The sequence below is a fragment of the Salvelinus namaycush genome, chromosome 2 (assembly GCF_016432855.1).
Source record: "Salvelinus namaycush isolate Seneca chromosome 2, SaNama_1.0, whole genome shotgun sequence".
Lineage (NCBI taxonomy): Eukaryota > Metazoa > Chordata > Actinopteri > Salmoniformes > Salmonidae > Salvelinus > Salvelinus namaycush.
Window position 1 is genome coordinate 47,990,922 of NC_052308.1, and position 108,382 is coordinate 48,099,303.

At 43.5% G+C, this 108,382-nt stretch overlaps 2 protein-coding genes and 1 non-coding gene across 3 annotated transcripts; 2 read left to right on the forward strand and 1 right to left on the reverse strand.

Moving 5' to 3' along the window:
* Window positions 1-9,710: 9,710 nt before the first annotated feature.
* On the forward strand, window positions 9,711-72,929 carry LOC120021974 (tensin-2-like). The gene is given in 25 exon segments (XM_038965780.1): window positions 9,711-9,879; window positions 9,960-9,997; window positions 20,754-20,995; window positions 35,677-35,760; window positions 45,530-45,713; window positions 46,813-46,863; window positions 47,041-47,163; window positions 47,289-47,353; window positions 47,474-47,557; window positions 47,718-47,833; window positions 48,716-48,776; window positions 49,308-49,537; window positions 57,125-57,190; window positions 57,278-57,394; window positions 57,518-58,996; window positions 59,137-59,274; window positions 61,089-61,856; window positions 62,072-62,200; window positions 62,562-62,654; window positions 67,319-67,396; window positions 67,630-67,707; window positions 68,131-68,299; window positions 71,503-71,571; window positions 72,170-72,196; window positions 72,607-72,929. Coding segments are annotated over 25 exon segments (4,806 nt in total). The 3' UTR covers window positions 72,755-72,929.
* A 4,985-nt stretch (window positions 72,930-77,914) lies between these two features.
* On the reverse strand, window positions 77,915-77,986 carry trnaq-uug. The gene has a single exon. It is a non-coding gene; the product is annotated as a tRNA-Gln (tRNA).
* Window positions 77,987-86,452: 8,466 nt separating this feature from the next.
* LOC120021982 (zinc-binding protein A33-like) lies at window positions 86,453-94,135 on the forward strand. The gene is made up of 5 exons (XM_038965789.1): window positions 86,453-86,545; window positions 91,084-91,314; window positions 93,196-93,218; window positions 93,329-93,456; window positions 93,621-94,135. The coding sequence occupies exons 1-5, from the start codon at window positions 86,453-86,455 to the stop codon at window positions 94,133-94,135; spliced, it is 990 nt and encodes a 329-aa protein (XP_038821717.1).
* The last annotated feature ends 14,247 nt before the right edge of the window (window positions 94,136-108,382 follow it).

Genomic DNA, 108,382 nt, shown 5'->3' on the forward strand with positions numbered 1-108,382 from the left:
AGTCTGTAATAGTTTGCAAGCACTGCCACATAAGACGAGCGTCGGAGCCGGTGTAGTATGATTCAATCTTAACCCTGTGTTGACGCTTTGCTTGTTTGATGGTACGTCGCAGGGCATAACAGGATTTCTTGTAAGCTTCCGGGTTAGAGTCCCACACCTTGAATGCGGCAGCTCTGCCCTTTAGCTCAGTGCGAATGTTGCCTGTAATCCATGGCTTCTGGTTGGGGTATGTACGTACAGTCACTGTGGGGATGACGTCCTCGATGCACTTATTGATAAAGCCAGTGACTGATGTGGTGTACTCCTCAATGTCATCGGAAGAATCCCGGAACATGTTCGTCTGTGATAGCAAAACAGTACTGTAGTTTACCATCTGCTTCATCTGACCACTTTTTTATTGACCGAGTCACTGGTGCTTCCTGCTTTAATTTTTGCTTGTAAGCAGGAATCAGGATAGAGTTGTGGTCGGATTTACCAAATGGAGGGTGAGGGAGAGCTTTGTACGTGTCTCTGTGTGTGGAGTACAGGTGATCTAGAATTGTTTTCCCTCTGGTTGCACATTTAACATGTTGATAGAAATTTGGTAGAACTGATTTTAGTTTCCCTGCATTAAAGTCTCCGGCCACTAGGAGCGCCGCCTCTGGGTGAGTGGTTTCCTGTTTGCTTGTTTCCTTATACAGCTGACTGTGTGCAGTCTTAGTGCCAGCATCTGTCTGTGATGGTAAATAAACAGCCACGAAAAGTATAGCTGAAAACTCTCTTGTCAAGTAGTGTGGCCTTCAATTTATCACAATATACTTTAGAGACTTCCTTAGATTTCATGCACCAGCTGTTGTTTACAAATATGCACAGACCACCCCCCCCTCGTCTTACTGGAGTGTGCTGTTCTATCTTGCCGGTGCAGCATATGTCCCGCTAGCTGAATATCCATGTCGTCATTCAGCCACGATTCCCTGAATCTTTGGATATTACAGTTTTTGATGTCCCGTTGGTAGGGTATTCGAGATCGTACCTCGTCTAGTTTATTGTCCAATGATTCCACGTTGGAGAGTAGTATTGACGGTAACAGAAGCTTTCCCACTCGCCTTTTCCGGGTTCTGACCAGTCATCCGGCTCTTTGTCCTCTGTACCTGCTTCGCTTCCTCTTGCAAATAACGGGGATGCTGGCCCTGCCGGGTGTTTTGGAGAATGTCCTGTGCGTCTTGCTTGTTGAAGAAAAAAATAATTGTCTAATCCGAGGTGAGTGATCGCTGTCCTGATATCCAGAAGCTCTTTTTGCCGTAAGATACGGTTGCAGAAACATTATGTACAAAATAAGTTGCAAATAAAGTGAAAAACCCCCCACATAATAGTACAATTGGTTGGGCGCCCGTAAAACTGCTGCCATTTCTTCCGGCGCCATTTTAGACAAATTCAGTGATTGTCGCAGAAAAATGTGAAAATATGCATTTATTTGCAATAACTTTTAAAGAAATGTTCATTTCAAGTGCAATTTGTTCTATATGAAGTTAGACAATGTTTACATAAAGTTGTACAATGTTTACAATCTTAAATTGTATGCCAAATCAATGTTTGCATTTTTAGTGCAACAGTTCCACATTTTAAAGTAGTTACAAGGCACAACAGTCATTTATTTATACGTCTCTAATTTAACAGCAAAGAGGCCCCTTCCAATCATTTTCTATTTTGGCTTTGTTGAAGTCCTTCTTTGTCATCCCCAGACAAGCTGAACAGTACCATCTCCCGAGGTAATAGATTCAACACTTACAGCCAAATGTTTAATACCTCGCGTATTCCCAGAACACATTCTGGAAAGTCTATAGATTCAGTGGTCCCTTTATTAGGTGCAACCCCTTTGCATCTGGAACAGCGTGAATTCAAAATTGTTGATGAAACTGGGAAAGGAGATGGACTGTTCAAGTTTTTAAGTCCAGTTGGAGTTTATTACAGTCAGTCCAAGTTTTGGAACTTTTCTGGTTTACAAAAGACCATCACAGACTGCTGTCATTTTGCACATTCTTAAGTTCAAACACTAACAGAATACCTGAATACTTCTCTGCATGCTTTAGTGTCTAGCAAGCCAAGACCACAGGACTTGGTGTATATAGGATAAATGTATTTTCGTGAATAGGGTGGTGAACCTAATAAAGTGGCAACTGAGTGTAAATATCACAAACAACTCCTTTTGAGCAGTGTCTGTCTGTTATACGTTTGATCGATAGGTATAATAGTCAATCTGATCCCCAAGGTCCTCAGGCTCACTTGGATATATAGAGTTGGAGGTAAATAAAACAAATATGAAACTAGGACATTAAAACACTGGCAGAATTCTTTCATCCACATCCATTCACATAAAGTATGTATATTAAAGTATCAATACCCTTCTAAGACCACTGTCTTTCTGGACGTTTTAAAAGGTTTGCGAATAGTTATTTCTGTAAAGAATGTGAATTGAAAGGGATATGGTAATACCTATGTAGATTATGTAGTTTCTCCACTGGTATAATGTGTGGTAGTTGCACACCTCCCTGCTGAATTATGTAGAGCTGATTTGGGCCAGTATATATTTTTTTAAATTATCTTTTGTGAAAAAACAGATTTTCACATAGGCTTTGTGTTAGCAGTTTAAGAGAGCAAATAGCATAGGGACAGCCTGGTTGAAGTCCTAGTTTTTAATGGTTAGTGCCAGTAGATTGCAGAGGGGTTCACATACAGTTCAGAGGCAAATCATAATGTATACATTTAGCCCAAAAACAAAACATCTACTGTCCGCTTTTTTTTTATCCACCCTCTGGTATCTTTCAATACCCATGCTAATATATACAGTATATACGTACACTACCGTTCAAAAGTTTGGGGTCACTTAGAAATGTCCTTGTTTTTGAAAGAAAAGCATTTTTATGTCCATTAAAATAACATTAAATTGATCAGAAATACAGTGTAGACATTGTTAATGTTGTAAATGACTATTGTAGCTGGAAAGGGCTTCTAGGCAGAGTTGCAAAGAAAAAGCCATATCTCAGACTGGCCAATAAAAAGAAAAGATTTAGATGGGCAAAAGACCACAGACATAGCTTTTTCTTTGCAACTCTGCCTTCTTTGCAACTCTGAAGGCCAGCATCCCAGAGTCGCCTCTTCACTGTTGACGTTGAGACTGGTGTTTTGCGGGAACTATTTAATGAAGCTGCCAGTTGAGGACTTGTGAGGCGTCTGTTTCTCAAACTAGACACACTAATGTACTTGTCCTCTTGCTCAGTTGTGCACCGGGGCCTCCCACTCCTCTTTCTATTTTGGTTAGAGCCAGTTTGCGCTGTGAAGGGAGTAGTACACAGCGTTGTACGAGACCTTAAGTTTATTGACAATTTCTCGCATGGAATAGCCTTCATTTCTCAGAACAAGGATAGACTGACAAGTTTCAGAAGAAAGGTCTTTGTTTCTGGCCATTTTGAGCCTGTAATCAAACCCACAAATGCTGATGCTCCAGAAACTCAACTAGTCTAAAGAAGACCAGTTTTATTGCTTCTTTAATCAGCACAACAGTTTTCAGCTGTGCTAACATAATTACAAAAGGTTTTTCTAATGATCAATTAGCCTTATAAAATGGTAAACTTGGATTAGCTAACACACCGTGCCATTGGAACACAGGAGCGGTGGTTGCTGATAATGGGCCTCTGTACGCCTATGTAGATATCCCATTAAAAATCATAGAAATAGTCATTTACAACATTAACCATGTCTACACTGTATTTCTGATCCATTTGATGTTATTTTATTGGACAAAAATGTTGCTTTTCTTAAAATAAAAAATTTAAATAAAAACTGAAATGTTTAAGTGACCCAAACTTTTGAACGGTAGTGTATGTTATGGTTCACTCTTAGTTTCCCTTATCACCACTGTGGAATGTCCATGTTGATCCTCTTGGTTGTCTTGGTCCTCTTGATCCATCCACCTCTTCTTTGTTAGTCAGGCCTGACCCCTTCATCCCGTAGTTTTTTCCTGTAATCTAATTTAATATGACTGAAGATGCAGAATTTCATGCCATGCCCCTTCTAATAGGGTATAACAGACTCGTTAGAACTTTGACCACATGCCCTCTATCAAATCAAAACTGGAATTTTTACTCACAACAAAAGTTATAAAAGTATGCTAGACATTTATATAATAAATCATACCTAGTTTGATGTTTCTGTGACAAACGGTGAATTAGTTATTGATTTATACCGCTTTAAAAGGCATCTTATAGATTTGATGTTTTTATATCAAATCCAATCTGTAATGTTTACTCAAAACAAAGGTTGGGAAAGTATGCTAGACATTTATAGAATAAATCATACATAGTTTGATGTTTCTGTGACAAACGGTGAATTATTTATTCATACCGCTTTATTAAATGGTATTTTGTGTTTTTATGAAATCAAAACTGGAATCTTAACTCAAAATAAAGGTTGTGAAAGTATGCCAGACATTTATAGAATATATCATACCTAGCTTGATGATTCTGTCATAATCAGTGAAAACGTTATTGATTTTTACAATTTTAAATGGCTTTTGGCAAATGTCTGTTGAATGTCTGTTGAATGTGTGAATATAAAACCAACTTTACCTCGGTATATTTGATGTCATTAATGATATAAGAATAATTGCACAGGTTTTAAAAGGTGACCAAATTGCGAGATGATTAAGGTAAGAGGACTTGTGTTGTAATCATCATCATGTCTGCAGCACACGTCACTAGTAAACACTTCTGTGTTAGATTAGTATGGATCATTTATCTGGGTTTCAGTTTCTTATTACCTGCTTGCAAAAGCGAGTGAAGACAACATGACTCTTAATTTCTACCGGTTTTCCTCATTATTGTACTCTTAACGGTTAACCTAATACTCTTCAACAACCACGAACCTCGCCTCCATTCAACATTTCTACTATACCACACTATACTCCACTAGCCTATAGTATAGGAATTGTATATGAATTGTAGAATAGTATACTACCAGTACAGTTGAAGTCGGAAGTTTATATACACTTAGGTTGGAGTCATTAAAACTTGTTTTTCAACCACTCCACAAATTTCTTGTTAACAAACTATAGTTTTGGCAAGTCTGTTGTGTCATGCACAAAGTAGATGTCCTAAGTAATTTTTTCAACAATTGTTTACAGATTATTTCACTTATAAATCAATGTGTCACAATTCCAGTGGGTCAGAAGTTTACATACACTAAATTGACTGTGCCTTTAAACAGTTTGGGAAAATTCCAGAAAATGATGTCATGGCTTTAGAAGCTTCTGATAGGCTAATTGATATAATTTGATTCAATTGGAGGTGTACCTGTGGATGTATTTCAAGGCCTACCTTCAAACTCAGTGCCTCTTTGCTTGACATCATGGGAAAATCAAAAGAAATCAGCCAAGACCTCAGAAAAAAAACTGTAGACCTCCACAAGTCTGGTTCATCCTTGGGAGCAATTTCCAAACGTCTGAAGGTACCATGTTCATCTGTACAAACAATAGTACGCAAGTATAAACACCATGGGACCACACAGCCGTCATACCGCTCAGGAAGGAGACGCATTCTGTCTCCTTCTATATCGATATAACCTGAAAGGCCGCTCAGCAAGGAAGAAGCCGCTGCTCCAAAACCGCCATAAAAAAGCCAGACTACAGTTTGCAACTGCACATGGGGACAAAGATCGTACTTTTGGGAGAAATGTCCTGTGGTCTGATGAAATAAAAATAGAACTGTTTGGCCATAATGACCATCGTTATGTTTGGAGGAAAAAGGGGGAGGCTTGCAAGCCAAAGAACATCATCCCAACCGTGAAGCACAGGGGTGGCAGCATCATGTTGTGGGGGTGCTTTGCTGCAGGAGGGACTGGTGCACTTCACAAAATAGATGGCATCATGAAGATGGAAAATTATGTGGATGTCTTGATGTTGCTTCAATATATCAGTCAGGAAGTTAAAGCTTAGTCGCAAATGGGTCTTCCAAATGGACAATGACCCCAAGCATACTTCCAAATTTGTGGCAAAATTGCTTAAGGACAACAAAGTCAAGGTAATTGGAGTGGCCATCACAAAGCCCTGACCTCAATCCTATAGAAAATGCGTGGGCAGAACTGAAATAGCGTCTGCGAGCAAGGAGGCCTACAAAACTGACTCCGTTACACCAGCTCTGTCAGGAGGAATGGGCCAATATTCACCCAACTTATTGTGGGAAGCTTGTGGAAGGCTACCAGAAACGTTTGACCCAAGTTAAACAATTTAAAGGCAATGCTACCAAATACTAATTGAGTGTATGTAAACTTCTGACCCACTGGGAATGTGATGAGAAATAAAAGCTGAAATAAATCATTCTCTGTACTATTATTCTGACATTTCACATTCTTAAAATAAAGTGGTGATCCTAACTGACCTAAGACGGGGAATTTTTACTAGGATTAAATGTCAGGAATTGTGAAAAACTGAGTTTAAATGTATTTGTCTAAGGTGTATGTAAACTTCTGACTTCAACTGTATATGCTATGCTTGTGAAATATAATGTATATCATCCCACTTAACTTTATGTCCAGTTTCACCCAACAGTTGATTTCATTTGAGTTTGTGTCACTTGAGCTTCCTGGATTGCTTCCTAGATGTCTTATGTAAGAAGTCTAATTTTCCTTGGATGGAAAGTATTAGTTACAAATGAAATAAGTTAAGTCACTGGTCTTTGCCAAGGGTGTAGGCGAGTTCACAGTGTGTACACCACTCAAGTTGTTTCTTCAGTGTTTCTTTTTCCAGATTCATCAGATAATTGACCATTCTTTTTGAAAGGATGGATACTGAATTGCTTAACTCAAATTGATTCTAGGAGGCAGCCCTAATCATGAGTTATATAACAGTATACCAGCTGATGGATCTAATAAAAGATGTATGCCTAGTATCTAACGAGAGACAGAGATGGGTATGGAGCGAGTGAGCGAAAGACAGAGAGTGAGAAAAAGAGTGAAACTTACAGTCATCTCTCCCACTTCCCATGCTAGCGGTAACAAACACAGTCATAATGGCAGATCCATCCAATCTGATGAGTCCCGTGGCAGTTTAGTAAACATGCAAAGTGACCCCAAATATAACAGTCTGGACACATATATACATCATTGTATGTGTTTTCACACTGTGCTCTGGCTATCTGAATATCTGTAGGATGACCACTATGCTGTTGAACATGCTATTTTAACATCCTTGCGTGTTAAAAACAAGCCAGGGGCAACTTCAGTGGACTACATGATCTATTGATCTTGATAGAATACACACACACACACACTTTAAAGCAACCTTTTAAATCACAGCAAAGCTACATATGCTTCCTCTTAGAGGGAGGGAGGGGTGGGCAACGGAGAGGTGTGATGGATGGAGTAAATAAATAAAGGTGATGGAGTGAGTGAATAAATAAAGGTGATGGAGTGAGTGAATAAATAAAGGTGATGGAGTGAGTGAATAAATAAAGGTGATGGAGTGAGTGAATAAGTAAAGGTGATGGAGTGAGTGAATTGATGGAGTGAGTGAATAAGTAAAGGTGTTTGTTGCTGGAGTTGGTGTTAGTTGTTGACCCAGACCACACTCTCCCCCCTCCCTTCTGGGGAGGACAGATTAATGACTTAATGTAGTTCACGCGCAATCAGATGACACCGCTTTCGGATGTTCTCAGACATTTGCCATGCCTTTGTCCTCTGAGAGTGTATAAAAAGCATGGATTTTGAGGCAGTAGAGGATGTAGATTTTATAGTTATACCGTCACAGGGACTGTGTGTGCATACATTTGTGTATGAATGTAGTTTGGATTTCTGTTGAAATATGTGTAAGTCTAACTGTGTTGCTTAAAATAAGTGTTGTATTTTGTAGGCAGGTGAGTCTGAATCCCGTGTGCGTGCGTGCGTGTATGCATGCGTAAGCAGCTGTTTTTATGTAGTCCATTCAATCTTCCTGGAGGTTTTTATCTTCCTTATTGGACTAGCCATCCATCTCCCAACGTCAAGACTGTTTGAGCAAATGTCCACTTGTAAAATGAGCAGCAGCAATGGAATGAAACCCTAGATCCATTCCCATTTTAGTTTTCTGACAAATGATGTTCTCTCAATGAACCAAGCCATTCTTGTCTCTACTTCTCTTCTCTCTGCCTCTCCTCTCGGCTTTGCTCAGTGGCTCCCAAACTTCTTTGCGACGTGACTCACATAAAGCTTTTCAAGTTATATTGCGACCCACAAATGAACAAAGCCATATTTCTAGCCAGTAACTGCTAAGCTTTAGCCACAAACAGTGGGTTTTGATCTGCCATTTAAAACAGATTAGATTATCATTTGAGCAACATTTTTGGGGTGTTCTAGTTTGTCACTGGTGCCTGTTGACAGTGCCGACTGTCTAGCATAGGTTTCCACTGAAAGGGTGCCTGTACTGCACTGTGCCAGTCTAGGCAGCTGTGCAAACATCCACCTCTCTCCCTGTATTAAGGAAAATGTTAGTGGTGTCTCTCTCTAGTCTGAATCCCTCCATCCCTTCAACCTGTAACACCAAGAGTGAAGACAGACATATAGACACACACACACATATATTCACCTCAAGCACGGGTGAGTATAGCAGCACACACCACCCTCACACTAACTATCAAACTATATATCATCAACGGGGCTGCCATGGATGCAATAACTTCAAATTCCTTGGCGTACACATCTGAGAAGCCAACCACACGGACACCGTAGTGAAGAAGGCGCGACAGCAACTCTTCAACCTCAGGATGCCAAAGAAATTCGGCCTGTCCCCGATGGCCCTCAATGTTGTACAGGAGCACCATCGAGAGCATACTGTCGGCCTGCATCACAGCCTGGTACGGCAACTCCACCGCCGCGGACCGCAAGGCTCTTCAGAGGGTGATATGTGCAGCCGAACGCACCATTGGGTGCACACTGCCTGCCCTACAGGACACCAGGTGTCGCAGGAAGGCCAAGAAGATCATCAGGGACCCCAGCCACCTGAGCCATGACCTGTTCTCCCCGCTTCAATCACTCAGATGTGGGCAGTACAGGAGCATCATGGCAAAAATTGAAAGACTGGCCAATAGTTTCTACCCTCAGACCATCGGGCTGATGAATAGCTACCACTAGTCAGCTACCTGCTCCCCCCACCTTACTATGGACGTTCTTTCTCCTGCTGCTCCCACTATGGACATCCCCCCCCAACAGACTTTTACTCTGCCCCATCCCAACGACATTCAGCACTTTTTGATGTTAATTTTTTTACGGAAATGTTTGTTTTTGCCGCTCAATGGTCATGGTGCTGCTCCCCCTATGGTCATTCCCCCCCCCCCACCCCCTCAACAGTCCTTACTCTGCCTCCACCCCGTTGGACATGTGTTTATTAATTACTCCCACAGTTATGTACAGTATATAGTGCTATTTCTATTTCTATTGTTTATTACCTCTCTTTTTTTCAATTTCACTTTGTCCTGCTTGTTGGAGCTCGAAGCCTTAGATTTTCACTGTACTCTGCAATCACACCTGCAACCCTGTATATGTGACTTAAGCACTTTGAATCACAATCTCTATCCGTCACATTTTCCGTGACCGGACAGACTCTTCTGGATGTCAGTTTTTGAGCAAAGATATTTCCAGATTGTCTCAGTATACCAATGACCTTTGTACTATTACAATTGACACAGTTGGTATATTTGGGTGCAGAAATGCCAGCAGTCTCCATCTCATTGGGTAATGTCATGTTTTGCTACTCTGTTCTGTTACAGCTAGGTAAAGGAGCCGTGTCCCATGCGTTCACAGAGAAGAGCTGTAGGAAGAAACGACCATGCGAAGTGTGTAGACAGACCATCGACATCCCTGGGGCTTTCTGTAAGGGTGAGTACAGAGTGTAACACAATTCGTACACACACACACACAACCAACTCTCACACGGTTTCTTTTCTCTCTCATTGCAGAGTGCAAGACAGCCGTTCATAAAAAATGTGAAGCCAAGGTAGGTCTTGAGCCATCTTTTAAAAGAAAAATTGCTTGTCTAGAGTAAATCTGTTTTGTGTGGTCTACAAGATTCACCATAGAAACCGCTAAAATGTTCACATTTTGAAGGGATACTAGCCTGGTCCTAGATCTGTTTGCGCTGTCTCGCCATCGACTATGGTTATTATCACCATAGAAATTGGCAAGGACCAAACAAACCTAGGACAAGGCTAGCATGGTCTAGATGTATCTATAAGAGGGAAGCTGTTAAAAACTACTGGCTATGTTTTTGAAGGATGCCAAGAAATGTTATTACCTCTTGGCATGCTTCGTGAGCAAAGGGCATGTTGTGATACAGTACTGACTACTGTATTACATGCCAAGTGGCCCAAAATGACATTGGATTATGGGCTGAGGTTGCCAACAATTCCTTCCGACACATTTATTGACGATTTAATCATCTGAGGTGTACTTTGTGCTGCTTATGTGTAAAGTTTGGTACACACACACACACACACACACACACACACACACACACACACACACACACACACACACAGCACTTAGAACTAAAATATCAGAGGGGGGCAGCGGTGAGTTGTTGACTGACTGGGTGGACAGACAGTCAAGACAAGCGTTCAGGTTCACTTGCAGCAGTCGGGTTAGATAGGACAAGAAAGCATAGGAAGGACAAATTACTGCTGACTTCCGCTCTTTAATGAGACAAACTGTATTGCCTGTCTCTCTTTGGGCTTAGTAGTAGCTCACTAGGGGGCTGGTTGTGATTACCAGGTAGTCCAATGCCAGAAAGGACGGTAAGATTTCTAACCACGTGTGATTTTTAAGTTGCATTCCGATGGATGAAATTATCACACATACCCGGGCGACAACAGGATTGTATTCATTCAATCATCAACAAGATTGTATTCATTTGGCAAACGGGAGAAAATGGATTTAAACAGGGAGTACTACAGGAGCTTGTCCAATAAGAAATTGAGTTTTCCGCCCTGAATAAAATTGAGAATTCAGATCGGCCAAGACTGCCACTATTGGCTTTTTCCCATTGTGGGCAAGCCTCAAGCTGCGAGGAGGAGCACAAAGTGGGATGAGCATTAGTGTACGCAGGAAGTTTCCCTGTTTTGTATGATACTGTAATATTATGGAGTCTACCTTTAACCACTTACTCTAACCATAACCCTAAATGAAGAACAAATATCTTTGGCACTTTTTGTTCATTCTGAAATGGCCACCTAGCAACACCACCACTTGGTATGACATTGAGGGACGAGAAGCACACTAAGCAGCAAGGTGACCATGCTAGAGAGAACAGGTGTGTGTGTGTCCCTCATCGTCTTGTCCCGGGTCCCCAGCTTATGCCACATCGTTGTGAAAAATGCCTCTCTACTCTAATTTGTTAAGACAGCTAGCACTCCTGCACAGGAACTACTACAGCATCAAATCCCATTCTGTTGGCTTGCAACCTTGTATTTGACATGCTACCACACACCACCACATTTCACTCTCTCTGTCACACGCGCACAGACCGACACACACGCACTCAAACATAATGGTGTGCCTCTTCAAGCACGCACACACATACACTCAAAATATAATGGCGTGTGACACACCAGCTGTTGTGTCTAACTCACCATGCATTAAAAGAGGATTATATATTTTGGTACTCCTCCTCTGTGGTATTATAGTAACGGTAGCATGACCAAAAACAACAGCGGCTCGTGACACGGAGAGGAGTGGAGCGCGCATCACGTGAGTAATGATCAATATGAAAAGGACACTAAGTAGGTAAATATAGAAATAACGGGAGTTCTCGGGATGCCGGTGAGGGAGCGATTGAAGGCGAGCGCAAATAAGTGTGTGGCAGCTGGAGACGGAGGGTGTGAGAGAGAGAGAATGATTTGACAGCTCCAATCTGGGAGTATACATAAATACATGAAGGACACGAGACAAGGCTACAAATGTTGTTTAAAAGCTTCACAGCACGCTATCTCTCTGCTCCTCTTTCACTCTCCCTTTCTCTCCCTCCTCTCTTACCATTGCTCTCTGTACCTGTCAATAAACATTTGTTTTATAGGCATGACTGAATGTAGTGGTACCCTACCAATGGGAGACACAGTTATTATGATCATGCTAGTTAAATTCTTATTTATTTTATTTGTATTTTTACTTCCAATGGTCCTGGGGCCATTGTTAAGGTTAATGGCATCATGAATAAGACAATAACCCCAAAATCCACAAAGAAATGTCTCCGGACTTGAACCCCATTGAAAACCTGTGGTTTGAATTGAAGAGGCACAGATGAATATAAAGGATCTGGAAAGATTGTATAAGGAAATGGTGTAAGGTCCATCCCAATTTGTTGTCCAATCTCATAAAACCTTTTAGGAGTGGCCAATGGTGTGGTTTTAGAGGCCCTCCTCTTGGTCTCGGTGACAACATTTTGCTGTGTTATAGTTAATTTCCTGAAATTCTACACATTTTGCCATTGGGCTGAGAGAAAAATTGCAGTTTCTAAGCAAATTTCCTTCAATTACACACATTTTGCCATGGGGTTGAGAAAATGTACAGTTTTAAAGCAAATTTCCTTCAATTATACAATTATTTCCCATGGCTTATGCCTTGTTCTTATGCTATCTGACTGACTCAAACATAACAAAATCATTGGGGGTGATTATTCTCAAGGATGATTAAAATCAAATCCAATTTTATTTGTCACATATACACATGGTTAGCAGATGCTTCTAGTTCCGACCATGCAGTAATATCTAACAAGTAATCTAACCTAACAATTTCACAACAACTACCTTATACACACAAGTGTAAAGGAATGAATAAGAATATGTACAGAAAAATATATGAATGAGCGATGGCCGAACGGCATAGGCAAGATGCAGTAGATGGTATAGAGTACAGTATATACATATGAGATGAGTAATGTAGGGTATGTAAACATTATATAAAGTGGCTTTGTTTAAAATATATTGCTCCACTGTCTTTTATAGATACTTTATATCTGGTTTAAGTTTGCACCGAGAATGTTTTACCATCCCGAAGATTATACAAATTATTTTAAAAAACAACTATAATGTTGTGGTAGCCATGATTTAGCAGCTTAAATGCATATAGTCTTTTTTGCTCATCTTTATCAAGGGATCCAATAATTCCAGACCCCACTGTAGATATTAAACAGTGTTGGGCTCAGATTGCTGCCCTGAGTGACCCCCTCGCCACTGTGTGAAAAAAATGTTTTTTCTTAACAAATTTTAACACAACATTCATTTTCAGTGTTGTGTTATGATTTAATAACGTCACAGGTTTTTCCTCCAACTCCACTTTGGATGAGTTTGAGGAAGAGTCCTTTATGCTGGATGGAATCGAATGCCTTTTTGAAGTCAATAAAACAGGCAAATATTTTACCCTTGGTGGACTGATAAACATGTTTTTTAATAAGGGTGTAGATGTGGTCAGATGTTTGTTTTGGTAAGAAGCCACTTAAAACACTTTTTGTTGAGGAAGGTCTGTATTCTCATATTTATTATTTATTCTATATTTCTATATTATTTATTCTTTATTCTATATTTCTGGAAAGTATCCTACATTCAACACTGGGTTGAAGAGCTTGAGCATGGCTTCCTGCAGCTTTTCTTCATCTTATTGCAGATGGTGTCTGGCCCACAGGCTTTACCGCACTTTGGTTTTCTCTTTCAGCTCTGTTATTGTGATGGGTATGTCTAATGGGTTTTGTTGGTCTTTAACTGTTCTTTCTACGTTTTTTTTTTTTAAATTATCAAGTAATTTGATCTGAGTCTCGTTACATTTTGGCCATTCTGGATTTTCATATCGTTTTCATAGTAGTTCAGTTCAATTTGCTTTATTGGTTTTTCCAGATGTTGCCATTTCGAATGGGGTTTTTCTGATGTGAGGCATTAAGCTCTCCCCAAAGTTCTCTCTCTCTCTCTCTCTCTCTCTCTCTCTCTCTCTCTCTCTCTCTCTCTCTGTCTCTCTCTCTCGGGCTCTCTCTCATCAACTCTGCCTCTTCATCTCTCCCTCCCTCTACCAGTGTCTCGTCCCAGGGCAGTGAAGAGGGCGTCAGAAACCAGAGCCCTTTGACTCTGGACTGGTGCCCAGGGTGTGTCTGTGTGTGTGGGTGTACTGTCACAGCTGGACTGTGTGTGTCTGTGTCTGTGAAAGAGGGAGGTAGAAGAGTACTGTATCGCGTGTGTTGCGGTCAGAGAGAGAGAGAGGGATAGAGAGAAAGCGGGACTGTATCACCATCTCTCTACAGAGAGGCTTGTCGGTGACAGAGGTTGAAGAGAACGAGCGAGGGGGAACTGAAGCGCCTGGCTGAAAGGTAAAACTATTTCAGTGGTTCATTCATGATATTGAGTAGTCCTGAGTTTATAGTGGGCACAGAAGGGAAAGATTATACTCTGAGTCTTCCCTTCTCTGTGTTTGTTGTTGGTAGAGCAATATATTGATATTGAACCCTTATCTATTCGATATGAAGCCTGGCAGAAGTGCCTAGAAGAGAGTATGGACTATTGAGTATATAGATTGAGCATTGCTGTACATCACACAGCAAAACTGGGAATGGGAGAAAGCGCTAGGGAAGCGTACCTCAGACGTGTGTGTAGAAGGTTCTGTTTGGGAGGACGCATAAGAAACAGAATGGCTGGGAAACAGTCAGCTGCCCTAACATCTGTGAACCAACTGCTTCTGGTCATGTGAGCTACAGATTATCATGATACACACACTTTGTCAGCCGTTCAAGTAATGCACTGCTCTGTTGCCAAATGAATTGAGGTAGAGATTACAGTGGTTTGTTACACTATTATGTGATAATGGATGGATAGATTTTTGGGGGGTTTATAGAAGCGTCAAAAACATCACCTAGTTTTGGAGTTGGTTCCATTTTTCATACTTAAGTACTTTGTGGACTATGAATGTGGATTGCACCTTGCAATGACCTGCTTTCTACATGTATTATACAATAGATTTTAATGTATTATTTAAGAAAAATACCAGGGCGATATATATAAGTAGTAGCAGAGTGTCTTGGTTGGGGTGAAATTCGCTCGTGGAATACTGTACCTTGGGCAGCATGTCAAAGACACGGACATGAGTGGATGTTATAGCGACCACTACAATTAAGGTTATATCGATTACGAGACCGAAATAGTTCTGTCAATGCAGATTACAGCTCTCTAGTGCTCGAGCTCAATAGCAGAGGAGGTGAAGTGGATTTGTTTAATTAGAAAGGACACGCAGCCTTAGATCCTAGTGTCAAGGCAATGGCCTGGATAAACGTCACGGTGTTGAGCTTGTTGGTAACAGTGTGGAGTCATCACCGTCACAGAATTGTCACTGTCATCTCTGGCACCATTCCAGCTGCAGCCTCTGGGGTGTACACTGTGGTGGACGCTGCATGCACCACCATAGTGTGTTAATGGCTTAAGCTCTCTACCCGCTGAGTACGGAAGCAATAAAGGCAGAATGCGTGCATGCGCGCGTGCGTGCACACACAAGTATGTGTGTTTATATTTACCTAGTGTTTTTTAATTTCCTGTGTAGCTGAGCTGGAAGATACAGACAACAATAGCTATCTAATGTTACAGGGATTATAGGGTTTCTATTTTCTGTGCTGTGGCCATGTCAATGCCTCTGGTACCACTGAGGCTTATAGGGTTTTGTAGGGTTTAATTCATTTTCATGAATCCTACATAGCATCTTTTGCCTATGAAGTTGACTACACTAGTTATAGGAATATCCAGAAGCATAAAAGGGTTAAAGAGCGACACGTTGGTGTGTAACGGACATGACATAGCACGGTCTATACACTTTGTCATAGCCGTTACGAGAAAGGCAAGTAGAGATCTGAGTTGACGGATGAACAAACCAACAAATGACCTGATGAGCGCTCAGAGCAGGATCTAAAATAAGGAGATCTATCAAAATAGCTCGCGAAATCTGTCTGCTCTCGATGGTTGGAAGGCATTATCAGCTGTTGATCCCCCCCCCCCCCCAAGTGCTCACTCACTAGCTCACTCCCTGTCTCGCTCTTACTCTCTCCCCCTCACTTACTCTCTCCCCCTCTCATTTCATTTTCTCTCTCATTATTTCTCTCTGGCTCGACCCCGAGGTCTCCCCTCTACTTTTACCCAATCTTGCTCTCTTGCCTTCTCCCCCAAGCTTTCTCTCCCTCCCAGCTCTGTGTGCCCAGTGCCCTCTCCAATCTCTCTCCTCCCCCATGCCTCTTACTCCCCCCCGACCTCTTGCGCATTATCTTAATCTCTGTCTTTTGTCATCTCATTATGGTAGTTTTTATTCGGGGCAAGGGTTGTGGGGGTAGGGGTACATGCTTGTGTCCCATTGCGGGCAAGACTGTGGTTAGTCTAAATATTACTGTAGCCCCTCTACATAAGATCCTACGGGACAGACGGGCAGACAGACAGGCGGAGATTAATACTTACTTAGCCACAGCAACACAGCTCCTAAATCTAGCCTGTGTTCTTGATGAAATGTTGGCGTTGTCTGAAACGAAAGTCTCTTTAACTCAGTTAGACATTGGCTAGAGAAGTGAAGATGCTTGAGAGGGTTACCAAGTGTCATTTTTCTGAACTGCTGTCATAAAGAATATTCTCAGCTCAATATTCTCAGGGTTTTGGTTGGTTACTCACTTCTTCCTCCTCTCTCTTCCCTCTCTCTTTTACCTTGGCAACTGGAAGTTATGTCAGTTCTGTCTTGGATGACAGTCAGAATTAGTTTTCTCCCACTGACTCAGAATTCCCAGCCACTTTCTTGATTTTGCCTTTGCCTTCCTGCTACTGAGAGACCTGGTCCAAAAAAAGCACCACATAAAGTTACAGCCAATGACCATTATGAATAACCCAATAGTCCATTTACCAAAAAAAAGGGTCACTCAAATGTGACAGTGGAAATTCCTCCCTGACAGCCAAGGCATCTGGATCTGGGGGTAACAGTTCCTCTAGAGCTCAGGAAGGCAGTAGCAATTAGCCATCCCCTACGTATAGTTAGCCTGATGTTTGGTGTCAATTCGAGCAACAAGGCATCGTCCTGAAAATGTTGGCAGTCTTACAGTGCATTCGGAAAGTATTCAGACCCCTTCACTTTTTCCACATTTTGTTACGTTACAGCCTTACATACTGACCACACTGCTCGCGTTGCAAAATACATGTACACATGTTATTCAATCATTGCACCCACACTGCTGGCGCACGTCAACGAGCGTCTGCGTAGCCAGGCGCTAAAATTGAACTTGGTTCTATTTGTGACGCTCGACACGCTGTAAGTCCTGCCTCTCCCATCTCCTCATTGGTTTTTAGGAGCATATACCCACGTGGGTGATTTGAAATTATGACACCTCAAATGTGGGGCTCTATAGGCTAGGATATTGAGATGAGTGAGCAACACTTTGCTCTCATACAGTCACACACAGTATCTGCACATGTGCACAGGTTTGCTTCACGCTGTTCATGGCGTGGTAGCCAGGGTACCAGGGCCTGGCGCTTCACCACTCTTAGTTGTTGCGGAAATGTACCCACTATGCTGTTTACTTTCTCCATCTACTTCGTACTGTATCTTTGAGTCTACCTTTTGAGTCTGCCTTTAAATCACACAACCCATGGCCTTTATAGCCTATTGTCTAGTTAGGCTATAACACAGAACATATGTTTTGTGATAACTGTATGATGATTGAAATTTTGTGGGGATTATAATTTTTTCTTAATTGTTAAGGATCCCAATTTTGTTTTAAACATTTTAACGTTCACACCCCTAATCTCTACCATCACTTTTATAATGGCATCATGATTAGTTAATGTCTCAGTAGAACACATAAAAATGTAAATGATGAAATATATATATTTTATATCTCATTCTATTATATTACATTTCCGTTTATCTCATATTGTTTCATCTTTCTCTTATATCCTGTTCAACCCCCACACACCTTCTCTTCCCTTTTTTTCTCTCATCTTTGATTCTGACTTTCTCAATATCCCGACCTCTCTCTATCGCTCTCATATTCTGTTCATCTCTGTTTCTCTCTTTTCATCCTGGGGCAGTGGAGTGGGTGAAGTGCTGTGATCTGTGGCTAGGGCTGTTAGTGTCTAATGATGGTGTTTGAAAGAGCTGCAGCGGTTCCCTTAGCCCAGCAGTAAACAATCAGGCACAGTCCTCTCTCCTCTCTCTCTGGCTGCCGTTTTACGATCCCATAACCTATTGTGTATGTTTCTTTGCGTTATTTTGTACATAATGTTTCTACCACCATGTCTTATGACCGAAAAGTTCTTCTAAATGTTAGGACAGAGATTACTCACCCCGTACTGGAGGAATACTTTTTCTTCAACTAGTCAGACGGGAAGGATTTACTTCAGACGCCCGACAAGGCCCTCATCCCCGTAATTCGCAGGAGAAAGAGACTGAGGTATCATGGACGATATCCGGGTGCCTTGTTAGGATCCGTCGTCGGGAGGGTAATCTACCTTTACCATCAGTCCTATTAGCCAACGTACAATCAATCGATAATAAAATAGACGGACTACGATCACAAACAAAAAGTAAAGCAGGAAGCACCAGTGACTCGGTCAATAAGAAAGTGGTCAGATGAAGCAGATGCTAAGCTACAGGACTGTTTTGCTAGCACAGACTGGAATATGTTCCGGGATTCTTCTGATGACATTGAGGAGTACACCACATCAGTCACTGGCTTCATCAATAAGTGCATTGATGATGTCGTCCCCACAGTGACCGTACGTACAGTTGAAGTCGGAAGTTTACATACACCTTAGCCTAATACATTTAAACTCAGTTTTTCACAATTCCTGACATTTAATCCTAGTAAAAATTCCCTGTCTTAGGTCAGTTAGGATCACCACTTTATTTTAAGAATGTAAGAATAATAGTAGAGAATTATTTATTTCCACTTTCATCACATTCCCAGTGGGTCAGAAGTTTACATACACTCAATTAGTATTTGGTAGCATTGCCTTTAAATTGTTTAACTTGGGTCAAACGTTTTGGGTAGCCCTCCACAAACTTCCCACAATAAGTTGGGTGAATTTTGGCCCATTCCTCCTGACAGAACTGGTGTAACTGAGTCTGGTTTGTAAGCCTCCTTGCTCGCACTCGCTTTTTCAGTTCTGCCCATAAATTTTCTATAGGATTGAGGTCAGGGCTTTGTGATGGCCACTCCAATACCTTGACTTTGTTGTCCTTAAGCAATTTTGCCACAACTTTGTAAGTATGCTTGGGGTCATTGTCCATTTGGAAGACCCATTTGCGACCAAGCTTTTACTTCTTGACTGATGTCTTGAGGTGTTGCTTCAATATATCTACATAATTTTCCTGCCTCATGATGCCATCTATTTTGTGAAGTGCACCAGTCCCCCCTGCAGCAAAGCACCCCCACAACATGATGCTGCCACCCCCGTGCTTCACGGTTGGGATGGTGTTCTTCGGCTTGCAAGCATCCCCCTTTTTCCTCCAAACATAACGATGGTCATTATGGCCAAACAGTTCTATTTTTGTTTCATCAGACCAGAGGACAGTTCTCCAAAAAGTACCATCTTTGTCATGTGCAGTGGCAAACTGTAGTCTGGCTTTTTTATGGCGGTTTTGGAGGAAGATGGTGAGAGAAGCAACAGAATCCCCAAGAATCACTGTGAAAGAATTGCAGGCCTTGGTGGCACCAGGTTTAAAAAAAAAAAGCACCATCAGACGCCACCTCCACAACCACAGGCTCTTGGAAGGGTTGCCAGAAGAAAGCCCTTAATGACCCCAAGACACGGACGCAAGCGCTTGGAGTTTGCCAAACGTAATTTAAATTATGATTGGAAGAAGATTCTCTGGTCAGATGAGACCAAAATTTAACGTTTTGGTCAGATACAGCATCGGCATGTTTGGCGTCGAAACAGATGCATACAAGGAGAGGCACCTCATACTCACGGTGAAATATGGTGGTGGGTCAGGGATGTTTTAATTCCAGAGGTCCAGAGGCACTGGTTAAGATTGATGGCATAATGAATTCCACCAAGTACCAGGCAATTTTGGCTGACAATCTAGTTGCCTCTGCCTGAAGGCTGGGACTTGGCCGTATGTGGACTTTCCAACTAGACAATGACCCAAAACATACCTCAAGATCCACACAGAAATGGTTCTGTGACAACAAAATCACTGTTCTGCCATGGCCATCTCAGTCGCCGGACCTCAATCCAATCGAAAACCTGTGGGCTGAGTTGAAGAGGGCAGTTGATAAGCGCAAACCCAAGAATGTGAAGGATCTTGAAAGGATCTGCATAGAGGAATGGTCCAAAATCCCTCAAAATGTCTTCCTTAACCTTGTCAAACATTACAGGAATAGACCATGCTGTTATCCTTGCCAGGATAGATATAGATTATTTTTCTATGTTGGCCAGGTATGTTTCCCAATCTCTACAGCCCGGTACGTCCTGTGCCTGCTCCTCGCACTCTCCCTCAAGTGCGCTTTCCCAGTCAGGTGCGTCCTGTTCCTGCTCCTTGCACTCTCCTTGGTGTTCGTGTCCACAGTCCAGTACGTCCTGTGCGTCCTGTGCCTACTCCTCGCGCTCGTCCTGAGGTGCTTGTCACCAGCCCGGTACCACCAGTGCAGGCCCCACGCACCAAGCTTCCGGCGACAGTTCCCAGGCCAGAGCTTCCGGCGACAGTTCCCAGGCCAGAGCTTCCGGCGACAGTTCCCAGGCCAGAGCTTCCGGCGACAGTTCCCAGGCCAGAGCTTCGGGCGACAGTTCCCAGGCCAGAGCTTCCGGAGACAGTTCCCAGGCCAGAGCTTCGGGCGACAGTTCCCAGGCCAGAGCTTCGGGCGACAGTTCCCAGGCCAGAGCTTCGGGCGACAGTTCCCAGGCCAGAGCTTCGGGCGACAGTTCCCAGGCCAGAGCTTCGGGCGACAGTTCCCAGGCCAGAGCTTCGGGCGACAGTTCCCAGGCCAGAGCTTCGGGCGACAGTTCCCAGTCCAGAGCTTCGGGCGACAGTTCCCAGTCCAGAGCTTCGGGCGACAGTTCCCAGTCCAGAGCTTCGGGCGACAGTTCCCAGTCCAGAGCTTCGGGCGACAGTTCCCAGTCCAGAGCTTCGGGCGACAGTTCCCAGTCCAGAGCTTCGGGCGACAGTTCCCAGTCCAGAGCTTCGGGCGACAGTTCCCAGTCCAGAGCTTCGGGCGACAGTTCCCAGTCCAGAGCTTCGGGCGACAGTTCCCAGTCCAGCGCTTCGGGCGACAGTTCCCAGTCCAGCGCTTCCGGCAACGTTTCGCGGTCCAGGACCTCCTGAGACGGTCCTGAGCCTCCGGCGACGACCCACGGTCCGAAGTCCCCGGCGACGACCCACGGTCCGGAGCATCCGGCGAAGATCTCCGCACCAGAGCCGCCATTGAGGATAACGTGTCCGTGAGCGGAGTGGGTGCTTCGCCCCGCACTGGAGCCGCCCCCGACGGTAGATGCCCACCCGGACCCTCCCCTATTGAGTCAGGTTTTGCGGTCGGAGTCCGCACCTTTGGGGGGGGTACTGTCACGCCCTGACCATAGAGAGCTTTTTATTCTCTATGTTGGTTAGGTCGGGGTGTGACTAAGGTGGGTCATCTAGGGGATTAGGTTTCTATGTTGGCCAGGTATGGTTCTCAATCAGAGGCAGCTGTTTGTCATGGTCTCTGATTGGGGATCATATTTAGGCAGCCATTTCCCCTTTGTGCTTTGTGGGATCTTGACTATGTATAGTTGCTTGTTAGCCCTATTGTTAGCTTCACGTTTCGTTTTGAGATTTGTTTTTGTTTTGCTGTGAGTTTCACCTAGAAATAAAAGATGTGGAACCCATATCACGCTGCGCTTTGGTCCACTCATTATAACGATCGTGACACAGAGGTGGTGGCACCAAGTACTAAATGAGGAATGCCAATATTTATGAAACCTTGATTTTGGTGAAATGTATTTTGTATTAAATAATTGTATGATTTTGGTGGGTTCAATTGAAACATTAATAAAGTACAGTATTTCTCACATGTTGGTATTTTGAGTTTATCGCTATAATTATATTGTTGATATTCTTTTAAGTATTGTTAGTGCATTGCCAGTCAGGGGTGCCAGTAATTTTGGAGCCCACTGTAGATGTCCTAACTGACTTGCCAAAACTATAGTTTGTTAACAAGAGATTTGTGGAGTGGTTGAAAAATGAGTTTTAATGACTCCAACTTAAGTGTATGTAAACTTCCGACTTCAACTGTACATACCCCAACCAAAAGCCATGGATTACAGGCAACATCCACACTGAGCTAAAGGGTAGAGCTGCCGCTTTCAAGGAGCAGGAAATCAATAAGAAATCACACTATGTCCTCCGACGAACCATCAAACAGGCAAAGCGTCAATACAGGACTAAGATTGAATCGTACTACACCGGCTCCGACGCTCGTCGGATGTGGCAGGGCTTGCAAACTATTAGACTACAAAGGGAAGCACAGCCGAGAGCTGCCCAGTGACACAAGCCTACCAGACGAGCTAAATTACTTCTATGCTCGCTTCGAGGCAAGTAACACTGAAGCATGCATGAGAGCATTAGCTGTTCCAGACGACTGTGTGATCACGCTCTCCATAGCCGATGTGAGTAAGACCTTTAAACAAGTCAACATTCACAAGGCCTCAGGGCCAGAAAGATTACCAGGACAGGTACTCCGAGCATGCGCTGATCAACTGGCAAGTGTCTTCACTGACATTTTCAACCTGTCCGGGTCTGTAATATAAACATGTTCCAAGCAGACCACCATAGTCCCTGTGCCCAAGAACACTAAGGTGTAACCGGCCTAAATGACTACCGACCCGTAGCACTCACATCTGTAGCCATGAAGTGCTTTAAAAGGCTGGTCATGGCTCACATCAACACCACTATCCCAGAAACCCTAGACCCCACTCCAATTTGCATACCGCCCCAACAGATCCACAGATGATGCAATCTTTATTGCACTCCACACTGTTCTTTCACACCTCCACACTGTTCTTTCACACCTGTCAATGAATGCCATTCATTGACTACAGCTCAGCATTCAACACCATAGTGCCCTCAAATCTCATCAATAAACTAAGGACTCTGGGACTAAACACCTCCCTCTGCAACTGGATGCTGGAATTCCTGACGGGAAGCCCCCAGGTGGTAAGGGTAGGTAACAACACATCCGCCACGCTGATCCTCAACACGGGGGCCCCTCAGGGGTGCGTGCTCAGTCCCCTCCTGTACTCCCTGTTCACTCATGACTACATGGCCAGGCACGACTCCAACACCATCATTAAGTTTGCCGATGACACAACAGTGGTAGGCCTGATCACCGACAATGACGAGACAGCCTATAGGGAGGAGGTCAGATCAAGATAAAGGTGATGATTGTGGACTACAGGAAAAGGAGGACCGAGCACATGCCCCCGTTCTCATCAACCTGGCTGTGTAGGAGCAGGTTGAGAGCTTCAAATTCCTAGGTGTCCACATCATGCGGTACCAGAGCACCAAGTCTAGGTCCAAGAGGCTTCTAAACAGCTATTACCCCCAAGCCATAGACTCCTGAACTTCTAATCAAATGGCTACCCAGACTATTTGCATTGCCCCCACCCTTAATTTTACGCTGTTGCTATGCTCTGTTTATTATCTATGCATAGTCACTTTAATAACTCTACCTACATGTACATATTACATCAGTTACCTCGACTAACCAGTGCCCCTGCACATTGACTCTGGACCGGTACTCCCTGTATATAGCTTCGCTATTGTTATTTTACAGCTGCTCTTTAATTATTTGTTACTTTTATTTCTTATTTTAAGGTATTTTTTCATAACTGCATTGTTGGTTAAGGGCAAGTAAGTAAGCATTTCACTAAGGTCTACACCTGTTGTATTCGGAGCATGTGACAAATAACATTTTATTTTATGTTTTGGGTATGCTTGTAATTATTAAGGACTAAAGAGTTTTTCAGGATAAAAAAAAAGAAACAGAATGGAGCTAAACACAGGCAAAATCCTATAGGAAAACGTGGTTGTCTGCTTTCCACCAGACACTGGGAAATTAATTCCCCTTTCAACAGGACAATAACCTAAAACACAAGTCCAAAACTACACTGGAGTTGCTTACCAAGAAGACAGTGAATGTTCCTGAGTGGCCGAGTTAGTTTGACTAAAATCTACTTGAAAGTCTATGGCAAGACCTGAAAATGGTTGTCTAACAATGATCCAACAACCAATTTGACAACCAACCCGGGTGTGAAAAGCTCTTAGAGACTTACCCAGAAAGACTCACAGCTGTAATTGCTGCCAAAGGTGCTTCTACAAATTATTGACTCAGGGATGTGAATACTTATGTAAATTAGATATATCTGTATTTCATTTTTAATAAATGTGCAAACATTTCTAAAAACATGTTTTCACTTTGTCATTATGGGGTATTGTGTGTAGAGGGGTGAGAAAAATAATCCATGTAATCATCCATTTTGAATTCAGACTAACACAATAAAATGTGAAATAAGTCAAGGAGTAAGAACACTTTCTGGCAGTGTATAATGGATAAAATATATTTTTCCCCTCATCATTCTACACACAATACCCCATAATGACAAAGCCAAAAATGGTTATTAAAAAGAAAAGCTGAAATATCACATTTACAAAAGTATTCAGACCCTTTACTCAGTACTTTGTTGAAGCACCTTTGGTAGCGATTACAGCCTAGAGTCTTCTTGGGTATGACACTACAAGCTTGGCACACCTGTATTTGGGGAGTTTCTCCCATTCTTCTCTGCAGATCCTCTCAAGCTCCCAAGTGGTACAGCAGTCTAAGGCACTGCAACTCAGTGTAAGAGGCGTCACTACAGTCCCTGGTTCGAATCCAGGCTGTATCACATCCGGCCGTGATTAGAAGTCCCATAGGGGGGCATACAATTGGCCCAGCGTCGTCCGAGTTTGGCTGGGGTAGGCCGTCATTGTAAATAAGAATTTGTTCTTAACTGACTTGACTAGTTAAATAAAGGTTCAATTAAAAAAAATATCCTCGGACATGTTGGATGGGGAGCGTCGCTGCACAGCTTTTTTCAGGTCTCTCCAGAGATGTTCGATCGGGTTCAAGTCCGGACTCTGGCTGGGCCACTCAAGGACATTCATAGACTTGTCCCAAAGGCACTCCTGCGTTGTCTTGGCTGTGTGCTTAGGGTCGTTGTCCTGTTGGAAGGTGAACCTTCGCCCCAGTCTGAGGTCCTGAGCACTCCTGTCCTGATCACTGAGCAGGTTTTCATCAAGGATCTCTCTGTACTTTGCTCTGTTCATCTTTCCCTCGATCCTGACTAGTCTCCCAGTCCCTGCCGCTGAAAAACATCCACACAGCATGATGCTGCCACCCATGCTTCACCATAGAAATGGTGCCAGGTTTCCTCCAGACTTGGCATTCAGGCCAAACAGTTCAATCTTGGTTTCATCAGAAAAGAGAATGTTGTTTCTCATGGTCTGAGAGTTTTTAGGTGCCGTTTTGTCAAACTCCAAGCGGGCTGTCCTGTGCCTTTTACTGAGGAGAGCCTTCCGTCTGGTCACTCTACAATACAGGCCTGATTGGTGGAGTGCTGCAGAGATAGTTGTCCTTCTGGAAGGTTTTCCTATCTCCACATAGGAACTCTGGAGCTCTGTCAGAGTGACCATCAGGTTCTTGGTCACCTCCCTGACCAAGGCCCTTCTCCCCCAATTGCTCAGTTTGGCCGGGCGGCCAGCTCTAGAAAGATACTTGGTGTTTCCAAACTTCTTCCATTTAAGAATGACGGAGGCCACTGTGTTCTTGGGGACCGTCAATGCTGCAGAAATGTTTTGGTACCCTTCCCCAGATATGTGCCTCGACACAATCCTGTCTTGGAGCGCTTTGGACAAAACAAATCAAATTTTATTGGTCACAAACACATATTTAGCAGATGTTATTGCGGGTGTAGCGAAATGCTTGTGTTCCTAGCTCCAACAGTGCATTTGTATCTAACAATGAACAACAATACATACAAATCTAAAAGTAAAATAAATATATAAATATTAGATTGAGCAATGTCGTAGTGGCATTGACTAAAATACAGTTGAATAGAATGCAGTATATGTCCTGGAGGGTAGGTAGTTTGCCCCCGGTGGTGCGTTGGGCAGACTGCACCACCCTCTGGAGAGCCCTGCGGTTGCAAGCGGTGCAGTTGCCGTGCCAGGCAGTGATACAGCCCGACGGGATGTTCTCAATTGTGCATCTGTAAAGGTTTGTGAGGGTTTTAGGGGCCAAGCCATATTTCTTCAGCCTCCTGAGGTTGAAGAGGCGCTGTTGCGCCTTCTTCACCACACTGTCTGTGTGGGTGGACAATTTCAGATCGTCAGTGATGTGTACGCCGAGGAACTTTAAGCTTTCCACCTTCTCCACTGCGTTCCCATCGATGTGGATAGGCAAGTGCTCCCTCTGCTGTTCCCTGAAGTCCAAAATCAGCTGCTTTTTTTGTTGACGTTGAGTGAGAGGTTATTTTCCTGGCACCACTCTCCCAGGGCCCTCACCTCCTCCCTGTAAGCTGTCTCATCTCATCATTGTTGGTAATCAGGCCTATTACTGTTGTGTAGTCTGCAAACTTGATTGAATTGGAGGCGTGTGTGACCACGCAGTCATGGATGAACAGGCAGTAGAGGAGGAGGCTAAGCATGGACACTTGTGGGGCCCCTGTGTTGAGGATCAGCGAAGTGGAGGTGTTTCCTACCTTCACCACCTGGGGCCGGCCCGTCAGGAAGTCTATCTATCCACAGTTTCTGGTTGGGTAGGTTTCAATAGCCACAGTGGGTACAACATCTCCTATACACTTCCTGATAAACTCAATCACCGTATCCGTGTGTTCGTCAATGTTATTCTCAGAGGCTACCCGGATCATATCCCCGTCCACGTGATCAAAACAATCTAGACGCATGGATTCCGATTTGGTCAGACCAGTGTTGAATAGACCTTAGCAGATGTACTTCCTGTTTCAGTTTCTGCCTTTTAGGAAGGGAAGAACAAAAGGGAGTTGTGGTCAGATTTTCCCGAAGGGAGGGCCTTGTAGGCATTTCGAAAAGTTGAGTAGCAGTGGTCCAATGTTTTTCTAGCGCGGGTACTACAGTCAATGTGTTGGTAGAACTTCGGTAACGTTTTCCTCAAATTTGCTTTGTTAAAATCCCCAGCTACAATAAATGCGGCCTCAGGATATGTAGTTTCCAGTTTTCATGAAGTTCTTTGAGGGCCGTCGTGGTATCGGCTTGAGGGGGAATATACACGGCTGTGACTATGACCGAAGAGAATTCTCTTTGGAGGTAATACGGTCGGCCTTTGATTGTGAGGTACTCTAGGTTTTTGCTCTGACGGGCTCTGTCAACTGTGGGACCTTATATAGACAAGTTTGTGCCTTTCGAAATGATGTCCAATCAATTGAATTTACCACAGGTGGACTCCAAGTTGTAGAAACATCTCAAGGATACAAAAATGTCTAAACCTGTTTTCGCTTTGTCATTATGAGGTATTGTGTGTAGATTGATGAGGGGAAAAAATTATTTCATTTATTTTAAAATAAGGCTGTAACGTAACAAAATGGGGGGAAAGTCAAGGTGTCTGAATACTTTTCGAATGCACTGTATACATCTCTATATATCTATCTCCATATCCTCTTTTGCGTTCTCTCTCTCTCTTCCCCTCCATCTCTCTGTCCATCCCTCACTCCCTGTCCCCCTCCCTGTTCTTGTTTCTGGTCTTCTCTTTCTGACTCCGTTTTAGTTTCATATCACCCCTCTTCACATTTTTCCCTGACATGTTTTCATTCCAGTCATCTGCATTGTGTCTAAAACTAAGATTAGATTTAGTCTAATTTATCACAAAATGTCAGAGATGAGTTTACATGGGTATAATATCATTCCCCTGTGCTCAGTTAGGGTCAGTATGTTACTGTGGCTGCTTTGTACTGTACATTGTGGTCCACTGATATTGGCGTGTGTGCAGTAGTCTGTAAAACAACAGCGCTTAACCATATGGTATTGATTTCTTAAAACTGGTACACAGCTTATGTGCGTGTGACTGAGGCCTCCTCTTCATTCCAGACTCACAATGACACACACACAGAAGAAAACACACACACACACACACACACACACACACACACAAAGATGCATAGACGAAGACTGTACACACATGAACATACACTCAGTGGCCAGTTGATTAGGTACGCAACCCGTTCACGAAAATGGTTCTCTCCTACAGACAGTGAGTCACGTGGCAGTGGCTAGCTATATAAAGCAGGCAGACAGGCATTGAGGCATTCAGATACTGTTTGATTGAATGTTAGAATGGGCAATTAGGGTGATTAGGGTTTACCAAGAATGATGCAATCTAGTCAGTGGGTATCCTGTGGGCGAAAACAGCTTGTTGATGGAGAATGGCAAGAATCGTGCAAGCTAACAGGTTGCCCACAAACAGGCAAATAACAGCGCAGTACAACAGGGGTGTGCAGAACGGCATCTGAACGCACAACTCGTCGGCCCTTGTCACGGATGGGCTATTGCAGCAGACGACCACCCTGGGTTCCACTCCTATCAGCTAAAAATAAGAAGAAGCGGCTCCAGTGGGCACGCGATCACCAACACTGGACAACTGAGGAGTGGAAAAACATTGCCTGGTCCGACGATTCCCAGTTCCTGTTGTGTCATGCTGATGGCAGAGTCAGGATTTGGCTTAAGCAGCATGAATCCATGGCCCCATTCTGCCTGGTGTCAACAGGACAGGCTGGTGGCGGTGGTGTAATGGTGTGGGGAATGTTTTCCTGGTGCACGTTGGGTCCCTTGAGATCAATTGAGCAACGTTTGAATGCCACACCTTGTAGAATTCAGGCTGTTCTGGAGGCAAAAGGGGGTCTGACTTAGGAACTAGATGAGTGTACCTAATAAACTGGTATTGTGTGTGTGTCTGTGTGGGACAGTGTGCATTTTGTGCTTGGGTGCTTTTGTAAATGTAAATTGGCTTGCGTTTTCTATCTTCACATTTGTTCATAAGTATATGGAATGAAGAGGAGGCCTTTGTGCATTCAGTAAACGCCTGTCTAATTGCCAGCTAGGGAGGGAGATGTAATCTGGTGTTTATTTTGGCCCTACTCTACCCCTGTACTCCCCCCTCCCTCCCTTTCTCAGATGAGGGATGGTGTGACTGTGTACACTCTAGTTGTAACAATAAACAGATCGAATTGAAAGATGTTAATAGATTGTTAGTCATAAACAGTCTAAACAAGTGTGAAATACCAAACAGAATCAACTATGACATAAGGGCTGTCATTCTCTCCAATGTGTGCAGTGCGCAATTGCTCACTTACTGCGCCTCGTTCATTGAACATCGATGACTACATACATTCTGTATTATCACATGTTGTGAAGTATAGTATATGGCACATTTCAGTGTAGGACTACAAAGCAGTTTAGACAGATTCATTTCTGCCTCTCTGGGACATGTTGATGCAGTTTGTATATCCGTGCAGTGCATATATGTGTGTGTGACAGTCTGGCGTCATGCCTCACTGGTCTGTCATGTGGAAGGGGAAATCTGTGATGACAGCATGACTGCAGCAGTATTTCCTGTCCAGCTGTTGAGCGAGAGAGAGACCCTTTACAGCAGTGGTCGCCAACCTTTTCTGAGTCAAGATTACTCTGAGTCAAAATCCAAGCCGAGATTTACCACTCAGGTTTATTTTTAAACATGACTTAAAAAACATAAACCTTAATAGTTCTATAGCAATGAGGTTTGTGCAGAAGGCTATAGGCCCAATACATTATCACTGCATATTGGCTATGCTTGAATTGCCCTGTCTGTTGTTCTTCTCAGACAATTAAAAAAAATTATACGTTTGAGCTATATGGTCACACTGGTAATGGATCATTTGTTTTATTACTTGTGAGGCACAGTTGAGTGAGCATAATTAGCTGATGGCCTGCACCTGATGGTCAGTCAGAGGGAGGGAGGGAAAGAGCAGCGGCGATAGCTTTGATGCAACCAAGAGTTTTTACATTGTGCTGTGTAAAAACTGTCTTGGTTGCATCAAAGCTAACAGTGTCTGCCTCTCACCCGACCAGTGAGTGGAGCAAGAGTGGAGCGAGGAGTAGAGCGTGCCCAATTTGACTGGAGCGTGGAGCGAGATTCCCAAAGGCTGGAGCTTCAGGCCTTCTCGCTCGTTCCCCAGCATGCATTTGTAGTCTACTTGTGTGCTGCTATAGCCCCTTGCTTTAGCTACTGTCATGGAGTTTGCTAAATATTTTCATAAAGAAACTGATAAAACAAGCGGATGCTAAATCAAGGTGACTTACAAAGAGCAAGAGCAAGAAAGTGAGTGTGGTGATGTAGTGTCCACAACAAAAAAATCATTGTGGAATCTGAAGAGACACGTATCCCAAAATCAAAAATCAATCGTACTTACTACATATACTTACTACACATGCTAAATGAATGGAACGAGGTGGGTAGAAAAGTATTTATAAACAAAAAATCTTCTCTTAAATGTGTTGTTCATTATCGTTCTATTATCTATACAATAGGCCATAATTGATTTTGGCCCAATAGGCCTGGCATATTCCAACGTTCAAAGAGTTTTCCGTTTTGATTAAGTTATTTTGCCTAAAAACCTTCAGGCCTACCTATAGAAAAATAAAAAACAAATATGCATCTCTGCCCAGTCTGTCAAGAGTGTGCAAAAGGATTTTTAGCGTCCCAAGTGGCTCTGCGAGTGTGGAGAGGACATTCTCCGCTGCTGACCTGCTCTCCACGCACCATCGCATGAGCCTGAAGCCACAGACTGGCCAAACTCGCGTTTCTAAAAATGAATTCAAAGGTACTAAGTCATTTTTCATTCAATTTGAATTGAATTCTAAGTAAGTCACAGCCTATATGCACAATTATTGGACTATAATGATTTAATACAACGAAATGTTTAAATACTGAGCGCTTTATGTCCATACAGCCTATTGTGTCGCACTCGCAAATGCTTCACAATGTATTTCTTTGAAATAATATAGGCCAAATAATTCATTTTCCGTCTGGCTCCTGACCTATTTAGTGTTTATATGCTGTTTAATATCACATGTAGCCTGTTTGAAATGTTTGCTTCTTACCTTTTCATGTTTATTCCAATACTTTTCATTCAAATCCATATGATTTGGTTTCAATATTTAAAAACCAATTGGTAGTCCAGGTAGTCGCAAAAATAAACTTCCCTTTTTCAGGACCCTGTCTTTCAAAGATAATTCGTAAATATCCTAATAACTTCACAGATCTTCATTGTAAAGGATTTAAACACTGTTTCCCATGCTTGTTCAATAAACCACAAACAATTAATGAACATACACCTGTGGAACGGTCGTTAAGGCACTAACAGCTTACAGACAGTAGGCAATTAAGGTCACAGTTATGAAAACTTAGGACACTAACAAGGCCTTTCTACTGACACAGAAAGAAAGATGCCCAGGGTCCCTGCTCATCTGCGTGGACGTGCCTTAGGCATGCTGCAAGGCGGCATGAGGACTGCAGATGTGGCCAGGGCAATAAATTGCAATGTCCATACGGTGAGACGCCTAAGACGGCGCTATAGGGAGACAGGACGGACAGCTGATCGTCCTCGCAGTGGCAGACCATGTGTAACAACACCTGCACAGGATCGGTACATCCGAACATCACACCTGCGGGACAGGTACAGGATGGCAACAACAACTGCCCGAGTTACACAAAGAACACACAATCCATCCATCAGTGCTCAGACTGTCTGCAATAGGCTGAGAGGCTGAACTGAGGGCTTGTAGGCCTGTTGTAAAGCAGGTCCTCACCAGACATCACCGGCAACAACGTTGCCTATGGGCACAAACCCACCGTTGCTAGACCAGACAGGACTGGCAAAAAGTGCTCTTCACTGACGAGTCGCGGTTTTGTCTCACCAGGGGTGATGGTCGGATTCGCGTTTATCGTCAAAGGAATGAGCGTTACACCGAGGCCTGTACTCTGGAGCGGGATCGATTTGGAGGTGGGGGGTCCGTCGTGGTCTGGGGCGGTGTGTCACAGCATCATCGGACTGAGCTTGTTGTCATTGCAGGCAATCTCAACGCTGTGCATTACAGGGAAGACATTCTCCTCCCTCATGTGGTACCCTTCCTGCAGGCTCATCCTGACATGACCCTCCAGCATGCCAATGCCACCACGCACAGAACGAGCAGTATGGCTAATTTCCTGCAAGACAGGAATGTCAGTGTTCTGCCGTGGCCAGTGAAGAGCACTGATCTCAATCCCATTGAGCACGTCTGGGACCTGTTGGATTGGAGGGTGAGGGCTAGGGACATTCCCCTCAGAAATGTCCGGGAACTTGCAGGTGCCTTGGTGGAAGAGTGGGCTAAAATCTCACAGCAAGAACTGGCAAATCTGGTGCAGTCCATGAGGAGGAGATGCACTGCAGTACTTAATGCAGCTGGTGGCCACACCAGATACTGACTTACTTTTTTTAAAATTGTATTTATTTAACCTTTAACTAGGCAAGTCAGTTGAGAACAAATTCTTATTTACAATAACGGCCTACACCGGCCAAGCTCAGACGACGCTGGGCCAATTGTGCGCCACCCTATGGGACTCCCAATCACAGCCGGTTGTGATACAGTCTGGATTCGAACCAGGTTGGCTGTAGTGATGCCTCTAGCTGAGATGCAGTGCCTTAGACCTATTGGTGCACGTGATATGCTCGCTGGGCCTACCGGGTAGGTGGAGTTCTAACATCAGACACATGAAATGGTTAAACATGGGAACACTTTGCCTTCCCGGCGCTAGAACTCCTGAATGAACTGCACCTACCGTTATTAGCGTGAAACGAATGAAAAAATAGGAAAGCAAGGCTTTATAGTTGTTTTATTTACAGAAATGTTTGCTGATCGACTAGGAATGCGATCGACCGGTTGGTGACCACTGCTTTACAGACATCGAACACCACTACAGTAATGTGTTGTAAGTGACATTTGATAACCTTCAGACAATTTTAATAAGTGCCGCATCTGTACCTTTTCAGACAGCAGATTTCTGCTACGGCATAGAATGTTCTGTACTGTTTCCCTGACGACAAAACATGTTGCTTATTGATGTGCTGTGTTGTGTGTATGCAGTTTATGGTAGTGATGGATGTTAGTCCCGCTTCAGAAGCGACATTCCTTTACAGACAAGTAAAATGCTTGTTCACTGGCTCCAGAGAAGGTTTTGTGTCGGCATTTAAAAAGCCATAGTGTACCCTAACATGCTGACCAGACCGGACACGTCGCAAAATAAATTTAGAAATCCATGTTATTCAATTATTGCACCCACACTGCTTGCGCGCGCCAATGAGCGTCTGCGACGCCAAGGGCTAAAATAGAAGTCGTTCCTATTTCTGACGCAGATCGCGCTGAAAGTAATCTCCTCATTGTTTTATAGAAGCAGGTACCCACGTGCCATCTCCTCATTGGTTATACCCACGTGGGTGACAAAGACGAACTTTGTTGCCAGTTGTCGTGGTAATACAATGAAAGTTTAGATGCGATCACCATATAAGTTCAAAGATGGAAAAAGCCTGGAAGGAGGAGAGATGACTAGAAACGATTCGGTTGACCGTTTTATGTGTGGATTAATTGTCGGAGTAGAGGTCCTTGTGCATTTCAGGTAAAATAACAACTCAATGTTTATATGCCAGGACAAATTAGCTAGCAACAGCAAGCTAGCTAAATAGGACAAATTAACGTTAGCTAGCAAGTGCAAGCTAGCTGGCTAAATTGCCATACATGTTTAATGCTTTTCGACCTGTCCCCAAATTAATGTCATTGGTTCAGAGTTTGTTTTGATATTTTAACCTGCGTGTCGTGATCGCGTATGTTGTGGGGGGGCAAAATACATTTATGCACGATAGCGCACGCGCGCAGCCGGTTTGGTTTCCGTGTTAAGGACAAACATGCCTTAACTAAGGCTCTTTCGAGGTGGCACATTCCACATGTCTGAAAAGGGTAAGAAAGAGTTAAAAAAATTAGCAGCAGCTGCTGAAAACAATTGCTCCGACAAATATTTAAATGTACATGTTTTACATTGAAAAGAAAATAAAGGAAAACTGCAAGACTGAATGGGAGACAAAACAAGCAACAAAAGAAGAAAATATGTTTGGAAGAATTCTATTTTTATCAAATTGTGAAGTTAGCTTAGCTAGCTGGATTGTTTACCCATTGCTAAGCAGTTGCTAGTGCTCTCCAAAAAGAAGCTAGCTAGTTAACTCCAAAATAGCTAGCTAACAGCACAATATATAATACAAAATAAGGACATCAAAGTAAAACAGTTCTCTAAAGACACCAGAGACAAATAATACAAGAAAAGTTAGGCTTCTGTTGCAACATTGTAGCCAACATATCCAGTGTTGCTATGGGAATTGTTTACCCACCAGACATCCAGATAGAGAAAGCTAAGAAAAGTTTTGATGATGGGACACAGCCATGAATGCCTGTTTGGAGATTTTACCAGCTGCAAAAGCAGAGCAAATGTTATATTTAACATCAAATGAGTGCACATATGGAAAAGGGACATTTGCAACCATTTCCCTTTCACAAAAAAGAGGCATCAGCCAAGGCTGTCATCAACATTTTTATAAAAGCAAACCAGATTAACGCATATCAAATAGTCTATACAATAATGGAACTGTATTGATACAAGCCTCCAGGCTTTTGAGAATGTGTTTGCTACCCTAAAAGTAGAAGCTGAGGAAAAAGTAAAGGAGGGAGATGATAGAGAAGAGCAGGCCCCAACACCCTCAATAGCCTTTGTGACCCAGCAAGAAGCCCTCAGTGTCCCTCTACCTACCTCACCTGCAGCAGACACAGCCAAGAGCACACCAAGAACACCTGCCATGCAATGTTTCCACAACACCCTCTCTCTAGTCGAAGCAGAGGTCATAGAGCACAGAGAGAACAAGCTTTGAGGATGACATTGTCCAGAAACTAAAAGAAGCGATGAAACAGTTCAAGGAGAGCAGAGCATCTATTGCTAAATAAGAAAGCAAAATGGACAAACTGGGCTGCAATTGCAATTCACCTTCCAACAGTACATCGACCCTAAGCACACAGCCAAGACAATGCAGGAGTGGCTTGGGGACAATACTCTGAATGTCCTTGAGTGGCCCAGCCAGAGCCCGGACTTGAACCCGATCGAACATCTCTGGAGAGATCTGAAAAAAACTGTGCAGCGACGCTCCCCATCCAACCTGACAGAGCTTGAGAGGATCTGCAGAGACAAATGGCAGAAACTCCCCAAATACAGGGGTGCCAAGCTTGTAGCGTCATACCCAAGAAGACTCGAGGCTGTACTCTCTGCCAAAGGTGCTTCAACAAAGTACTGAGTGAAGGGTCTGAATAATTATGTAAATGTGATATTTCCGTTGAATTTTATACATTTCTTATCCTGTTTTGGCTTGTCATTATGGGGTATTGTGTGTAGAATGATGAGGGGGGGGACTATTTAATAAATTTTAGAATACGGCTATAAGGTAACAAAGTGGAAAAAGTGAAAGGGTCTGAATACTTTCCAAATGCGCACTGTATCATTCTTATTTCTATGGTTTGAACTCTGTACAACGTTAGTAATGTGTCCTCTCTCTTTATGCCTCTTTCTCAGCAGGGGTCCACTAAGTCCCTGTCCCATAAGAAGAGGATCTTCCTTCCCAGGTACCAAATGCTTTTTATACTCTGTAGTAAAGGACTTGATTCAATCAATAGCAGATAGTGATAAATGAGGCCAGTGATATAATCAGGGGTTAAAGTTGTCTGTCTCTCCGACAGATTTCCATCATATGGGCGTTTTCAGCTTCAAACAGAAGCATGTCTGTTCTACGAAATGAATTCCCAAATAATTGTGTACTGAAATAAATACATATCTGTTACATTGTGTACACTGCACTGACATGCATGATTTATGCTGACACTCCGATGTTCAGCTGAAGGGAACTAAATATTATATAACACGCACCACTAGGGCGCTCAACTCAAACAGCGGTGTAACCTACTGTAGCTACTAGCAAAGTAATTCAAAGTTTATACTTTATTAGTTAGGATGTAACTTTCCAGTGCTGCTATTTTTGAAATGTTATTAAAACAAGATCAGACAACCCCATAGTTTTATTGGTCGCATACACATATTTAGCAGATGTGTTTGTGGGTGTAGCGAAATGCTTGTGTTCCTAGCTCCAACAGTGCAGTAATATCTGACGATACACAACAATACACACAGCTACATTTTTAAAAAATGTAATTAAGAAATATTGAAATATTAGGACAAGCAATGTCAGAGTGCATTCAGAAAGTATTCAGACCCCTTCCATTTTTTTCCCACGTTTTGTTACGTTACAGCCCTATTCTAAAAGGGATTAAAAAAAATAAAAAATCATCAATCTAAACACAATACCAGGGCCTCCCGGGTGGCGCAGTGGTCTAAGGCACTGCAGTGCTAGCTGTGCCACCAGAGATTCTGGGTTCGAGCCCAGGTTCTGTCGCAGCCTGCCACGACCAGGAGGCCCATGGGGCGACGCACAATTGGCCCAGCGTCGTCCGGGTTAGGGAGGGTTTGGCCGGCAGGGACCGACAAGGCCAGCAGGCTCATCGCCCACTCACTCCTGTGGCGGGCCGGGCGCAGTGCACGCTGACCAGGTTGCCAGGTGTATGGTGTTTCCTCCGACACATTGGTACGGCTGGATTCCGGGTTGGATGTGCATTGTGTCAAGAAGCAGTGCGGCTAGGTTGGGTTGTATTTCGGAAGGACGCACGACCTTCGCCTCTCCCGAGTCCGTACGGGAGTTGCAGCGATGAGACAAGACTGTAACTACTACCAATTGGATACCACAAAATTGGGGAGTAAAAAGGAGGTAAAAAATGTTAAACAGTTTTGCAAATGTATTAAAAATTGAAAACAGAAATACCTTATTTACGTAAGTATTCAGACCCTTTGCTATGAGACTTGAAATTGAGATTTTGTGCATCCTGTTTCCATTGATCATCCTTGAGATGTTTCTACAACTTGATTGGAGTGCACCTGTGGTAAATTCAATTGATTGGAAAGGCACCCACCTGTCTATATACGGTCCCACAGTTGACAGCGCATGTCAGAGCAAAAACCAAGCCATGACGTTGAAGAAATTGTCCGTAGAGCTCTGAGACAGGATTGTGTTGAAGCACAGATCTGGGGAAGGGTACCAACACATTTCTGAAGAATTTAAGGTCCCCAAGAACACAGTGGCCTCCGTCATCCTTAAATGGAAGTTTAAGTTTGGAACCACCAAGACTCTTCCTAGAGCTGGCACATGACGGCCCGCTTGGAGTTTGCCAAAAGGCACCTAGACTCTGACTATGAGAAACAAGATTCTCTGGTCTGATTGAAATCTTTGGCCTGAATGCCAAGCGTCACAAAACCTGGCACCATCCCAACGGTGAAGTACAGTGGTGGCAGCATCATGCTGTGGGAATGTTATTCAGCGCCAGTGACTGGATCAAGGAAAAAATGAACGGAGCAAAGTACAGAGAGATCATTGATGAAAACCTGCTCCAGAGCGCTCAGGACCTCAGACTGGGGTGAAGGACAACGACCCTAAGCACACAGCCAAGACAATGCATGAGTGGCTTGGGGACAAGTTTCTGAATGTCCTTGAGTGGGCCAGGCAGAGCCCGGACTTGAACCCGATCGAACATCTCTGGAGAGACCTGAAAATAGCTGTGCAGCCACGCTCCACATCCAACCTGACAGGGCTTGAGAGGATCAGTAGAGAAGAATGGGAGAAACTCCCCAAATACAGGTTTGCCAGGCATACCCCTGAAGACTCGAGGCTGTAATCACTGCCAAAGGTGCTTCAACAAAGTACGGAGTAAAGGGTCTGAATACTTACGTAAATGTGATATTTCAGTTAAAAATGTAGTTTGAACTTGTTTTTGTTGTCATTATGGGGTATTGTGTGTAGATTGATGGGGGGAAACAATTTTATAATAAGGCTGTACATTAACAAAATGTGAAAAAAGTGAAGGGGTCTGAATACTTCCCGGATGCATTGTATTTGTATTTATTAGGGATCCCCATTAGCTTCTGCAAGGCAGCACTCCAAGCAGTTTAGTCACCTCAACTTGCTCAATTTCCACATCATTCATTACGAGACGTAGTTGAGGTTTAGGGTTTAGTGAATGATTTATCCCAAATACAATGCTTTTAGTTTTGTAAATATTTAGGACTAGCTTATTCTTTGCTACCCATTCCGATACTAACTGCAGCTCTTTGTTAAGTGTTGCTGTCATTTCTGTCGCTGTAGCAGCTGACGTGTATAGTGTTGAGTCATCCGCATACATAGACACACTGACCTTACTCAAAGCCAGTGGCATGTCGTTAGTAAAGATTGAAAAAGCAAGGGGCCTAAACAGCTACCATGGGGAATTCCTGATTCGACCTGGATTATGTTTGAGAGGCTTCCATTAAAGAACACCCTCTGTGTTCTGTAAGACAAGTAACTCTTTATCCACATTTTAGCAGGTGGTGTAAAGCCATAACACATACGTTTTTCCAGCAGCAGACTATGATGTCAAAAGCTGCACTGAAGTCTAACAAGACAGCCCCCACAATATTTATTTTATCAATCAGTCATTTGTGTAAGTGCTGTGCTTGTTGAGTATCCTTCCCTATAAGCGTGCTGAAAGGCAGTTGTCAATTTGTTTACTGTGAAATAGTATCTGGTCAAACACAATTTTTTCCAGAAGTTTACTAAGGGTTGGTAACAGGCCGATTGGTCGGCTATTTGAGCCAGTAAAAGGGGCATTACTATTCTTAGGTAGCGGAATTACTTTAGCTTCCCTCCAGGCCTGAGAGCACACACTTTCTAGTAGGCTTAAATTGAAGATGAGGCAAATAGGAATGGCGATATTGTCCGCTATTATCCTCAGTAATTTTCCATCCAGATTGTCAGACACTGGTGGATTGCCATTGTTGTTAGACAAGTCATTTCTTTTTACATGATTTCTTAGTTTGCAGTATGTTTGCAAATCCGATGGGCTTTCAGACTTAGTGTATGTACAGTACCAGTCAAAAGTTTGGGCACACCTACCTATTCATTCAAGGGTTTTTCTTTATTTTTACTGTTTTCTACATTGTAGAATAATGGTGAAGTCATCAAAACTATGAAATAACACATATGGAATCATGTAGTAACCAAAAAAGTGTTAAACAAATCAAAATATTTTTTACATTCTTCAAAATAGCCCCCCTTTGCCTTGGTGACAGCTTTGCACACTCAACCAGCTTCATGAGGAATGCTTTACCAACAGTCTTGAAGGAGTTCCCACATATGCTGAGCACTTGTTAGCTGCTTTTCTTTCACTCTGCGGTCCAACTCATCCCAAACCATCTCAATTAGGTTGAGGTTGGGTGATTGTGGAGGCCAGGTCATCTGATGCAGCACCATCACTCTCCTTCTTGGTTAAATAGCCCGTACATAGCCTGGAGATGTGTTTTGGGTCATTGTCCTGTTGAAAAACAAATGACAGTCCCACTATGCGAAAACCAGATGGGATGGCGCATCGCTGCAGAATGCTGTGGTAGCCATGCTGTTTAAGTGTGCCTTGAATTCTAAATAAATCAGATAGTGTAACCAGCAAAGAACCTCCACACCATCACACCACCTCCATGCTTCACGGTGGGAAGCACACATGCGGAGATCATCTGTTCACCTACTCTGCGTCTCAAAAAGACAGCGGTTGGAACCAAAAATCTCAAATTTGGACTCATCAGACCAAAGGACAGATTTCCACTGGTCTAATGTCCATTGCTCATGTTTCTTGGCCCAAGCAAGTCTCTTCTTATTGGTGTCCTTTAGTAGTGGTTTCTTTGCAGCAATTCGACCATGACGGCCTGATTCACACAGACTCCTCTGAACAGTAGATGTTGAGATGTGTCTGTTACTTGAACTCTATGAAGCATTTATTTGGGCTGCAATTTCTGAGGCTGGTAACTCGAATGAACTTATCCTCTGCAGCAGAAGTAACTCTGGGTCTTCCTTTCCTGTGGCGGTCCTCATGAGAGCCAGTTTCATCATAGCGCTTGATGGTTTTTGCGACTGCACTTGAAGAAACGTTCAAAGTTATTGAAATGTTCCGCATTGACTGACCTTCATGTCTTAAAGTAATGATGGACTGTCGTTTCTCTTTGCTTATTTGAGCTGTTCTTGCCATAATATGGACTTGGCCTTTTACCAAATAGGGCTATTTTCTGTATACCACCCCTACCTTGTCACAACACAACTGGTTGACTCAGATGCATTAAGAAGGAAAGAAATTCCACATTCACTTTTAACAAGGCACACATGTTATTTTAAATGCATTCCAGGTGACTACCTCATGAAGCTGGTTGAGAGATTGCCAAGAATGTGCAAAGCTGTCATCATGATTTGTTCATCACTTGGTTACTACATGTGTTATTTCATAGTTTTGATGTCTGAACTATTATTCTATAATGTAAAAAATAAAAACCCTTGAATGAGTAGGTGTGTCCAACGTTTTGACTGGTACTGTAGGTATGTATGTGTGTGTGATGGGATGTATAGATAGGATATGGATAGAATATGTAGTATATCTGAAGAGTAGTATGTATAGCAATGGTTAAATAAGATAGGCCTTGACTAGAATACAGTATATATGTATGAAGTGGGTGAAAACAGTATGTAAACATTATTAAAGAGACCAGTGTTCCATGACTATGTACATAGAGTAGCAGCCTCGAAGGTGCATGTTAGAGTAACCGGGTGGTAGCCGCCTAGTGACAGTGACTGAAGATGTGGGCAGAGTACTGGGCGGAGGCCGGCTAGTGGTGACTATTTAGCAGTCTGATGGCCTTGAGATAGAGGCTGTTTTTCAGTCTCTCGGTCCAAGATTTGATGCAAATATACTGACCTCGGGTGGCTGAGGTCGTTGATGATCTTCTCGGCCTTCGCGTGACACCGGGTGCTGCAGATGTCCCGGAGGGCAGTGTGCCCCCAGTGAAGCGTTGGGCAGACCGCACCACCCTCTGGAGAGCCCTGCGGTTGCGGACGGTGCAGTTGCCGTACCAAGCGGTGATACAGCCTGTAAAAGTTTCTTAGGGTCTTAGGGGCCAAGTCGAATTTCTTCAGCCTCCTGAGGTTGAAGAGGCGCCTTCTTGACCACACTGTCTGTGTGGGTGGACCATTTCAGATTATCAGTGATGTGTACGCCGAGGAACTTGAACCTTTTCACTTTCTCCACTTGGGCCCCGTCTGTGTATGGGGCCCTCTGCTGTCTCCTGAAGTCCACGATCAGCTCCTTTGTTTTGCTGAGGTAGAGGTTATTTTTCTGTCACCACTCCGGATAGGAAGGGAAACATGTATTCTGAGGTCCAAGCAGTCATAGGTGTCGTGTCCAATAGGCTAAATGGAATTTAACTTGCCATATATTTACTCCTGTTTATACAAAAATACATCAAATCCACCAGAGAGCATGATTTAGGCACAGAAGATCATTAGCTTCTTTAAAAAAAAAAATAGCTGTGGATTGTTTTAAATCGCCAAGGTATAACCTACAGTCGGGAAGCACGCACTTTGGGTAAATAGCTGATTGTTGATTTGCGCCTGTTGGTGAAAAGCATCTAAAATAGGCCTAAGCCTAAGATACGGTGGCTGGGAAAAAAAGAGAGGAGACAAAGAAAAAACAAACTGGTCTTTAGTTAGGCTATCAAAATCCTGAACTTGCAATAGGCTATTGAGCTACCAGTAGCCTATCGTATTGGCACTATAGCGGAGAGCATCGGCCATATCCCCGGTGAGTGCGCATATTCACTGTCTGTCATTGGGTGAGTCCGTGCTCCTGGAAAAAAAATTTGGGACAATAATTTCCTCCTCCAGGGTAGATGGACATCATAGTCTACAATATGTTTCCTATTTTCATAAGCCTTGATTAGATGGTTGCATTCAAAGACAAGGTCGTTTTTTATTGATCTTAGTTTGTCCGTGTTAGCAGAGTAGCCTACCCTGTCACTTTTGTGCTATTAAAGATTCTGCTATTGTCTTCAGTCATGGAATAAAAGTTTCATAGAATTGCATGAAATATGTTCATAAAAGGCCATATTTTTTTCTCAGATTTCTCTTGGCTGCTCCTAAAACATTTCCCTCTAGCTGGGGCTGAGCTCTGGATGTGTGCTAAGAAAGGAGAGGAAAAGCAGAACGGTATTTTTTGCTAACAGTGAGTCAGTTCCCACTGGGCACAACTGGTTGTTTCAATGTAATTTGTCAATGTATTGTGATGTGAAATCTATGTGCAAAATATATTGGATTTGAAAAAAAGTAATTAAAATAAACTGTTGTGCAGCGCTCGCTGTGCCACCAGAGACTCTGGGTTCGCGCCCAGGCTCTGTTGCAGCCGGCCGCGACCGGGAGGTCCGTGGGGCGACGCACAATTGGCCTAGCGTCGTCCGGGTTAGGGAGGGTTTGGCCGGTAGGGATATCCTTGTCTCATCGCGCACCAGCGACTCCTGTGGCGGGCCGGGCGCAGTGCGCGCTAACCAAGGTAGCTAGGTGCATGGTGTTTCCTCCGACACATTGGTGCGGCTGGCTTCCGGGTTGGAGGCGCGCTGTGTTAAGAAGCAGTGCGGCTTGGTTGGGTTGTGTTTCGGAGGACGCATGGCTTTCGACCTTCATCTCTCCCGAGCCCGTACGGGAGTTGTAGCGATGAGACAAGATAGTAATTACTAACAATTGGATACCACGAAATTGGGGAGAAAAGAGGGTAAAATTATTATTTTCTTTAAATAAAAAATAAATGTTGTTTTGAGGTTGAAAGTTCAACATAGACAAACCTTGTACGAAATTTGGTGAATTTGTACCTTTAAAACAATGTCAAATCCAATTATTATCCAGTTATATCCAATGTCAGAAAAAAAACTAGACTGGGCAGTACCTCGTACTGGAGAATTGGTCTATCTACAGCTACCCTTTGGTCTCCCACCCAGGGTTTTAACCAAGCCCAGCCATGATATTTGTCACTGACTATTACCAATGTGCTATCATGAGAGATCTCCTCTTAAAAACGAAATAGATTCACTGTTGTTATCGAAGTCATTCCAAAGGGTGGGTTTAACAGAGCAAATGAAATGTGACCATACACTCATATCATCAATAATTCTCTTTAGGCCTAGATATCTTTTGCAGTCTTCAACAGCTATTGTTTCAATTCAACCCAGAATTCAACTCAAAATAGACAATACAATAGGCCCAGGGTTTCAAGCTCTGGTTGATTTAAAATGTAATGATATTGAATTGTGTTTGGTTGTCAAAGCAACAACATTTGAAGGAGCTGTATTAGGTTGAAGACTTTAGTTGGCCAGACCTGTACTTCCTCAGTTTTCCCCTTTCACAGCCATCAAACTCTAACTGTTTTAAAGTCATTCCTCTTTCAACTGAGTTAGGAAGGACACCTGTATCTTTGTAGTGACTGGGTGTATTGATACACTGTCCAAAGTGTAATTAAAACCTTCACCATGCTCAAAGGGATATTCAAAGTTTTTACCCATCTACCAATAGGTGCCCTTTGCTAGGCATTGGAAAACCTCCCTGGTATTTGTGGTTGAATCTGTCTGAAATTCACTGGTCAGCTGAGGGACCTTACATATAGTGGTATGTGTGGGGTACAGAGATTGAGGTAGTCATTCAAAACACTATTATTGCACACCGAGTGAGTCCATGTAATTTATTATGTGACTTGTTAAGCAAAGGTTTACTCCTGAACTGATTTAGGCTTGTCAAAACCAAGGGTTGAATACTTATTGACTCAAGACATTTCAGCTTTTCATAATATAATTAATTTGTCATTAAAAAAAAACATCATACCACTTTGACATTATGGGGTGCTGTGTGTAGGCCAATGACAAAACAAATCTAAATTTAATCATTTTAAATACAGGCTGTAACACAACAAAATATGGAAGAAGTCAAGGGGTGTGAGTACTTTCTGAATGCACTGTAATTTTAACTGCAATCCAAGTCATTTGGTTGGATTAGATGAAGTACAGTGATAATACATTCATCTGTTGTATAAATAAACAAAATATCTGACATTGTAGTCCCATTTGAACTTTGCTGTGCTTTTAAATGGTTGAAAGTGCAGAGATAGACATTTGGGTGACAGCCAAACCAAAAATCAGACATTGTTTTTCCAGTGGAATTTGGTTGTGCATTTAGATGATTGAAAGCATAGTGATAACACATTGGAAATTCAGCTAACTTTTGCCTTTCTTTTTGAGTGGGTGTATATGGGTTTTAATCTCATTGATCAACGTCTCAAACAAATATTACCCAATTATCCATGTTGAAATGACGTGGTGTGCCCAGTGGGTTATATTATTAACCTAATTTATGACTATCCAATCTACTCATGTTAGGAATAGTAGGCTATATTACATTCATCTGCAAATGCAATGAGAGATGCATGCAATATTTTATCACAAAGGTGATTTTTATTTTTGTTGATTTAAAAAAAAAACTAGCTTGAAACTTATGCTCCGCCTATGCAAGCAGTCAATGCACCAGATTTCTTAATGCAATCACAGGAAGAACACTTTTGTCTTTTGGCCTTTGTTAAAAAAAAAGGGGGATCCCAGCTTTCCATTGCTAATTTGTTTATTTCTTTACGCCTACAATTGCACACATGGCATCGTTTTAAAAAATGCAGTTACAACCACACAACCGGAGTTTCAAGCATGGTTTAGCATGGTTTAGGCGCAGCTGAGCAACAGAGCTCTTGAAGGGGCAATGGCATCTTAAAAGGGCAATGACATACTTTGTAATACAATAATTACTAATAATATATTTTTTAATAATGATTTATTCTAATAACAATCAGGATGTCCAATGGGGGTAATGGGGTAAATGCAGATGGAAAAGCACCATGCTTCAACCTATGTATTTATAGCCCCTATGCTGCATCTGTTGGGCTACAGGTGATAATGCTTATTGCTAATGGCACATCTGATAATGCAGACCATGCATAGGCTATATGCATGGTCCAATATGTTAAAATAATTTAGGGCTCATTATGGAGGTGGATATTATATTTTAGATGGTGTCAGCATAATTTTATTTTCATTCATTTTGGAGTAGAATGTCCTTTTAAAAAGGCAGCAGAAGTGAGCTTCTCAGTCCTACGTATAAATTATTCTGGGATGGACCCTGGACCCACTAAGAAAGGGGACTGGAATTGGTCAAATTCGCATTTACAAAATGATCCTCATTCCCTAAAATCATGATGGTCATGATTTTTTTTTTACGTGAAAGGGGAGGTTAACTTGGCCCCAGACAATTGATCTGAGATTGACTTAAGTTTTTGCTTTAACCCCAGAATAGAATAAATGATAGGGATGAACTGACTGCCTCTCTCTCTCTCTCATCTCTCCCTCTCTCTCCTCCAGGAGTAAGAGTGGGGAGTGTGCGATGGAGAGAGTGATGGCGAGGCACTATGACTTTGACCTCACCTACATCACCGAGAGGATCATCTCTGTTTTCTTCCTGCCCGATCTGGAAGAACAATGTTACCGCGGCAACTTACAGGAAGTGGCTGCCATGCTCAAGTCCAAACACCAAGACAAGTTCCTGGTGAGTTGGGGGGGGAATGAGTACCGTACTTGGAAAAAGGCAATTCCCAAGTCCAAAATGTGAACGTTCAGGCACCAAACATAACAAAGTAGACCGAAACAGGTAAAAACTACCTGGGGATTTGTCCAATGAGAAACACAATTTTTTATTTTCCGTTACAAAACGTTTTAAAACGTTTTCCATTGCGTGTGCTAATGTACTTTTTCCATTGCATGTACTAATGTACATGCCTTTGGTGCTGGGTACATCAATCGATACATATGACTAACAAGAAGCCTGCATATTATTGTGGCTACCAAAAGTTAGTTAATTGTCGGTCAGCCAGGGGTGGGACGACATAACCTTCGAGGTTCGATGTATAGTAGCTGCAGGCTGTTGCTCCAGCCAAGCAGTAACACACCTAATTCAACTTACAACTAATCATAGTCCTCAATCAAGGCTTTGAGTTTTAAAATTAGGTTACTGCTGGGCTGGAGCAAAAGCCTCGCAAGTTAAGGTTGTCCACATCTGGGCACATATTCACGGAGTGTCTCAGAGTAGGAGTGCTGATCTAGGATCCGGGCCCCCTTGTCCATGTAATCTTATTCATTATGATCCAAAAAGCAAAACTGATCCTAGATCAGCACTCACTGCTCTGAGTATGGACCCTGATTTGAATGGAGATGAAAGGAGACAATTTGTTGAATGATGCCGTCACAAAAAAAAAAAATCTGTTGCCAAGGCTTGTTTCTCCCCTAAATGTTTATAAAACCGAAACAAAGATGCTTGTTCGTGGTCCGTGAACAACGGTGTTTTCTATCATAACGATTACTAACCATTGAGCTTGCGCCATCTTCCATTACTCTTTCATATAGTTAGCAAGTGACGATTGCTCATTCTTAGGGCCCGGTTGGGTATATTAACTATGTTACTTTATGGTGTTATAAAGAAGCAATACAAACAGTATATTGTTTTTTTGTAACAAAAGGTCATTGTTTTGTTCCACCCAGCACTATGTCAGACAACTTGCGGTCAATGTTGAGACAACGGTGTGTGGTGGTTACTGGGTGTGACATTGTTGATTTCCCCTTCTCTTTGTCTCAACGTCTGCTTCTCCCAGCTCTTAAACCTGTCTGAGAAGCGTCATGACATAACCAGACTCAACCCCAAGGTAGGATGACCACCATAGAGATGCAATATAATTGTGCAATATACCTGTAATTGAGTGTGTGAGGACCGCTCTCCAGAGTGCCAGTAGTATAGTGCTCTCAAATCCTGGTTCCGATCACTGCTTCCCATAGAAGGTTTATCCAGAGATGGATAACTTCACTGTGTGTGCCAAACTCAGGTTGAAGACTTTGGTTGGCCAGACCTGCACGCCCCACCCCTGGATAAGATCTGTGCCATATGTAAGGCCATGGAGACCTGGCTCACCTCTGACCCCGGCAACGTGGTCGTCCTGCACTGCAAGGTCAGGGGAGAGGCGCTACTGTTGCGTTGCTGCTGTTTGCATTGTTTGTATTGTATGTTCTGTTCAAATATGTCCAGTTGGCCTACACAGCTCTCTTTTTTCTTTCCTCCTCTTCTCTCTCACAGGGAAACAAGGGGAGAACGGGGGTCATCGTGGCGGCCTACATGCACTACAGCAAGATCTCCGCAGGGTATGTGATGACTGTGTGCGCGGGCGTTTGTGTGCACATGCAATACTGTCAGTCATGTTGATGCCGTACGTGGGTACACTTGTACAGAGAGTTCTTGATGCTATGTTTGTGTCTATGCAGGGTGGACCAGGCCCTGACGACTCTGGCCATGAGGAAGTTCTGTGAAGATAAAGTGTCCTCCTCACTTCAGCCCTCTCAAAACAGGCAGGAGAATCGCTATTTTTTTATGTCATGCCACTTTTGTCATGCCATCTTCCCAACTTTTCTCCTCCTTGTATGTTGCAGCTAGATTGTCACCTGTTTGAGTATGCACATCCCTCTTAATTCTAAACGCCCCAATCTCTCTCTCTCTTCTCCTCCCCAGGTATATCTACTACTTTGGGGGTCTGCTGTCAGGGGCGATCAGGATGAACAGCAGACCTCTGTTCCTCCACCAGGTCCTCATCCCCAGCCTGCCCAACTTCCAGGCAGCAGGAGGAGGTCAGTGTCCTCCTGTACAATGTGATGTAGCAGTGTACACTACACTGTTAAATCTGTGTTGTTTCAACTCAAAGATAACTTACCACGATGCCTTCCTGTTCAAGGTGAAACAGAAAATGTTAAGATGGAAATGAGGAAGTCCGTGTGTGGCTATGAAATGAGTAGGAACTTGTTAGTTTACTACTGTTAAAGGCGTCAGCATGCTTCAGTTCGGCCGAGCCGAACGAGTGTTCTTACATACTCCCGTAAAAGACCTTTGCTTGAAAAATAGTACTGTTAGTCCATTTTGAGACGCTGTAGCCAGTATACACTTCCTCAAAATAGTCTGAATTAATCTAAGAGTAAGAAACTCAAGAGATCTGTCATTCATTTTGACAGTTTTGCCGAGGTGATGTTAGTCGTGCGATTTTACATCCAACTAAGATGTTGGGTGCATTATTTCTCAACAACAAAAAATGTGCGTGAACTTGTCGTCTCTCACTGAATGACAAAAAATACTTTATTGAAGAATCCCTACTGTTAAACAAATAACCGACAATGGGGCGTTGACTTCGGCTACCGACTTCGACTTTCGGCAAGACATTTTTTTGTGCTGGAAAAACCCTTACCGAAGTCCAAAACTAACAAAAACTTTAATAAATGTTGTCATAATATATGCACTACCTCTTCCGAACTGTTTCGGCTGGGAACCATGCGGACGCCTTAAGGAGTACTAACATTAGTATTTTTAGAATTTGCAACTACAATTCCTTTCACTTCAAACCACTTTGGGGGGATAGATTACCTCCACTTCTTTTTTTTATGACCTCACATCAGCATAATCTTTCTCTCCCTGCTCTCTCTCCTTTCCTTCATTCCTACACCTACTCGCTTTCTGTGCAGGTTACTATCCTTTCCTGAAGATCTACCAGTCTCTACAGCTGGTCTACACATCAGGCATCTAGTGAGTTAATTATGTTGTTAATACCATATGGTCAGTATATTTTTCACTGTGCTTCCTTTCCACCTTCAGACACAGTAGGTACTTGGGTACCTTTGTTGGGACTTTATTTATATGTGCTACCGCCTGTGTTTACATGTGCGCTGGTCTGTGTTTATTCCAACTGAACATTGTTTGCCTGTGTTTTACTACCTTGAGGTGTGTTTTACAGATGATCGAATGTGTTTTGACTATGTTCACGTCTCTCTCTGTGTAGCGACCCCCAGGGCTCCAGGGCGAGAAAGCTGTGTGTGACACTTGAGCCGGCGCTACTGCTGAAGGGGGACATCGTGGTGAGTGTTAAACAAAATGGACAACACAGCAACTAGTCATCACTCCTCTCCGTCTTCATCTACCAGTCCCTTCTCCTTTTCTCTTTGACCCTTTCAACAGCTCGTATCTGTAAAGCTTCAGCCATGGATCCACTTTCAGGCAAATTATCCTCCATGTTGCCACCAAATATTCCATGACAATAATGTCATTTGAACTAGAATGTGATTGCCTAAGTCCTAAGTCTCAAACCCAGTGTCTGTGTAAATAATAGTGTGGCCACTTAATCGCTCTCTGTGTTTCTCTTCCTTGTCTCTTTCTCCAGGTGAAGTGCTATCACCGGCGGCCGCGTGGCTCAGAGAGGGAGGCAGTGTTCAGGCTGCAGTTCCACACCTGTACGGTGCACGGAGCTCAGCTGTGGTTCGGCAAGGGAGAGCTGGACCTGGCCTGTGCAGGTAGGTACCAGGGGTTGGATTAGTCAGCAGTATACCACCCAGAATCCCACTGCTGGCTTTCCTCTGAAGGTAAGCAGGGTTGGTCCTGGTCTGTCCCTGGATGGAAGACCAGATGCTTCAGGAAGTGGTGTTGGGGGGCCAGTAAGAGGCCATCTTTCCTCTGGTCTAAAAAAAAAGATACCAATACCCCAGGGCAGTGATTGGGGACATTGCCCTGTGTAGGGTGCCGTCTTTCGGATGGGACATTAAACAGGTGTCTTGACTCTCTGTGGTCACTAAAGATCCAATGGCACTTATTGTAAGTGTAGGGTGTCCTGGCTAAATTCCCAATCTGGCCCTCATACCAACATGGCCACTTAATCATCACCAGCTTCCAATTGGTTCATTCATCTCCCTTCCTCTCCCCTGTAACTATTCCCCAGGTTGTTGCTGCAAATAAGAATGTGGTCTCAGTCATCTTACCTGGTAAAATAAGATTTAAATAAAAGTAAATAAAATAAGAGGGGAACGTCTGGGAGTTTAGAGAGAAGGGAATGGTTGTGTTTCAGGACGAAGTGCAATCGCTCATTATCCGAAGCAGTCAGACAGACAAACGCAAGCGCACATTCTCACTAGCTCGCACGCTCACACAGACACACCCACACAGAAATCTGACTCAGAAAATGCCAAATTTTTATGATTACATTATTTAACAAATATTTTCTAATAGCATATTGCCATAAAAATTAACAATGTATCAGCAAACGTATACCTACCAAAATTCTAACTTATACCTCAGAAGCAGAGAGGAAGCCCATCTCCACTGCCAACTCCAACACTCCCGGTATGGCCTCCAGTTTCTCCAACTCCTCATCAGAAAAGAGCCACTGCTCGTCAAAGCTCCCATGTTGCCTCTTCCACTACTACTTCGTCCTCAGTCAGACAAGGCCTGTCTCTTCTGTGTCACTAGGTGCATGTCGGCCTCTCTCCAAGTCAGGCCTCTACATCAGCTCCCTGTAGTAGAAGGATTGAAGCTGTCAAAAGTACTCGTAAAAGCACTGGATGTTGTACTGGAGTATGTGGATACCGCTGAAGTCGGAAGTTTACGTACACCATAGCCAAATACATTTAAACAAATTTTTTCACAAATCCTGACATTTCATCCTTGTAAGAATTCCCTGTCTTAGGTCAGTTAGGATCACCACTTTATTTTAAGAATGTGAAATGTCAGAATAATAGTAGAGTGATTTATTTCAGCTTTTATATCTTTCATCACATTCCCAGTGGGTCAGAAGTTTACATACACTCAATTAGTATTTGGTAGCATTGCCTTTAAATTGTTTGCTTCCCACAATAAGTTGGGTGAATTTTGGCCCATTCCTCCTGACAGAGCTGGTGTAACTGAATCAGGTTTGTAGGCCTCCTTGCTCACACACACTTTTTCAGTTCTGCCCACAAATGTTCTATAGGATTGAGGTCAGGGCTTTGTGATGGCCACTCCAATACCTTGACTTTGTTGTCCTTAAGCCATTTTTCCACAACTTTGTAAGTATGCTTGGGGTCATTGTCCATTTGGAAGACCCATTTGCGACCAAGCTTTAACTTCCTGACTGATGTCTTGAGATGTTGCTTCAATATATCCACATCATTTTCCTGCCTCATGATGCCATCTATTTTGTGAAGTGCACCAGTCCCTCCTGCAGCAAAGCACCCCCACAACATGATGCAGCCACCCATGTGCTTCACGGTTGGGATAGTGTTCTATGGCTTGCAAGCCTTCCCCTTTTATCCTTCAAACATAACGATGGTCATTATGGCCAAACAGTTATATTTTTGTTTCATCAGACAAGAGGACATTTCTCTATAAAGTACGATCTTTGTCCCCATGTGCAGTTGCAAACCGTAGTCTGGCTTTTTTATGGTGGTTTTGGAGCAGTGGCTTCTTCCTTGCTAGGCAGCCTTTCAGGTTATGTTGATATAGGACTCGTTTTACTGTGGATATAGATACTTTTGTACCTGTTTCTTCCAGCATCTTCACAAGGTTCTTTGCTGTTGTTCTGGGATTCATTTGCACTTTTCGCACCAAAGTGTGTTCATCTCTAGGAGACAGAACGCGTCTCCTTCCTGAGCAGTATGACGGCTGCATGGTCCCATGGTGTTTATACTTGCGTACTATTGTTTGTACAGATGTACATGGTACCTTCAGGCATTTGGAAATTGCTCCCAAGGATGAACCAGACTTGTGGAGGTCTACAGTTCTTGGTCTTGGCTGATTTATTTTAGTTTTCCCATGATGTCAAGCAAAGAGGCACTGAGTTTGAAGGTAGGCCTTGAAATACATCCACAGGTACACCTCCAATTGACTCAAATTATGTCAATTAGCCTATCAGAAGCTTCTAAAGCTATGACATCATTTTCTGGAATTTCCCCAAACTGTTTAAAGGCACAGTCAACTTAGTGTATGTAAACTTCTGACCCACTGGAATTGTGATACAGTGAAATAATCTGTCTGTAAACAATTTTGGAAATATTACTTGTCATGCACAAAGTAGATGTCCTAACCGACTTGCCAAAACTATAGTTTGTTAAAAATAAATTTGTGGAGTGGTTTAAAAATGAGTTTTAATGACTCCAACCTAAGTGTATGTAAACTTCCTACTTCAACTGTACCTGTACCAGAAGTCCTGGTACTGCTCCATGTAAAACTCTGGGAGACTGGGGGCAGCTGCCTGCACTGGTACATAATAGAGCAAGGGAGAGGTAGATGGACGCACTTACTGAGCTGTTGAACACGTGCTGAGTTGCACACCAGTCTCCCTCCCATGCAGCAGAGACTGTCTGGACCGGACTCGGCGGGGGCCTGGGGCTAGAAGGGAGACTGAAGGTCTGTACTGTAGGTATGAGACCTCCTCAACATCTGAGGCAGCAGGCGGGTGAATCATCCCAATGTACAGTACCAGTCAACAATTTGGACACGCCTACTCATTCAAGGGTTTTTCTTTATTTTTACTGTTTTCTACAATGTAGAATAAAAGTGAAGGCATAAATGGAATCATGTAGCAACCAAAACACTGTTATATTTTAGGTTCTTCAAAGTAGCCACCCTTTGCCTTGATGACAGCTTTGCACACTCTTGGCATTCTCTAAACCATCTTCATGAGGTAGTCACCTGGAATTCATTTCAATTAAATAACAGGTGTGCCTTGTTAAAAGTGAATTTGTGAAATTAATGCATTTGAGCCAATCAGTTGTGTTGTGACAAGGTGTAGGGGTGGTATACAGAAGATAGCCCTTTGTGGTAAAAGACCATATTATGGCAAGAACAGCACAAATAAGCAAAGAGAAATGACAGTCCATCATTACTTTAAGACATGAAGGTCAGTCAATCCAGAAAATGTAATTAACTTTGAACGTTTCTTCAAGTGCAGTCGCAAAAACCATCAAGCGCTATGATGAAACTGGCTCTCATGAGGACCGCCACAGGAAAGGAAAACCCAGAGTTACCTCTGCTGCAGAGGATAAGTTCATTAGAGTTAACTGCAACTCAGATTGCAGCCAAAATAAATGCTTCACAGAGTTCAAGTACAGACACATCTCAACATCAACTGTTCAGAGGAGACTGTGTGAATCAGGCCTTCATGGTCGAATTGCTGCAAAGAAACCACTACTAAAGGACACCAATAAGAAAAAGAGTCTCGCTTGGGCCAAGATGAGCAATGGACGTTAGACCGGTGGAAATCTGTCCTTTTTCGTCTGATCAGTCCAAATTTGAGATTTTTGGTTCCAACCGCTGTGTCTTAATGAGACGCAGAGTAGGTGAACGGATTATCTCTGCATGTGTAGTTCCCACCGTGAAGCATAGAGGAGTTGGTTTGGGGGTGCTTTGCTGGTGACACTGTCAATGATATATTTAGAACTCAAGGCAATTTACCAGCATGGCTACCACAGCATTCTGCAGCGATGCGCCATCCCATCTGGTTTGCGCTTAGTGGGACTGTCATTTGTTTTTCAACAGGGCAATGACCCAACACACCTCCAGGCTATTTAAGGGCTATTTGACCAAGAAAGAGAGTGATGGAGTGCTGCATCAGATGACCTGGCCTCCACAATCACCCAATCTCAACCCAATTGAAATGGTTTAGGATGAGTTGGACCGCAGAGTGAAGGAAAAGCAGCCAACAAGTGCTCAGCATATGTGAGAACTCCTTCAAGACTGTTGGAAAATAATTCCTCTTGAAGCTGGTTGAGAAAATGCCAAGAGTGTGCAAAGATGTCATCAAGGCAAAGGGTGGCTAATTTGAAGAATGTGAAATATAAAATATATTTTGATTTGATTAACAGTATTTTTTGTTTACTACATGATTCTATTTGTGTTATTTCATGATTTTAATATCTTCACTATTATTCTACAATAAAGAAAATAGTAAAAATAAAGAAAACCCCTTGAATGAGTAGGTGTGTCCAAACCTGACTGGTAATTCAAGACTGGTAATTAAAATTTTCTGTTAAAAATTTGTGATTTTAAGAGTGACAAGTGGGAAAAACGGAAGCCAGGAAAAACTAAATGGAGAAAATTGAATTTGGGGGGGAAATTATTGATTCAATGAAATAGAATGGGCATGGACTTTCAAATCAAATTAATATGGTTTGAGCTGCCATCTTCGATTATGATGTCTTAACATTCTAACATTACAATTAAATTTGTCATTAGAGTTATTACAGAATTTTCAAAGCAAGCCCTGTTTTCATTTCAAGTTAACGTATTTTAAATATAATTCAAGAGTACATATTCCAGAACATTTTTTATCTTGTAACATGTTTATTTCAACAGAAAAAATGACTTGTTCTAAAAAAAATATGATAAAAAAAATGATAAACATCTGCGTTCCGCCAGAATTTGTTTACTTGAAATGGTTCAATTCACATCGTCTACCTCCAAATAATTCAAGAGCTCCGCCAAGCCATGCTATTGCACTTAGTTATGCTACAGAAATAGATACACACATGCAATATAGACACAGATTAATGAAATCATCATACATGTGTATAAGATTAAAAGAAAAGGATACATGACATAGGCTATAGCCTGCTGAAGCCCAGGCCGTGAGAAGGCAAACAGGCCCAACCCCCACTCTTACACTGGCCCAAGCCAATGGAATGTACCAGATGCTCAGCAGGCTCTGCTCACACTTAGTGGTCTGAGGCCAAACCACACGACTAACAACATTGGACACTTTATGGAACAGTTATCAGTCAGAGTTATCTATCCAAAACGGACACGTATGGATAAACCACTTCTCCAATCTTTTTGGCCCTATAACAAAGAACAAACAGCAAAAAAATATACATGATCAAATACAAATTTTAGAATCAACTATTAAAGACTACCAGAACTACTAGATTATCCAATTACATTGAATGAACTACAGGACAAAATACAAACCCTCCAACCCAAAAAGGCCTGTGGGGTTGATGGTATCCTAAATGAAATGATAAAATATACAGACCACAAATGCCAATTGGCTATACTTAAACTCTTTAACATCAACCTTTTAGCTCTGGCATCTTCCCCAATATTTGGAACCAAGGACTGATCACCCCAATCCACAAAAGTGGAGACAAATTTGACAAACAGCAACCTTGGGGAAACCCTCTGCATTATCATTAACAGCAGACTCATACATTTCCTCAGTGAAAACAATGTACTGGGCAAATGTCAAATGGCTTTTTACCAAATTACCATACGACAGACCACGTATTCACCCTGCAAACTCAAATTAAAAAACATACACACCAAAAGAAAGGCAAAGTCTTCTCATGATTTGTTGATTTCAAAAAAGCTTTTGACTCAATTTGGTATGAGGGTCTGCTATACATATTGATGGAAAGTGGTGTTGGGGGAAAAACATACAACATTATAAAATCCATCTACACGAACAACAAGTGTGCGGTTAAAATTGGCAAAAAAAAACAACATTTATTTCAACAAGACCGTGGGGTGAGACCGGGATGCAGCTTAAGCCCCACCCTCTTCAACATATATATCAACGAATTGGCGAGGGCACTAGAACAGTCTACAGCACCCGAGCCTCACCCTACTAGAATCTGAAGTCAAATGTCTGCTGATGATCTGGTGCTTCTGTCCCCAACCAAGGAGGACATACAGCAGCATCTAGATTTTTAATTTTATTTAACCTTTATTTAACTAGGCAAGTTAGTGAAGAACAAAACTCTCCCCTAAACCGAACGACGCTGGGCCAATTGTGCGCTGCCGAACTCCTGATCACAGCCGGTTGTGATACAGCCCGGGATCGAACCAGGGTCTGTAATGACGCCTCTAGCACTGAGATGCAGTGCCTTAGATGCTGCGCCACTCGGGAGCAAGATATTCTGCACAGACCTGGGCCCTGTCAGTAAATCATAGTAAGACAAAAATAATGGTGTTCTAAACAAGGTCCAGTTGACAGGACCATAAATACAAATTCTATCTAGACACCGTTGCCCTAGAGCACACAAACTATAAATACCTCGGCCTAAACCTCAGCACCACAGGTAACTTCCACAAAGCTGTGAACGAGCTGAAAAACAAGGCAAGAAGAGCCTTCTATGCCATCAAAAGGAACATCAAATTCGACATACCAATTAGGATCTGGCTAAACGAAGAATTCACAAAATGGGACAAACACCAAATTGAGACTGTGTACAACATAAAACACCAAATAATGCAAGCCGATACCCGCTAATTATCAAAATCCAGAAAAGAGACCGTTAAATTCTACAACCACCTAAAAGGAAGTGATTCTCAAACCTTCCATAACAAAGCCATCACCTACATAGAGATGAACCTTGAGAAGAGTTCCCTAAGCAAGCTGGTACTGGGGCTCTGTTCACAAACAGACCCCACAGAGCCCCAGGACAGCAACACAATTAGACCCAACCAAATCATGACAAAACAAAAAGATAATTACTTGACACATTGGAAAGAATTAACAAAAAAACAGAGAACACAGTGACCGAATACCTGACCACTGTGACTGACCCAAACTTAAAGAAAGCTTTGACTGTATAGACTCAGTGAGCATAGCCTTGTTATTGAGAAAGGCCGCCATAGGCAGACCTGGCTCTCAAGAGAAGACACGCTATGTGCACACTGCCCACAAAGTGAGGTGGAAACTGAGATGCACTTCCTAACCTCCTGCCAAATATATGACCATATCAGAGACACATTTCAATCAGATTACACAGATCCACAACGAATTTGAAAACAAACCCAATTTAGATGAACTCCCATATCTATTGGATGAAATACCAGTGTGCCATCACAGCAGCAAGATTTGTGACCTGTTGTCACAAGAAAAGGGCAACCAGTGAACAAACAACATTGTAAATACAACGCATATTTACGTTTATTTATTTTCCCTTTTCTACTTTATCTATTTGCACATACCATAACATTTGTAATGTCTGGATTCTTTTGTAACTTTTGTGAGTGTAATGTTTACTGTAAAAAAAAATGTTTATTTTCTAGTTCACTTGCTTTGACAATGTTTCCCATGCCACTAAAACCCTGAAATGAGAGAGATTTCTGTGATGTTTATCTCTCTGTAGATGACCGGTTCCCTCCAGATGCTACAGTGGAGTTTATCTTCTCCTACGGCCCAGAGAAAATGAAAGGTACTGCTCGTTTGTGTGCACACAACATACTTATTGTTTTTATACGTGCGTGCGTGTGTGTTATATCTTACGTCTCTCTCCTCACAGGGCGAGAGTACCGTAAGAATGACCCCTCTGTTACAGTGGACTACAGCACTTCAGACCCTGTGGTGCGCTGGGACTCATATGAGAACTTCAACCTTCACCACCAGGATAGCATTGAGGGTAAGGGTGAAGCACGCGCGCACACACTATATCACACACACACACATAAACCTATACCACCAGGACATCTCAGAGAGAACACACACACTTACAGCTAACCCTGTATCCCTCTCTAATTGTCAGACATCTCCCACACGCGGGGCCCCCTGGATGGCAGTCTGTACGCCCAGGTGAAGAAGCGTCGGGGCCCGGGCTCTGTCGGTGCCTCTGGGGTCTCTCCCAACGGATGCCCCCCAAGCAGCCCCACAAACAAGCCCCCTTCCCAGGCCCAGCCTCAAACCCAGCCCCTTTCCCTCAGCTCCGACTCGGGGCACTCCTCCACCCCCTCGGAACACCTGGAGGAACCCCCTCCTCGCCCCCTGTCCCGTCTGGAGAAAGAGAAGAAAGAGATGGACTGTCTTCTGAGTAGGATAGAGGGGGAGGGCGAAGAGAGGGATAGGGCGAGACAGAGGGACAGGGAGACGGCCATTTTGGATGACAGAGTGTCTGTGCCGGACGGAGGGTCAAGGCGGGAGCAGCGGTCATGTTGCGTTCCAGCTGGCCATGGTTCGAGATGCCAGAGGTGTGGGGAGGCACCGGGTTGGGAGAGGGTGAGAGAGAGGGAGCCATGCCTTGCAAATGGACATTATATGGACCGCTGTAACAGAACCAAGGGGAATCCAAAGAGCCGAACGCTTCCCGCCTTACCCTCCCAGCAGCCTGCATCTCCTCGCCCTCTCTCGCCCCACCTGGACTTGTGCCATCGCCATAGCGCCCATCCCCTGCCCGAGTTGCCGTGGGAACACCCCCCGCCCCCCTTACCCTGTCTCCATCGCCCCTGCTACCCCTACCCTGCCCCTGAACACGTCCACCCACACGCCCACACCCTCCCAGCCTCCAATAGGGTCTTCTGCGGCGGGGAGGAATGTCAGCTCTTTCATTACGCCGCCCACGCCCCCCTTTCCCCTCGTGTCTCCCACCAATCGCTGCCCTCCAGTCCATATAGGGAGATGTTTTTCAGACCGGCAGCTCCTCCCCCTGGTGGCTGCCCATGTCGGGACTGCACCTGCAGGCGAGGGCACCAATCGGCTTCAGCCAGAGCCTTCCACCCGCTGCGCCCGGACCAACCACAGAGCCCACACTGGGCTCGAGGGCGGGACTCTGAGCTGTGGGACAGGGATGCCGGGTTGAGGCGGGGGAGGGAGGGGCCTTCTCAGCTTTGGGAGGCAGAGAATCTATGGGAGGCGGAGCGAGAGGCAGAGATTTGGCAGCGTTCAGTGGGAGGGATGTCGTCCTATAGAGGCCATCACTCCCCTCTGGGTCAAGGTCACGACCCTTCTGTTTTCCTGCTAGGCCCTAACCTGCCTGGGTATCCCAGCCCCCACCCCCTCCTGGACAGCCCCCGTGGCAGCAGTGGGTACCACACCCCTCAACCCCCCCTACACTCCTGCCCCTGCGAGCCCTACCAGCAGGTCTCCCCCTCGGAGAGCCACGGGAGCCGGGGGTACGCCTCGGGGTACCAGTCCGGGTCTGCCTCGCCCCTGCCCCCTGGTGGCACAAACTCTGGTGCCTCCCCCTCGGAACCACCCACCGACCGGCAGCAACAGACTGATGGACACACTGGTAAGTGCATAATACAGGTACTGTATTGTGTTTACACTAGATGAATCAGATCTAACTGGACCTTCTTTCTCTTACTCTCCCCTCTCTCATTTACTCTCCCTCCCTCATTTTCTCTCTCTCACTCATTCTAGGTGTGTCAGAGGTGGTGCAGAACATTGTGGGTATGGAGGACTGTTCTTCCCAGGGGTCATTGGGGCAAGCAGAGATTGACAGACAGCCCGCTTGCCCCACCCCCTTATCAGACTCTGATCCAGACTACACAACTATCACCGGCAGTTATGTATCCAGGTATAGGCTGAAGTTGCCTCTAGTTGCTGATCTTTGGTCAGTTTAGCATTTTCCCTACAAAGGCCATACACATTTTATTTACTGTATAACGGATGCCCCCCTTCACATTTCTCAAAAATTCAATAACCAAAACCTTTTATTTTATAGTTATTCTTAAAAAAAAAAAAAAAAACGTTTTGTAGATACTTTAAGTTGATTTGGGCATTTAATTTGTTCGACATTTGTAACTTAATAGATGCTAGTCAGCCTGCAGTGAACACCTACATCTAAGCTAAGATAAATGACTAAACCACAACAGGTAAATTTCCTGAAGGAAATGTGTGTGCTTTCTTCAGCTGTCTAAAAAAATTTTTTATGATAGCGGGAGTTTTTTTGCAAAAATGTCTGATACTGGGTTAACAAGGACCCCAGGACCCGTGGAAGAAAAATAGCCCCATAACATCAAAGATCCACCACCATATTTTACAGTAGAGATCGGGTTCTTTTCTGCATATGCATCTTTCTTTCGATGCAAAACCCACCACTGGTGTGCGTGGCTAAAGAGCTCTATTTTAATTTACTTCACTGGTCCTGGGGCCCTTGTTAAGGTCAATGGAATCATGTCCAGTACCAGGACATTTTAGCCCAAAAATCTGGTTGCCTCTGCCAAGATGCTGAAACTTGGCCGCAAGTGGATCTTCCAGCAAGACAATAGCCCCAAGCACACATCAAAAGCCACAAAGAAATTGACTACAAAATAAACATTTTGCAATGTCTCTGGACTTGAACCCCATTGAAACCCTGTGGTTTGAATTGAAGAGGGCAGTCCATAAGCATAGATGAAAGATATCAAGGATCTGGGAAGATTCTGTATGGAGGAGTGGTCTAATCACTACCAAAGTGTTCTCCAATATCATACAACATTTGAGAAAAATACTCTGTTTTCCTCTCAAGGTGAGGTGTTGAAAACAGGGGTGCCAATAATTTTTACCCATATGTTTTTGAGAGAAAATAAATATTACTTGTTTAACACAATCTCTTTCTCTGTGCAATTGTATTAGTATAGAACAACATAATTTCCAAATGTTTTTGACCATACAATATAGCTCAGTATTTTATACAGCATTTTTTGCTCATCTTTATCAAGGGTGCCAATATATTTTGAACTGACTGTTATGTGATAACGTGATGTACTGTATGCTGGACGGGCATTTAATGATTACTGTGACTTTGAAGTCAATACATTACAACTGGCAATGCCATTTGTCCTTGAAATACATTTCACCTTATATAATAATTAAAGAATACAAACTTTTTGCATATCAGTCTTTCTCTTTAAATTCGGTTTTTATCACAAAACACATTTTTTGTATTTACAAATACTATGTTCCCTGTACTGTTGGCATTTCCTTGTACTGTGTCATCACGTTGGCTTTAGTACTTTTTAAATGTGTCAATGAGTAGAAACTGACATTCTAATATCTCTGCTCTAGTGAGAAGAAGCAAGATGAAGAGAAGATGTGTGACCCCACCGAGGGTTCCACCTGGAGTCCTCCAGCAGGCCCCCAGGAGCCAAGTCAAGGGCCCCAGCTGACTGAGTCCCTCAGTGTGGCTCCAATGTCTGAAGCCTCAGCCTCCCACTCCACCACGCGGGAGCCTAACAGTAACAGTAGCACACCAGAAACAGAATGGACACTGCCGAATGGACACTCCACGACACCACCAACATTGGTGGAGACACAAAACCAAGAGACCATACAGATGCCGAATGAACGCGTAAACCCTACTGGCTCAACGCAAGTGCACACTGTAAGTGTGCATCCACCTCCAACTACAGCTGAAGATGGAGAATTGAAGGTTGTAGAGAGTGAAACAAAGGGATCTAGCGGTACTGAGATGTCCACTCAGGCCGCCTCCGTCCCGAGCCCAAGGAATTCATTCGGCCCAGTCCAAGTGCAACTCAATGGCACCGCTCTCCCTAGTGACTACCCCCTGTCAGAAAAGGGCAGTGGCACATCCCTGACCGCTTGTTCCAGCCCCAGCTCTGTCCCTCCCTCTCCGCACCTTTACATTGGCTCCCCAGAGCGACGCCCCTCCCCTCAGCCCTCTCCATTGGCCACGGACCCAGCTGGGCGAAGACTGACCCATGTGAGTGACAGCGACCCCAAACCCCCGTCGCCTGTCCCAGATGGGTACAACACCCCAACCTTTCCCCTGGCGTCCTATTACTACCCTCTACTCAACGTGCCACACGTCCCCTACACGGGCTACACCGCCGTCACCATCCCCGCCGCACAGCCCCCGCTCCCCGAAAAGAGGCGCCTGTCCTCCATGCCAGGGTCCCCCAACGGTTACGGCTCACAGTCTCTTCTCAGGGCCTCTCTGGGTGCCGTAGGACCCATGGGTCTCTCTCCCCAGTCCAGCCTCCTCCAGGTCACTTTCTCACCCTCGGTGGGGGAGCTCCCCCCATCTGTCAGACGAGGACTGGCACACCCTGGTGTCAGAGAGGAGGTGGAGAGCAGCAAGGTCAATGCCAAGTTTGTCCAGGACAGCTCCAAGTTCTGGTACAAGCCTAGCATCTCAAGAGACCAAGGTAAGGGTACAGGCCTCTTCTGAGGTTTTGAAGGGTCTCACTTTATTTGGATAGTCCCCAACACATGATCTAATGTCAATTGCAACTGTGTTTATATGGAAACATCTGGTACTATATTATCTTGAGTTGAGAAACACTGTTGTAGTGTATATTTTCTAAATTAAAGTCTTAGTAACTAATTTCTTCCATAATATGTTTCTTCTCCCTCCATGTAGCCATCGCTGTGTTGAAGGACAAGGAGCCAGGGTCCTTCCTGATCCGGGACAGTAACTCCTTCCAAGGGGCCTACGGCCTGGCCCTCAAGGTGGCCAGCCATCCTTCAAACAACGTCAACAACGCTTGCCGTAAATTCAATTAATATTTATTGTTCCCAAAAGGCAAAGGTCATGATTTTGGTTCATGTAACAGTTTACTAACTTTGTACTGTTTTGCTTTATCATAATTTAATTTTGTTGGAAGATTAAGCGAAAGAAAGGGTGATCGTTCTTATTGGGCAATGCCAATTGTGCACTACTTATGACCACTGTAGTTCACTACTATGACCAGCATAGTTTTTCTTGATACTATGGCAAGGTGTTGTCTTCTACAACTACCTAGCATTCATTGAGGTCTCCCTCTCCCTCCTCTCATTCTGTCTCTCTCTTCCTCCCTATCCCCGCTCTTTCTCTTCCTTCCTTCCTCCCTCCTTTTCTCTGTCTGTCTCAGTCGATTCTCAGGCGCAGCTAGTCAGACATTTCCTCATAGAGACGGGCTCGCGGGGGGTCAAGATAAAGGGCTGTCAGAACGAGTCCTATTTCGGTGAGTCCTATTTCCATCCTGCAGATGTCGCTGTTGGCCTCACATTTACGTCAATCATTGCTCTAATTCCCTTTTCACACTATTGTACACTGCAGACCCAAAGCATAGACCTACTGTGCTGGCTCGGATATTTTCAGTTGACATTGTCTTCACAGCACGGTTCCAGCAACTATGGTGGATGCATAACCAGGCCAGCGCAGTACGGCTCTACTCGACTCTAATGTATAATGGCGCCAGAGGGGATGGCTGATGTTTTATGGGCTCCTAACCAACTGCTATTTTGCTTGTTTTTTTTTCGCGTTGTTTGAAACTGATTTTTTAAACTTATTTTGTACATAATGTTGCTGCTAGCGTCTCCTATGACCAAAAAGAGCTTCTGGACATCAGAACAGTGATTACTCACCTCGAACTGGACAAAGATTTTTACTTTAACGAGTCCGACGCAATGGATATACTGCTTTCTCTAGACCAGGTCCAAACCCCTGTCATTTGTGTGAAGAATGGAGAAAAGGGGGGTGGAGGTCGGGCTGCTTTCTGAGAATTCGTAGGCGAGTGAGTAAACTTCCACTACCATCAGTACTATTGTCCAACGTGCAATCACTGGAAAATAAAATGGATAATCTATGATTAAGAATATCCTACATTTCACCGAGTCGTGGCTGAACAACGACACAGATACTATAGAGCTGACTGGGTATTCTGTGCATCGGCAGGACAGAGAAGCTACGTCTGGTAAGACGAGGAGCGGGGTGTGTGTCTATTTGTAAATAACAGCTGGTGCACTATTTCTAATATAAAGGAAGTCTTGAGGTATTGCCCGCCTGAGGTAGAGTACTTCATGATAAGCTGTAGACCACACTATCTACCAAGAGTTATCATCTATATTATTCGTAGCCGTCTATTTACCACCACAAACAGATGCTGGCACTAAGACCGCACTCAACGAGCTGTATAAGGCCATAAGCAAACAAGAAAATGCTCATCCAGAAGCTGCGCTCCAAGTGACCAGGGACTTTAATGCAGGCAAACTTAAATCCGTTTTACCAAATTTCTACCATCATGTAACATGTGCAACCAGAGGGGGAAAAAAACTGTGGACTACCTTTACTCCACACAGAGACACATACAAAGCTCTCCCTCACCCTCCATTTGACAAATCTGACCATAATTCTATCCTCCTGATTCCTGCTTACAAGCAAAAACTAAAGCAGGAAGTAACAGTGACGCGCTCAATACGGAAGTGGTCAGATGACGCGGATGCAACGCTACAGGACTGATTTGCTAACCAAGACTGGAATATGTTCCGGGATTCATCCAATGGCATTGAGGAGTATACCACCTCAGCCACCGGCTTCATTAATAAGTGCATCGACGACATTGTCCCCACAGTGACCGTACGTTCATATCCCAACCAGAAGCCATGGATTACAGGGAACAGCCGCTCCGAGCTAAAGGCTAGAGCTGCCGCTTTCAAGGAGCGGAACACTAATCTGGATGCTTATAGAAGAAATACCACTACACCATCAAACAGACAAAGCGTCAATACAGGACTAAGATTGAATCCTACTACACCGGCTCTGACGCTCGTGGGATGTGGCAGGGCTTGCAAACTATTAGACTACAAAGGGAACCCCAGCCGCGAGCTGCCCAGTGACGGGAGCCTACCAGACGAGCTAAATGCCTTTTATGCTCGCTTCGAGGCAAGCAACGCTGAAGCATGCATGAGAGCACCAGCCGTTCTGGACGACTGTGATCACGCTCTCAGTAGCCGATGTGAGCAAGACCTTTAAACAGGTAGACATTCACAAAGCCTCGGGGTCAGACAGATTACCAGGTACATGTACTCAAAGCATGCGTGGAGCAATTGGCAAGTGTCTTCACCGACATTTTTAATCTCTCCCTGACCGAGTCTGTAATACCTACATGTTTCAAGCAGACCACCATAGTCTCTGTGCCCAAGGTAACCTGCCTACCACTCACGTCGGTAGCCATGAAGTCCTTTGAAAAGCTAGTCATGGCTCACAATCAACACCATCATCCAGGAAACCCTAGACCCACTCCAATTCACATACCGCCCCAACAGATCCACAGATGATGCAATCTCAATCGCACTCCACACTGCCCTTTCCCACCTGGACAAAAGGAACACCTATGTGAGAATGCTATGCATTGACTAAAGCTCAGCGTTCAACACCATAGTGCCCACAAAGCTCATCACTAAGCTAAGGACCATGGGACTAAACACCTCCCTCTGCAACTGGATCCAGGACTTCCTGACGGGTAGGCAACAACCCATCTGCCACGCTGATCCTCAACACCGGGACCCCTCAGGGGTGTGTGCTTAGTCCCCTCTTGTACTCCCTTTTCACCCACAACTGCGTGGCCAACACCATCAATAAGTTTGCTGACGACACAACAGGGGTAGGCCTGATCATCGACAACGATGAGAAAGCCTATAGGGAGGTCATAAACCTGGCAGTGGTGCCAGGACAACAACCTCTCCCTCAATGTGAGCAAGACAAAGGAGCTGATTGTGGACTACAGGAAAATGCGGGCTGAACAGGCCCCCATTAACATTGGCGGGCTGTAGTGGAGGGGGTTTCAAGTTCCTTGGTGTCCACCAACGAACTATCATGGTCCAACCACACCAAGACAGTCGTGAAGAGGGCACGACAACACCTTTTCCTCCTCAGGAGATTTAAAAGATTTGGCATGGCTCCCCAGATCCTCAAAAAGTTCTACAGCGTGCACCATCGAGAGCATCCTGACCAGTTGCATCACCGCCTGGTATGGCAACTGCTCGGCATCTGATCGTAAGGCGCTACAGAGGGTAGTGCGTACGGCCCAGTAGATCACTGGGGCCAAGCTTCCTACTATCCAGGACCTATATACTAGGCAGTCAGAGGAAGGCCAAAAAATTGTCAACCAAATCATAAGATGTGTTCGAATACTCATATTACCCATACTATTTGTGACGTGAATTTAGTATATATTATGCTTATTGGTCATAGTATGGATATAGTTAGTATGCCAAAAGTTCCCGGATGTCGTAATTCGCCAAAATATGAAGTATACACGCAGATATCCGTACTTTAGGGCCCATAATGCAATTCTTCAGGAAATGGGCGTGGCGTCACATCGTTTCAGATTTTAAGAAAATGGCGGTAAATATGCAAAGTCCAACGATAGTGTTTACAAATTCATTGCTTTATCTCAATATGACAAATGTTAACAAAATGTTGAGCAATGTAATCAAGTAATTACTTTTCAAATAAGTTACCTTGCACGTTATGTTGGCTGACAATTTGTTAGCTACGCTGTCCTTACGAACCACATAGCATATCATTACAGCAGTATGTACCGGTTTGTTAGCTAGTTACCTAACGTAAATTGGCTACTTAAACATCACACTTGCCAGGATATAAACTATATGCTATCTAATTACCCAACTTTTAGCTAAATTGTGTAGTTGTTGTGGGTTCTCAATGGACATTCGGGTGCTTTCATAAATTCGCTTTGGCTATCTTCTCCGATTTCAGAGCACTCTTGTCTGAGTGTACAAGAGCCAGATTAATGAATTTACGAGCGCTCAACACCGGTTTGATATGGCTGGTGTCAGTTAACGTCGGTAAAAATGCGTAATTAAATTGTTTCCAGCAACAGTCACCAACGCTCTGTATAACATGAAAACAGCCTAACCAGCTCTGCTAAGGCGAGTAAAATGGTCAGAGTGGTCACTCATTTGTGTCTGGAAGTAGCTAGCCAACGTTAGCTTGGGTGCTTGACTGCCGTTGTAAGGTCAGAAAGCTCAAATCAACCCTACTCCTCGGCCCGAGCGTCCAGTGTACGCTCTGAATTTACAAACGGACAATCTGACAACGAGCGCACTCTGGCACTCCAGATTGAATTTAAGAACACACCCGAAATCGTAAAATGTCTAACTAGTAATTTGTTATGCTAGTTAGCTAGCAAGAGGTTGCATAGCAACAGCATCAACTTCCGGGAGACTGGCGAAAAGCTAGTACGCTCAACTGAAAGGATACTGTTCCATTTACAGTATACTAAAATTAACTAATGGTATGTAGTATATACTCATTAAGTATGTAGTATACAGTATGTTAGTATGGGTATTTGAACACAGCTATAGACTGTAATCTCTGCTACCGCACGGCAAGCGGTACCGGAGCGCCAAGTCTAGGACCAAAAGGCTCCTTAACAGCTTCCCCCAAGCCATAAGACTGCAGAACAATTAATCAAATGGCCATCCGACCATTTACATTGACACCCGCCCCCTCCCTTTGTTTTTACACTGCTGCTACTCGCTGTTTATTATCTATGCATAGTCACTTTACCCCTACCTAAATGTACAAAATAACTTGACTAACCTGTACCCCCGCAGAATGACTCGGTATCGGTACCCCCTGTATATAGACTCGTTATTTTTATTATTTTTACTTTAGTTTATTTAGTAAATATTTTCTTAACTCTTTCTTGAACTGCATTGTTGGATAAGGGCTTGTAAGTATGCATTTCACGGTAAGGTCTACACCTGCTGTATTCGGAGCATGTCACAAATTTGATTTGATTTATTGTGAAAATGGGAACTTCCCTTCCTCATCTCCTCTCCTTTACCTGTGCTGATCTGATATGCGTATGTGTTTTAGGAAGTTTATCTGCCTTAGTGTACCAGCACTCCATCACTCCTATCTCCCTGCCATGTGCCCTGTGCATCCCAGAGAAAGGTAAATCCCTATATGTTTCAAAGGAGTCACTTTTTATCTAACAATATGGGGCAGATACTACATGTGTATATCAATAGTGCATAAGCTATATGTGTGCAATACACGATATACAATTTACAGAAAGTATATGGGGTGCATGTGAAGTGTGTTATTTGTTTGTGATGTGTATGTATGTACACAGTGTTTGCATGGTTTTAAGGTGAGTCATGGGAAAATGTTGTCCTGTTTTCCAGATCTGGTTGGAGAGCTGCAGGAGATGCATAGTTCCAGCAACACCAGTACTGCAGCGGACCTCCTCAAACAGGGCGCAGGTGAGAGAGTTCAAGGGTCAAATACAGCTGCAATGCAGGCTTTCGCCAGTAGTGGCTGCTCAAGGTACCTGAATCACCACCGAGAGATAGGAAAACAGTGTGGAATGCTAGCATGATTTAGCAAATATACCCACTCCATTTACGTCAATCCACACTCACTGTCTATCATTGCATTAAGCTCGGCAAGCTCCTCTCAAGTTAGGTTTGCCTTGTGTAGGTGTGACCTGACCTAATTCCATCTCTAAATACTGCTCATGTTAATCCATGGAAATCCATCATTCCTAATCTCCCTCTCTCTCTTTCTCTCTCCCTAACCTCTCCCTCCCTCCATCTCTCTCACCCCCCCCATCTCTCTCACTCCCCCTCTCTTTCTCTCTCCTTCTTTCTTTCTCTCTCCTTCTTTCTCTCCCTATCTCCCTCCAGCCTGTAACGTACTCTACCTGAACTCTGTGGAGACAGAGTCACTGACCGGGCCTCAAGCTGTCTCCAAGGCGACCAGGTGCACTCTGACCCAGAGTCCTCGGCCCACAGCCACAGTGGTCCACTTCAAAGTGTCCACTCAGGGTATCACGCTGACCGACAGCCAGAGAAGGTGTGTACTACCTGGATTAGGCCTACTCCTGCCTAACCTATTCTGTTTACATCCAAAATCAAGTAAAGTTTTTTTGTCACATGCTTTGGAAACAACAGATGTAGACTAACAGTGAAATGCTTACTAAGGCGTCCTTCCCAGCAATGCAGAGAAAACAATATATAAGTAATAGAAAATTAGAAAAAGAATAACACAAGGAATAAATACAAAATGAGTAACGATAACTTTGCTACATACACGGGGTATCAGTACCGACGTGCAGGGGTACGAAGTAATTTAGGTAGATATGTACATACACTACATGACCAAAAGTATGTGGGCACCTACTCCTCAAACATCTCATTCCAAAATCATGGGCATTAATATGGAGTTGATCCCCTCTCTGCTGCCACAACAGCCTCCACTCTTCTGGGAAGGCTTTCCACTAGATGGAGAATTGCTGCGGGGGCTTGCTTCCATTCAGCCACTAGAGCATTAGTGAGGTCAGGCACCGATGTTGGGTAATTAGGCCTGGCTCACAGTCGGCGTTCCAATTCATCCCAAAGGTGTTCATTGGGGTTGAGGTCAGGGCTCTGCAGGCCAGTCAAGGTCTTCCACACTGATCTCGGCAAACAATTTCTGTATGGACCTCGCTTTGTGCATGGGGGCATTGTCGTGCTGAAACAGGAAAGGGCCTTCCCCAAACTGTTGCTACAAAGTTGGAAGCACAGAATTGTCTAGAATTTCATTGTATGCTGTAGCGTTTTCCCTTCACTAGAATTAAGGGAACTAGACCGAACCATGAAAACCAGCCCCAGATTATTCCTCCTCGACCAAACTTTACAGTTGGCACTTTGCTTTTGGGCAGGTAGCATTCTCCTGGCATCTGCCAAACCCAGATTTCTCCCGTCCGACTGCCAGATGGTGAAGCTTCATTCATCACTCCAGAGAACACTTGTCCACTGCTCCAGAGTCCAATGGCGGAGTGCTTTACACCACTCCAGCCGACGCTTGAAATTGCACATGGTGATCTTAGGCTTGTGTGCGTGCGGCTGCTCGGCCATGGAAACCCATAACATGATGCTCCCAACGAACAGTTTATTGTGCTGACGTTGCTTCCAGAGGTAGTTTGGAACTCGGTAGTGAGTGTTGCAACCGAGGACGGACGATTCTTACGTCCTGTGCGCTTCAGCACTCTGCGATCCAGTTCTGTGAGCTTGTTGTTGCTCCTAGATGTTTCCTCTTCACAACAACAGCACTTACAGTTGACCAGGGCAGCAATTTGACGAACTAACTTGTTGAAAAGGTGGCATCCTATGACGGTACCACATTGAAAGTCACTGAGCTCTTCAGTAAGGCCATTCTACTGCCAATGTTTGTCAATGGAGATTACATGGCTGTGTGCTCGATTTTATACACCTGTCAGCAATGGGTGTGGCTGAAATAGCCGAATCCACTCATTTGAAGGGGTGTCCACAGTAACAGCAGATTATGTGATGAGTCAAGAGTTAGTGCAAAAGGGTCAATGCAGATATTCCAGGTAGCTATTGGTTAACTATTTAACTAACTATTTAGCAGTCTTATGACTTGGGTTAGAAGCTGTTCAGGGTCCCATTGGTTCCAGACTGGTACATCGGTACCACTTTCCGTGTGGTAGCAGAGAGAACAGTCTACGACTTGGGTGGCTGGAGTCTTTGACAATTTTTAGGGCCTTCCTCTGACACCGCCTGGTAATGAGGTCCTGGATGACCAGGAGCTCGGGCCCCAGTCGTCCGTAACAGCTGGTGCTCTCATGCATGGTTCAGTGTTGCTAGCCTGGAAATGAGCATAGAAGGGCATTTAGCTCGTATGGTAGGATCCCATCACTGGAAAGCTCGCGGCTGGTTTTCCCTTTGTAATCTGTGGTAGTTTGCTAGCCCTGCCGCATCCGACGAGCGTCAAAGCCGATGTAGTAGGATTCAATCTTGGTCCTGTATTGACGCTTTGCCTGTTTGATGGTTCGTCGCAAGGCATAGCGGGATTTCTTATAAGCATCCGTGTTAGTGTCCCGTTCCTTGAAAGCGGCAGCTCTAGCCTTTAGCTCATTGCGGATGTTGCCTGTAATCCATGGCTTCTAGTTGGGATATGTACGTACGGTCACTGTGGGGACAACGTCATCAATGCACTTATTAATGAAGCCGGTGACTGATGTGGTAAACTCCTCAATGCCATCGGATGAATCCTGGAACATATTCCATTCTGTGCTAGAAAAACAGTCATGTAGCTTAGCATCCGCTTCATCGGACCACTTCCGTATTGAGCGCGTCACTGTTACTTCCTGTTTGAATTTTTGCTTGTAAGCAGGAATCAGGAGGATAGATTTATTGTCAGATTTGCCAAATGGAGGGGGAGGGAGAACTTTCTGTGTCTCTTTGTGTGGAGTAAAGGTGGTCTAGAGTTTTTTCACCTCTTGTTGCACAGGTGGCATGCTGGTAGAAACTAGGTAAAACGTTTTTCATTTTTCCTGCATTAAAATCACCGGCCACTATGAGCGCCGCCTCTGGGTGAGCATTTTCTTCTTTGCTTATGGCCCTATACAGCTCGTTGAGTGCGGTCTTAGTGCCAGAATCAGTTTGTGGTGGTAAATAGACGGCTCCGAAAAATATAGATGATAACTCTCTTGGTAAATAGCATGGTCTACAGCTTATCATGTGGTATTCTAACTCAGGAGAGCAGAACCTCAAGACATCCATAAGATTAGAGATCGCGCACCAGCTGTTATTAACACACACACACACCCTCCCTTGAGTTTCCCTGACGTTACAGTCATTCAGATCATGTTGATAGGATAGTCTCGAGCCTGTAAAACGACCACTATTCCATCCAACGCCATTCCAGGTCCTATGGCTATCGTATGTAGATAGATGTCTTGATTCCTGTGTTTCAAATCTTATCCAACTTTTTAAAAGTTTAAAACAATTTAAAGTGATTTTAAACATAGTGTCAAAATACTTTTACATTATATATTTCTGTCACATGGAATTTCTTTGAGTGTACAGAATAACTTATGTTTATCATTGCTGGCGCCCATTCTCATAACTAACCAAATTCTTTATATTTATTTTTAATGGAACTTTACCTCTGTAAAGCTATCTTCTTGTTTAGGTATGCACACTGTCATCCTCTGACGGTTCCCCCCCCCCCATCTCTTTTTACCCACCTTTCCTATCTTTTCCTCTATGCAGACTATTTTTCAGGAGACACTACCCCATCAACAGTGTGACCTTCAGCAGCGTGGAGCCTCAGGATCAGAGGTGGGCCCAACGTCAGGCAAACGTTAGAGTAGACAACACATGGAACGATAGGTTCTGACACTCTGGCTTTATGCCTATATGCAACCACTGTCACATAGATCGTGTTTCTATGTGAATACCACCGAGTGAACAGTGAAAAATGATGTGTTGAGCAAATACAGACTATAAGGGTCTTTAGCTATGTAGCGTAGTTGACCTTGTGTTATGTCATTTCTAAACTCTGCTTCATTTGGTAAACAGATATTGCATTGTAGTTTAGGGTTTGGGGTCAATTCATCTGGTTCAATGTTATTTCAAATCTAATTGATCCCAACCCTGTTGTGGCTTAATGTTGTAGGGTTAATAACTGTATTAACCCTGTATTGAGCTATTATGACTGCTACAGCTTGAAGGGACTTCTATTAATGTTTCTAAATACTGGTACAGTATAAACCTGTTTGTGCAATGTGCAACTATAGTATGATTTTTTCTGGTTAACTGTAACTGTATGACTGCTCTTTTTGGTGTATTTGAGAAGCTCTATCTGTCTCGTGCATCCATGTGATTATCTAAGCCTTGTCTTTATGTCCCTGTCTCTCTGCCTGTCTGTCTGCTTCAGGTGGACTAATTCTGATAAGTCAAGCAAGTAAGTGCTTGTGTGTGTCTCTCTGCTTGTCTGTGTGTGTGGATAGCATTGTGTGTGTGCATGGCAATTTATCAAACAGTATCCTCTTTTAGAAAAGATGACTTTTATCAAATTGATTCTTACAGTGAATGATCTTTAAAAGATCATTAAAGTGAATATAAGTCAAGTGATGCCCCACAGTTTCTTCTCATATCTGTGATTGTCATTAGAAGAACACAATGAGCGCACTGAAAAGGGAACTCTGCTACCATCATAGATCTAAAAACAACCACAAAACCTGCTCTCTTTGATTCACCTGTCTGTTGAACTAATCTCCTACTCTATCCTTTTTCTGGTCCCCTTTCATCACCTCCTTTCACTCCCCCCTCTTTCTCTCTCATTCTCTCTCTCATCATCCCTCTCTCCTGTAGGGTGTTTGGTTTTGTGGCCAGGCGGACGGGCAGCGCATCGGAGAACGTGTGTCACCTGTTTGCTGAGATGGACCCGGAGCAGCCAGCTGTGGCTATCGTCAACTTTATCAACAAGGTCATGCTGGGACCCCAACAGCAACGCAGATGAGCTAGGGCCCCCAGAGCAATAGCCACAACAGGGGATAACAGTGTGTGGGTCACAGTGTGTAAATTGGTGGGCGATAATAGTTGGGTATGTGTTTCTGCAAATTGGTCAGTGTGTTTGTGTGTACAAAGTGGTGGGTGTGAGTGTGTGTACAAGGTGGTGGGTATGGGTTTGCAAATTGGTGTGTGTGTGTGTGTGTTTGTGTGTGTTCATGTTTGAAGATAGCTGTCCACTGGTCCAGGAGAGGAACAGGATTGGACATGAATCATGTCCATCAAGACGTTACGTTAGAAATGTTAGAGAATATATTTGGAGGTGATAGAGTTAAGCTTTTCCTCTACAGTTAAGCGAGTCGATTAACACCACCTCTACCGGGTGAGATTTGTATATATTTTGGGGGGGGGGTCCATTCAGTTACTGTTTGCCATCACCTTTCATTTAATCATATTTGTATGACTATGAAGTATGTGTAATTTTAAATAGGCAAGCCTTATAAAAAAGCCTGTACAATGTCAATGACTACCCAGTTTGCACACAAGCAGATTTGGAAGATCACTTTTTATTGGTCAGTATTATGTTACCCAATTTCTGTATAGTCAACCTCTTTGACGAGTTGGACAAAACAGCGCAGAAGCTGGTTATAGTAAATGTGTGTGAGTGTAATGGAATGTCAGAAATGGAATCGGATTGGCAGTCATTTTATTGCGTTTATAGTTGAACTGGAATGGCAACATATCCTGGGTCGTGTTCATTATGTACTGAAACAAAGGATAACCTGGACTTGCTCATTTTCATTTTCTGTTCCGAAACCTTTTTAAAATGTTTTCCCTTGCGTGCCCTAATGAACATGACCATAGTCTTTATTATGTTTTTTTCTATCATGCCAGTACTGAGGTGGATACATTGGGCTGGCATGCCAAAGAGAGGAAAAGCAAGTGATCCTGTGGAGAGGAATATGAAGAGAGCTATTTGAAGAGTTTATTCAATGCTATGTTGATATGATGAACTGTGACGTTTTTAAATTAAAGTTTAAATTTACACACAATATCCCAAAGAATATTTTCCAAACCATAGAAGAACTTTCCTACACTTATGTTTATGTATTTATTTAACAATGGTGCGTTATGCACTTCAATGTAGCGATTAATAAATGTGAGCGTAGCTCACCATGTCCCAAGTTATATGGGCCTTGCATTAAGAATCAGAAAATACTCTTATTTACCCCCCTAAAACTTATTTTTCAAACATCTAGATATATTTCATACTGTATGTCAACTAAATCAACCTGCTAGTGAACCTTGCAGTCAACTGTAACTTAAAATTAGTCGTAGCTGAACATCCTTCAAAGGATGGGCTACAGCAAAATAAAAGAAAACCATGACAGAATAGATTGAACTAGTATTATCTTGGGCCAAATTTTTGGGGGAGTTTTATGATCCAATTTCCAGGTCCTGCAATTTGCTTTGTATTAAACCAAACATACTGTATAGCCATAAATAACACTGAAGCCATAGACAACCAAGCACTCATATTATGTTTTGTAAAGGAATACTTTATTATTGAGGCTTGATTCCTGTATACTTTTTTGTGCTGTTTTGTTATCGAGTGTTTTACATGACAATCGTTGCCGTATTTAGATTAATGATTTATTGTTTGTATTTTTCATATGGAGTTTATGATATATTTTCAGTCTCTGGTAAAGTTTATAACAAAGCAGTATAAGAAAAACATTGATATTTTTAACTGAAAATTTAGTAAATAAAGGTTTGGGGGAAAATGTGTTCTGTCTGCCTTAATTGCAATTACCTTACAAAAATGTTGTCATATTTCCAAGGGATTTTATTAGATCCATCAAAATACTAATAGGCCTTTAGAACCAATAAAAACATACTAGAGCTATGTTTAGTGGTGGTAAACCATTTATAGTGCCTACAGAAAGTATTCACACCCCTTGACTTTCTCCACATTTTATTACAGCCTGAATTTCAAATGGATTAAATAGAGATTTTGTGTCACTGTCCTACACACAATACCCCATAATGTCAAAGTGGAATTATGTTTTTTAGAAATGTTGACGAATTAATAAAAAACGTCTTGTAAATAATTATTCACCCCTTTGTTAAGGAAAGCCTAAATAAGTTCAAGAGTAGAGATTTGCTCAACAAGTCACATCATTTTTTATTTCACCTTTATTCAACCAGGTAGGCCAGTTGAGAACAAGTTCTCATTTACAGCTGCGACCTGGCCAAGATAAAGCAAAGCAGTGCGATAAAAAACAACAACAGAGACTTCCCTGAAAAGTTGCATATCGCGAGGACTATTCGATGCTAGTGCAGTACGCCACAGGATGTTTTTGTGCTGGTCGAGGGCAGTCAGGTCTGGAGTGAACCAAGGGCTATATCTGTGCTTAGTTCTACATTTCTTTGAAAGGGGCATGCTTATTTAAGATGGTGAGGAAATTACTTTTAAAGAACACCCAGGCATCCTATACTGACGGAATGGGTTCAATATCCTTCCAGGATACTCGGGCCAGGTCGATTAGAAAGGCCTCTCGCAGAAGTGTTTTAGGGAGCGTTTGACAGTGATGAGGGGTGGTCGTTTGACCGCGGACCCATAACGGATGCAGGCAATGATGCAGTGATTGCTGAGATCCTGACTGAAAACAGCAGAGGTTGCATGGACTCACTCTGTGTGCAATAATATTGTTTAACATGATTTTTGAATGACTACCTCATCTCTGTACCCCACACATACAATTATATGTAAGGCCCCGCAGTCAAGCAGTGAATTTCAAACACAGATTCAACCACAAAGACCAGAGAGGTTTTCCAATGCCTTGCAAAGGAGGACACCTATTGGATGGTGTATCAATACACCCAGTCCCTACAAAGATACAGGCGTCTTAACTCAATTGCCAGAGAGGAAGGAAACCGCTCAGGGATTTCACCATGAGGCCAATGGTGATTTTAAAACATTTACAGTTTAATGGCTGTGATAGGAAAAAACTGAGGATGGATCAACATTGTATTTACTCCACAATACTAACCTAAATGACAATGAAAAGGAAGCCTGTACAGAATAAAAATATTCCAACACATGCATCCTGTTTGCAATAAGGAACTGAAGTAAAACTGAAAACAAATATGCCAAAGCAATGAACTTTGTCCTGAATAGAAAGAGTTATGTTGGGGGTAAGTCCAACACAACACATAACGGAGTACCACTATTCATATTTTCAAGCATGGTGGTGGCCACATGTTATGGGTATGATGGTCATCGGGAAGGAGTAGGGAGTTTTTTAGGATTACAAAAACTATGGAATAGAGCTAGTGTAACGGATGTGAAATGGCTAGCTAGTTAGCGGGTACGCGCTACTAGCGTTTAAATCAGTTACGTCACTTGCTCTGAAAACCTAGAAGTAGTGTTGCACCTTGCTCTGCAAGGGCCGTGGCCTTTGTGGAGCGATGGGTAACGATGCTTCGTGGGCGACCGTTGTTGATGTGTGCAGAAGGCCCGTGTCGGGGCGAGGGGACGGTTTAAAGTTATACTGTTACATTGATGCTGTTGACCCGGATCACTGGTTGCTGCGGAAAAGGAGGAGGTTGAAAGGGGGGTGAGTTTAACGGATGTGAAATGGCTAGCTAGTTAGCGGGTACGCGCTAGTAGCGTTTCAATCAGTTACGTCACTTGCTCTGAAACCTAGATGTAGTGTTGCCCCTTGCTCTGCAAGGGCCGTGGCCTTTGTGGAGCGATGGGTAACGATGCTTCGTGGGCGACCGTTGTTGATGTGTGCAGAGGGTCCCTGGTTCGCGTCCGTGTTGGGGCGAGGGGACGGTTTAAAGTTATACTGTTACATTGATGCTGTTGACCCGGATCACTGGTTGCTGCGGAAAAGGAGGAGGTTGAAAGGGGGGTGAGTGTAACGGATGTGAAATGGCAAGCTAGTTAGCGGGTACGCGCTACTAGCGTTTCAATCAGTTACGTCACTTGCTCTGAAAACCTAGAAGTAGTGTTGCACCTTGCTCTGCAAGGGCCGTGGCCTTTGTGGAGCGATGGGTAACGATGCTTCGTGGGCGACCGTTGTTGATGTGTGCAGAAGGTCCCTGGTTCGCGCCCGTGTCGGGGCGAGGGGACGGTTTAAAGTTATACTGTTACACTAAGCACATACAAGATCCTTGAGGAAAACCTGGTTGTCTGCTTTCCAACAGACACGGTTACAAATTCACATTTCAGCATTTCAGCAATAACTTAAAACAAGGCCAAATATACACTGGAATTGCTTACCCAGGTGACATTGAATGTTCTAGAGTGGCCTAGTTACAGTTTTGACTTAAATCAGCTTGAAAATGGCTGTCAAGCAATGATCAACCAACTTCACAGCTTGAAGAATTAAACAAATTATGTGCAAATATTGTACAATCCAGGTGTGCAAATTTCTTAGATTTACCCAGAAACTCACAGCTGTAATCGCTGCCAAAGATGATTCTAACATGTATTGACTTGGGGTGTGAATACCTACGTAAAATAGATATTTCTGTATTTAAGATTTCTTAAAACATGTTTTACTTTAATCATTATGGGGTATTGTGTGTTGATGGGTGACGAAAAAATATCAATTTCATCCAGGCTGTAACACAAAATGTCGAATAAATCAAGGGGTATGAATACTTTCTGAAGGCACTGAATCTATGGCAGGGATCATCAACTAGATTCAGCTGCGGGCCTATTTCTTTCTTGAAGGGGTGGACGGGGGCTGGAACATAATTACAAATAATTTGAAGACTACAAATTAACCGCGAGAAATCCAAAATATGTTTGACTATAACATAATCATTTCAAACCTTGCTTACGTTTGTAAACGATCACGTCTCTTTATTATGCGTGGGAATACTTTAGAAGATTTCTTAAATTAAAATCAATTGGAGCAGATAGACTGTAAAACAGGCAATGTCCAACAATGAAAATACAAATTATTTAAAAAACGTATTTTTTATTATATTTCTTTGCTCAGAAAACTTGGGGGGCCCTAGTACAGAAGACCCACCAACTGTTGTATTTTACCTTTTGACAGGAGACAACAAATCCACATCTGAGATAACTACCAATAATTTCAGTGTCCATAATATTTGTGTAACTGTTAGGATATTTTAAATCAAAATGACGAGGTCCTACCGAGATTTGAACTCGGATCGCTGGATTCAAAGTCCAGAGTGCTAACCATTACACCATAGGACCACTCACAGCAGAAATAGCTAAAACCTGGGTTCTTATCCGGTACATGCACGTGCCGTCTAACACTTTACAAGATGCTGTTAAGCTACTCGTGCGTCGGTAATGCAATTCAGTAGCAACTTTGACAACAGACATTTACAACGTGGAATTGCAAAAACATGCATGCCGAAATGCTAGGCAAAAGAAAGAGACATTGCTAGCTACCAAACAAGCGAATTAATTAGCTAGCTTAGTTGAACAGCTAGCGTACTGCATATATTAGAGCAGCATGGCAGCTAGCTTTTCCCGAAGTGTTTTCCTACGTAGCTTGCTAACAAATAATAAGACCGATAATAGGCATGTATTTGTCGTGTTCGCCTCTGCTTTCAACAGCTAGCTGAGGGTGTTGATATTTGTCCTAACTAGCAAAAGTCACTAGCTAGCTATTAGCTAGCTAGCCAGCTAACGCTAGTATATTTATGCTGGCTGTTGGCTAGTTAGCTAAATTTAACCAAAAAAGGCAATCCCACAAGCAGGCCCCTAAATGTAGAAGACGAATCTCGGGTTCTGCATGACATACTATAGCAGGCAAAACGTTCTAATCGCCGTCCTTTTCATTCTATTAGCTTAGCTAGCTACTGCTGTAAGTGTGGTTTTGCTGCAGGTACATGATGGCATTGCTTTCTTAGCCCTGGCTATAATATTGCGGTTTAAGTTGTAAATAGTCTGTAGAGGGGGCTAGAGAGTTACGGCCCAGGGTTAGGCCTGGGTCACCAGTAATATAATGCTCAACCAGAGGATAATTCAGTAAATAATACATATTTGGGTCTAATTAGGCCCACAAACTATACTTATGCTTTATATGGCCAGTATTTATGGATTTGTCTAAGCTAGGAATTGTGAATAAAAAGACTTGTTGGCCCTTGTGAACATTCCAAACAAAGACTTGTTAATTCTATCCTTTCCCATTGACAGAAAAGTATGTTCTGACTGGAAAATCCCATAATATGTGTGTGTGCATTAATGCTTTATGTGTGTGAGAGAGTGAGAGAGAGTTGGGGGAGGGTTCTGGCCAGTGATAAGTCATCATCAAGACATATAATACTTAACAATTCATGTGACTGACTCGTGAACTCATGACAACTTTCCAGGGTAAAGTCCCTCGGCTCACACTAACAATCATCTTGTATCAGCTACAGGTGTAATTTACCTTTATCTATGTTCGACATAGAATACGATACAGGACTCAAACATACTCCCAACGACTACAAGAAATCAACCCCCGAAGAGTAGGAGGAAATGGCATCTACACTGAGATTTGAAAGCACGTCTGACTAAATAAAACTGAAGTAGCCTAGCGTTAGGCATTTCTCCTCCCTTCAGAGGCCATTACAGAGGATTGTGACTAGGATTTTTTTTTATGTCTTCCAAACATTCTCTCCAAGAAAATGATTTATCCTGTCCTGTGTGCTGTGACATCTTCAGGATCCTGTCCTCCTGTCGTGTAGCCATAGCTTCATTCCATGGAGGAACTCAAGACTACATTGAAGCCCTTAAACTGACGTCACACGAAATAATCTGGATGCAGTTTCAGCTACTTGCAACAAAGTTCTATCTGGGTTGCTCTGTATGTCACCCCCCAAAAATTGCCTGCATCTCAGTTGCATTGCATTGTAAGAGATAAATTATTGATTTCTTTCACGCAACTGATTATGCAATGTCCAATCAGTGAGCAGAAGAAAGTTGTCTGCTAAACACCTTTGTATACAGTCATGTGTGAGAAAAATTAAGTATTTCTTCCTTATGATGTTGCCTTCTTTTGATACTTTAACAGATTGTTTTTCTAACTGACAATAAATAACAGTTGCATAGACGTGTTTGTGCAGACAAATATCAGATGTATCTCATTGTGTCAAATACATTGTACAACCTGAGTGTGAAAAGAGCTTAAAAGCTCAATGTACTCTAATTTTGCATACTGGGCCGTACGCCAGGTGATGGCCTGTATTTGTTTACAAAATGATGTACAGAATGCTGAAACCTTTTAGTTGACCTCTTGTTCAACATCTTCTACCCCCAAGCCAGACTCCTGAACATCTAATCAAATGACTACTCAGACTATTTGCATTGTCGGACAGGCACTGTATATCTTTGATTTCAAATAAAATAAAATAAATGTGTCATATGCGCTGAATACAACAGGTAAATGCTTTCAAGCCCTTAAACAATGAGGTGTGAAGAATAAATACATAAAATAAATAACAATATATTTAAAAAATAAATTAAAAAGTAAATAATAATTAAAGAGCAACAGTAAAATAACAATAGCGAGGCTAAATACAGGGGTACCGGTACAGAGTCAATGTGCGGGGGCACTGGTTAGTCGAGGTAATTGAGGTAATATATATATATGTAGGTAGAGTTATGGAAGTGACTATGCATAGATAATAAACAGAGAGTAGCAGCAGCGTAAAAAAAGGGGAGGGGGACAATGCAAATAGTCTGGGTAGCCATTTGATTAGATGTTCAGGAGTCTTATGGCTTGGGGTTAGAAGCTGTATAGAAGCCTCTTGGACCTAGACTTGGCAGTAGCAGAGAGAACAGTCTATGACTAGGGTGGCTGGAGTCTTTGACAATTTTTAGGGCCTCCTCTGACACCGCCTGGTATAGAGATCCTGGACGACAGAAAGGTTGGCCCCAGTGATGTACTGGGCTGTACACACTACCCTCTGTAGTGCCTTGCGGTCGGAGGCCGAGCAGTTGCCATACCAGGAAGTGATGCCAGCAGTCAGGATGCTCTCGATGGTGGAGCTGTAGAAACTTTTGCGGATCTGAGGACCCATGCCAAATATTTAAAATCAAGTTTTATTGGTCACATACACATGGTTAGCAGATGTTATTGCGAGTGTAGCAATGCTTGGGCTTCTAGTTCCGACAGTGCAGTAATACTATATCTAACAAGTAATCTAACAAATTCACAACGACTACCTTATACACACAAATGTAAAGGGAGGAATAAGAATATGTACATATAAATATATGGATGAGCGACGACCGTGCGGCATAGGCAAGATGCAGAACATGGTATAGAATACAGTAAATACAAATGAGATGAGTAATGTAGGATATATAGACATTATTAAAGTGTCGTTATTTAAATTGACTAGTGATACCTGTATTAAATCCATTTATTAAATGTATTAAAGTGGCCAGAGATTTGAGTCTGTATGTTGGCAGCAGCCACTCAATGTTAGTGATGGCTGTTTAACAGTCTGATGGCCTTGAGATAGAAGCTGTTTTTCAGTCTCTCGGTCCCAGCTTTGATGTACCTGTACTGACCTCGCCTTCTGGATGATAGCGGGGTGAACATGCAGTGGCTCGGGTGGTTGTTGTCCTTGATGATCTTTTTGGCCTTCCTGTAACATCGGGTGCTGTAGGTGTCCTAGAGGGAAGGTAGTTTGCCCCCGGTGATGCATTGTGCAGACCGGATAGGGCAGTGTGATGGTGATTGTGTCGTCTGTGGACCTATTGGGGCAGTAAGCAAATTGGAGTGAGTCTAGAGTATCAGGTAGGGTGGAGATGATATGATCCTTGTCTAGTCTCTCAAAGCACTTCATGATGACAGAAGTGAGTGCTACGGGGCGATAGTCATTTAGTTCAGTTACCTTAGCTTTCTTGGGAACAGGAACAATGGTGGCCATCTTGAAGCATGTGGGGACAGCAGACTGGATAGAGATTGATTGAATATGTCCGTAAACACACCAGCCAGCTGGTCTGCGCATGCTCTGAGGACGCGGCTAGAGATGCCGTCTAGGCCGGCAGCCTTGCGAGGGCAAACACGTTTAAATGTTCCACTCACGTTGGCCACGGTGAAGAAGAGCCCACAGGCTTTGGTAGCGGATCGTGTCTGTGGCACTGTATTGTCCTCAAAGCGAGCAAAGAAGTTGTTTCATTTGTCAAGGAGCAAGACGTCGATGTCCGCGACGGGGCTAGTTTTCTATTTGCAATCCGTGATTGACCGTAGACCCTGCCACATATGTCTCGTGTTTGAGTCGTTGAATTGCGACTACTTTGTCTCTATACTGACGCTTTGCTTGTTTGATTGCCTTGTGGAGGGAATAGCTACACTGTTTGTATTCCGTCATGTTTCCAGTCGCCTTGCCATGATTAAAAGCGGTGGTTCGCGCTTTCAGTTTTGCACGAATGCTGCCATCAATCCACGGTTTCTGGTTAGGGAAGGGGTTTTAATAGTCACAGTGGGTACAATATCACAGATGCACTTGCTAATAAACTCACTCACTGAGTCAGCATATACGTCAATGTTGTTGTCTGAGGCTACCCGGAACATATCCCAGTCCACGTGATCGAAGAAATCTTGAAGCAAGGAATGCGATTGGTCAGACCAGCGTTGGATAGACCTGAGCACGGGCGTTTCCTGTTTGAGTTTCTGTCTATAGGCTGGGAGCAACAAGATGGAGTCATGGTCAGATTTGCTGAAGGGGGGAGGACTTTGTATGCATCGCGGAAATTAGAGTAGCAATGGTCCAGAATGCTACCAGCTCGTGTCACGCATTCGATAAGCTGATAGAATTTACGAAGAATTGTTCTCAGATTAGCTTTGTTAAAATCCCCAGCTACAATAAATGCAGCCTCGGGATATATGGTTTCCAGTTTACATAGAATCCAGTGAAGTTCTTTCAGGGCCATCAACGTATCTGCTAGGGGGGATATACACGGCTGTGACTATAATCAAAGAGAATTCTCTTGGGAGATAATGCAGAGTAATTTGATTGTAAGGAATTCTAGGTCAGGTGAATTAATGGACTTGAGTTCCTGTATGTTGTTATGATTACACCATGAGTCGTAAATCATGAGGCATACACCCCCGCCCTTCTTCTTACCAGAGAGATGTTAGTTTCTGTTGGCGCGATGCGTGAAGAAACCGTTTGGCTGTACCGACTCTTACAACATATCCCGAGTGTGCCATGTTTCCGTGAAACAGAGAATGTTACAATCTCTGGTGTCTCTCTGGATTGGTACTCGGAAGCGGTGGATGGTGTGCTCGCCTTCTAAGTCTGACCAGTAGGCCGCTCAGTCTGTCTGCGGCGACCACATTGTTTTGGGCTAGCCTCTGGAATAAGATCCCATGTCCAGAGTGGAGGTCCGATCAAAGGATTCACTTCAGGAAAGTCATATTCCTGGTCGTAATGTTGGTAAGTTGACATCACTTTTATATCCAGTAGTTCTTCCCGGCTGTATTTAATAACACTTGAGATTTTCTGGGCTAACAATGTAAGAAATAATACATTAAAAAAACATATTACTGCATAGTTTCCTAAGGACCTGACGCGAGGTGAACATCTCTGTTGGCGCCATGACTACTATTTTCTGTCTCCTGAGGGGGAATAGGTTTTGTCGTGGCCTCTTCACAACTGTTTTGGTGTGCTTAGTCCATGTTAGTTTGTTGGTGATGTGGACACCAAGGAACTTGAAGCGCTAAACCTGCTCCACTACAGCCCCGTCAATGAAAATGGGGGCGTGTTCGATCCTCCTTTTCCTGTAGTCCACAATCATCTCCTTTGTCTTGATCACGTTAAGGGAGAGGTTGTTGTCCTGACACCACACGGCCAGGTCTCTGACCTCCTCCCCATAGGCTGTCTCGTCGTTGTCGGTGATCAGGCCTACCACTGTTGTGTCATCAGCAAACTTAATGATGGTCTGGAGTCGTGCCTAGCCATGCAGTCATGAATGAACAGGGAGTACATGAGGGGACTGAGCACACACTCCTGAGGGGCCCCCGTGTTGAGGATCAGCGAGGCGGATGTGTTGTTACCTACCCTTACCACCTGGGGGCGGCCCATCAGGAAGTCCAGGATCCAGTTGCAGAGGGAGGGTTTAGTCCCAGGGTCCTTAGCTTAGTGGTGAGCTTTGAGGGCACTATGGTGTTGAACGCTGAGCTGTAGTCAATGAATAGCATTCTCACATAGGTGTTCCTTTTGTCCAGGTGTGAAAGGGCAGTGTGGAGTGCAATAGAGATTGCATCATCTGTGGCTCTGTTGGGGCGGTATGCAAATTGGAGTGGGTCTCAGGTTTCTGGGATAATGGTGTTGATGGGAGCCATGACCAGCTTTTGGAAGCACTTCATGGCTACAGACGTGAGTGCTACAGGTCTGTAGTCATTTAGGCTGGTTACCTTAGTGTTCTTGGGCACAGGGACTCTGGTGGTCTGCTTGAAACATGTTGGTATTACAGACTCAGACAGGGAGAGGAAAAAATGTCAGTGAAGACACTTGCCAGTTGGTCAGCGCATGCTTGAAGTGCACGTCCTGGTAATCCGACTGGCCCTGCAGCCTTGTGAATGTTGACCTGTTCAAAGGTCTTACTCACATCGGCTACGGAGAGCATGATCACACAGTTGTCCGGAACAGCTGGTGCTCTCATGCATGCTTCAGTGTTGCTTGCCTCGAAGCGAGCATAGAAGTCTGGTAGGCTGGTAGGCTCATGTCACTGGGCTGTGCTTCCCTTTGTAGTCTGTAATAGTTTGCAAACTTTGCCACATCCGACGAGCGTCGGAGCCAGTGTAGTACGATTCAATCTTTGTCCTGTATTGACGTTTTGCCTGTTTGATGGTTTGTCGGAGGGCAAAGTGGAATTTCTTATAAGCTTCCGGGTTAGAGTCCCGCTCCTTGAAAGTGGCAGCTCTACCCTTTAGCTCATTGTAGATTTTGCCTGTAATCCATGGCTTTGGTTGGGGTATGAGCATTTTCCTGTTAACTTATGGCTGATTATAGCTCATTGAGTGTGGTCTTAGTACCAGCATCGGTTTGTGGTGGTATGTAGACAGCTACATACGACCACCAGCTAATACAGATGAAAACTCTCTTGGTAAATAGTGTGGTCTACAGCTTATCATGAGATACTCTACCTCAGGCGAGCAAAACCTTGAGACTTCCATTGATTTCGTGAACCAGCTGTTGTTTACAAATATACATAGACCGTCACCCTTTGTCTTACCAGAGGCCGCTGTTCTATCCTTGTATTAAAAATATTTTCAATATCATTTAGCTTATATACTTTTGTTTACTGACAAAATATTTTGGCAATCAATTTAATAAGAACATGATGAGCTAGACCAGGGTTCTCCATCCCTGTTCCTGGAGAATTACCCTCCTATAGGTTTTTGCTCCAACCCCAGTTGTAACTAGCCTGATTCAGCTCATCAACGAGCTAATTATTAGAATCAGGTGCGCTAGATTAGGGTTGGAGTGAAAATCAACAGGACAGTAGCTCTCCAGGAACAGGGTTGGAGAATCCTTAGCTAGACAATGTACAACCTGAGTGTGAACAGAATGGAAAATGTAATAATGGACTGATGAGAGTGGTCATGAATGTTTTGTATGAGAATAGACAGCAGAATGTTATTATGCACACAATGCCTTTGTTTAAAGGTGCATGCACTTGTTCAGTGCGCGATCACATAATGCATCCTCCTTATTGGTTAATAACATCTCAATTGACGGTCCTCGTTGGTGGATGGCCTGTGTAATAATACTACCCTTTGAGCAGGCAGATGGAGAGATCTCTGGAAACAGCCATGTCTTCTCCTCTTTCAATATTAAAATAAACCGTCTTATTTATGATGCACTCCTATACACTGTCGCGTTTCTTCCAAGAGCAAAAATAACCCGCTCCCTTTAAACCAGGGATGGAACAATGAGTGCTGATTTTCCTCTACATTTGCATACCGTGCTCCAGATGATAGGCTATATTTGTTTGCAAAATGTGTTTATGGAAGAGAAGTTTAGATTCATCAAGAACTGATTCTTCAGACTTACACACAACATCCACCCCATGAATGCAAACAGAACTCCTTCAGTCAAGGTATGGCTTTTTATAAATTAGGCAATTGTAGCAATTGTTATCAACCATCAGATGTAGTGAAGTGTTCTTTTAGACTGAATACTTTGTATTTTAGAAATGTCCAATTTTGGTATTTCAAACATGATGGTCTATTTTGTATGCTTTGAAGGGTTGATGTAAATTCCAGCCTGATTCAGTCACTTTGGGAAATTAATTGAACATTTTCGATTTTTCGTTTTTGGTCATCCGGTACCGAAACTGCTCCCTCTACAACGGAAAATCCTGACTATTATTTTTATTTAGTCTCTTTTTGCAGTGTCCACTGAAACCACAGACATATCAAGGAAATGAATAGTTCCAAAGCAAATAACTTCACTACTGCTTCCACCTGTCCCTTTGGATCCTGCTTTTGCATGAATCACATTGCTCTACCTTGTGCCTGCAGTAACCAACATCATTCTAGGTGTCCCAAAAATGTCTATTTCCTGTGGCTGGTAGTGACCGGAGGGGAAGGTCTTGGGGCCTCAGGACTTCTCCGCTCTCAACCTGTCCGTGTCTGAAATCCTCTCCTGCCTCTGTGCGGCCTTGTACTATCTGGACCAATATGTCCTGGGACATGTTCTTCGATACATGACTACGTTTTCTTCACGTCTCATCTACACTGGCCGGCCCGTGTTCCAGTCCTGTACCTGTGTGGAGCGCTACCTTGCGGTGGTCCATCCTGTGATCTTCCTGAAGTAAAAACTTACACCGGATCCTACCCTATTGTTTTGGATACCTAAGCGCCGTAGGCATAGATGCAGAAGGCATGCTGGCGTCCTGGTGAGACAGATGGAGAGAAAATCTAACGGCACTCCCCTATGTTTTATTGGCAAATGTCCAGTCACTCGAGAATAAGATGGATGAGCTTCGTTCGGGAGTCTCCTATCAAAGAGGCTTGAAAGCTGCAATATTCTGTGCTTTACAGAGTCTTAGCTGACTGAATCTATGGATATACAACTCAGTGGTTTCTCCATGCAGCATCATGATCAGACGGTGGCTTCAGGCAAGTCCAAAGGGGGAGAGGTGTGCCTCTTTGTATACAATAACTGGTGCGCGGCTTCCAGTGAGAAGGAAATCTCAAGCTTTTTCTCACTTGACATAGAATACCTCATGGTAAACTGCAGACCTTTTTATCTACCAAGATCGTTCTCATCCGTAAGTATCACTGCTGTCTACATCCCACAAAAAGCAAACACCACCTGTCATTCAATGAACTGTATGGGGCCATAAACAAACAAGAAACCGCAGACCCAGAGACCCAGTTTCTTGTGGGCAGAAATTTTTACGAGGAAAGACTAAGATCCGTTCTACCTAACTTCTACCAACATGTCTCCATGTGCCACAAGGGGCGTCAAAACTATGGATCACTTTTATTCTACCCACAGAAACACATACAAGGTCCTCCCTCGACCTCCCTTCGGAAAATCAGACCAAGACTCTATCCTCCTGCTTCCAAACAAAAGCTCAAACAGTAAGTACCAGTGAATCGCTCAGTATGTAAGTGGTCCGATGAAGCAGACACGAAGCTATAAGACTTTTGCTAGTACAGAATGGGATATGTTCCGGGCAGCACTGGAATTTCGTGATTTTAAGGGCACGGACATTTAGCCTTCAAGAGGTGCCCAATCTGCCAGGGCACCAAGATCATCTGCCAGGGCACCAAGGCAATCAAAGTAGCCAATTACATTGATTAGAAAACCAAAAAACACAAGCTATTCTGTTTAGAAAAACACAAGCGATGTAAATATACATAAATAATTAGCATACATGTCAAAGTGTAAGTGCTAGACTATGTATATTAGCTACAGACTTTCATGTCCATACCACACCGATGCTGACATGAGAGAGGCGATAGAAAATTTAGCCAAACTTTAATGAGACGTTTAATTGTATATATACACTGCTCAAAAAAATAAAGGGAACACTTAAACAAAACAATGTAACTCCAAGTCAATCACACTTCTGTGAAATCAAACTGTCCACTTAGGAAGCAACACTGATTGACAATAAATTTCACATGCTGTTGTGCAAATGGAATAGACAAAAGGTGGAAATTATAGGCAATTAGCAAGACACCCCCAATAAAGGAGTGATTCTGCAGGTGGTGACCACAGACCACTTCTCAGTTCCTATGCTTCCTGGCTGATGTTTTGGTCACTTTTGAATGCTGGCGGTGCTCTCACTCTAGTGGTAGCATGAGACGGAGTCTACAACCCACACAAGTGGCTCAGGTAGTGCAGCTCATCCAGGATGGCACATTAATGCGGGCTGTGGCAAGAAGGTTTGCTGTGTCTGTCAGCGTAGTGTCCAGAGCATGGAGGCGCTACCAGGAGACAGGCCAGTACATCAGGAGACGTGGAGGAGGCCGTAGGAGGGCAACAACCCAGCAGCAGGACCGCTACCTCCGCCTTTGTGCAAGGAGGAGCACTGCCAGAGCCCTGCAAAATGACCTCCAGCAGGCCACAAATGTGCATGTGTCAGCATATGGTCTCACAAGGGCTCTGAGGATCTCATCTCGGTACCTAATGGCAGTCAGGCTACCTCTGGCGAGCACATGGAGGGCTGTGCGGCCCCACAAAGAAATGCCACCCCACACCATGACTGACCCACTGCCAAACCGGTCATGCTGGAGGATGTTGCAGGCAGCAGAACGTTCTCCACGGCGTCTCCAGACTCTGTCACGTCTGTCACATGTGCGTGTGAACCTGCTTTCATCTGTGAAGAGCACAGTGCGCCAGTGGCGAATTTGCCAATCTTGGTGTTCTCTGGCAAATGCCAAACGTCCTGCACGGTGTTGGGGGACAACCCCCACCTGTGGACGTCGGGCCCTCATACCACCCCCATGGAGTCTGTTTCTGACCGTTTGAGCAGACACATGCACATTTGTGGCCTGCTGGAGGTCATTTTGCAGGGCTCTGGCAGTGCTCCTCCTTGCACAAAGGCGGAGGTAGCGGTCCTGCTGCTGGGTTGTTGCCCTCCTACGGCCTCCTCCACGTCTCCTGATGTACTGGCCTGTCTCCTGGTAGCGCCTCCATGCTCTGGACACTACGCTGACAGACACAGCAAACCTTCTTGCCACAGCTCGCATTGATGTGCCATCCTGGATGAGCTGCACTACCTGAGCCACTTGTGTGGGTTGTAGACTCCGTCTCATGCAACCACTAGACTGAGAGTACCGCCAGCATTCAAAAGTGACCAAAACATCAGCCAGGAAGCATAGGAACTGAGAAGTGGTCTGTGGTCACCACCTGCATAATCACTCCTTTATTGGGGGTGTCTTGCTAATTGCCTATAATTTCCACCTTTTGTCTATTCCATTTGCACAACAGCATGTGAAATTTATTGTCAGTCAGTGTTGCTTCCTAAGTGGACAGTTTGATTTCACAGAAGTGTGATTGACTTGGAGTTACATTGTGTTGTTTAAGTGTTCCCTTTATTTTTTTGAGCAGTGTATATATAGGCCAAACGCCAGTCATGTTTCACAAATATAATGTAGGATAATTAACATTAACATCACACACCTTGCAATCTGAGCAGAGGCGGTCAGCATGTAAAAAAAACATTTATTTTTATTTTTTAACCTGGATGTTTTTTTGTCATTTTATGATCCAAGTCTTACCTTGTTTCAAAGTTGCCTAAGAAAAATCTGACCATATTTATTTTATAAACACTTCCTCATATGCCATTAAAACCAGCATTTCTCTCATGTTCTATTGCGATTCCACTTTCTTTCATTGTCCAGTTGCCATACATTTCTCCTCTAAATTTCAAGTCCAGTGTGCAGTAACATCTTCCGGGATCCTGTAATCCTGTCATGTAGCCACAGCTTTTGTTAAGTCTGTCTCAATGAATTCTAGAAACAAAAGGATTCTCTGGAATGTCCAATTTGCAGTAGAATATCCTCAAAGGAAGAACCTCCTCGTAACCTAATTTTAAAGAAACTGTGTGAGGCCTTCTTAGAGGAGAAGAATCAGAGAGATTCAGCAGGGCCTGAGGGGCTGTCTGCACCACGAGAAACTCAAACTCTTCTGCCTGAATGATAAACAGCCAGTGTGTTTTGTGTGTCATACTTCTAAAAAACATGCAAACCACAATTTCTGTCCCATGGATGAAGCTGCACAGGATTTTAAGGTAGGGGGCTTATAATAACATTACCACAACATAATTTTGCTGACATTTTACACCAGAAGAAAAAGTAATGTTAGTGTTTACTTTCTCATCATAGCTACAAACTCTGGTGTCCTTATGGATGTAACAGTATAACTTTAGTACGTCCCCTCGCCCCGACCCGGGCGCGAACCAGGGACCCTCTGCACACATCAACAACGGTCACCCACGAAGCATCGTTACCCATCGCTCCACAAAGGCCACGGCCCTTGCAGAGCAAGGGGCAACACTACTTAAGTCTCAGAGCAAGTGACGTAACTGATTGAAATGCTACTAGCGCGTACCCGCTAACTAGCTAGCCATTTCACATCCGTTACACTCACCCCCCTTTCAACCTCCTCCTCTTTCCGCAGCAACCAGTGATCCGGGTCACGGCACCAATGTAACAGTATAACTTTAGTACGTCCCCTCGCCCCGACCCGGGCGCGAACCAGGGACCCTCTGCACACATCAACAACGGTCACCCACGAAGCATCGTTACCCATCGCTCCACAAAGGCCACGGCCCTTGCAGAGCAAGGGGCAACACTACTTAAGTCTCAGAGCAAGTGACGTAACTGATTGAAATGCTACTAGCGCGTACCCGCTAACTAGCTAGCCATTTCACATCCGTTACATGGACAGCATGTTTGCATTGTAGAATTTGTGAGTGTTTCATTCCCCACTCATGTAGGTGTATATCGCATGTCTGTTCTAGGCTCTTATGTCATTTTTAATGCTGTTGAAAGTAACTACAAACTAATAATCAGTAATCCCGATTCACACAAAGTAATAATAGCAGGTTGACCGTCTTCAATACAGTATCAATTTTCAATTCTAGGAGGAACTCAAGACTTTATTGAAGCACTTACAGAAGACGTTTGAGATCTTCCATAAAGTGAAACTAGCCTGCCATCAAGCAGTAACCCATATTAAGGTGAGAATGTTGACTTATGTTGTCTAATACCACAGTGCAATGTAACTGTAGCTGAATGCCTTTATGCATTTGTGGATTCATTGTGAGAATAGCTGTGGTAATAATAGTATTTCACATATTCCTCCCGCTGTCTGCAGCTACACGCAGAGGACACAGAAAGACAGATTAAAGGGGAGTTTGAGAAGATACACCAGTTGCTTCGAGAGGACGAGGCGGCCAGATTAGCTACTCTGAAGGAAGAAGAGGAGCAGAAGAGTCACTTGATGAAGAAGAAGATTGATGAGATGATCGGAGGGTTATCATCACTTTCAGACACAATCAAAGCAGTAGAGGAGGAGCTGAAAGCAGAAGATATCTCATTCCTTCAGGTAAAAACCAATAACTCAATAATAAGCAGAAATTATTTGAGATATAAACTCAGCAAAAAAAGAAACGTCCTCGTTCAGGACCCTGTCTTTCAAAGATCATTCGTAAAAATCCAAATAACTTCACAGATCTTCATTGTAAAGGGTTTAAACACGGTTTCCCCTTGTTCAATGAACATGCACCTGTGGAACGGTCGTTAAGACACTAACAGCTTACAGACGGTAGGCAATTAAGGTTACAGTTATGAAAACTTAGGACACTAAAGAGGCCTTTCTACTGACTCTGAAAAACACAGAAAGAAAGATGCCCAGGGTCCCTGCTCATCTGCGTGAATGTGACTAAGGCATGCTGCAAGGAGGCATGAGGACTGCAGATGTGGCCAGGGCACTAAATTGCAATGTTCGTACTGCGAGACACCTAAGACAGCGCTACAGGGAGACAGGACAGACAGCTGATTGTCCTCGCAGTGGCAGACCATGTGTACAGGATCGGTACATCCGAACATCACACCTGCGGGACAGGTACAGGATGGCAACAACAACTGCCTGGGTTACACCAGGAACGCACAATCCCTCCATCAGTGCTCAGACTGTCCGCAATAGGCTGAGAGGCTGGACTGAGGGCTTGTAGGCCTGTTGTAAGGCAGGTCCTCATCAGACATCACTGGCAACAACGTCGCCTATGGGCACAAACCCACCGTCGCTGGACCAGACAAGACTGGCAAAAAGTGCTCTTCAGCAGGGGTGATGGTCGGATTTGCGTTTATCGTCGAAGGAATGAGTGTTACACCGAGGCCTGTACTCTGGAGCGTGATCGATTTGAAGGTGGAGGGTCCGTCATGGTCTGGGGCGGTGTGTCACAGCATCATCGGACTGAGCTTGTTGTCATTGCAGGCAATCTCAATCTCAACGCTGTGCGTTACAGGGAAGACATCCTCCTCCCTCATGTACCCTTCCTGCAGGCTCATCCTGACATGACCCTCCAGCATGACAATGCCACCAGCCATACTGCTCATTCTATGCGTGATTTCCTGAAAGACAGGAATGTCAGTGTTCTGCCATGGCCAGCAAAGAGCCCGGATCTCAATCCCATTGAGCATGTCTAGGACCTGTTGGATCGGAGGGTGAGGGCTAGGGCCATTCCCCCCAGAAATGTCCGGGAACTTGCAGGTGCCTTGGTGGAAGAGTGGGCTAACATCTCACAGCAAGAACTGGCAAATCTGGTGCAGTCTATGAGGAGGAGATGCACTGCAGTACTTAATGCAGCTGGTGGCCACACCAGATAATGACTGTTACTTTTGATTTTGACCCCCCCCTTTCTTCAGGGACACATTATTCAATTTCTGTTAGTCACATGTCTGTGGAACCTGTTCAGTTTGTCTCAGTTGTTGAATCTTATGTTTATACAAGTATTTACACATGTTAAGTTTGCTGAAAATAAATGCAGTTGATAGTGAGATGACGTTTATTTTTTTGCTGAGTGTATTTATTGATGAACTGATTTCATAATGTCATCTCACACCCACATGTAGGATTTGGCACGTTATTTTGGGGTCCCTCCAATATGTATTATTTGTTACATCCTTCCAATTCGTATGATACCTCTTAAACAACAGTCACCGATGCTTTAGCATTTGTCACTAAGGTTAGCTAGGTTAGGTGTAAGGGATAGGGGTGAGGGTTCGATAACATGCTCAGCAGTTGCAAAACGCTATGGTGGTGGTTAGCTAAAGTTGCTAATCAGATAAGATGCCACTTTCGTGTCTATTTTAAGTAATTCGACCATTTGTAACATATCATACGTATTGGCTCTGAGGCCAGGCTGGATTACATGTCATGTATTATCATTATTTATTATTAATTTGGTATTTTATTCTTCTGCAGAACTACAAGGTCACAATGAAAAGGTAAGTGATCTGCCTCTTCACTCTCTCTTCTCTGAGGTTCTTAACCTAGGGTGCCAAGGCTGTTCTTCACCTAACCCCACAGTTGAACTAACTCCTGAATATTCTTCCAGAGCCCAGTGCACACTGCCGGATCCAGAGAGGGTTTCAGGAGCACGGATCCATGTGGCTAAGCACCTTGACAACCTGCGCAGATTTTGTGGGAAGATGCAGGACATTGTTGAAGTGTTTGCTCACTATAGTAAGTATAATTTTATTGCTGCAATTGACAAGATGTTCAGTTACTAGCCATAGTTAATACATAACGCTACTTGATGCAAGTGTGAAACGTTGCTTGGCCCTGGTCTAAGCCCCAAATGTGCAGTTTGAAAAACCCCATACAGAATCTCTGTTCTCTTTGTTTAGCTGCTGCGACTCTGGATCCCAAGACTACCCACCCATCTCTCATCTTGTCTGGTGATCTGACCACTGTGAGACTTGGTGATGGGACGCAGAAGCATCCTGACAACCCAGAGAGGTTTGACAACAATAGAATGGTCCTGGGCTCTGACGGCTTTAACTCAGGGACACACATCTGGGATGTTGAGGTTGGGGACAGTGTAGGCTGGACCCTGGGTGTGGTTACAGAGACTGTCCGGAGGAAGGGAGGAGTACGCAGTGGACTCTGGGGTCTAAATTATAAATCAGGTGAATACAGGGCATATTCCCTACCAAATTCAACCATTCCCTTCACGTTGGGCCAGAGACCCCAGAGGATCCGAGTGCAGCTGGACTGGGACAGAGGAAAGCTGTCATTCTATGACCCTTTTAATAACTCACACTTACACACATTCACACACACTTTCGCTGAGAGAGTCTTTCCCTGCCTTGGTAATGGATGTAAACACCAGCCTCTAAAGATCTTATCATGGCCTCTGTAACAGTGGAACAACATAGAGCGGATAGGCCTCTTGTCTAGGAACAGCACAGTTAGAGCTGATAAGGAAGTTATAATGTCTCATATCACAACTTTAAAGATGAAATATGTAACCTATTGGGCGACCTGACCAACTTCACATAGAAAGGTGAGTGTTAGATCTGCAATTCTCATTGAAAGAAAGTCTAAGAAGCGGAAGATCTGTTCTTTGTGCGCTACTTCTATGCTTCCCGTTCCTAAGTTTCGTTTTTGTATCTTTTACTTTCGGTCTTGTACACCAGCTTCAAACAGCTGAAAACACAATCTTTTTGGTTATGAAAAGATATTTCACAGCGGTTGAGATGGTACAATTATTCTCTACACTGTACATTGCTTGTTTTGTCACATAAACTGAAATTAGGCGAACTATTCGAATTTTGGCAACTAGGAAATGGCAGAGCAATTTCTGCACTTTGCACCTTTAAATCGAGCACCTACTGATATTATAAAGACTTGACTGATTTGAACTTAATGATTAAACTGTTGATAAAGCACGAGAGTAGAACTGACACCCAGTCCAAATTTAGTAGAGTATAATCCTGTTTCTTATTTGTATTATATACGATTGATTTGTTAATCATTTGCTCTTATTGCCTTAAGTATATGATCAATTGCATGGAAATACAAAGCCATACTGTAACTGCCATTCCCTATTACATGATTCAACCAAATACATTCTATTGTTTTTTGTCTATGAGAGTGGAATAACACAGTTAAAGTTGATGCTGTTTTACCATAACGTTTCATTCACCCACTAGCCTAACCCACTTCCATGATTTAATCTTCTCAAACTAGTATGGCATAATTTTCAACAGTTGGAGCAAGCACATAAAGTTTCTTCAGAAATATATGCTTTTCCAGTTTAGACCGGTGTGGTAGGTTTGCAGAGGGAGACCGCTTGCAGAGGGAGATAGAGAGTCACTGGCCAGGGTCAGGCAAGGGTCACCAATAACTCTCAATTAGAGAGGAATATTCAGTAAATAAAGAATATTTGGCTACACCTAACTGCGCTGAATTCAAGGATTTTGCATTGGAATGTCCCAAAGTTTATTTCCACCTCTGATGTGTTTGTATATGGCAAGTGATAAGTCATCAAGACATAAAATACTAAACAATACATGTGACTGGCTTTGTAGAACTGTGAATTCTGTCCTGGGTAAAGGCTCTCACACTGTAGAACTCAGCTCGTATCAGCTACAGGTGTAATTTACCTGCTGTGTTCGACATTGGATACGATATAGGAATCAAAGTTATTCAAACTTTTTTTTTATGACTACAAGATAGCAACTCCGAAGAGAAAGATACAACTGCATCAATACTGAGATTTGAAAGCACACCTGACTAAACAAGACGGAAGTATACTGCTCCCTTCAGACACAATCAGAGCCGCAGAGGAGCTGAAAGCAGAAGGTAAGAACCAACAGTTCTGTGACAAGAAGACATTATTTGAGATAGATTTATCGATGAACTGATTTCATCTCATGTATTATGAGGATATATTATTCAGTTGGCCTTTGTGCTCCTACAGAACTATAAGGCCTACAGTGAAAGCAAGGTAAGTGATCTACCACGTGTCTCTGTCTCTTATCCCTGGTTTTTGACCTAGGTTATTCTTAACCCAACCCCACATTTGAACTGACTCCTGAATATTCTTCCAGAGCCCAGTGCACACTGCCGGATCCAGAGAGGGTTTCAGGAGCACGGATCCATGTGGCTAAGCACCTTGACAACCTGTGGGGGGAAAAAATTGTGTTTGCTCAATACAGTGAGTATGATTCTTATGTTACAATGAACACGTTAATTTACTAACTTAAGATAATACATTCATTTACAACAACAAAAATCGAAAAACAAGGGCATAAACAGACCTCAATGTTTGATTGAGTATAGTTAAATGACAAAACATGAAAGGGTAAGTTCAGAATTTGACAACATTATGTTAGATGGTTGCTCACCCTGAACGTAGTATATTGACCAGGAGGAACTGTAATCCATGGCTCGGTTTTCTTTAAACAGCTGTGATGACGTTGAATCAACGTGGGAAACTGATTGGATTTGCAAAAAGTCATACATTTAAGGGCATTTCTTCTTTTTTTCACCCAACTTTTAACCTACAGTAAATCCAAAGACATGGTGATTTCACGTTGAATTCACGTCAGTTGACAACCAAATGGAAATCAAAACTAGGCGTTGAACTGACGTCTGTGCCCATGGGGTTAGTATAACTTACACTAAGTGACCAAAAGTGTGGACACCTGCTCGTCGAACATCTCATTCCAAAATCATGGGCATGACTCAAGTAAAAGTGAAAGTCACCCAGTAAAATCCTACTTGAGTAAAAGTCTAAAAGTATTTGGTTTAAAATATACTTAAGTATCAAAAGTAAATGTAATAGCTAAAATATACTTAAGTGTCAAAAGTAAAAATATCAATCATTTCAAATTCCTTATATTAAGCAAACCAGACGGCACCATTTTCTTGTTTTTTTTAATTTACGGATAACCAGGTGCACAGTCCAACACTCAGACATCCTTTACAAACAAAGCATGTGTTTAGTGAGTCCGCCAGATCAGAGGCAGTAGGGATGACCAGGGATGTTCTCTTGATAAGAGTGTGAATCAGACAATTTTCCTGTCCTGCTTAGCATTCAAAATGTAACGAGTACTTTTGGGTGTCAGGGAAAATGTATGGAGTAAAAAGTATATAATTTTCAGTTTGTCCAATGGCGGTGAGCTTTAAACCACTCCAGCCGACACTTGGCATTGCGCATGGTGATCTTAGGCTTGTGTGCAGCCGATCAGCCATGGAAACCCATTTCATGAAGCCCCCTAACGAACAGTTATCGTGCTGATGTTGCTTCCAGAGGAAATTTGTAACTGAAGAACTACGTGCTTCAGCACTCTGCGGTCTCATTCTGTGAGCTTGTGTGGCCTACCACACAAGCTCATTGTTGCTACTCGACGTTTCCACTTCACAATAACAGCACCTACAGTTGACCGTGGCAGCTCTAGCAGGGCAGAAATGAGATGAACTGACTTGTTGGAAAGGAGGCATCCTATGACGGTGCCATGTTGAAAGTCACAGCTCTTCAGTAAGGCCGTTCTACTGCCAACGTTTGTCTACGGCGATTGCATGGCTGTGTGTTAGCTTTTATACACCTGTCAGCAACGGCTGAAATAGCCGAATCCATTCATTTGAAGGGGTGTCCACATACTTTGTATATAAAATGTACCAAAATGTACTAACTTTAGCCACCGCTAGCTACAAATCTATGTGAGTGATCGCCAAATCAACTCAACATATAAAGTGTTGAACCAATGTTTCATGAGATGAAATAAAAGATCCCATACATTTTCCATACGCACAAAAAGTTTTTCTCTAAAACATCCCTCTTAGTGAGCATTTCACTTTTGCCAAGACAATCCATCCACCTGACAGGTGTGGCATATCAAGAAGCTGACTAAACAGCGTGATCACGAAACAGGTGCACCTTGTGCTGGGGACAATAAAAGGCCACTAAAATGTACAGTTTTGTCACACAACACAATTCCACAGATGTCTCAAGTTTTGAGGGAGCATGCAATTGGAATGCTGACTGCAGGAATGTCTGCCAGAGAAATGAATGTTCATTTCTCTACCATAAGACGCCTCCTTCATTGTTTTAGAAAATTTGGCAATATGTCCAACCGGCCTCACAACCACACTAGCCCAGGACCTCCACATCCAGCTTCTTCACCTGCGGGATCGTCTGAGACCAGCCACCCGGACAGCTGATGAAACTGTGGGTTTGCACAACCAGAAACCGTCTCAGGGAAGCTAATCTGCGTTCTCGTCGTCCTCATCAGGGTCTTGACCTGACTGCAGTTCGATGTCGTAACCAACTTTAGTGGGCAAATGCTCCCCTTCGATGGCCACTGGCACGCTGGAGAAGTGTGCTCCTCACAGATGAATCCCGGGTTTCAACTGTACCGGGCAGATGGCAAACAGCGTGTACGGCGTCATGTGGGCGAGCGGTTTGCTGATTGATGTCAGCGTTGTGAACATGCTGGCGGCGGGGTTATGGTATGAGCAGGCATAAGCTACGGGCAACGAACACAATTGCATTTTTATCGATGGCATTTTGATATTGTGACGATATCCTGAGGCCCATTGTCATGCCATCCATCCGCTGCCATCGCCTCATGTTTCAGCATGTATGACTCTTTTAACATTTGGAAAGAAGTAGAAGGTGCTCAACCAACTAGAATAGAGGGGCGACCTAAAAATGTGTCGACATCATTGGACAGGAAAAGGTGCAGCGCTCGCTCAACATTAAAAAATACATTGTTTTATTAGACAAGTTTAAAAGATTGACGTGTCGGCCTTCAATGGCCTTCTTCAGGATAATCACGAAGGGAATGGACAAGTTCATGTAGGGCATGGGGAAGACAATTAGGGAGAAAACTCTCTTCAGCTGGTGGTGCTAATGAGAGACCATACAGGTTAGTACTGGTGTGCTGCGGTCAATGTCTCCACCTAGTGATACAATACAGGAGTGAAACCACTAAACAACAATTGGAAAACGTGACAAGCTTTTTTTCAACTACAGTAGGTGTAATTGATATACAACCACTACTATATAATACATGTTGAATTTGTTGGGTATTGGGTAACAACTGGTTTGGGGAACAACAGCTAGTGAGCTAGTAAGTTCCCTCCATGTCTAAACAAGAAAAACAAATGGGGGAATGGGGTGGTCACTGGACCAACAAAGGGATGGGGCCCTTCTCAAAGGCATACTATAGTCCTTCTCTAGATTAAGACCTTTGGGGACTAAAGTATCTAAGGAATGGATCCAGGACGTCTCTCGGGACCTTTGGTGTTTGTCAACATCACCACCGCGTCAGTTGGCCCATCGCCACCGCATCAATACCGCCACAAGTCAATTGGTCCTTTCCTAAATAAGCCATGGATGGCGATAGGAATTTGGACTTGTGTTTTTACTTAATTCTCCGTACTGGCCAATGATTAATAATGACGATACTGATCCAACCATAAATTCATACATTGTGCCCCTGGACTGAGAGGATGATAAATTCTAGATGTAGAAGGCTAATGTTAACCAGCTAACGTTACCCACGAAAGGAAGTAAGGCATTTTAGCCAAGTAGTCTAGGACATCTAAAAATAAAAGCGTGTACTGTATGAGTCATAGACTGTTTCGTCAACATGAAAGAGAGGAGGATGGTATTGGCGTTTCTCTACAAGTAGGGTGAGTCAACATGTTTCTCCTACTTGAACACACACACACACACACACACACACACACACACACACACACACACACACACACACACACACACACACACACACACACACACACACACACACACACACACACACAAATCAGAACCATTGACAGCCACATCACATTTAGCTGACGTTGATTGGGCTAAATATGTTTTGGTATCTTTTAGTTGTCACTGTATTAGACTAAGCAGAGGTGATTTGATTATGTTGAAATGGTGCTGGAATAGTGGAGGCAGCTCCTGTCTGTGGTTCTAAATCAATAGTTGTTTAGTAGTCCGCACATGTTTGGGAACATTAACTTGCTTGACCATGCTGTAGGTAATATAACTCTTTGTTACATGCAATATGCTTTGGACAGAGGTTGCTATCCAGTTTTGTGCTAAAACAAAAGTGTGGTTGAATGTATTCTGCCAATGTGTCTTCTTATTGTCTCAGCTTGAGGCCTATATATATATCCCGGTCGCAAGGCATATGAACTAACAGGTTATAGAGAAAACAACGCAACTATCACAACACATAGGTTGCAATATGGCTTTTTTTTCCTGGCTTGTCTTCCCCAATGATTTTACCCACACACCGCTACTGCTCTGAACCCCAAGACTGGCCACCCATCTCTGATCTTGTCGAGGATTTGACAAGTGTGAGACTTGGGCATGGGACATATCAGCTCCCTGACAACGCAGAATGGTTCTGGGCTCTGAGGGCTTTAACCTCAGGGACAAACAACTTAGATGTTGAGGTTGAGGACAGTATATGCTGGTTCCTGGGTGTGATCACAGAGTCTGCCCCGAGGAAAGGAGTCATACCCAGTGGATTCGTGTTTATATTGTAATGGAGCTTATTCTGACTACTCAGAAGAATCCCCACCAAAGCCAGACAGAGACCACAGAGGATCAGAGTGCAGCTGGACAGGGACAGAAGAAAGACCCTATAAATAACACACACCGACACACATTCACAGGAACTTTAACTGAGACAGTCTTTTCCTGCTTTTCTCATTTCTGTGAATGCCAGCCTCTAAAGATCTTGCCATGGCCTCTATAAAAGAACAGCACAAAGAGCGGATAATATCTCTTACTAGTTTTATTTATTTGAACTTCATGCTAAAATTGTTGATAGTACAAGAGTTGCCACCTTGTCCAGTTTTAGTGGAATATTCCGTTTTTTCTCCTTTCTTGCTGACCAATTACATGGAAATACAAAACCATACTGTAACTGCTATTCCTTATTCCACGACTAGAGCAAATAGCGTTTTTTTCTTTTCTTCCGCCTATCAATGGAACAGCAGTATATGGTAATGTATCTTACCAAAGCATTACACCAACCTACAATCCTAACCCACTATGACAACCCCATTATTTAATGTTCTCTCAATAGTGAAACAGAACTGTTGCAAGCATACGATGTTTCTTCAGAAGTGCTGTGTTGTAGGTACATAATGTAGATACAGCCTGTAGAGGGAGATGGAGTCCCAGGCCAGGGGTCAGAGCCAATAGCACAGAAGTAATCAATGCTTAACAAACTTATGGTTTTCTATCATGTGGTCAATATACACAAATATACATTCTCCAAGTTGAAGAATCTCAACAATGTTAAGGATTTGAGGCAAACAATTGCATAAGACAAGAAATAAGGGTCCGTCTTTCTAATATGAAAATGGATAGTACATTTACTAATTGTATCATATTACCAATGGTTGAAAAAGTACTTAATTGTCATACTTGAGTAAAAGTAAAGATACCTTGATAGAAAATTACTCAAGTAAAAGTGACAGTCACCCAGTAAAATCCTAATTGAGTCAAAGTATGTTGTTTTAAATATACTTAAGTATCAAAAGTAAATTTAATAGCTAAAATATACTTAAGTATCAAAAGTAAAAATATAAATAATTTCACATTTCTTATATTAAACAAACCAGAAGGAACCATTTTCTTGTATTTTGATTTATTTACAGATAGCCAGGGACACACTCCAACACTCAGACATAATTTAAAAACTAAGCATGTGTGTTTAGTAAGTCCGCCAGATCAGAGGCAGTAGGAATGACCGGGGATGTTCTCTTGATAAGTATGTGAATTGGACAATTTTCCATTCCTGCAAAGCATTCAAAATGTAACAAGTACTTTTGGGTGTCAGGGAATATGTATAGAGTAAAAAGTACATTATTTTCTTTAGGAATGTAAGTGAAGTAAAAGTAGAAGTTGTCCAAAATATAGATAGTAAAGTACAGATACCCGAAAAAAATACTTAAGTAGTATTTTGAAGTATTTTTACTTAAGTACTTTACACCACTGCATATTACGAATCATTATTAATTCAACAGCTAAATGTAAAAAAAAATCTGTAATGATATTGCCAGGGTGAGGTAAAAAAAAAAGTGCCAGGTTATGACAAAATAAATGTCTCTCTGGTTTCACTCTAAATTCAAGTTCAATGTAAGGAGTTAACGAAAAACTTAATAGGCTACAGATACATCCTTCCTATCTCCATCTGCGGTTGAAGTGTCTTCACTCCCAAGTTCACTTAACACATGCAACACAATAAAGGAGGTATTATACTGTGGCTGTGTTAATTCATTTTTATGTTGAAAGGGAAGACTATGCCTTTAGGTGAAGTCTATATGTCAGGGTTCCACAACTGGCAGTTATTTTGGGGGGGGGGGGGGGGGGGGGCCCTCAAGTTTTCCTAGTATATATATATATATATATATATATATATATATATATATATACTGAACAAAAATAAAAATGCAACATTTAAAGTGTTGGTCCCATATTCCATGAGCTGAAACAAAATATCTCTGATATTGTGCATATGCACAAAAAGCTTATTTCTCTCAAATTTTGTGCACAAATGTGTTTATATCCCTGTTAGTGAGCATTAAACCTTTGCCAAGATAACCCATCCACCTGACAGGTGTGGCATATCAAGAAGCTGATTAAACAGGTGCACCTTTTGCTGGGGACAATAAAAGGCCACTATAAAATGTGCAGTTTTGTCACACAACACAATGCCACAGATGTCTCAAGTTGAGGGAGCGTGCAATTGGCATGCTGACTGCAGGAATGTCCACCAGATCTGTTGCCAGAGAACTGAATGTTCATTTCTCTACCATAAGCCACCTCCAATGTTGTTTTAGAGAATTTGGCAGTACGTCCAACCGGCCTCACAACCGCAGACCATCAAATCAAATTGTATTTGTCACATGCGCCAAATACAACAAGTCCTTAACCAACAATGCAGTTCAAGAAATAGGGTTAAGAAAATATTTACTAAATAAACTAAAGTTTAAAAAAATCTAATCAAATACAGAGTCGGTACAGAGTCAATGTGCGAGGGTACAGGTTAGTCGAGGTAATTTGTAAAGTGACTATGCATTGATAATAAACAGCGAGTAGCAGCAGTGTAAAAACAAAGGGGGGGGGGGGGGGGGGGGGGGGGGTGTCAATGTAAATAGTCCGGGTGGCCATTTTATTAATTGTTCAGCAATCATATGGCTTGGGGGTAGAAGGTGTTAAGGGACCTTTTGGTCCTAGACTTCGCGCTCCGGTACCACTTGCCGTGCGGTAGCAGAGAGAACAGTCTATGTCTTGTGTGACTGGAGTCTTCGACAATTTTTGGGGCTTTCCTCTGACACCGCCTAGTTTATTGGTCCTGGGTGGCAGGAAGCTTGGCTCCAGTGATGTACTGGGCCGTTCGCACTACCCACTGTAGTGCCTTGCGGTCGGAGGCCGAGCAGTTGCCATACCAGGCAGTGATGCAACCAGTCAGGATGCTCTCGATGGTGCAGCTGTACAACCTTTTGAGGATCTGAGGACCCATGCCAAATCTTTTCAGTCTCCTGAGGGGGAATCGGTTTTGTTGTGCCCTCTTTACTGTCCTGGTGTGCTTGGACCATGTTAGTTTGTTGGTGATGTGGACACCAAGGAACTTGAAGCTCTCAACCTGCTCCACTACAGCCCCGTCGATGAGAATGGGGGCGTGCTCGGTCCTCTTTTTCCTGTAGTCCACAATCATCTCCTTTGTCTTGATCATGTTGAGGGAGAGGTTGTTGTCCTGGCACCACACGGCCAGGTCTCTGACCTCCTCCCTATAAGCTGTCTCGTCGTTGTCGTTGATGAGGCTTACCACTGTTGTGTCATCGGCAAACTTAATGATGGTGTTGAGTCGTGCCTGATGAGTGAACATGGAGTACAGGTGGGGACTGAGCATGCACCACTGAGGGGCCCCTGTGTTGAGGATCAGCGTGGCGGATGTGTTGTTACCTACCCTTACCACCTGAGGGCGGCCCATCAGGATGTCCACTATCCAGTTGCAGAGGGAGGTGTTTAGTCCCAGGGTCCTTAGCTTATTGATAAGATTTGAGGGCACTATGGTGTTGAATGCTGAGCTGTAGTCAATTAATAGCATTCTCACATAGGTGTTCCTTTTTTCCAGGTGGCAAAGGGCAGTGTGGAGTGCAATAGAGATGGCAACATCTGTGGATTTGTTGGGGCGGTATGCAAATTGGAGTGGGTCTAGGGTTTCTGGGATAATGGTGTTGATGTGAGCAATGACCAGCCTTTCGAAGCACTTCATGGCTACAGACGTGAGTGCTACGGGCCGGTAGTCGTTTAGGCAGGTTATCTTAGTGTTCTTGGGCACAGGCACTATGGTGGTCTGCTTAAAACATGATGGTATTACAGACTCAATCAGGGACATGTTGAAAATGTCAGTGAAGACACCTGCCAGTTGGTCAGAGCTTGCTCGCAGTACACGTCCTGGTAATCCGTCTGGCCCTGCGGCCTTGTGAATGTTGACTTGTTTAAAGGTCTTACTCACATCTGCTGCAGAGAGCGTGATCTCACAGTCTTCCAGAACAGCTGGTGATCTCATGCATGTTTCAGTGTTATTTGCCTCGAAGCTAGCATAGAAGTAGTTTAGCTCGTCTGTTAGGCTTGTGTCACTGGGCAGCTCTCGGCTGTGCTTCCCTTTGTAGTCTGTAATGGTTTACAAGCCCTGCCACATCCGATGAGCGTCAGAGCCGGTGCAGCGGCTTACGTTCAGATGGTGAACAGTTGCCATACCAGGCAGTAATGCAACCGGTCAGGATGCTCTCGATGGTGCAGCTTTTTGAGGATCTTTTCAGTCTCCTGAGGGGGAAAGGGTGTTGTCGTGCCCTCTTCATGAATGTCTTGGTGTTTGGACCATGATAGTTTGTTGGTGATGTGGACACCAAAGAACTTGAAACTCTCGACCCGCTCCACTACAGCCCCATCAATGTTAATGGAGGCCTGTTCAGCCCGCTTCTTCCTGTAGTCCACGATCACCTTTGGCTTGCTCACATTAAGGAAGAGGTTGTTGTCCTGGCACCACACTGCCAGGTCTCTGACCTCCTCCCCATAGGCTGTCTCATTGTTGTCGGTGATCAGGCCTGCCACTGTTGTGTCGTCAGCTAACTTAATGATAGTGTTGGAGTTGTGTTTGGCCATGCAATCGTGGGTGAACAGGGAGTACAGGAGGGGACTAAGCACGCACCCCTGAGAGGCCCCAGTGTTGCGGATCAGCGTGGCAGACATGTTGTTGCCTACCCTTACCACCTGGGGTTTGCCCGTCAGGAAGTCCAGGATCCAGAGGGAGGTGTTTAGTCCCAGGGTCCTTAGCTTAGTTATGAGCTTTGTGGGCACTATGGTGTTGCACGCTGAGCTGTAGTCAATGAACAGCAGTCTCACATAGGTGTTCCTTTTGTCGAGGTGGGAAAGGGCAGTGTGGAGTGCGTTTGAGATTACGTCATCTGTGGATCTGTTGAGGCAGTATGTGAATTGGAGTGGGTCTAGGGTATGATGCTGTTCATGTGAGCCATGACCAGCCTTTCAAAGCACTTCATGGCTACCGATGTGAGTGCTACGGGGTGGTAATCATTTAGGCAGGTTACCTTCGCTTCCTTGGGCACAGGGACTATGGTGGTCTGCTTGAAACATGTAGGTATTACAGACTCGGTCAGGGAGAAGTTGAAAATGTCAGTAAAGACACTTGCCAGTTGGTCCGCGCATACTTTGAGTACACGTCCTGGTAATCCGTCAGGCCCCGCGACTTTGTGAATGTTGACCTGTTTAAAGGGCTTGCTCACATCGGCTTGAGAGCGTGATCACACAGTTGTTGCTTGCCTCGAAGCGACAATAAAAGGTATTTAGCTCGTCTGGTAGGCTTGCGTCACTGGGTAGCTCGCGGCTGGGTTTCCCTTTGTAGTCTGTAATAGAGCGTCAGAGCCGGTGTAGTAGGATTCAATCTTAGTCCTGTGTTGACGCTTTTCCTGTTTGATGGTTCGTCTGTATGGCGTATGTATGGCATCGTGTGGGCGAGCGATTTGCTGATGTCAACGTTGTGAACAGAGTTCCTCATGGTGGTGGTGGGAATATGATATGGGCTGGCATGAGCTATGGACAACAAACATAATTGCATTTTATCGATGGCAATTTGAATAAACAAAAATACTGTGATGAGATCCAGAGGCCCATTGTGAAACCCATTTCTTTTTAGGTATCTATGACCAACAGATGCATTTCTGTACTCCCAGTCATGTGAAATCCATAGATTAGGACCTGATGAATTTATTTCAATTGACTGATTTCCTCATATAAACTGTAAAATCAATGAAATTGTTGCATGTTGCATTTATATTTTTGTTCAGTATAGTTGATGATATAGTTGGAATACCTTCCTAATATTGAGTTGCACCCCCTTTTGCCATCAGAACAGCCTCAATTCATCGGGGCTCGGACTAAAAAGTGTTGAAAGTGTTCAACAGGGATGCTGGCCTATGTTGACTCCAGTGCATCCCACAGTTGTGTCAAGTTTGCTGGATGTCCTTTGGGTGGTAGACCATTCTTTATACACATGGGAAACTCTTGAACGTGAAAAACCCATTAGCATTGCAGTACACTCAAAGCCGGTGCGCCTGGCACCTACTACCGTACCCCGTTCAAAAGCACTTAAATATTTTGTCTTGCCCATTCACCCTCTGAATGGCACACATACACAATCCATGTCTCAATTGTCTCAAGGCTTAAAAATCCTTCTTTAACCTGTCTCCTCCCCTTCATCTACACTGATTGAAGTGGATTTAACAAGTTAAATCAATAAGAGATCACAGCTTTCACCTGGATTCACCTGTCCAGTCTACGTCAAGGAAAGAGCAGGTGTTCCTAATGTTTTGTACACAGTGAGGTTAGCTACAAACATTCAAATTCAACATTGGGTGATATTGATATTTTACATAGGTGGTTTCAGTTCGGTTCACATGTTTTTACATGATTTATTTAAGGATTAGTGCATATTGTATGTTGTGTTACTTAAACCACACAGATGAGGGGCTGAAACTGTGGAATCTAATGGAATTTGTCATGTTGCAGAAAATGGCATTTAACATTCTGCTATGTCACGTTTGAAATATATTTCCCCCGAAAGATATCCATATATCATAATGATATTTAGCCTCGAGAGATACCTAGTAATGTGCTCATGTTTTTCGCAAGTGTTGACAGATCAATGAATACATATACATGGTCTTGCCGAGGAGGATAGAGATCTTCAAAATCATACAGTTCATCAATGTAATAATTATTCCCCTCTTCCCGAGGGTTTGACAACGTTTCAATTCAAGACCGAGGTTGTACTGTAGCTTTACAATTCTGTATGATTGGTAAACCTACAGAAACGAGACTCAACACATCACAGAGCTCTATATTCTCATACTTGCCATGTCCTATGTTAACGAATAACTCTATATTACTATGTTATAGTATGACTTCTATAGGCCTAATACTGTATTTATTTACAACGTGTATTTGAATTGGGACAGATACAATTAAAACATTGACACATTGAATAATAAGATAGCATATCACCAAGCTTTTATACACATTTTTCAGTCCCTAGATTAAAATGACGTTCGAAAAAGAGCATATGTTACTTTTCAGCATCAGCCCCTAGACGGGCTTTAAAATAAGAAGAAAACAAAACATGATATGAAATGGTTAATGTGGTCACATGCTTACCGCTCTTTGAAACCAGTTTTTCTACTTTCTGTGTGTCACGCCCTGACCTTAGTTCCTTTTTTATGTCTGTATTTTGGTTTGGTCAGGGTGTGAGTTGGGGTGGGCATTCTATGTTTTTGTTCTATGTTGTCTATTTCTATGTGTTTGGCCGGGTGTGGTTCTCAATCAGAGACAGCTGTCTATCATTGTCTCTGATTGAGAACCATACTTAGGTAGCCTTTTCCCACCTGTATTTTGTGGGTAGTTGTTTTCTGTTTCGTGTCTGCACCAGACAGGACTGTTTCATTTCGTTTTCTCTCTTTGGTGTTTTTGTTATTTCAGTGTTCAGTTTATTTATTAAGTTAACATGAACATTTCCCACGCTGCGTTTTGGTCCACTCCTTCTTCCCAGCACGATCGTTACTGTGAATCATTTATACAAATATTTGTAGATGTTTGAAGTGATCATGAAGTGAGTTATAGAAACGGACTTCTTGACGTTGCCTATATTTCCCCCCACACGTGCCCCAGCCCTATCCCCACCCACTCACTCACTCAACTCTGGCCAGCTAGTGCTTATTTCATCATTCCCTGCCAACCTGGTTACCGTCCAACCTGGCTACTGGGTGAGCATTTGAGGACACAAAATGGCCGCGCCGGAAAACGGATCTGACAGAGGTGTCATGGAGCCAAATAAATCCTCATTAACAGAACAGCTTGATCCTGAGTTGGTGCCAGTTTGAAGGCGACCCAAGCCTCAGGACAAGGATCAACTCTCCACTACACACGGCCATGGCTTCTAAAGTGAACTCTCACACTTAATTATGGGATAAAATCCAATATATTATGGGATAAAATCCAATATATCAACACACTCAGATGCAGTATTTCTAGGGTTTTGGATGAGGT

Excerpts from the sequence above, each read along its gene's own strand:
- LOC120021982 (XM_038965789.1), top strand. The coding sequence starts at position 86,453 with ATGACTACGTTTTCTTCACGTCTCATCTACACTGGCCGGCCCGTGTTC. Across the intron at positions 86,546-91,083 it reads ACCTTGCGGTGGTCCATCCT|CTACACGCAGAGGACACAGA; the intron begins GTGATCTTCCTG and ends CGCTGTCTGCAG. Across the intron at positions 91,315-93,195 it reads AAGATATCTCATTCCTTCAG|AACTACAAGGTCACAATGAA; the intron begins GTAAAAACCAAT and ends ATTCTTCTGCAG.